The sequence below is a fragment of the Schistocerca cancellata genome, chromosome 4 (assembly GCF_023864275.1).
Source record: "Schistocerca cancellata isolate TAMUIC-IGC-003103 chromosome 4, iqSchCanc2.1, whole genome shotgun sequence".
NCBI lineage: Eukaryota > Metazoa > Arthropoda > Insecta > Orthoptera > Acrididae > Schistocerca > Schistocerca cancellata.
This window is the reverse complement of record NC_064629.1, coordinates 908,044,643-908,188,821: the sequence shown is the minus strand read 5'-3', so window position 1 is coordinate 908,188,821 and position 144,179 is coordinate 908,044,643. Positions and strand designations below refer to the sequence as shown.

The 144,179-nt window shown below is 40.6% G+C and overlaps 1 protein-coding gene and 2 non-coding genes across 6 annotated transcripts; all 3 read left to right on the top strand.

Moving 5' to 3' along the window:
* Window positions 1-27,160: 27,160 nt before the first annotated feature.
* Window positions 27,161-112,193, top strand: LOC126185074 (MAP3K12-binding inhibitory protein 1-like). 4 transcript variants are annotated; one of them, XM_049927860.1, is made up of 11 exons: window positions 27,161-27,260; window positions 42,145-42,229; window positions 42,601-42,732; window positions 60,175-60,303; window positions 60,385-60,516; window positions 71,492-71,617; window positions 71,702-71,833; window positions 93,341-93,503; window positions 104,995-105,224; window positions 105,310-105,360; window positions 111,851-112,193. In XM_049927860.1, exons 2-11 carry the CDS (start codon window positions 42,167-42,169, stop codon window positions 111,947-111,949), a joined length of 1,257 nt encoding a protein of 418 aa, XP_049783817.1. In that variant the 5' UTR covers window positions 27,161-27,260; window positions 42,145-42,166; the 3' UTR covers window positions 111,950-112,193. The 4 variants fall into 4 exon arrangements, with proteins under 4 accessions (XP_049783817.1, XP_049783816.1, XP_049783819.1 ...); XM_049927859.1 differs by having other exon boundaries at window positions 42,145-42,276; XM_049927861.1 differs by lacking the exons at window positions 27,161-27,260; window positions 42,145-42,229 and adding an exon at window positions 47,583-47,681 and having other exon boundaries at window positions 42,600-42,732.
* Window positions 112,194-118,014: 5,821 nt separating this feature from the next.
* On the top strand, window positions 118,015-118,089 carry Trnas-cga (transfer RNA serine (anticodon CGA)). The gene has a single exon. It is a non-coding gene; the product is annotated as a tRNA-Ser (tRNA).
* Window positions 118,090-118,315: 226 nt separating this feature from the next.
* Window positions 118,316-118,390, top strand: Trnas-cga (transfer RNA serine (anticodon CGA)). Its single transcript has one exon. It is a non-coding gene; the product is annotated as a tRNA-Ser (tRNA).
* The last annotated feature ends 25,789 nt before the right edge of the window (window positions 118,391-144,179 follow it).

Below are 144,179 nucleotides of genomic sequence, written 5' to 3'. Positions count from 1 at the left end.
AGATGCATATTACTGAGCTTCCAAAAGAATCAGTCTTAACTAATTTGGCTGTTAATATAATACTGGCCATTAAAATTGCTATACCAAGAAAAAATGCAGATGATAAACGGGTATTCATTAGACAAATACATTATACTAGAACTGACATGTGATTACATTTTCACGCAATTTGGGAGTTTAGAGACCGAGAAATCAGTACCCAGAACAACCACCTCTGGCCGTAATAACGGCCTTGATTCGCCTGGGCATTGAGTCAAACAGAGCTTGGATGTTGTTTACAGGTACAGCTGCCCATGCAGCTTCAACACGATACCACAGTTCATCAAGAGTAGTGACCGGCGTATTGTGACGACCCAGTTGCTCGGCCACCATTGACCAGACGTTTTCAGTTGGTGAGAGATCTGGAGAATGTGCTGGCTAGGGCAGCAGTCGAACATTTTCTGTACCCAGAAAGGCCCGTACAGGACCTGCAACATGCGGTCGTGCATTATCCTGCTGAAATGTAGGGTTTTGCAGGGATCGAATGAAAGGCAGAGCGACGGGTCGTAACACATCTGAAATGTAACGTCCACTGTTCAAAGTGCCGTCAATGCGAACAAGTGGTGACCGAGACTGTAACCAATGGCACCCCATCCATCACGCTGGCTGATACGCCAGTATGGCGATGACAAATACACGCTTCCAATGTGTGTTCACCGCGATGTCGCCAAACACGGATGCGACCATCACGATGCTGTAAACAGAACCTGGATTCATCTGAATAAATGACGTTTTGCCATTCGTGCACCCAGGTTCGTCGTCGAGTACACCATCGCAGGCGCTACTGTCTGTGATGCAGCGTTAAGAGTAACCACAGCCATGGTCTCCAATCTGATAGTCCATGCTGCTGCAAACGTCGTCGAACTGTTCGTGCAGATGGTTGTTGTCTTGCAAACGTCCCCATCTGTTGACTCAGGGATCAAGACGTGGCTGCACGATCTGTTACAGCCATGAGGATAAGATGCCTGTCATCTCGACTGCTAGTGATACGAGGCCGTTGGGATCCAGCACGTCTTTCCTTATTACCCTCCTGAACCCACAGATTCCATATTCTGCTAACAGTCATTGGATCTCGACCAACGCGAGCAGCAATGTCGCGATACTATAAACCGCAATCGCGATAGGCTACAATCCGACTATATCAAAGTCGGAAACGTGATGGTACGCATTAGTCCTCCTTACACGAGGCATCACAACAACATTTTACCAGGCAACGCCCGTCAACTGCTGTTTGTGTATGAGAAATCGGTTGGAAACTTTCCTCATGTCAGCACGTTGTAGGTGTCGCCACCGGCGCCAACCTTGTGTGAATGCTCTGAAAAGCTAATCATTTGAATATCACAGCATCTTCTTCCTGTCAGTTAAATTTTGCGTCTGTAGCACGTCATCTTCGTGGTGTAGCAATTTTAATGGCCAGTAGTGTATTACTGCTAGTCTTGGAAGTAAATGGATCAACCCTTTGACATATTCGCATATTTGCACTCAGTAATGTATTCTTGAATAATTTTGTAGATGTAACTCATTACATAAAAAGAAGGTATTTACTGTATAAAAGTGAACAGTATGAATAATGGGTAGTATTCAACTGTGATTGTTATGTAGGCATCTCTTCAAGGAGTTCGGGCATTTTAACAGTATTACCACAATACATACGTTCACTAATTAAGTTAGATAGAAATAATCCACCACAATTTCAGAAGAGAAATGATATCCATACCTAAAACAGTAGAGGAAAAAGTGGTGTTTATTAGCCATTATTAAAACTGTCAGTGTGCGGCGGCACGGTTCTTTCCGTCCCTTTACGACGGACCTGCACCTACCTGTGAACATTGTCTCAGCAGATCATCAGTAGGAAAGCCGAGTGAAACCTACTGTACTTCGACTTGAACCAGACTGCAATTTAAGTCACTAATCTACGTTTCGAAAGAAAGTTTTCACACAAATGAAAGATGGGAAATTTTGTCCTCAATTAATATATTCTGAAACTTAGGTGAACAAGTATCACTGCCAAGCCCGTGCTAGTCTTAACATAGTCACTCATAATCCTTTTCACTCACGTTAGCAAGTTTATGGTGTTGCATTCCCCGAAAACGTAACAGCTACAAAAATACTGACTGTTTTTGATTGATAATGCTCCCCAAATATTAAGTCTGTCGGTACCAAATGCAGTCACAGTTTTTAGCCACCGACCTGCTCAATACGCCACGCGGAATATATGTCTTTTCTCGTCACAAAATTCCCTTAAAAATTCCGAACTTTCTACACACCCATCGGAATAATTATGCCGTCACTTTACAACACTCTTGATGTATGAAACACTGCTAGATCCGGCAACTTATCGTTTCCATCGAAACTACTACAACACACGTCCGATCTGTTTCATGGCTAGGTTTCGACTCCTCTCTAGAACACACTAAGTCTTCTCTACCAGCAGATAAAGGCTCGCGTGGAATACTGCTTTAACATTGGTCAGTTTACGCAACAGCCAATAGCAAACCAGGATTCTCCCGCGTCAGTCCGCGCTTTTCATCAATAACCAATCGCAAATTAGTAAACCTAACGACTGCACTTTTTACCGACGTAATTATCTAATATGCTGAAGTTTTGTTTATGCATAAAGTTATTTACTATTGTTATTTATACCTGAATTAACTTCCCCTTTACCATAAACTTACTTTAGATATCTATTCTACAAAAATCCCCTTTGTCCATATCCATACTTCTTCGAAATGTTCCCACACTAAATCCTACTACATTACTCGTTAAGCAATTATCTTCATATTAACCTTAAACCACACTCACGCATCATTCATACTGCTAAAACACATTTATAACATTTTACATACACAAAAAGAAATAATAACACTTTATGAAAAAACTAGAACAGTTTATGAAAAACATTCTATTACTTTAGTGCACTCTAGTGGGCACAATCGAAACTAAAATCACAGTCCCCCTATCCAATATTGTCCTCTATCAGTTGATTCATAAACTATGTGCGTGTCCAGTCTCACTTCACCATCTGTCACTCTCCCGCTCTGAGACACATCTCCCATTTAACCACCTCCAAGGCAGGATCGTTATACGTGCTTACGCCTCAAGTGGCGTCAGGAGTTCAATATGCAGCAATAAAATTTTTTGATCACTTGTCTGATACCATAAAATATCTGACAGGTAGCAAAGTAAATTTTAAATCTGACATAATATCATCTCCATGGACGAATTTACATTTAAAAAATGGTAGCCTGTAAAAAAACTAAAACTAGTTTTTAAGTTTAGTGGCATCACTATGTATAAAAAATAATTTCTTCAATGATGTTAACACTAATCATGTATCAAGTGTACCTGTAAACTGACTCATTCCACATCATAGTCACATAAGGATCATTCACATTTTCTATGTAACATGTTACTAACTAACTAACTGAACACTATATACACATTCCATTTAATACCTTTCAGGAGTTTCGTAAAACAACGAATTTATATCATACTTATTCCCTTCCTGAACCTAGATTCACTTAATATTGTATCCACATGAGCATTAACATGTAACATATCATGATTTGAGAGGCCATTGACCATTGATTTTATAAATGAAAAGCAGCGTGGGTCAACTGGTATAGTGGTCACATGGTTAATAACAGACATACATGTAACCCCTTGCTCCACTCACACATACACACACACACACACACACACACACACACACACACACACACACACACACAGAGAGAGAGAGAGAGAGAGAGAGAGAGAGAGAGAGAGAGAGAGAAACATTGTCAGAAAACGTGTAACACTATACCGGACTGGACATTCAGATTTTGTCCCCTAAAAACCTATGATTAGAATGAAACCAGTGATGGGGTAGTAAATACATAATGTAATAATAAAGCTGTGGTAGTTTTATTAACATTCACAATAGTTTTTTTACCAAAAATCACAATAAACCCTGAGATAGGAATAGACTAATTCCAAACTCAAAAATTCGTACAGTAACATTGTTCATATTTCCTGCAATACCTGAGCAATTATGTATGTTTATGAAATGATTTCTCAATAAATACTGAGCAGGTGCTGATGAAATACCAGATATTAGCAGCAAAGTAAGTGTAATATTTATTGATGATCCACTAACAGATGTTTATAATTCATACATCATGAGTAGTATATCCCTAAAAAGCTGAGACTACAAAGATTGCACCGCCAAACAAGAAACGAGATAAATGTGAGACTGCAAATTTTGTCAGGCTTCGGAAAAATTCAGAAAATTAACAGCCAAACTGAGTTAAGAAACGTTAATAAGTGATTCGAAACATGGATTTAAAGCTGGTAGGTCAACCCAATTGACTACACTGACGGGGAAAAATTGCAGCAACAAGAAGGAATTGTGCGACATAAACGAAAGTGGGCGGCATGTTTCTACATCTGAAACATGATGGCTATTCAGGTTTTGCGCCAGTCGCAAAAGACTGGTGCTAGTAGCACCATTATGAGGGTGCAAATCAAGTTTGCTTAAAATACACGACATGACGGTCGTGAGCATTAGTTACCTTCGAGATAGGATGTGATGAGTAGGTTTTAGTCACGAATGTCTTTAAGGTGACAAAGACGCCATCATCAACACCCAACACCTCATTGGGTTTGAACGTGGTAGTGTAATAGGGCTATGAGAGGCTGGACGTTCCTTCCGCGATACCGCAGAAAGACTTCGCAGGAATGTAGCCACTGTGTATGATTGTTGGCAGCAGTGGTCACGATAAGGTGCGGTCGCAAGAAGAGCAGATTCCTGACAGCCACAGGGCACTTCCAGGAGGGAAGACCGTAATTTCCAGCGTGTTTCTCTGGCAGCAGTTGGCACCACAGTGACACAACGAACTGTTAAAAATCAGTTACTTCAAGTAGAGCTCCTAGCCAGTCCTCATGTAATGTGTGTTCCACTGAACCGAAACCACTGCCATTTGCGATTTCAGCGTTGTCATGTAAGAGCTCACTAGAGGGCAGGGTGGAGGTCTATTGCGTTTTCTGATGAAAGCTGGTTCTGTCTCGGTGCCAGTGATGGCCATGTGTTGGTTAGAAGGAGGCAAGCTGGGGACCTGCAACTAACCTGTCTTGTGTGCTAGACACACTGGACTTACAACTATGGTTACGATCTGTTGTGCAATTTTGTATGACAGCAGGGGCACTCTCGTGGTCATACCAAGCACGGTGACTGCAAAACTGTCCATTAATCTGGTGATTCGACCTGTTGTACTGCCATTCATGAACAGCATTGCAGGGGATGTTTTCAACCAATATAACTCTCAGCCACATGCTGCTGCTAAAACCCATCATAGTCCACAGCGTGTTGACATGTTGCCTTGGCCTGTTCGATCACCAGATCTGTCTCCAATCGAGCACATACGTGATATCATCAGATGACAACTCCCGCATCATCCACAACTAGCATTAGCCGCCTCCGTATTCTCCAATCAAGCGCAACAGGCATGAAACTCCATCCCATAAACGCGTCCGGAACATGCAGAACACAATGCATGCACATTTGCATGTTTGCATTCAACGTTCTGACATTTACAAGGTTATCAGCATTCCACATTTGCAATGGCTTATCTCGCACTTATATTAACCTGTGATCTTGCAGTGTTAATCAGTCAAGTATGTTACATAGCCAAATATTTTACCGAAATTTCATTACTCTACATTAATTATTTTTCGGTGTTGCGAATTTTATCTATCAGTGCATTTTTATCATATAAATAAAATATTAACTGCAACAGATCATAAGTAACATGTTTCAGAAACTTCCAGGCAGATTACATCTGTATACCAGATCAAGACTCGAACTCAGGACCTTTGACTTTTGTAGGAAAGTGCTCTACCAACGGATCTACCCAGGCACAAATTACAACCTGTTCTCAGAGATTTACTTCCACCAGTAAATCACCTCCTATTTGCAGACAACAAAAATATCGTAATCAGACAAATGCATAATAGATACAGAAATCCTGCAAAAGGTCCTGAGTTCGAGTCTTAGTCCAGGACACAGTTTTAATCTTCCAAAAATTTTCATATTAGCGTACACTGCGTTGCACAGTGAAAATTTCATACTGGGAACAAGTGGATTCATTATTATTTTCATGACTGTCAACAAAACACTGAAATAAAATACAAAGATACCGAAATACACAAAATTTCTAAATTTGATAGTGATGTACAAAATTCAGATATAGAATCCTTCAAGAGTCATTTTTTACTGCTGCTAGTTATGCTTTACGTTAATGAAATGTCAGAAAGAAATAACTAATTGGACTGCAGTTCTGTTTGCACACAAATACATAGTAGATACACAAGTCCTACAAATCGAGGGAAAGGATCCAAAGGTCACTGAGTTAAAAATATTTGGAATTGAGGGGTTTGCCGCAAGAAGGAGGCAGCTCCACTTTTTGGCTCTATTGAGTTGAACATTCTATCACATGCAAAACAAAAAAAGGCCCTTCGTTTGGTGCAAGAAAGAGGCAGCTCCACCCACTAGTTTCAGAGAAATCCAACAGTTGGAGCTGCCTGTACTCCGAGTTTGCATGAAAACAGGGGCAGTTCTGGGAGCTGCCTCATTCTTTCCCCAAACAATAGCAGGAAGGGGGTTGTGTTACGTATTGTTCAGGAGACTGGTGTAAGCATGGCGCGTTTCATGTCACTGAAGTGGACCAGAGATTTATTTTCCACTTTGTTGACACATTGATGAAATTTTTTGTAAAAAACCCTTACGTATCATTATCGAACAAGAAAAGAGGAAAATATTTAATCACTAAGTACAAAATATTCCTCTACGAACAGCCATACTTCGGTAAAGGGATCATTCAATGCAGTGATACCGTAGGGATGACTGTCTTCGATAATGCGCAAATTTGCAACCAAGGACCTGCGACTCTCATAACAATGGACCACTTTCATCTAGCTTATGATTGTCTCCTCCCCCTTAAAGACCAAAAGCTTAAAGATGTCAAAGAACTGGTCAGACGGTATGTTGGGCAAAACGAAATGTGGTTTTACGACCAGTTGACGTCAGATGCTTCAAACGATCCTGAGGTGACTGAAGGGGAGCTAGAAGACTGAAGAAGAACTGTAGAATTAATGTATTATGCCAATAATGTTATACTTTCTTTATTAATAAATGTTTTTTAAAGGGAAATATAGTTAATTATGAAGAAAATTGTCCTACAAAGGTTTTTCATTCACTGTGGAGCAAAACGGAGGCAGCTCCAAAATTCAAAACTCTGTAGCACGTACCTGAGTGCATGCATTTGTGTGTATTCTCGTTAGTAGTATTAGATACCCTATAGTCTAAAACAAGGCTGACATCTTTTTCATTTTGGTGAAAACTGAACTTTTAAAACTTTTTTTTTTAATTTGCCACAAACTGGAAAAAGTAGAGCTGCCTCCTTCTTGCACTAAACCCTTCAATTATTAAACAGTTTTGTGTATGCCCTCATTTATTACTGAATGAACTAATTCACTTCAATTACTCACCACTTAGAAAATATCGCAACCCCTACATAGAAGAACAAAACTTGGTGCCTCAATTCACATAACAAAAAATTGCATTTCAGCATATAGCTCTACTCTGAACTATATTGAGTGTCAGTTATTGTAAATTCTGTCCTAATGAATTTTGTAAATCCATATGTATTTTTGTGACAATTGTGAACTGTTTAGGGGCTGTGAAAATTCTGGATTTCATTGTAGACAGCAAACTCACGTGGCATGAACGCACTGCACATATGTGTGATGAACTTCCACAAGTCCTTAGAAAACTGGAACATATGATAACTGAAGAGCTGACGTGGAAAAGGGTCAAAGTGCCAAATTGGTCAATATTCCAAATTTCCATTGAAAATGTGCTATGTGCCATTGCCAATGGTCTGGACAGAGATCTAAGTGAAGATTGACTGCATTTAGGTCCCACTGACGCTGCGAGATGGCATGTGGCATGGAAAAGGATGTGTGTGCCATTCAGTATTCAGTGAGAGTCAATGCTACGCTTAGTGAAGTCTGCGAGTTGATTTATATTCACCACACATTTAAGTGTGTTTTGACGTTTTCTGAAGAACTGTGTAGAGCTAAGATGTCAAGGAACATTCCAAAAGTGAAGGAAGTGTATAAACCTCCAGACAAGGTATGTTTCAATCAGTTCTTTGTTAAATATAACAACATAACCAACTTATTGTTTGCACTACACCCCTTCATTATTACTGCTGATTCCGCTTTGTTTATTCTATCCATGCTTCCTGCAAATGCCGATATGCATGCCCATCATTAAGCAAGAGTGACATCCAGAAGCTGTATGAGGATTTCTCACATTTATCAAAAGATGCCCAAGGCATATATTTAATGGATCATATTCATTTGACAAACATTGCAAGAAGATGCCAAGGGATCAACGAAGAACCAGCAGACAGCAGAAGACAGGTGTCAGCTATGTAAACTATTCCAGCATGGTGAGGTACCGTATGGGTCTGCAATAATATCTTCATAGCAGTATTCGGAATACCGAGAATGAAAAACCAACTTCTCTTACAATGTTTAGAGAAAGAAGCTATAGTGTTCAGGGATGCCGGAGTCACTTCTGCCACATCACACAAGCGAAAATACAGGGTGTTACAAAAAGGTACGGCCAAACTTTCAGGAAACATTACTCACACACAAATAAAGAAAAAATGTTATGTGGACGTGTGTCCGGAAACACTTAATTTCCATGTTAGAGCTCATTTTAGTTTCGTCAGTATGTACTGTACTTCCTCGATTCACCGCCAGTTGTCCCAATTGAAGGAAGATAATGTTGACTTTGGCGCTTGTGTTGACATACGACTCATTGCTCTACAGTACTAGCATCAAGCACGTCAGTACGTAGCATCAACAGGTTAGCGTTCATCACGAACGTGGTTTTGCAGTTAGTGCAATGTTTACAAATGCGGAGTTGGCAGATGCCCATTTGATGTATGGATTAGCACGGGACAATAGCCGTGGAGCGGTACGTTTGTATCGAGATTTCCAGAACGAAGGTGTCCCGACAGGAAGACGTTCGAAGCAATTGATCGGCGTCTTAGGGAGCACGGAACATTCCAGTCTATGACTCGCGACTGGGGAAGACCTAGAACGACGAGGACACCTGCAATGGACGAGGCAATTCTTCGTGCAGTTAATGATAACCTTAATGTCAGCGGCAGAGAAGTTGCTGCTGTACAAGGTAACGTTGACCAAGTCACTGTATGGAGAGTGCTACGGGGGAAACAGTTGTTTCCGTACCATGTACAGCGTGTGCAGGCACTATCGGCAGCTGACTGGCCTCCACGGGTGCACTTCTGCGAATGGTTCATCCAACAATGTGTCAATCCTCAGTTCAGTGCAAATGTTCTCTTTACGGATGAGGTTTCATTCCAACGTGATCAAATTGTAAATTTTCACAATCAACATGTGTGGGTTGACGAGAATCCGCGCGCAATTGTGCAATCACGACATCAACACAGATTTTCTGTGAACATTTGGGCAGGCATTGTTGGTGATGTCTTGATTGGGCCCCATGTTCTTCCACCTACGCTCCATGGAGCACGTTATCATGATTTCATACGGGATACTCTACCTGTGCTGCTAGAACATGTGCCTTTACAAGTACGACACAACATGTGGTTCATGCACGATGGAGCTCCTGCACATTTCAGTCGAAGTGTTTGTACGCTTCTCAACAACAGATTCGGTGACCGATGGATTGGTAGAGGCAGACCAATTCCATGGCCTCCACGCTCTCCTGACCTCAACCCTCTTGACTTTCATTTATGGGGGCATTTGAAAGCTCTTGTCTACGCAACCCCGGTACCAAATGTAGTGACTCTTCGTGCTCGTATTGTGGACGGCTGTGATACAATACGCCATTCTCCAGGGCTGCATCAGCGCATCAGGGATTCCATGCGACGGAGGGTGGATGCATGTATCCTCGCTAACGGAGGACATTTTGAACATTTCCTGTAAGAAAGTGTTCGAAGTCACGCTGGTACGTTCTGTTGCTGTGTGTTTACATTCCATGATTAATGTGATTTGAAGAGAAGTAATAAAATGAGCCCTCAAATGCAAAGTAAGCGTTTCCGCACACATGTCCACATAACATATTTTCTTTCTTTGTGTGTGAGGAATGTTTCCTGAAAGTTTGGCCGTACCTTTTTGTAACACCCTGTATAATGCCACTAACATATGTACCATAAAAAATCATCACCAAAAGAAGAAAGCCATTATTCGAGGTAGAAGTCAGCTAAGCATACTGCAGTCCTGACTTAAACATTAATCGGCTTTATCATGCATTCAAGGAAAACTTTCCTGAGACACATATCGGTGGTCGATTTTATCGGAGAGTCTTCAAGAGAGAATTTCCCAATCTGCATTTAAGACGGCCAAGAACAGATAACTGCCTTACCTGCAATAAGGTCACCTGCGAAATAAACACCAGTAGTGGTGCGTCCAGATTCGCTGAAATTGCTGCAAAAGAGCCTTACCTAAGGAAAGCTGAGAAAGCTCTAAGAATTCTTTCTCATTCTATTATATCTAGTCAATGTACTACGAGGACTATAGCGGCTGTAGCTATCGATATGCAACAGGCTATGTTCGCGCCCACTTTGACACATGCTAACATGTTTTATATACGTCAACTGTCGAATAACAAGTTGTTTATTCATATGGGAAATTCTGCAGTCAAATGTATTGCATCATGTGTTTTAAAGGTTCTGTCCAATCGATTGACATCTAATTGCCAGCTGGAAATATGATGTGACAACTGTGCTGGCCAAGACGGTGCCGCAGGTTCTAATGTAACTAGTAGTGAGAGGCTACTATGATTCTGCTGAACTGAAGTTTTTGGTCTCTGGGCATTCTTATACACCTTGTGATCGAGATTTTGGCGTTATTGAGAAACGAAAACACGTTTACAAAGCCTTGGTCCCAGAAGAACTTCAGAGAGTAGTGAAATCTTCGCGGTTACACAACCCATTTCAGGTGGTGACAATGGCAAAATCTGATTTCTTTTATATCTCCTGTGCCTGCGATGAGTTTATGAACACAACATCATTACAGATTGCTAACAAATCGTGGATCAAAGTGTCTGTGACAGTTTTACCACAAATGAAAACAAAGAAAACCTTCAATGAAGTGGAAGTATGGGAGCATCGTACTATTTTCAAGAAGGGAAAATATGAAGAATTCGAGTACATACACACCCTCAACAATGAGACACATGTAATATATATATAAGCGATGCCAAGAAAAAAGATTTATTGGCTATGTTGGATTACCTAGATTCAAAATATCGTTAGTTCTACAACGACATCTGCTCTTCCTAACTTTTTATTGTTGTGTATAACAATGCTTTCAATAACTTCTGTTAATATCTTTAGTGATTATTATTCAAAACTCATAACTAAACTGATTGTACCTAAACATTACAGGAAATAAAGTATTTCTAAAGTCCCAGTTACATTTTCTTTAACTCCTGAAAAATTTACTTTTTGGCACTTACCTTAATTTCCATGTTATTATCTGTTTCACAGTATTATCAGCTATGGTCTATGGGGCCACTGTGCAGACTGCGGGAAACTGCTGTGACTCAAAAGCGTTATTATATCTAGCATGGAACTGGGCCACTACAAACCAAACTTCAGACTTCTTGACTTTTCAGTCAATATGTTGTCTCCACCTGTCTCATATATGTGATGGAAAATCAATATTCTCTTCCTCCCTTGTTCACGTATCTATGAAACTTTAATCTCACAAAATGTTGCACAAAAGAGAAGAAACTCTTTTCATTTGCCAGCCATGACTGGTTAGACTGTATTAGTGTTACAAGGTTAAGATTATACTAGCGTTATAAAACAAGAGCAAATTAGTGTAAGTATGCATTATCATACAAGTTCAAATTAGCATAGAATACAATGTAACACTTCACAATATATAGAGTGAGAATTTTTTAACAAGTAAATGGTCACCAAACTGTACCAGTAATTGATTTCATATAGTAGTCCATTGTTTAGGCAGTCCAGTTTCCTGTTTCAATGTCAAACAATTCACTGAGACTGTACAGTGGTTTCTGATGTAGATTGTGCTACATTTCTCCTCGAAATTTCACAAATTCCAAGGACTGCATTCCTCTATTAAGATGACTGAACATTTTAAATACTCACAGCTTGAAACTGTCCAGTGTCATGAAGAGTCGACAGCTTGGCATGTCTATGTTTCCACAGTTGCCATGATCTCACTACTCTCCTCCCCACTACACGTGACACTGCCATGGGAACAGACCACACATAACATTCTTCAGTAAGATTTTGTCGTTTATAACTTTCATAATAATGAGTGAAAAAGAAGTCACAAATTTTATGTGCATAGCTGATAAATAAATAAGCTTCCAAATGTAAAATGTAACGAATTGAATAATTCATTTCTATCACATTTCCTACACATCTTATAATTTAATTGTTGCGGACCCCCAAATTATTTCGTTAATGTAAGGGTCTATGGGTTGCATGCAGCCATATGGTACGTAAAACTCGCTCGCCAGGCGACATGTCTGGAATGCTGACAATCTGCTTGGTCAGTACATGTGTGTCTGGCCACAGTGCGATGCAGTGGTAAGCGACTGGCCACCGTCCACATCACGGCGTATTAACTAGCTCGGCCCAGGTGCGAATATGTCTCTTCCTAGTTCACCATGGAGTCTTTCGATACGGCCGCAATTAGGATGTCAGACACAGTGATGACGGGTGTGTGTAGCATGTGTGTTTTATACTCAGCCTTTGTTAATAAAACTGTTAAACTTACTATTCGTGTTCGCGTATTGCCGTACCTCAAGGACCCACCGCTTACAAATCCTGACAAATATTTCGTATAATTATCATCTGGGGCAACAACACAAACAACCCCCGTATAGAACTGGGATAATTATGGAAAATCTACAGTCCTGAAGAGGTGCAGCACTACGTGAACTTCGAGCAGCAGCAGCATGAAGATCTTCTGACTACGCGGGGACATCCAAAACTGGAATTCAGTTTGGTCTACTCCAGTTTGGCTAGAATACGAAAGGCAGTAATGGATTTTTATTTCACATTTGAGTGACTCATTGGTCTTAAATTAGACGAAATATCGCAATCCAGAGTAACGTTGTCGATCTACAAACTGTTATTAATGAACTGCAAGAAGAGATTCTACTATTAAAAGCAGATAGAAGAGAGTGTAACAATCCAAATGACTTGTCAAATGATAGTTCATGCAGAACAGGTACAACCATAACAAAGAATTTTTCATTACTGCCATCAGTACCAGTGTTTAGAGGGAAACCCGAAGATAATGTGAAAGTGTTTTTTCGTAAACTTGAAGGTGCCGCCCTGTTAGGATCCTGGACAGATTACGAAAAGCTAGTGGTTGCCTAATTAAGAATTCAGGGAGCAGCACAAGATTTCATTAGCGCGGAGCCTACGTGCATGAAAACAAAAGATTACAATGAGTTTAGAACGTTTGTTGTTCAGAGATTTAAACGTAAAAAGCGATCAGATTTTACAGAGAGCAGCTTCACAGTTTGCGAACGCGACGAAGCGAATATATCGAGCAGTTTGCCTACAGAACTCGAAACATCAACGCTCAAACGTACGAGTTAGTAGAAGATGAAAATGAAAATCGGATTCAGTTGTTCGAAGCCGACCAGAGAGCCTTGGACACATTCATTCATGGGTTGCACGGAGAGGAAGTAAGCAAAGCTGTTCGATTGGCGCGATGTCAAACGTTTCAGGAAGCAGTAGTATCAGCTGTTGGTTTCGTAGATGCACTAAGACGACTGAATGAGATGCAGAAACAAGAACGCAGAGTTTTCAACACAATAGAACAATGCTACAGATGCAGGAAACTGGGTCACAAGCGTAAGTATTGTAAAGAGATTCGAATCTGCCATGGTTGCGGGATGCAGGGTCATGTTTCGAGAGATTGTTGCAAAAAGAAAAAGGGTAATGCGAACAACAGATAATCTGCCAGATCTTCAAACGAGTACAGGGAGGTATGGGCCACCACTACATCCAGCCCTTGCCAGAGACAGTGATTTCTGTTAGTTCCAGCGAAAATCAGAGCGAAAATGACTTCGTGATAGGTGCTATATATCGTGGGATAAACATCAAACTACTTATTGACACAGCAGCACAGACCTCATTTATATGGTGTGGCATGGATAAACGGGATAATTTGAAACCGCCGCTATTAAAAGTGCGAGGGTTAAACAGAGGCAAAATACGTAACTATGGAGAAGTTGATGAAGAATTAATTCTTGACCAAGGTCAAGATGAAGGTGAAAATAAAGATAAATGCACAGCAAGGGTGCAAGTGGATTCAAATAACGAAACGCGTTATGACGATGTACTTGGATTTGATTTCTTGTCCGCTAACGAGGCAGAGATATTTGTCGCAGAAAGAAAGATCAGACTAGGCCGTAGCAACTACAAACTAGGAAATCGTTCTTCAGATCGTACTCAAAGGAGCAGCAATACTGACTTCGCGGGAATGGACCGCCCAAACGATGCATCAGTTCAAACCGTCCGAGTCGATGTCCAAATTGATCAGCCTCAGCAAATTCCCAAGGGAGCAAGAAAGACAATCTACGTTAAAGTTAAGTCACCCCGATGCAAGGAAAGAACTTCGTTACTAATTGAGCGAACCGAGAAAAGTGAGTGACTGCATACAATCCCTTGTTATGTTACTAGAAGTGTAGGTGTCGCTACAATGGTGAGACAGAATGTCGCAAAAGTTCCAGGTACAATAACGAAGATGAGCAATGAGGATGTTGTGTTGCCACGAGGAGCGAAAGTTGCTGAAGTGTCGAGCGTAAGTAAAAGTGACGTAATACAGAGTGCAGATGAGGTAACAAATGCTGCAGTTATAAACACAGATTTTTGTAACAGTATCGCAAAATTACAACGAGAAGACGAAGTTAATAATGAACTGAAGCGCAAGATTTGGAAGAAGATACAACATTTCACAGCTGATGAACAGAAGATTTTAGCACCTGTTTTGTTGGAGTATGCAAGTTTACCTGTTACTCATTTCGTTCACCATCATATTTATACAGGGAATGCAGCCCCAATCACAAAGAAACCTTACCGAATACTATTTAGTCAAAGAGAGTTGGTAGAAGACATGATTAAAGAACAATTAGAAGCTGGAATTATAAAACCAAGAGATCATTCAGACCCACCGTGGTGTTCGCTTTTTGTAATTGTAAAGAAGAAATCAATTGCAGGAGAACCACAGTTCCGTTTTTGTGTTGATTACCAATCTATGAATACTGTGACCACATCCGACATTTACCCTTTACTAAATTTAGTGGGAACCTTGGATTACTTGGGCAGATGTCCAATTTTTTCAGTATGTGATTTAACAAGTGGTTATCGCCAGTTAACAGAGCATCCAGCTGATCAAGCAAAAACTTCATTTGTAACAGCATCAGGAGTATACAAGTATCTTTGTATACCATTTGGACTTTGTAATGCTCCAGCTACATTTCAACGCCTGATGGATTCAGTTTTATGAGGGCTCACCCCAACACAAGCACTTGTTTACCTTGGTGATGTAATTTTTTGTGTAAACGTGAAGCACCATACTGAGAGACTACAAGCTGTTTTTGAGCGTACAAGGAGCACAAACATGTCTTTATCAATAGATAAACGTCATTTTGCACAAAGTAAAGTTAACTACCTCGGTCATGTTATAACCAGTGATGGTGTTCGACCTGACCCAAAATTAATTGAAGATGTAAAGAATTTTCCTGAACCACAGAATTTGAAAGAACTACAATCATTCTTGGAATTTTCAAATTTCTACAGACGATTTATAGCTGGTTATGCTAATATAGCACATCCAATGACACAGCTACTGAAGAATGGAGCCACATTTAATTGGTCAACAGAATCCAAAATGGCAATGGAAGAACTTAAAGCTGCTCTAACCACAACCCCAGTGTTAGCCTATCCGGATTTCTGTAAACTTTTTATTCTTTCAACAGATGCATCCAATTTCGCCATAGGTGCAATCTTGTCTCAAGAAGTTGATGGTCATGAACATCCAATCTCATTTGCTTCCAGATAATTAAACAAAGCAGAATGTAATTATACTACTACTGAGGAGGAGCTTTGTGGTTTGGTTTTTGGTATAACACATAACTGATGTTTCTTAACAGCAAGAGAATTTACAGTTATTACAGATCATGCCACACTTAAACGGTTATTGAGCTTAAAGGATCCAAGTTCCAGATTAACCAAATTGGCATTAAGACTGAGTGAGTTCCAATTTAAGATAATTCACCGAAGTGGTAAACAACATGTGAATGCTGATGCAATGAGTCGAAAAGTCAATGTTTGTGTTACAATAAGTCGAGAAGAAGAGTTAAAGGCAGCGAAAGAAGGAGATCTACAATGCAATTTATGGAAAATGATCAATGTTTTGTCGAAATAAATGGATTATTGTACAAAATCATTAGTAAAGGAAACCACCTAGTTATTCGAGGAAGCATGAAAGAGCAAATCATGGGAGAACAACACGATTCTTTATTATCAGGACATTACAGTGAAAAAGCAAACAAACATTAAAATAGCTCAAATGTCTTGGTGGCTGATCCGCAAAGCTGACGTTTTCGAGTTTGTTTCACAATATGATTCCTGTAACAGACAGAATAATGTAGGAAAAAGTAGAGCACCATTGCAAGAACTGCCAGAAACAAGTGAACCATTTGAACAAGTAGGACTAGATGTTGTAGGACTGTTGCCTAAGACTAAAAATGGAAACAAATACATATTGACAATGTTAGATCATTTTTCTAGATACCTTGTCATGATACCAATACCTGATCAGAGCGCTGAAACTATAGCTAAAGTTTTTGTAAAAGAATGGATTCTTAAGTAAGGATCACCATTAAGTATAACTGGTGATCAAGGAACTAATTTTATGAGTGAATTACGTAAACAGACTTGTAAGCTCATGCAAATAACTCAGTTAAGGACTACATCAGCACACCCTCAAGGAAATGGAAGAGTCGAGCGAGACCACAAAACAATTATTAAAATGGTTAGCTATTATGTGAGCAGCAAACACGACAATTGGGATGTCTGTTTACCGTACTTGGTAAGTTGTTACAATGCCAAAATAAACCGCTCAACTGGCCTAAGTCCATATGAGATCGTCTGAGGAAGAAGAATGCATTTACCCTTGGACTTTGCACTATCGACTGCTGGAATCAGCAATGAACACGTAAGGGATCTAGCACGCAAACTAAAGGAAGCATAGAGGGGAGTGAAACAGCAAAATCATCAATCCTTTCTTCGACAAGCAAGACAACACGACCGCCAAGCGACAATGCCACAGTATCGAGTTGGAGATCTTGTGTATCTGAGCAATGTGGTGTTAAAGAAGAGTCAAGTCAAAAAGCTTAAGAAGTTTTGGAAAGGACCATATCTAATATTGAAGGTGGTGTCGCGAGTCACTCTTAAGCTCCTACTGCCATTTCGTTCGATTGTCATTCATGTCAATCGTGTAAAGCCATCTCTGCGTAGATTTCCTGCAGTATCGTATGATGATGAAGACCGACCGAGAGGCAGACCTGCTGTTCTCAAACCCAGGAAGCGGGAATCGCGAAGTCGCAGTCCAGACTTTGAGGCTGAGGCAGTGCCACGTTCCAAGCAATCCTGTTCCAGACACCTCTACTATCTATGTAAACATGTGTAGTGTGTGAGAGTGCTATGCATGGGTTTATTTCAGCCATGTGCTTGTGTGAATGTGTTGTAAAAATTTAGTATTGAAGCTATTGCATGAGTGCACAAGTGAAACTAAACATTTGTTCCACAGGTTACCTTAAGTAACTCATTTATTTTATGTTCATTGTCAACTCAGTATTTAGAACTAATTAACCATGTCCATTTTTATTCTAATGTTTGTTATGATAGCGTATTCTACTAATGCTGTAGTAATAGTACCACAGAGTACAGGCGTTTTGTTTGAATCATGCTCCGACATGGTTGTTTCAACAAATAATCCAAAACTTGTCCTCAAGTACAATCGGAGTGAAATTCAACAACAATTAAATACTGTAAAGAAGCAAATTGGTCTAATTTGTTCTGTTAAGGGTAACGAATCAATTTTGGAAATAGGTACATCTTGGTATAATAACTGGATCACAGCCAAAATGCAGGTAGAGTCTACATTTGCTAATTATGAACACGACAACCATTGTTTTTTAAAGCTTTTGCCACACAAAACTTTAATTAGGCATAAACGTGCCTGGTATGATTTTGGTACTTTAACTAGTCGGGATCTACTGGAAGTTAAAGGCAAAATTTTAGCTCTTGAACAACAGTCTAGTACAGATTCAACTAACCTCTCTAATGAAATTATCGTCTTAAAGAATATCCAGAGAACCATTTTTAACTACACAGTTTTCATTGAACGGATTGTAAAGCATTTTATCTCACATTTCCACGTAATTCATAATGAAAGGAAACCAGATATGCAAGAACTATACCAAGGATTAAATGCTGTGAGAGCACAAGAGATTTAAACACTCTTTTGTTGAGGCTTACTGATAGTTTATCAAATACTAGAATTGATGGCCTTAACTTAAGAACAGCCTGAGAAAGTAGTTCAAATGATTGTTTGAGCAGTGTACATCTAGAACAATTTTTTCAGATTATACTATTAATTGAACGAAAGTTCGATGGAACATATACTATGATTTACCCTGTTAACTCTTACAATTTTTACGATTACTATAAGTTCACCAGCACAAACTCTTTAATGATTGAAGCTGAATTAACTGTTATTGTTTCTATACCCATTGTTAGATCAAAGCATAATTTCGCATTGTATAAGATTTATACTTACTCTGTGAAATGGAGATAGGCAGGTATTCATGTAAAGTATGTACTGAATGATTATCTACTGATCAACAAGGATCGAAGATATTTTGTGTCCCTAAATGAAAATGATTTTCATATGTGCAAACGTAGTCATAAGTTAATTTGCCCTGAATGAGCAGTATTCTTAGATAGTAGTCTGTACAAGTGTGAGAAATAATTGTTTACGAATCATCCCCCAAGATATGATTGCTTTAGAATTTTAATGCATCTTTATCATCCATTTCTTAAACGATGTTGTGAAGGTATAATTTTCTCATTTAACTCCACTGTTGATGTCAGCTTTACATGTAAAAACTATGATACACCTGAGCTACCCTTTACACTCACATTGAATAATAGTGGATTAATCTTGAATGCCACACATTGTGGTGTATCATGGGAATTATTTGATATGCCTAGTTCTATTGTCAACTACATTTCATGCAAACAGACATTTGCCATTAACAAGAATGTTATCTGTTTATTACAATGATTCATACATATTAACATATGGAAAGCATTCCTTATCAAGTTTTTCTGAAGACAATAATTTAATTAAGGACATCTATGAAAATGTAATCTCTTCCCATAATGACATAAACTTCACTGAAGCAGCAAATAGAATTAACACTTTCGATTCATAGTAATGTTAATGCATACTTGATTGTCAGTATTGTGTTTTTATTGGTTTTATTAATCTGTCTTTTGTCAACAGCATTTGTCATGTAAGAAATTGTCATCCCGAAGGCACACTTCTCTGTACCGCACATTACTGTGTCTACAAATGAAATACATGTTGCAATGCCTTCTGATACCACAAATGGCGAAATAGATTCATAACGCCCAGGAGGTCGTTTTGAGCCACCTATGGTTGCTCTTTCTGTCTGGGGAGACAGACTTAAGGTCCATAAAGAAGCGTGCCCTGTGAGACCAATTGTGAACAATATAGGGGGTCCCTCCAGTAAAATTGAGCGAAAATGTTTAAGCATATTAAAAAACACTTTAGATTCCATAAACAGTTTTCCGTGTAGAAGAGTAAACAATTAATTGAGCAGGTTAGAAACATCCCCACTACAGCTAGTATGAAGCTGTTATCTCTCGATATTGTGAATTTATACACTAATATCCCGATAGATGAGACTATTCATATTGTGATAAATAATTTAATGCTGAATAATTTGACAGACAATGAAACTGAGGAGTTTATTGACCTTTTGTCTCTTATACTCAAATACAACTTTTTCCGGTTCAGTGACGAAATTTATGTGCAAAAAGACGGTCTTAGGATGGGAAACGCGATCTCTGGTTTTTTAGCTGACATGTTCATCAATCACCTTGAAACCAGATGGTTTCATGAGAATGTTGAGTTGGCAAAGAAAATTGTCTTTTACATTAGGTACGTTGATGATACATTATTGCTTGTGAAGGGCGATGAAAATGACATTAACGAAATTGTATTGTGGGGCGGCGGGTGGAAATATTGTTATATAATGTTTTGTTTTTCCTGGGCCGATTAGCAACGTATGTGGGGCGGCGGCTGATGTAATTGTTATTATATGTTCCTACTATTTATTCAATGCTGTTGTTTGCTATTCTCAACACTGGCTCTCTAACTACAATATTGGCAACCAGAAATCGATTAGCAAAACGTGAAGCCTGTAATTAGAATTCCTAGTGCCCACTTCATCTGAGAAATACATATATAGCTACAGCTTATAGCTCTGAGGAATTAGGAGATTGTCTGGGATTCATAATCAAAAACGATTCTCTCTAAAATGTTCACTATATTCTGAAATTCACAGACCAAAAAACAATCCACACAATCCAACTACCAGAGCAGTTCATTCTGAAACTCACAGCCCAAAAAAGAATCCACACAATCCAACTACCAGAGCAGTTCAGAGTCTAATGCGCTGATGCAACTATAACTGTTCAAATTAAACGTTTAAGTGAAAGCTCGCCATAATTTGATGATAATGTTCATCAGACGCCACGCTAAATAATGGTAGAATGTCTGTCCCATGGTGGCACATGAAAATACGACATACGCAAACTGAAGATAGATCATTAAAGGCATTCCAGAATTAACACTTCACTCGAAAACGATTTCATGGTTACGCGTATCCCTAGTAACTTATTACGGCATCCGAGGCTGTTTATAGCAATGATACCGACGCGACGCGACTCCCGGCACAGGTGGTGCGCTAATCAGCGTCTGGAGAGAACTGGGGCCTTCCTCTCTCGCGCAGCGTTCTTATACATAAAGCCGCGGTGCGGACGGCTAAGGAAACGCCTGATCAAATCCGCTCTCCCGACTAGCCGCTGGGCTAGTAATGCACCACTTTAAGTTATTGAATAAATCATTGCTTCCTTTGCTGATGGCCAATGAAGCTCTCAATTTAAATGTGCAATCAGCACACAGGTAAGTAATCATAATAAAAGTCTGACGTGGCTAAGTCAAATATTTTGGGCGAGAGAATTAATTTAATTACACTACACGCAGTAGACGAGCTCTGAACTTGCTCTTGGGAGATACGCTATCGCTATAGTTTTATAGTTATTCAGTTGAAACTTCTCACATCTTTATGATTATAGCGGATCTCTCTTATACTTAAATTTAAACATCCTAGCTTTATTTATTCACCTACTTAATCTATCTTGCTTCCTTAATTTCTAAGACAAAAACCAGAAAATCATGAATTTCAACTAAAATCTTAATTTGTGAGATCCAGAATACTGTTTCTACTAAATTATTATGAAAAAGGAATCTAAATATAAATTTTTAAATTTCTACCTCTTTTCTGTTGTGCCAATGATTTTTACAGAAAAACATTCAAATTTCGAAAATGGTTAAAGTTATTGAACTGATATCCAACACATATTGATTTAGTATTACTCCTGACATGCTAGAAACGTTTCAGGTTATTTACTTGATTTTTAAAGTATTGCGCAACATTTATGACGTCAGAGCTAGTTACAGCGGGCTAGACTGGCACACAATGGAAAGACTGATGTGAATTTTATACGGTGTGAATAGGCTGCTTCCCTAGAGTATCCTCATTTAACGCTTTACATGCTAAAATAAAGTTCACATATGAACCTGAAACTAATGGGGTTATTAGTTTTTTGGATCTACACATAAGGAATAGTGACGGATGGCTTCATTTTGGCATATTTCGAAAAAAGACATATACTGACTGTATCATAAATTATCATTCAGCCCACCCTAATCAGCATAAAATGGCGTTCTTCAGATTTGCATTTAATTTCTGTACCTCACTTTCTGAAGAGGATCGTAGAACTGAGTTAGATATTATTTTTGCCATAGCTAAATCTAATGATTATCCGCTACACTTTGTTCCAAAAATTTATGAAAAATTTGCCAATAAATATAAAGACATGGGAGCAAATGAAGGAATTGTAGGGAAAAATGAAGCAACGAAATATGTTTCTTTACTATACTATTGGCAGTTAGTCTTAAAGTTGCAGCTATTTTTAAGAAACTCAAGGTTAAGAGTGCTTTTTCAACTAAGAATAATTTGGGACAAATTTTAGATCATGGCATAGATAAAGTAAAAGTTTTACACCAGTCGGGGGTTTACAAAATACTTTGTCCAAACTGTGAAGCATGTTACTTAGGTCAGACTGGACGAAAATTTAAACTAAATTTGCTGATCATGTCGCCGTAGACATAAAGGTTGCGGCTGAGAGGTCGAATTTTGCAGCCAACATTATATATAGTGGACATGAACTTCCTCAAATTGAGACACATGTGAGGTTATTACATAGAGCAGAAAAGGGATATTATCTTGATCTGCTAGAGGATATGGAGATCTTTTGTCATCATAGATCAGCTAGCATGTGCCTTCTCAATGAGCAGGTGAATGTGAGGGGAGTTCATTTTTGGGAGCACTTCACTGAGCATTTGCTTGATGGGAATGGAAATGATAGGACAAGGAAAAACGAGAGTCGGGTGGAGTAGGGAAGAGTGAAAGGGGGGGGAGAGATAAATGGATTGGTGATTTGAATTATGTTATTGTGACTAATTTTGCGTTGGCTCCCTTTAGTTGGGCTTTTGCCGTCTTTGTCAGCTACACCAACAGACATATGGTGTATTTTTCTTTTTCTTTATTGTTAATTTCACACCTGGTACAGGTAGGCCATCAGCGGCACATTACAGCGCTCTTCAGCCACAGATAAAACTAATGATACAAAAGAAAAGCAATTGCAGAACAGACAGAGTGGATATACAAACGTAGACATACAAAATTAAAACACATGGAGCCGTTATCGGGCGCAGAGTCCAAAATAAAAATGTTCAGAGATGCGGACACACACAGAGATGATAGATGGCACACGCGAATTTGGAGCACAAACGAGTAACACTGGAACACTTGAACACGAACGCAACGACCCACAAAAACCCCACAAGGGGAAAAAAGGGGGGAGGAGGGAGATTGGAGTATGGAGATGCCAGTGGCAGAGGAGATGGGAAAAGGAGGAAAGAAGGTAGGGGGGTTGGGGGAGCCCGGCGGAGGAGGGAGGGAGGAAGGGGGAGGGAGAGAAGGGAGAGATGGTGCCCTCGGGAGAAAACACAGGGTGCGGAAGAGGAGGATCAAAGTTGGTAGGAGGGATAGATGGAGGGGATGAGGGCATCATCTGGGAGTTGGTGGAAGCCACCTTGGGCGAGATTATGGAGAATGGAGAGATGCAGAGCAGCGGATGGGGGTGGGAGAGGATGGGAGAGACAAGCGGGTGAGGGGGATCAAATTTGCAGGAGGTGTAGAGGATCCGTATCCGTTTGAGAAAAAGAAGGAGGTGTGGGAATGGAATAAGGTCATAGAGGATCCATGTGGGGGAGGGGAGATGGATGCGATAGGCGAGGCAGAGCGCATGGCGTTGTAGGATTTGATGGGATTTGTAAAAGGTAGGAGGGGCAGAGATGCAGGTGGGATGAGTGTAGCAGATTATAGGGCGGATAAGGGATTTATAGGTGTGGAGGATGGTGGAGGGGTCCAGACTCCATGTGCGGCCAGAAATGAGCTTGAGGAGACGGAGTCAGGAGTGTGCCTTGGCTTGGATTGTCCAGACATGGGGGCTCCAGGAGAGGCGACGGTCAAGGTTGACGCCGAAGTACTTGAGGGTGGGGGTGAGGGCGATATGACGGCCATAAATGGTGAGATAGAAGCCGAGGAGACGGAAGGAAGGGGTGGTTTTGCCTACAATGATCGCCTGGGTCTTGGAAGGATTACACCAAGTGGTGAACCGGTCAAGATGGGATTGGAGAAGATGTTGGGAGCGTTGCAGGGTGGGGTCGAGGGCAAGGAAGGCGGTGTCATCGGCGTACTGGATGAGGTGGATGGGGGGTGAAGGCGGCGGCATGTACGCCGTATACAGAAGGTATAGAAGAAGGGAGAGGACGGAACCTTAGGGCACACCGGCGGAGGGGTAGAAGGTGTAGGAATCCGTGTTATGGATGGTGACATAGGAAGGACGTTGGGCAAGAAAGGACCTGATCAGACGGACGTAGTTGATAGGAAGGACGAAGGTTTGGAGCTTGAAGAGGAGACTGGAATACCACACACGGTCATAGGCACGTTCAAGGTCGAGGGAGAGGAAGATGGCAGAGCGATGGGAGTTGAGCTGTTAGCAGAGGAGACGAGTGAGGTGAAGGAGAAGGTCATTGGTAGAGAATGGCGGTCGAAAGCCACACTGGGTAACGGGAAGGAGGCGGAGCTGGCGGAGATGCTGGTGGATGCATCGAGTTAGGATGGATTCCAGGACCTTGCTGAAGACTGAGGTAAGGCTGATGGGATGGTAGGAGGAGACAGCAGATGGCGGTTTGTCGGGTTTGAGGAACATCAGGATATGGGAGATTTTCCACAGGCCGGGGTAGCAGCCGGTGGACAAGACCACATTATATAGTCTGGCCAGGGTGGAGGGGAAGGAGGCGGAAGCTACACGAAGTTGGCAATAGGTAACACGATCATGACCGGGAGTGGTGTTTCGTTTCGTGCTGAATTTAGTGATGATATCCTGAGTAGTGTTGGGGGCATTGAGGTCGTTGGGTGTAATGTTGTCCAAGTACTGGAAGCCAGGGGCGAGGGGAGGGACAGAGGTGTCAGTTCGATCGCGGACATCTGGGAAGAGTGAGTAATCGAACTGTGGAACGTCAGGGAGGGTAAAGATATCGGACAGGTAGGAGGCAAAGTGACTGGCCTTACTAAGGTTGTCAGAGAAGGGTTGGTCATCATGAAGGAGAGGGTAGTAGGTGGGGTTTAGATCCGGTAAGGCGGCGGAAGGCAGACCAGTACTTGGACGAGTTGTCAGGAAGTGTAACATTAAGACGGGTGCATGTCTGTCGCCAGTGGCGGCGTTTCTTAGCTGCGAGCAGGCAGGCAGGCAGGCTGGCTGTCTGTCTGGCTGGCTGTCTGGCAGGCCGGCTGGCCAGCTGGAACGCTGGAACTCTGGCTGGCTGGAACGCTGGCTGGCTGGTCCTGGAACACCTAATACTTCGATAAGTGGCTATGGTGTTATTGAAGGGCGGTACTCTTTCGAGGTACCGCCGGAGATCTACGGTGTGGATTCACGTCTCATGATATCTGAGCACACCGTAAGAGCCCCTACGTGTTCTCAATTCGTCCTATCGAGCCTGCGTTACTTTTACCATATATGAAATGTGCTAGCACTTTATTTCTGCGTTTGGTCCTGTTTCTTCAATACGTTTGTTTCGTTCGTGTCCGTAATTTTCTTATCTCAACTTAGTTTGCAATGCCCCATACTAACCAGCGCAGCCTCGGGCTCGAATGTGTCTCTTTTCTTAGCTCACCATGGAGTCTTTCGATACGACCGTAATTAGGATGTCAGACACAGTGATGATGGGTGCGTGTAGCATGCATGTTTTATAATCAGCCTTCGTTAATAAAACTGCTTAAACTTACTTTTCGTGTTCGTGTATTGCCCTACCTCAATGACCCACCGCTTACAAATCCTGACAAATATTTCGTATAATTATCATCTGGGGTAGCAACACAAACAACCCCTTATATTAACAAGATATACAGGAAAACTACTGCACAAGAGAGAAAATGAATAAGCTCACATTAATTTGAAAGCGGCAGAGAAGAAATTTGCTGGAAATAGTGGGCAAATGAATAAATGGCTGATTGGAAATATGGGTGGATTTGCAGCTCATGAATTAAATAAGCTGTTTCTATTTTACTAACCAAAGAGAAAAGTCTTTGCCATTTACTTAACATGAGAATCTATTCGTAAACGTTGAACGAAAATTGCACTATTATTGGATGTTAGCCTCATGGCAGGTTCGACCTTCATTGTTTGCAGCCCAAGGAAAGACGTTACATAGACAGGAATGAGAGCTGAGCGCAGGAACTGGGGTGAGTACTATGTGTTGCCTACGTTCACTGGTGCCAGCGCGGTGTCAAATTATAGTTATGTTTCGATTTAAATCTCTGGTTTTCACTAGTTCCAGTGAGTTAAAAAAAAGTGTAGAAACGCTCTTTCGGTGAAATTAAGCCATGATGTATACATGTTTTCAAGATACTATTTCCCAGCTGTAACATTATTGTTATATTAACAGATTATATCTTTGGTGGCTGCTAGAACTTATAACGTCACAATAAGCTCAGAAATACTTTCTAATTTGCATTTAGAGTGTGTTTCGCCACTGCGTATATGGAATACGCAATCTTCTCTCAGTGTGTTTATACACGCCAGCCACTAAGCAGCACTGCAGTATTGAAGTTGCATAAAACAAGGGAGCTTCGTATTTCGTAGTCGTGTACTCTGGTTACACCATCTTCTACAATCCTGAACTCTGGTTGCACGTCAGGTCCTGAACACAGAGCCTGATGTCCATGATTTTCAATACATGTTACTGTTAAAAATTTCGAGTATTCTGTCTCTTATCGTTTGAGAATACTGCGGCTGTTTCCGTAAGCATAATTGAAAAAATTTGCAATCGCCAACCCTTTCAGAAAGAATGATTTATTTCGCTGTAACCAGTTTCGGGCCTGTACTGCTGTCTGATGATGTTATGGCGAAATAAATCATCCATTCAAACAGTGAGGCTGGTTGCCGTTGTGTCTCCTGTGAAATTCAGAATAGTGTATCTTTGATTACTGTCTTTCGTGCTTGTCAGTTAACGTCTTTGGTGTTGAATTGGTTGTTTATTTGTTTTTTCTTTTTACATGAATTGGTACTGTTTGCGCTATGTTTACATTTTCTTATATGATGTGACTTGAGGTACAGAACACTGATTTTGGTGATTTTCAGCAAGCTAATTTGATGTTACAGTGTGTTTGTGTATTTTGTATACTATTCCGAAATTACGTAGAATGTGGTGTCATTAGCACCAGTTTACTTATATTTACTATCCGGAGATTATGTTGCCTATTGTGTCATGTAAACGTAGGTCATTAGTTCATTTGTTTCATGTGCCGCATATCATTTTTACAATAAAACCTAATGATTTGGAACTAGTCATTTTGTATTCAAATAGCAAAACAGTTTTTAAATACTGCCACATGCTGGGCATTTACAAGGTTTTTTTTAGTTAATTAAATAAATATTGGCCATAGACATGAGTTAGTAATTCTTACCTATCCACTTTTTATATTTTACGTCACTAGAGATTCTGCAGTGGAATTTGAGGAAGTTGTCAAGGAGAACCTTTGTTTACTGTCAGCTAGAAATTTTATATTACTGAGTAATTGATCAAAACTTCCGATGCAACATTGTGCATCCTCTTTTTGTGCCGAAGACATCGTTAATACACAGTAATGAATGGCATTTTGTCCTTCTGGTGTTATAATGATGTACACAATTCTCCTTTATGAACTGCAGTGGACTATTTAAAACAAACGTCATGAGGAAATAAATATATTGTGAAGCAGAAGGCAAAAAATGCCAGTCATTAAATACGTGCCTACAACATGTCCGTGAATGAGCACCACATATTATGTAATTAGTTATTGCATTTTCTGGCATTAGGAATGAGAAAATTAGTTTTCATTTCTATCGGGTGATGCATTTCACGTCGCTGCCACACGTAGCGATAGACGTTTATGTATTGCCGCTTGGGTAAAGTTGTTACGCAAATATTAAAGAAATACAGATCTAGTAGTTGTAAATTGTGCAAGCAAAGTTGCATTGGGTTAGAAAATGTGTTAGTGTGGCCCCGCCCACCCCCTTTCTCAAATCTTTGTGGTGGTTACAGACTGATCGGTAGCTAAGTTGGAGGTAGGGTATTTTAGTTAATTTGTAAAGTGACAGTATGGTTGCTTCTTGAGAAAGCCAACTAATGTGAATTTTTAATAAACGTTGTGGTAATAATCAAACCTGTAGTGTGGTCCATGGTGTATTTGGGCCCATAGTGTGTACTATGCTGTCAACAGTGGAAATAATCTTAAAGGCAAAAGTAGTCTCCACAGACTATTGGAGTGACTTTTTTCAAAAAATGTAATTTTCAACAATTGCTTGTATTTATTAATGACTGTTTCCATGCCTCCCATGGTAGCACTTATGTTTTTAGAATATTTTTTTTCTGTTTCCCATGGAATCTAATTGAACAGAGGCAGATTTGAAATATATTTCCTTATGCAAGGCTTCTGCTTTACATTTTCTTTTGAATTTAATGTCCTCTTCAGTAATGATACAAGTTACTTTTTTGCATTCTTCACAGAATACTTACTAGTAAATTATTAACGTAACATCAGGTTTTGACTTGTAACTAAAGTTACACCATCAGTAGCAGGATGATGAACTAAGTCCAAATTCTAGTTGGAGAGTTTTCATTGTTGTACCACCTGTAATTCTTGTTGTTCAATTAATGGCATGAGAGCTGGGCCAAGAACAGAATTAAAGGGAAGGAATTATGAAACTAAGCCATAAGTGCACTCCATGTAGAAATAACACAAGAGGCAGTGAACACATTAAAAAAAGAAATACCTGTGTTGCTTTGACAAATAATTTCATGAGATTTTTACAAGTAACTAACACAAACTTTGAGTACATATTGAATTTGGTATTGAGAATAACATAATCCTCCATAAATATAACAGCAGGAACATAAAATCCAACCTAAGTCTTACACAAGGAAAAACCTAGGTGTGCAGCCATAAAAATTTGAACACCTCCTTTGTGCATTAAAGATGCAGACAAATAGTCAAAGTTTTAAAAACCGATTGATATTGTTCCTGCTTGACAACTCTTTATACTCCGTATGTGGATTTCTGAGCAGATAGTATGTATGTGATTGTGTCACATGTATCAAATTTTGTTTTAGACTAAAAGAAAAGTCCAGTTATGTAAAAGGCTAGCATGTACCCCTGCTTTTACTGAAAAAAAAATATTTGTAAACCTACTGACACATTCCACATCATGACAAGTTGTCGTGAATATGATCCATGGAACATGCAAAATCCTGCAGTAACTGTTGTGTGCCTTTGAAAAATTATATCCTCATGTAAGGAGTGTGGTATTAGCTTTAGTAAACTTCTAGTCACATATTTGGCATTTAAATATATTCCTTGTGATAACTGTTCTCAGAAATTGATTGTTTTATTTCTTTTGTATTTTGAAGTTTGTTACCTTTTTCATATTAACTGTCCTTTCTTAAATAAAGTGTAGTTCCCATTAATCTGTCCTAATAACTTCATTGTTAGTTCCTTAACTGGACATGTAGCCAGGTTATGTAGTATTTCCTCGTGTGCATCATGTTCTGTCAATAGCGATAACAATGGCGTGGTGTTTGATAGTGTAATATAACAGATCATTTGCAGATGGGTCTGGTGAAAAATGTGAGCCATTGGGATATCCTTTGAAACGGGACACCGTGTGTTGCATAGGTGGAATCTGCAACATTTTTGTTTATGTATTTTTTGACTTTTTTATACTATGTTGTTTGGCTCTTTTGGGTAATGGTTTGGATTGCATTGTTTACCAGACTTACATAGCCGCAATTGGTGATGGTGAGCCATTGAAAATGTCAATGGCTTGGATCATTTTCAGTGGTAGTAGTATGCAGGTCTAGTGAAGGTAGCCGGTATATCGAATATTGTGACAGTGCTGTCTTGCTTCGACCGTTAACCATTGACACTATTATTCCCATAGTTCTCTCTTTTGCCTCGTATGTAGGTTGTGGTGACAGATTGATATGCAATGTACCCTCAGGTCTAGTTTAAACTGGATGGTGACAGATATTTTGATTTGGCAAAGCCAGCCAGTGTTTCATTACAGTTTTTTCTTTTTTTTTACACTGGGCAGTGGATAGTTATTATTATGTTATGATGGAAATACACTTTTCCCACTTTGGTCTAATGTTGTCGAGTTTTTAATTTTTTTGGAGGGTTTAGTAACAAGAACATCTCCACGTATATTTCCCTATCCCAGGGAGCTCCATTTAACGTATCAGTGTTTTTTTTTTTTGTCATCAACTTGCCCTCTCTTGTGGCTCATACTTCTGCCATGTTGATGGTGGTGTATTTCTAGTGGAATCGTGTTGTTTGCTAATTCCAAATCTTTGCATCAGCAAGGATTGTAAAACAAAAAAGTCAAATGATGATTTGTGTAAAAGTAAGAAATAAAACATTTTTTTGCTGTAAACTGGCTTGTCGATAATTATTGCTTGATTAAAAAACAAGGATTCTTCTTTGAGGAGAAAACCTTACTGAACACCTCATGTAATTAGAGTTGACTGATGCAAGCTGATCCTGTATCAAGCCTAAGTAATTGATATTACTGAAAGGTTTTACTAACTAGCTGAAGTTCTTGAATGTTCAGTATATTTCTCTGATTGTCTTTTATTCACATTGTAAATATTACAGATACAAGTGCCATATTAATATTATTGTAGTATTCCAATATAAATATAATATGGAAAATAATGTGGTGAATGATCATCATGACTATTTTGTGTTAATGCTTACCATAAATGACGATTTTGTTTTTATGAGGATCAGGTGAGTTTTAATTTTGCAGTAGAATAATTCACATTTTTGGGAAGATGTGTATAAATATATTGGGGATGTAGAAGCTATTTTAAGGCATTAGAAACTCAGAAAAGAAACAATCAAGGTGTTAATTGTAAAATTATTTCAGCAAAGAACTCATTAAGAGAAAAAGAACTATGTGGAGCATGATATGAGTTTACTATATGAGTTTGTTAGCAAACAAGTAAATTATATATTTAAAAAATAAAGAGAACATTTATAATGTAGATAAAAAAAACATAGAACTGAAACAGCAAAGTGCTTTGACAAGGTGAAAACACGAATTGAGAGCCAAAGCAACTGCTGCATCAGGAAATTGTGCAGAATGTCCCCAAAATTGAAATAGATTGGTTGGGGAAAACAATTGTGTAAATTAAAAAGAGGAGTCACCTTGAAGCAAGAGAAGATTGCATAAGTTCAGTGGGAACAATCCGATCTTGCTACCAATGTGACTTGGAGAAAATTGATACTAACTACAAACAGGAAAACTGTAAGTAAAATAACAGCACTTTTATGAGAAGTGAGATGCCAGTTCAGTGCGCAATTTAAATCTCTTGTGAAGTTGTAAAATGAATGTAGGTGTGTCTATATGGGCTTTAAGACAGTGCAGGATGGCAAGGTAAACTTTTACGCCAGTTTCTATTTTTTCAAGTTAGGACGACTAGAAATATCATCATGATGAGAAACTAAATGCATTGTCATAGCTAAATAATTTTTATGGGTTTAATCTAACGAACCATTAAACTAGTTACAAAGAATGACGCAAAATAATAAAATGTAAATGTGGAACTTCCGTTTTCAAAACAAATACTTCATCAGGAAATTTATTTTCTTTATTAATAAATACTGTATCATTAATGGGCCTGCAGTTGGAGTTGTTCTTCGAAAATAACAGTGAATATCATGAAAAATTGGGTGAATTAACTTGTGCCAGTTGAATAACTGAGCAAGGTGGAGCATTGGTTAGCATGTTAGGGAGGACAATGGTTTAAACCTGTGTCCAGCCATCCTGATTTAGGTTTTCTGTGATTTCCCTAAATTGCTTCAGGCAGATGCCAGGATGGTTGCTTTGAAAGGGCACAGACAACTTCCTTCCCCATCTTTCCCTAAGCTAATGGGACTGATGACCTTGGTGTTTGGTCCTCTCCCTGTAAATCAACAAACCAATCAGTTGAATATGTGTGTTAATTTAAGAGTGTCATTGAGATGATAAGCAAGACATTGTTAAGAATAGTATCATTGGGGCATAACATAGCAGTTTGTACCAAGTTGATGCTAGTAATTTATTTGTCCAAGGAATATTTTATAGTGATAGGATTTGTCAATTTAATACAAGGAAAAACATAAGTGGTCTATACAGAGACATGAATGTACAAAGATGTTTCATGAGGAGAGGACGCATTTATTGGAAAGAGCCTATACAAAATTAATAGGAGAAATATTTGGAATTGGGATAACATATTCAGAAAGAAAAGGACTAACCCTAACAGAGAAGCTGACATCTATTTTAAACACGAATTTAAAAAGTGTCTTGACAGCTCTTTCATCATTAGATGCCCTGGAAGTGAGGAAATTAGTCTGAAGTAGTGACCTTTTTTTCCAACTACACTCCTGGAAATTGAAATAAGAACACCGTGAATTCATTGTCCCAGGAAGGGGAAACTTTATTGACACACTCCTGGGGTCAGATATATCACATGATCACACTGACAGAACCACAGGCACATAGACACAGGCAACAGAGCATGCACAATGTCGGCACTAGTACAGTGTATATCCACCTTTCGCAGCAATGCAGGCTGCTGTTCTCCCATGGAGACGATCGTAGAGATGCTGGATGTAGTCCTGTGGAACGGCTTGCCATGCCATTTCCACCTGGCGCCTCAGTTGGACCAGCGTTCGTGCTGGACGTGCAGACCGCGTGAGACGACGCTTCATCCAGTCCCAAACATGCTCAATGGGGGACAGATCCGGAGATCTTGCTGGCCAGGGTAGTTGACTTACACCTTCTAGAGCACGTTGGGTGGCACGGGATACATGCGGACGTGCATTGTCCTGTTGGAACAGCAAATTCCCTTGCCGGTCTAGGAATGGTAGAACGATGGGTTTGATGACGGTTTGGATGTACCGTGCACTATTCAGTGTCCCCTCGACGATCACCAGTGGTGTACGGCCAGTGTAGGAGATCGCTCCCCACACCATGATGCCGGGTGTTGGCCCTGTGTGCCTCGGTCGTATGCAGTCCTGATTGTGGCGCTCACCTGCACGGCGCCAAACACGCATACGACCATCATTGGCACCAAGGCAGAAGCGACTCTCATCGCTGAAGACGACACGTCTCCATTCGTCCCTCCATTCACGCCTGTCGCGACACCACTGGAGGCGGGCTGCACGATGTTGGGGCGTGAGCGGAAGACGGCCTAACGGTGTGCAGAACCGTAGCCCAGCTTCATGGAGACAGTTGCGAATGGTCCTCGCCGATACCCCAGGAGCAACAGTGTCCCTAATTTGCTGGGAAGTGGCGGTGCGGTCCCCTACGGCACTGCGTAGGATCCTACGGTCTTGGCGTGCATCCGTGCGTCGCTGCGGTCCGGTCCCAGGTCGACGGGCACGTGCACCTTCCGCCGACCACTGGCGACAACATCGATGTACTGTGGAGACCTCACGCCCCGCGTGTTGAGCAATTCGGCGGTACGTCCACCCAGCCTCCCGCATGCCCACTATACGCCCTCGCTCAAAGTCCGTCAACTGCACATACGGTTCACGTCCACGCTGTCGCGGCATGCTACCAGTGTTAAAGACTGCGATGGAGCTCCGTATGCCACGGCAAACTGGCTGACACTGACGGCGGCGGTGCACAAATGCTGCGCAGCTAGCGCCATTTGACGGCCAACACCGCGGTTCCTGGTGTGTCCGCTGTGCCGTGCGTGTGATCATTGCTTGTACAGCCCTCTCGCAGTGTCTGGAGCAAGTATGGTGGGTCTGACACACCGGTGTCAATGTGTTCTTTTTTCCATTTCCAGGAGTGTATTTTTTGGAATAATCAAGAAAGGTGAATGGTAAAGTATTGCAAAGGGCTACATCCAAGTTTTGGCTTGCCTATCCTTGCTCAAGTCTTCTGTAGTGTTCATAAATTATTTCCGATGAGTGCTGGGAAGGCTCTTTCAGCAAGAGCATGAGAAATCTCTAACCTCATCCTTGTGCAAATGTTATTGTGATAGTGTTACATGGCTAACAGTTTCACAATCAGTGAGATATTACACCATATCAGAGGAATCAATTTTTAAAGAAGAGGTGCTAATTGTACAATTGCTGATGTTTAGTTGAAACTATGATGATATGGTCAAAGCAAGTTAGGCATGGTAAAATGCACTATATCAGTTGCTCAAGGTGGCAAATACAAGTAAGTCTACCAAATAGGATAGTATTGTTCACATCAGCATCAAGTGTCGGTATAAGTAAACGCCAAAAGGCATGCTAATAACCATATGTCAGTGTGCCACTTTGGCCAACAGCAGTGCTGAAATTAACTCCCCGCCCCCCCTTCGCATTACTCATGTTTACATTTGATCACAAAAGGTTACCACTGCCACAGCTACCATATTTTCCCACACATTAGGAACGAAGGGTGTGATGACAGACTGGTCTTTACCCTAGCCTGCTGCCTAGATTAAGTGTGAAGGTCATGGGTTGATTGTGAGCTTGCAAACCCGACAAATATGATCTGAGGAAAAACTCAGGTATCACTAGTGATGTGAGAAGGAAACTTGGCGACAGTTACTTAACACTTCAAGCAGTGATTTTGGCTGGACGTAATGAGCACAGAATTATTTTTATTGTTATAGAGGATTTCTTCTGAACTTTTGGGATTACAGTGGTTCATTCATTCCAAACACATTGCCCATTCTGTCATTATATTCACCTCATGATTTATCACAACTACTTCATCTTGATGCTACAAAACACACCATGTGTATGGTGCTCTGTCACTGGATACTTACAAGCAGCTGTGACACACTCCCTTGCATTCCTGCCACATCTCACTGTGAGTCCTGCTTAGATTATGCTGTTTTTAGCTTGTTAGTAATCTCAAAAAGTTTTCAGGAATTACTGAATTTTCTTATTATGAGAGTATTTAAGGGCGATTTGTTTTAATTTTTAAAAACCATTCAAAAGCCAAGATTGCACAAAGTATTTTTTATTCTAGACAATCGATTTCAACAGTCTTGGCTGTCATCTTTGAGTCTGTAAGAAAATAAAATACAGTTTGGTATTATAAAAAACCCGAAGTGGACCTTTACATTTACATACCTTAAACACTTTTTGTAGTATAACTTGTCCATTTTATGCTGAACCTCAGGCACAAGATGTCAGGTGGATAAATCTCAGCACATTACAAACATATGTTGTTTTTAAAATACATAAAAACACACACCACATTGTCCAAAAGGCCATGTCTGTATACATATTGCTCACATATGCTTGCTTCATGATACAGCTATGGTACACTATAGCACATCTGTTTACATATGTTGGACATGTACTAAACAGTACATATCCCCTTTAAATGGCATATGAGATACAACTCCATTACATAAAAAGCATCTGTGACCAATGTGAATATGGTAATGGCCTTTTGGACAAGGAGCTGTGTGTTTTTAACTATTTTAGTGATGACAAGTGTTTATGATGTGCTGAGTTTTATCTATTGGCCATCTTGTGCATGAGTTTCAGTGTAAAGTGAACATGTTTTACTGCAGAAAAATGTTTAAGGTATGTAAAAGTACAGGTCCACTTCCGATGTTTTTATAATACCAAACTAAAACTTTTATATCAAATGAGACATAGTCCAAGTATTGCAGTTTCTTACAGACCTGAAGATGATGAGACTGTTGCACCAGTTGTCTTGAATAAAAAGTTTTTGTGTGATCTTGACTTTTGTATGATTTTTAACAATTTCAGAAACTAGTCATTTTTACCACAGGTTTTTCCGTTGCCTTAACAGATATCTTGTTTTATGTAGCAGTTGTTTCAATTCTTAGAGGGAATTAGTAATATTTTTAGCTCAACAGATTAAAAAAATAACTACCAGGCTTAAAATTATTTGTTAACTCTCCTGTAAAACATTGCACCAGCCTCAATGCAGTCCCAGTATGAATGCTGTTCTCAAACATGGAACGAATTAGTTGACATTCGTAAGCAACTGGAGACCTCCCTGACTTGTCAAACAACTGGCAGCTGCTGTGAATCATTGTGTTGCCAGAGCTCCTAAGAATCATGTATCAGATTTACCGAAGGTATCACAAGTACTGTCTCCTCCTGTGAATGCTGTCTCCACTGCAGAAAGTACGGGATCAATCACTAGTCATCCACTTCACTGTGAGTGGCATGTCAATGGTAGGTCTAGGTGTCCTGTATGTGATAAAGAGGGACGAGGGAGGACTCAGGGTGTTACCCTAACCAACAGGTTCGAGGTGCTAGCTAGCTACCACTGAAACTGAGCCAGTGGGACTCACTTCCCCTGTTGGGAAACCTGCTTTGCCTGTGTCAAATTGAGGCAAATGCAAAATAGCAGGGGTCTGTTAATCATCTGCAGTTCAGTTGTATGACGAATAATTATATCCCTTATGGAACTGGCAGCAAGGTCTGGAGACGTGCACTCAATGTGTTTGCCTGAGGGCCTCATTCAACATCTTGAAGAGGCTACTCCGACAGCCCTGGAGGGAACTGGATGCAACCAACTGCAGATTATGACACATGTTGGAAAAAATTATACCTATCATTTGGGCTCTGAGGTCATACTTGGATCATTCCAGCAACTGCAGAGAAGGTTGAGAAGACTAGTCTTTCACCCAGAGGATCAAAAGCAGAAAAGCTTAACTCTGTTTTCAAATGTTCATTTACAAAGGAAACTCCAGGAGCGCTGCCCTAAATTAATCCTTGTACCATTGAAAAGTTGAGTGACAGTGGCATTGAGAAACAGCTGAAATAATTAAAACTGAACAAAGCTCCCGGGCCTGAGGAATCCCTATCAGACTCTGTACCAAAAGTGCAGCTGAGTTAGCCCATCTTTTAACTGTAATCTATTGTAGATCCCTAGAAGAAAAAGCTGTACCCAGTAAATGATCCACAAAACTACTGTCCAGCATATTTGACAAGAGTTTGTTGTACCATCTTAGAGCTATTCTGAGCTCAAACATAATGAGGTATTGTGAACAGAGTGACCTGCTCCATGACAAGCAACATGGATTCCAAAAACATCAGTCATGTGATATGCAACTCGCACTTTTCTCACAAGATATACTGAAGGCTTTGGATCAAAGCTGTCAGTAGATGTAGTATTTCTTGATTGCCAAAACGCATTTGATGCAGTACCACATCTATACTTATTATCAAAAGTTTGATGGTATGGAGCGTCAAGCGAAATTTGTGACTGGATTGAGTATTTTTTTGGTAGGGAGGATGCAGTAGGTTACTTTGGAAGGAGTCATTGACAGATGTAGAAGTAACATCAGGTGTGCCCCAGGAAAGTGTGTTGGAACTGTTGCTGTTCATGTTTAATATTAATGATATTGAGGACAATATTAGTAGTAACCTAAGAGTTTATGCAGGTGATGCAGTAGCCTATACTGAAGTACTGTCTAAAAGAAGCTGCATAACTACTGATTAAGAACACTATAGGATTTCAAATTGGTGCAGAGATTGGCAACTTGCTTTAAATGTTTAGAAATATAGAATCGTTCTAACAAACTGTAGGGATATGAAATTGAATAAGCACATAGACCCATTCGTGGGTAAAGCCTGTGGGAGGCTTTGGTTTATTCGTAGAATGCTGAGGAAATGCAATCAATCTACAAAGGAGATTGCTTACAAATCACTCATCATTCATTTTTGAATATTGCTCAAGGGTGTGGGACTCATAGCTAATAGGACCAACAGGGGACATTGAATGTATTCACAGAAGGGCAGCATGAAATGTCACAGGTTTGTGTGAACCATGAGATTGTGTTACAGAGATGCCAAAGAACTGGAATGACAGATTCTATCCTGAGAAAGCCTACTTACATAGCTCCAAGAACTGGCTTTAAATTGTGACTCTAGGAATATACTACAACCCCCTATGTATCACTACTGCAGGGAGTGCGAGGATGGGATTAGGTTGTTTTGCAGCATGCACATATGCATTTAAACTAACATTCATCCTACTCGCTGTACGTGAAAGGACAAGGGGAAAAAAGTAAAAATAACTGGTACAGTAGGATGTACCTCTATCATGCACTTCACAGTGGTTTGCAGAGTGTGGATGTAGGTGTAGTCATAGGTAGCTCTGCAAAACATGTGATAGAAATGCCCCATATCTTGAATGTTACTATCAGGAGTATACAGTTATGGCATCTAGCAGCATGGAATAGGAGTGAATTCAGATGTGGTGAAGATTAAGTATGCTTATTGCCACTTTAAGTTCATAGAGAAATATATGTATTGGGTATATCCAAAGACATGAAAACCTAATAATGACAATTTTGGAAGGAACAATAACATGAAATAACAGCAGAGGCTATCATAGCGTAAAGTACAGTATCCAAATGATAAAAGATAAATGCTACACTCTTTGTTATTTTTTCTTCGGTGGAAGGTATTTTTCTTTCTGTCTAGCTTGAATCACCATTGTATAATTTGTTTGTTCTGCCTGTGAACTCTGTCTTATTTGTTGTTGGACATCTAGACACTGATGGAATGTTATCTGCAGCTGTTCTGGCCACAAGCTGATCCGTGTGGGCAAGCCGTCAGGCAAGAAACTGTGAAGTGTATTGCATTAAACACAGCTTATAAATTTTAAGTGTTTGTTGCTGTTTTAGACCCCCTTAAGTTTTATACTATTTTATTCTCTGAGAATCAATTGGGAAATTTGGAACTGTTATATGCAAAAATATAAATGCTTTTAGTTAAATGTTCTTTGGTGGTCATGACCCTGCTCCACCTGGAGGGTGTAAGGGGGGGGGGTGTAGGCAGGGATTTTGTGATGTTAAGGTCAAGAAAATGCTTCTATTTCATTTCAAACTGAAATAATTTAGGGTTTCCCACATAGTTCCATATGAGCAGTAGGTACCATTTTAGAAATGCCTCCATCCTTGCACCGAAAACTAATGATCGTGCCTTTTGGCTGTCAGATAAATTGCTCCGTTTCTGCATATGATAGTGACTGCACTATTTTCCGTGCCATTCCAATGTGCTTTATTTCCCCTCACTGCTAGTGCTGCCACCTGCCATCTGTGGGTGATTATTACAAACTGATGTCAAACATAGATGGTAGTCACATTAATGTGACTGGACCATGTACATACGTAGTTTGTTATGAAAAATCCAAGGTAACTTCACAGTGGTTGCAGGTAGTTGTGAGTGACCAAAAGTCCCAATTGAATAAACTCGTCCTTGTTGTAGAAGAATGAGAACTACACACAATATCAAATCATATTTCTTTCTTAATTATATTGGCAGTTATTTATATTGTGTGCGGGATTAATATACTTAGCTTTTCATTTAAGTTACAATTATCACCCTGTTTTTCAGTTCACAGCAAAGATTATTGTCACAAAAACTACACCACCTTAAGTGATAACAGCCAGTCAGTGATGTCAGAAACTCCATACTGGAAATGGACACTAAATTTCTTTGCTCAATTTTGTATTAGAGATATGTATCATACATAGATCTAGCCATTTATAAATTAATTTTTAAATAGTAACACCATTTTTATGGAGATGAACTGTCACTGAAACACTGTGACATCACTCTTTGAGGTGTATAGGAAGTATATGTAACATTTTTGGAAAGACATTCTTGAAGTTATTTGTAATTTCATTGTGGAAGTAGATACTCTTTGGTTTTGAATGGGACTCTGGTATGCACTTTGCATGTCATTATCAATTTACCCCATGAAGTGCAATGATATGTTTCATAATGCAGCATCTGACTCAGATCGAGCAACTGCAGAAGGCATCTGTATCCTGTGTTAGGGGTAGCCCCCAGAAATGTGGAAGGAATGGAATACCACCACAGGTTATTTTACGTGCATAATGCAATCTCCATTTTATATTTAAAAAAATATGGCTTGCTCTCCTGTTAAATCAATATCCAGAGGTACCCCACTAAGATGTACGGTGGAGGGGTAATGGAACAGCTTGAATAAACATAGTATACACAACAGACAATTCTATACAAAAATACACTCCAAAACTGACAAAAAAGAGACACACACCAGAAAGCAGGTAATATCAACTACAGTGTAACACTTGTGAAGGCAGATACAGAGGACAAACAGGTAGAACATTTGGTGTCATATACAAAGAACACATGAGAGCCTGGAAATATGGGACAAACCACTCCATATTTGCAGAACACTTAAGAGAACATATCCAAACACCCTCCACTAGAGAAGGAAACATGAAAATAATTAAAATCAACTAGAAAAAAAACCTCCTAACACTGCAAGAAAATTACCACTTACAGAAAACCAAAACAGAAAGGAAAACCCTGTTGAATGATCAAGTAGACATGCCAAACAATGCATAGTTTACACTAATAGATAAAATAATGGAATAATGCTCCCAAACAGGATAAATATAATTAATAATACCACCCAATATAATAATAGTAATAATAATAATAATAATAATACCACCCAAAACCTTTTCACTCACTTATCCATGAACCCCCCACAGAAACTTAGTCAAATCAGCTATCACGAAAGTTTTCAACCACTCTCTAACAGCTATTGCGTTCATATTCAACACTCTACAATGCAATCCCCCCCCCTACACACGCACAAAAAAATACCGAGACTCGAACTTGGGACATTTGCCTTTCGCGGGCAAGTGCTCTACCGTCTGAGCTACCCAAGGTTGGCTCATGCCCTGTCCTCAAAGCTTTACTTCTGCCAGTACCTCGTCTCCTACCTTCACATTCAAGTATTGGTCCGGCACACAGTTTTAATCTACCAGGAAGTTTCATATCAGTGCACAATCTGCTGCAGAGTGGAACTCTCATTCTGGAAACAAACCCCTGGCCTGTGGCTAAACCATGTCCCCGCAATTTCCTTTCTTCCAGGAGTGCTAGTTCCACAATGTTTGCAGGAGAGCTTCTGTGAAGTTTGGAAGGTAGGAGACAAGGTACTCGCAGAAGTAAAGCTGTGAGGATGGGGCGCGAGTCGTACTTGGGCAGTTCAGACAGTAGACGAAAGGCAAAGGTCCCGAGTTCAAGTCTCAGTCCGGCACACAGTTTCAATCTGCCAGGGAGTTTCATCACAAATAGAAGTTGGTTTTCAACATATGTTCCGTTAGAGTGGCAACATGTAGGTAAACAGACCCTTTGGTTTTAGTTACAATGTTTATGTTGTTAAAAGTACTGTGTTTGAACAAATAGCTATAGTTAGTGGCAAAAGACTAAGAGAACACCACCAAAAGAACATGATGAACAGTGTGAAAAAGTTCGGAATTCAAAATTGTGCTTATGTTTCGGAAATAAATTGGTGGTGCGATCCCCATACCAGATGAGAGGAAACGCAGATCACAGCAAACTGCAAGTAATTACTCATTTACATAAAAAAAACATGACATGAACTGTTTGATAATCTAAAAATAACAAAACTCTATCTTTATAGATCCCACTGAAGATGCCGTAGAGCAAAAAAAAGGTGAAATGCGCCTGGAAAAAATAAATTAAGTTGCAGAAAGAAAATATGGTTTTATTTACAAAACAAGTATTTCTGTGCTTGCTGTGTGGGGTGGCCACGCAAACAAACTTGTTATTTTATTGACATTTGGGTGAATTCCTAGATTTTTGTGTTTATTTGTGGTTTGTACAGCAGGAAAGAGATGTTTGACTTGTTTATCAACATGAATTACATTATGTGCCGACATTAATCTGCTAATGGAATTTAATGGCTGCATTAGGACTTGAACCCTTAACAGAGCAGGCAATTGGGACCAATGAAGCATTAAATAATCTAAAGAATACATAGTACCTATAAAGTCCTAAGGATTCATTTGGCAGTGAGAAAGGCAGAAAATTTAATTAGCGTATCATATTTTCCTAATCATAACATGCTATTGACATTATAACTGTGATGTATGTTACAGGACTGTCTTCATACAGTTATGGATGATAACGGCGAAAAGCAAATTAAAGAAGCACTCATCACTCAATCTACTAATAAGCAGCCTGGTAAAGGACCTTTACATGTAGTAATTATGCCTACATCCTTGACAGTGGTAAGATTTAGTATTATAGCCAAAGATTTTTGTGTATTCATTTGAGTGTTGTTTGTACAGAACAGTTACCTGTACTTTGCATTCCCAATATTCATTTGCTGTGTTATTATTAATGTGTGTGAGGGAGGGGGGCGGGGGGTGCTGCGAGCGTGCGCCCCCCCCCCCCCCCCCCCCCCACACACACACACTCATATTCACTCACTCATTCCTTTCCTATGCATTTACTATTCCATTTTATGGTTTTATGCCAAGTTTCAGATATATTTTATTAAACTGATCAGCAAGAATGTTTGGTACTATTGCAATATATAAAATTTGTTATAGGGCAAACAACAAAAATGTTTGTTGGATAACAGAATAAATGAACCTGTGATGACATATCCATCAAATTCCACTGCTACACAAACCAGGGAAAAACCTGTCCATCTAATTCTGATGTCTGCACCTTCAACAGCAGTAAGATTTTTTACATATTCATAAGAAGTTGTAATATTAGGGGCGAACATAATCAGTGTGTTGTTATTGAAGATATTTGCATTTCATTTTTGTTCGGAACTAGCAATGTTTTCCCCACTCATGAACTGGAAGGGGCAAAAAACACCTGTGAAAATTCGTGCTGTTTATGTAACCTATTAGCTTACAGTAACTCTAAACTGTGAATAAACTGCCATGTGTATACTACCTCCATATCTATAAGTTTAGTCTAATCAAACTGCTCGTTTACTGTCCCTGCAACATGTTGTGTGGCCAGCTATAGGAAAATTGGAAGACTGTTTCAACCTTGATATCAAAATTCTTTTGCTGACAGGTAGAGCCACAGTCTAATGAAACAATATTTTATATCTACATGCAGATTCTATCACTTAGTTCTAGAGATGACATTTCTCTACTTTTTATCATGGCATATACTGCAACGAACATATATGACAAGTTAAAAAGTTATGTGGGACTGGGACTCAAAGCCAGATCCCTACTTTTTGTGGGCTCTGTGCTGCCAGTTACGTTATTCATATGTTCCTCATTAACCAAGTCAAAGTTTCAACTTGTCACTTATTTCCCACTATACCATAAAATTCCTAAAGAGGATATACTTGTAGGTTGCAGGACTGGAACATCTGGGAGACTGGATACAGTAGAGAGCTCGATTTAACCTCTTGGTAGTGTTCTATGTTGATATTTTCCACTCAAGTGGATTGTACAGTGTGGTGAACATTTACAAAAAGGCAGAACCTGAAACCCAGTGGCCGAGCGTCTCTCGGCGCTACAGTCTGGAACCGCGCGACCGCTATGGTCACAGGTTTGAATCCTGCATCGGGCATGGATGTGTGTGATGTCCTTAGGTTAGTTAGGTTTAAGTAGTTCTGAGTTCTAGGGGACTGATGACCTTAGAAGTTAAGTCCCATAGTGCTCAGAGCCATTTGAACCTAAAACCCAGGTCCCTGCCTTTTGTGCACAGTGCACTATTGGTGTATACCTCATATCATCAGGCTGTATTAAGGAGAGTCTCTGTGAGGCTTGTTAGATGTAGACAAGTGAAAAGATGAAGTCTATGAGAAGTGCACGGATATAAAATTTGTAGAGCAATGCTGTGTAAATGGAAGAACGTGGGTTTGAGTCCCAGTCTGGCACAAAATTTTGTCATGAATGTTCACATAATTATAGTGAGTCATCCGTGTTCTGTGTGAAATTTTTGCTGATAACAGCTCTATTTGACAAAAGTATATCCAGCTCTGGTATCAAACTGTTTATAAAGCTGAAGCATAGATTGCTACATTTTTTTTTGTGCATATGTAAAACCTTTTTGGCATCAATCTGTTGTATTTAATACTGTTATTTATTTTTGAATGTCCAATTCCATGCCAATTTTCTGATGATTGAACTCTGTTCTGTTGTGACACACACTGATGAGCCAAAACGTTTTGAACACCTGCATAATAGCTTGTTTGACTGTCTTTTAAATGAAACATATCCCTGATTGCATATCAGGGATCTGATAGTTTGGTGGTAGGCTTGTGGAGGTATGTGGCTTTAAATGTCTATGCACAGGTGATGTAATTCATGTAAATAACGGCACAGGTGATGTAATTCATGTAAATAACGGGTCGCTGATTTGCGTATGTGGTGGTGGCGCCTAGTAGTGACCCAGATGGGTTCCATGGGACTAATGTCAGGCGAATTTGGTTGCTGAGATATCAACATGAGTTCACTATAATGCTCCTCAAACCACTGTAGCACAGTTTTGGCTCTGAGATACAGACAGTTGTAGTGCTGAAAGGTTACAGCACTGTCGGGGAAGACATCAAGCATGAAGGGGTGCAGGTGGTTCTCAGCTGTCAATGTACTACCATAAGTCCCATGCAGTTGCAGGAGATTGTGTTCTGTAGCATAATACTGCTCCCACCAGCCTGCGTCAATGGCACGCTGTGCGATTTGAGCTGCCATTCACCTTGATGTTGGCATTTGTGTAGACGACCATCAACCTAGTGTAGCAGAAATGTAATTCACCTGAAGAGCTGACATGTTTCCATTGATCAGTGGTCAAATCCCGATGGTCCTATGCCCAGTGCAGTCGTAATTGATGAATTTGGGTCAGCATGTGAGCATGCAGGGGTGGCCTGTAGTGGAGCTCCATATTCAGTAATGTACTATGAATGGTGTGCTCCAAAACACTTGTGCATGGACCAGCATTGTGCTCTTTAGACAGAGATGCCACAGGTCACCATCTATCTTACTATACAGAGCAGACAAGCCTCCGAACCCCGCGTTCTGTGAAGAGTCATAGACATCCAACCATTTAATGCATAGTGGTAGTTTCACTGTCCTTCTACCTCTTTCCATAGATGCACATGACAGTAGCATGTGAACATTCAACGAGCTTCACTGTTTTTGAGATACCCATGCACAGGCTTTGTGTAGTAATAACTGCCCTCTGTGGAATTTGCTTATCTCAGTGGATTTCCCCATTTGCAGCCTATATCTTCAGTAGGGTGATCCCTTGTCTTTCTCTGTCTGTATCCTTAAAACTAGCAAGATCAGCCATTGCCATTTAATATTTTGACACAGGCATGAAACTAGTATTATGTGTGGAAGTATCATATTTCTAACAGATGATAACAGCACAATCACACACGATGTCAGTTCTAAATTACTGATTTTAGCCATTACCAGCCATCTTCAGATCATGACAATTCACACAAACCATTGACAGAACTACATTGTGAATAAAATCGAACTATCTTTGTCACCTCCAATATGACTGAAATGTTTTTCTTTCTGTTAAAGAGTTTGTTTCTCCAAGTGAAGTGTGAGTTGAATCTACAACTGTAGCTATACTCTGCAAACCACTATGTAGTGCACGGCAGAGGATACATCTGAGTGTGACTGTACCAGTTATTAGGCTTTTTTACTATTCCATTCACATATGGAGTGTAGGAAGAATGGCTGTTTAAATGCCTCTGTGCTTTATGTAATTAATCTAATCTTGCCCTCACAATCTCTGTGAGAATTATACACAAGGGGCTGTAGCATATGCCTGAAGCAGGTTCTTGAAGTTTTGTAAGTAGGCTTTTGGGGGAAAGTTTACATCATCTTCAAGAGTCTGCCAGTTCAGTTTCTTCAGCATGTCTGTGACACACTACCACAGATCAAACAAACCTGTGACCATTTGTGCTGCCCTTCTCCGTATGCATTCAATATCCCCTATTATTCCTATTTGATATGAATCTCATTGCATTTCATATCCCTGTAAAGTGTATTTGTATGAGTTGACCGAGTCAGCAAGGCTTTAGAAAGCATCACTCACGCAAAACCCAGCTTGCTCTTTTCTCACATGATATACTGTGAACTGTGGATGAAGGGCGACAAGCTGTTTCTATATTTTTAGATTTCCGAAAAGCATTTGACACGGTACCCAACTACAGACTGTTAATGAATGTTCGTGCATGCAGAACAGGCTCCCAGATATGTAATTGGCTCAAAGATTTCTTATGTAATAGAACCCAGTATGTTGTTCTTAATGGCAAGTGTTCATTGGAGACAGGGGTATCAGGAGTGCCCCAGGGAAGTGTGATAGTACTGTTCTATTTTCTGTATACGTAAATGGTCTGGCAGACAGGGTGGGCAGCAGTCTGCAGTTGTTCACGGTGGGCAGCAGTCTGCGCTTGTTCACTGATGATGCTCACAGGAAGGTGTCGAAGAGAAGTGACTGTAAGTTGATACAAGATGATCCAGACAAAATTTCTAGTTGTTGAGATGAATGGCAGAAGGCTCTTAATGTTGTATGTTAATGTGGATGAGTAGGAAAAATAAACCCCTAATGTTCAGATACAGCATTAGTAATGTCCTGCTTGATCGGTCACATAGTTTAAATATCTGGGTGTAACATTGTGAAGCATTATGAAATGGAGTGAGCATATGAGGGTTTTGGTAGGAAAGGCAAATGGTAGACTTCGGTTTATTTGGAGAATTGGGATCCACAACAGGTCAGATTGAAAGAAGACATCAAAGCAATTCAGAGGTGAACTGCTACATATGTTACCGACAGATATGCTTCGAGAGCTGAAGTGGGAACCCCTGGAAGGAAGAAGACATTCATTTCGAGGAACACTACTGAGAAAGTTTAGAGAACAGGCATTTGAAGTTGACTGCAGAGCAATCCTATTGTCACCAACATATATTTCATTTAGGGACCACAAAAAAAAGATATTAGAAATTAGGACTCATACAGAGGCATATAGACAGTTGTTTTTTTCCTTGCTTTATCTGAGAGTGGAACAGGAAGTGAAACAAGTAGTTGTGGTACAGGGTACCCTCTCCAGGCACCGTATGGTGGCTTGCGGAATTTGTATGTAGATGTGCATTCCAATTGTGACTCAGTGATATTATAGTCATTGGATACTATGTTTTTTTTTTTATTTTGTGATGTGCACAATTTTACATTTCTGAACATTTGAAGCAAGTTGCCAATCTTTGCACCACTCTGAAATTCTCTCGAAATCTGACTGAACATTTATGCAGCTTCTTGCAGACAGTACCTCTTTACAGGCAACTAATATTGTCCGCAAGGTCATTAATATACAACACGAACTGCAACAATCCCAACACACTTTCCTGGTGCACACACAACATTATTTCTACATCTGTCAATGACTCCATCCAAGGTAAGCTGCTGCAACCTCCCTGCCAAAAAATACTCAGTCCAGTTGAAAATTTGGCTTGATACTCCATAGCATTGTGCTTTAGGTAATAAGTATAGATGTTTTACTGAATCAAATGTTTTCAGTAACCAAGAAATATTACATCTACAGGCTGCCTTGATCCAAAGCTTTCAGTGTGGAATGTGACAAAAGTGCAAGTTGGGTTTCACATGATGAATGTTTTTGGAATTCATTTTGCTTATGGAGCAGGTCAGTCTATTAAAGATATCTCATTAAATTTATGCTCTGAATATGCTGTAAGATGTTACAACAAACTGATGTCAAAGATGTTGGACAGTAATCTTGTGGCTCACTACTACACTACTTCTAAAGGGGCATGACTTGCACTTTCTTCCAACTACTGGGCACAGTTTTTTGTTCGAGGGATATGCAATAGATTATAATTAAGAGGGGCTAACTCAGGTGTAAATTCAGCACAGAATCTGATAGGGATTCCACTGGGCCCAGGAGCTTTGTTCATTTTTAATGATTTCAGCTATTTCTCAATGCCACTGACACTAAGTATTATTTCACACTTTTTTTTCTTTTTTTTTTCAGCGGTATGAGGATTAATTTTGGGACAGTTCTCTGGGATTTTCCTTTGTAAAGAAACATTTGAAAACAGAGTTAAGCATTTCTGCTTTTACTTTGCTATCCTCAGTTTCAGACACTGTCTCATCCGTGTTTAACTGGACACTAACTTTGATGCTACTTACACCTATGCATATTACTAGAATATCTTTGGGCTTTGTGAAAGGTCACATGACAGTATTCTGGTGCTATGGTAGTCATTGAAGGCTTCCGACATTGCTTTCTTCATGGTCAGATGAGTTTCATTCAACATTCTCTAATACAGCCCTATGCTTTGGTTTACACCTGTTTTGCAGTAGTCTCTGTTTCTTTAGAAGTTTCTTTACAGTGACTGTACAATACAGAGGGTTCCTCTTATCGTGAACTGTTCTACTGTGTACGTATCTGTCCAGTGCATGGTGAGCTTTTCTTGTAAACTTGAGCCACAGTTCCTCTATATTCTCCTGACTTGAGCTAAGAGTTCTTCATGCAGATATTACACTACTGTTTCTTTACTTAATTTAGTGATTATATAAACCTTCCTACTTGCTTTAGTTGTACTTTGGTAATCATTGTTGCTTTAACTGCCTCATAGTCACTGATACCAATTTTGATGTGGATATACTCGGAGATCATGTCTATGAAAATATATTTCCATCATGAGAAGGTTTCTGTTCTGTTCTAGTTTTCAGACAAAACTTTTAGTATTGTTTCACAGGATGTATTTATACTCCCACCACTAACAAATCAATAGTAATTACAAGTGATTGTTGGATGATTGAAGTCTCCTTTGATAATCACACCATGACTGGGGGCTTAACTTACAAGCAAACTGAGGTTTTCTCTGAAGTTTTCAGTTACATCAGGAGGTGAGTCTGGTGGTCAAAGAAGGCTTGAATTACAATTTTATGCCTCCCTCCTCCCCAACCGAGTCCAACTGATTAACTTATACTTTTGATATATGCATAAATTTCTCTCAAAAGTCTCCCTGTTTTCAATTTCAGCTGTTAACATCTTTTTGTACCTAGCTTCACTGCTTTTTAGTTCATCAAACTGTGGCACTTTGTTGTGAAGTTTTGCCAGTTAACAACTAGGATTTTAATGTTCTTCCTGTTGACAGCATTTCTTTGGACTTTACACTGATACTTTTGGATCTTGTATAGCTAGCATTACATTTACAGGATGTAGAGTTGCCTAATCTGAAACAATACATGTGTGCTTCCCATACACAGTCAGCTACCTTGGTAGCAGCCTCTGATATGATGTTTAGTACACACCTAACCCATATAAAGGGATGCTACATTTCTCAAGCTTATGCTGAAAATCCAGGAGGTCACGCCTTAGCTTGTCACAGAATCTCCATGGTCTGTGGTTCAAACCTTCCTTTCAACTGAGAACTGTAGAGAGCCACAATCTGTTCTGGCTACAATGCTACGGATTGTGAGCATCATTGAAACTCTGTGAGCAAGGCTGGTATTCACACCTTTCTCCGCCAGTTGCTGGAATGATCCAAGTGCGACTTCAGAGCCCAGACAGCACGCATCGTTTGTCTCAATGTGCATCAAAATCTGTAGTTGGTTACAGCCCACTCACTGAATGGCTAGTGACATAGCCTTTTAAACTTGGTGAATGAGGCTCCAAGATGTACATACCGAGTGCACATAGTGTTCATTCTCATTTCTTGCTGCCATTTCTCTAAGTGGTATCGTTATCCACTGTACGTTTGAACTGCCAATGGTTAATAGGCTTTTACCTTTTTGTATTTGAGTGAGACTTGCTGAAGTGAAACATACACTTTGCAATAACAACTGTTTATTACAAGAACTAAGCTAAAAACAACCTATGAGAACAATGTCTATGAAACTTGAGAACAGCAGTGTATTGAGGAGCAGGGAAGGGTAATGATGACACAGTCCCACAAGGACAGTAACTCGTAGGCAGTCTCCTGGTGACCTGTAAGTGCTCTCATGACATGGGCCTTTGAGGCTGAAAGCTCTACACAGTCTACTGCTAACAACATGGTCACACAAGTCTACAAACACGTGGGCATGTGACATTTGCCTGCTTTATTTCCTCGTTGATTGTCCTCAACGTTGACGTACTGCGTTGCTACATTGGCTGAAGAATGGGGTGTGGAAGTTCAACACTGACTACTTCAAATGATGTAGCTGACGGGTGCACATTTGTTTCTCACAGTTCTTTACTTTCACTGTTCACCCCCCCCCCCCCCCCCCCATAATTATACAGTTATATGGCCAGTGCACTATTTTGATAAGCCTCATTAATAGTTTGCAGGCAAACATCGACATATTGCTACAATAGTTTACTGTTGAACATCTACGAGCAGTAAAAGCGTAACCACACAGTTCAGTCTTTCAAATAAATTGAAACAGACACTGTCATTGTTTTGACACACGGCCTGTTGGGGTAACACTTTTTTCACAGTTAAGTTGATGCATTCAGGCAGGTTCCTTGTCTGAAAATTAGCCCTGGACTGACTGTCTCATGACCAAAAATCAGGCCCTTATATACGCAATAATAGGCACTGAAACTACACATTGTTTAATGTCTAATTTACAGAAATCACAATTAAAACTTACCTTATGAAATTAACCGAATACATCGAAAAATTGAGTCTTTTTAACAGTTTCTTCTACAACAACCCTTTAGCTGTATTACTTGTTTAAATCATGAAATTAACAAATATAGTTATGCAAACAATACTTTTGATGAAACTAGAAATTACTTTGGAATTAATTAAGGGCTAGCTTTGCTAACATGTTTTCAAATAGAGCTAAATAGATCCTTTAATATTTAAAAAAATTGTTCCTCCAATTGTTTACAATTAGTACAGAATTTATATTTGTTTATAAGTCAACAATAGAATTTAAGTTACGAAACAGTTACTGAATTCACCCTGTAACCAAATATATTAACTAGGAATAGTCAAATTAAATTAGGAAATTGATGACTAGCACAAAACTAAACAGAAAACTATATGTGGTGCTATATTCTTTAAAAGTGAGGGGCAACCTTTATTTTTATGAATATGCAGATTATACTCTCTTATGTTAACGGTAATCAGTCAGAAACGAAAAAAAAAAAAAAAAAAAATGAATTTTAAGGAGGCAGATGACAAAACAAGAGGAGCAGTAATAACATCCCAGCTTGCTTTGTCACATGGCCCCCTCATTGGATTGACCAGATAGTTATTGCAAATAGCTAACTGGGCTATTCAATGACTACACGTGATGCGAGAAAGTTGGTTTAACTTTCTACACAAAAAAGAATATTACTCAAGAAATCTTATCAAAACTACAGAATCAGCTCTGCATTGGATAGCAGAGCAGGTTCCTGCTTATATGAATCTGTCTTGCTTAAAAGAATAAATCCCCATGGGTTGCAAAAAGTTAAATTACACTGTGCATTGCAGTTCACTTTCTGGACACTTGCTCAGTGTTTATTATTTTTCACAAGTACTTTCACTCTTTTTCAATGAGCTTTTACACATTTTCTCACCAAGTTGTCCATGCCTTCAACAGGTCCAAGGGGCAGTTAGTAAGGAAATGCACTGCTATCAGTTCCCTTGGAAGTGGTTCTCCTCTGCCACAAGTACATGAAATAATCAGACTTTAGTACACTTACTTTTGCTCCTAAGTAAGTCTAAAAAATGTTTAACACTAATGGCAAATGATAGTCATTACATCATAAATAAATACATTACATAGTTCTCATAACGTTACAATAATTAGCCCTGAAATTGACTATAGTATGGAAGGTGTAGACTAGTAAAAATTTAAAATCAAATGCACATTACACTACAAAACATTACTCTTAGTCATAACTGTCTGAAACTGGTTAAACCTGAAAGATTTTGGTTTCTTTCCCATTTGCAGAGTAGCAAAAACTCGTGATGTGCAGCAGCATAGATTTACTAATCATTACATTATGAAAAAAGAATAGTCACCATCAAATAACTTAATTAGTATTCAGATCAAGATTAAGGGGATGGAAGTTGTACCAAATTGCTGCCCCACTTCTCTACTCAAGCCTGAGCACTACTCTCATTCAAACAGAAAATTAAATCCTCACAAAATCTCAAAATGTTACCAAATAGTTGACTTGTCAGAATATTCACACCAGACTAGCTCCACAGTTATCAGTTGATCAGCAAAATTACTGTTCTTTGTTTCAGTATTACCACTTTAAGCTCATAATTCCTCAGAACACCAATAGAAGTTTTCAGATAACCTATAGATCCAATGATGCAGCATTATATGACTTGTACCTCACTAAAATATTGCCCTTTCTGTTAAGCTCTCATTCCCAGCTGCAGTGTCATGAACTGCCCAATATACACAGTACCCTGTGTTGCCTAGTTCAAAATATAGATCCTCAATACAATTACACCACCTTTGTTGTCTACAGTTCTTTTTTTCATTACTCAGTGTTGTCTGTCAGCTCCATTATTTTACTTACCTTTCCAACCTCGTTAGCTAGTGGAGTGCATTCTCAAAAAATATCTGTACTGCAGATACAGGCTCCCTTACCATTAAGACCCCAACATTACTCATTATTTTATTATTTCATTATCCTTCATTAACTAATAAATAAACACCTGCTCTGCTATCCAATGCAGAACTGATTCTATTGAAAAACACTCCACAGTAACAGATCCTTATGCTAAGGCAAACTTAACTCTACTGATCAGACAAAATTATCATTTACAAAAATTATTATTTCACTGTATGCCATCAGACTGCTTGAGATTCTAGTCTGCATTAAAGTAAGTACCTCCTCTCCTGTTATGGGATAGACATTGCTACCCACACCATCATTCAACTTCTACTAGAATTGAAATTACACTTGCCTTACTACTATCATTTACATTACCCTTACCTGCGATTACAGCACATTTATATACAAGTGGCTCTTTATAGCCACCTGGTAGAGTGCAAGCCAAAACTGGAGCATTATCTAGTTTAAATGGTTTGATCCAGAATTAAAATCATCTCCTCCATTTCTTTTACTTGAATTTCTCCTTCCATTTCCTTGTTCATTCTGGCTATCCTCCACCCAACCATTCCTTGAATTTCTACAGGTCTAATTACAGTCCTGTTCATCCTATTTACCTGAAATTCTTCTCTCCCTGATTGACTATTGCCATAAAAATTCCTCCTACGATCTTCACTGATGGCTTCAGTCTGTCCACTTTATCAACATAATTCGAGAAATCACTAATATTACCCCTAGGGGCAGGTACAAGCAATTTCCTAACTTTCTGAGGCAACTTAGTTTCAAAACCCTAGTTATTGATTCACTACCTAGGTCTTTGTCCAAATATTTCAGTTTGTTTATCCAAAGCTGACAGAAACCTTTCACAGTACCTTTCTTTGAATCACATCTCTCTCCTCCCCAAAATTCACTCAAAATTCTCCGCTGCTTCTCTTTGGACCAATATTCATCTAAAAACGCTTTCTCAAAGCTATGCCATGAAATATAATGTATCAGCTACCTGAACTGCCCATCCATAAGCATCCCCTTTCAAAAACCCTCTCACAAATGACATTTTCTTTTTGTCATTCTGCATTTCAGGCAAATCATTAAATTCCCCAATGAAATCCGGTGGATGCACTTCCCCATATGGTTCAAAATTATTAAATTTCATATAATTAACAAATGAAGGACTGTTTGGGACAGTATGTACTCTATGCTTTAGATTTTGTACCTCTTCCATCTTTTTCTCTATTTCAACCAATTTTGAATCTACATTTTTATTTACTTTTACCTGTTTTTCCTCTACCACTACTGCACACTTGGTTTCTACCTCCATTTCAAAATCATTTTTAATCTGATGGATTTGGTTCTAAGTTTAATCCTGTTTTCAACACAAAATTTCCTGGTAGCTTTGACTTCATCTTTACAGCGTTTTTTGGAAGCCTCCGTCCTCCTGCTATAGTCATCACAAGGGTTCTTTCTCTCTTCTACACATTTACTACTCATCAATGTTAATTTCTCTTTAGTGTTATGTACTACAGTCTTTATCTTTTCATCAAAATCATTAGCTACTGCCTCGACCTTGTTATTTAATTCAGAAAGTTTAGAGCTGACTACCTAAGTCTCCTTTTTAATTTCTTTCTTCAGTTCATCCTTTAAGCTAACCATGTCAGTTCTAATGCTATCAGTTTTCTTTTCCAGCCTACTAATGTCTTATTTCATACTATTTTCCACCCTATTAATATATTCTTTCATACACATACTACTCAAACTACTCATAATTTTCCTTAACATCCCTTCCAATTTTTCATCTGCCATAAACTTTTGCCCTTGCTGACTTTCGCTACTAGGTTCCTCCCTCTTAACCTTAATGATTTCATCCACTTCGGTACTGTTTTTGTCCATTTCGCTCACCTCACCATACACTGTAGATGACGTTTTTATCATTTCATCTACGATAGGACTTTTGTCCCCATCATTCAAAGTTACTTTCATGTCTGATTTATGACCATTATCACTGTATTGTTCGTTAAGGCCACTCATTATGTATAACTCAATAAAATATGGCTTTTGCTATGGAATTACCTTATTCTTATTCACTCGTCTGCTGCTGAGGTTGTGGTTCTCATCTTGATCCGTCGTCTGCATGGCTGCTACAAGTTATAATTCTCTCAGTGAGGGATCGAGTTTGGATGTGTCTATGTTTTAACACACAGCCTATTGGTGTAACACTTTTTTCACGTTTAAGTTGATGCATTGTTGTTGTTCTAACCAGCACAGGTTCCTTGTCTGAAAATTGACCATGGACTGACTGTCTCGGGACCAAAATCGGGCCATTATATATTATCACAATAATGGACACTGAAACTACACATTGTTTGATGTCTAATTTACAGAAATCACAGTTAAAACTTACCTCATTAAATTAACTGAATACATTGACAAGTTGCATCTAACAGTTTCTTCTATTACAAGGGTTAAGCCATATTATTTGTTTAAATCATGAAATCAACAAATATTGTTATGAAAACAATACTTTTGATGAAACTGGAAATTACTTTGGAATTAATTAAAGGCTGGCTTTGCTAACGTGTTTTTGAATAGAGCCGAGTAGAGCCAAATAGATCCTTTAAGAATACTATTAGTTGTGCCTCCAAATGTTTACAATTAGTACAGAATTTATAATTGTTTATAAGTCAACAATAGAATTTAAATTATGAACCTGTCATGTTAGCCGAGAGCGCTAATGCACTTCTTCCTGGACACTCTTCCATGGATTACCGTAGATGGAGACAGCTGGGGTACATACACTAATTCTGTCCCAGGGGGTACGAGGTGGCGGCAGAAAGGGAATCCGACCATCCCTTAAGATTAAATTTGCCAAATCCGTTCCTAACCATGCCGACCCTGCAAAACTGCGGGACAAAGGCATCAGGAAAAGAAATAATTTAAGTTACGAAACACTTACCGATTTAACCCTATAACAGAAGATATTAACTAGGAATAGTCAAATTAAATTAGGAAATTGATGACATATGCAAAACTAAGCACAAAACTAGATCAGGTGTTATATCCTTTAAAACTGAGGGGCAACATTTCTCTTTTATGAAAATGCAAATTATACTCATGTATGTTAATGGTAATCAGTCAGAAATGAAAAAATGAATCTTAAGGAGGCAGATGGCAAAACAAGAGGGGAAGTAAAAATATCCCAGCTTGCTTCGTCACAGGCAGTCATGACAAACACTGCAAAGAGGTGCCCTTGGAGCAGCTGGTGGAAGCGCAGTCTTGGATGGGGCTTAGGACGGGGGTGACATGGCACCTTGGCAGGCAGCAAGGTGGCAGCAGCAGGTGGTATCTGCAGCGGTGACTGGAGACTACTGTTGGTAGCTCAGATCGTGAGTGGCTTTCCACCAGTGGAGCACTGGCGTAAATACGTGCCTGTGCTGAAGGATACATGCGTGGTATCCTGTGAGCATGTGACCATGCTGTTGTAAATCAGTGCCCATGATTGCAGTGCTGTGTGCTGGCTGTTAATTGCATGCCCCCAGATGCTTTGGCGACTGCTGGCAGCTTGTACCTTGCCTCTACTTGACATCCCTGCCTCCTTAAAAGAAGAAGGTGCAGCCATCGCAAAGAAGTGCCACACATGAGGGAGGAGGCACACCATAGCTGCCAGCACTGACTGTCGAAACAACTGGAACAAAACAACAGTACAGTCAGCCAACGTGTAAACATGTGATTGAAAAATGGCCAACATGTGGATAGCGAATTTAACGTAACCTTGCATTCCACAAGCACAGAATAGAACTGAAACATTACATAGAAAAAGAACTTTGTACATCGCATGAATTTTTGCATTTGAATGCAAGATACAATGAACAAGACTGCTGAGTACGGGTTGTAGGACCTTTGACCACTGATGGAAAAAAAAAAAAAAAAAAAAAAAAACCTTACAAACATTGCAGAACAACTTCCAAAAGCTCAGTGGAAGGCACATGAATATACTAAATGAAACTGCTAAGCAAGAAATTGATACCCAAGGGGGAATGGCAAGTGGTCTCCACATGTGACGGCAGAGCTGGCCAGGTGACGGTGGTGCTTGTAACTAAATGTCCACAAAGGTGCAAAGTAGGGTCCAGAATAACACATGACAGGGTCTGCAGTGTCATTGGGAACAGTGAGACTGGTGCGAGAGCTGCCAGCAGCAACAGAAGCGGGCACAGGCAGCCGCAGTGATGCCATCGGGAACAATTGGGCTGACAGTAACAGCAGCAGCGGCGGTGGTGGTGGCGGTCGCGGCAGTGGCGAGAGGAAAGGTCATGGCAGTGCCAAAGAAGAACTCACTGACAAAGCAGCTAATGTTGGCGCCAACAAGACAGACGGTGAGAGGAGGGCCTGCCCGTAACAAGGCCAGCACTGACAGAACTGATGCTGACGACAGATGAATCAGTGTCTGATTGTGTCACAGGCAAGGGTTGGACGAAGAGTAACAGGACTCCAACTGTAGGACCCTGTGAACAGAAATCAGAGGGCCACACCATATGACAACACTGCAAACAACCTGATAGAAAATGGGCCAGCTTTCTGCACACACAACTTCTGGATGCTGATTCCAGACACTGTTCTTGAACAAGTTCACTTGAACCCTGTGGTGATGACTGATCGATATTAACCAAGGCCATGGTATGCTCATTACTTAGCAGAAGGCAACCGTCACAACAAAATGTACACCTAACCAGTCCACCAAAAAGTCTCCATCCATGTCCCTGGACGAGAGCCTGGAAAAATTGGACAACACAAACAAAAAGGTTTTCCACATCCTCACTGGCAACAAAATGAGCATTGCATTGCTTACCTCAAGTGTCGTAGACTATAAACTGCAGCTATTGGTGGTACAGGTCCCAGTCCTCTTTCTGACAATCAAACATATGGAAGGTTCGCACAGGTGGTGGGGGGGGGGGGGGGGGGGGGGGTAGCGTGCCGAGTAGAAGCTAAAACCTGAGCAAGCTGAGTTACACCCTGCAGCAATTTCTGAATTTTCTGCTCATGTAACTGAAAAACTTGAGACAAACACAGCTCAGACAATGTGCAGACATGATAGTGGAAAGAGAGAGAAACTTGATGCAAAAATATGCTGCCAGTGAACTGATACTTGGGCCTTCAAGTACTGAAAAGAACTCGGACCAAAAGTTTCATTTGAGAAAGGTCACACTTGTACAATGCATGAATGGGCCATCTGAACTATGCTGAAGAGACAACAACTATAACATTTGGTTCACATATGTGCATGGACTGAAAAATGTGCCATGTCATAGGAAGTGCAAAATGTGATAGGCACCACTGCCTACAGACTACAGCAACACGAGAAGCATGAGACGTTGCCCTAACAAATGAACCATCAAACAAGCAAAAATCCACTCGATTGAGAAACCGCGTGAACAAACTTGAAAGTGAACCCTTTTCCAGAAAAAAAACTAAGATGCGGCAAAACAGTAAAAGAGACATGAAGAATCAAAACACTAAACCTTTATGCTTGTTACCAAATGTTATATCCTATTATAGAGGAGCCAGGTTTGCTGAAGTGAGACAGTCACTTTGCAGTAACAACTGTTTATTTACAAGAACTAAGCTAAATACAATCTCTGAGAACAATGTCTATGAAATTGGAGAACAGCAATGTATTAAGGGACAGGGAAGATTAATGACGATACAGCCCCATCAGGCTGGTAACTCATAGGCAGTCTCCTGATGAGCAGCAGGTGCTGTGATAATATGGTCCTATGAGGCTGAGAGCTTGTAGGCAGTCTACTGGTAACGACACAGCCCCACAAGGCAACAAGCATGTGGACAATCACAACAAACACTGCGAAGAGATGCCCTCGGAGTGGCTGGTGGAAGCACATCGTCAGATTGGGCTCAGGATGGGGGTGGCACCCCACCTTGGTGGATAGCAAAGTGGCAGCAGCAGGTGGTGTCTGTAACGGAGACTTGAACTGGCTATTGGTTGCTCAGAGCTTGAGACATAACTGGCTGTCTGTGAGCAGAGTGCGACTGAAGTACATGCCTGCTGAAGGATACATGCAGGACATCACGTAAGCACGTGACCATGTGGATGCAAATTAGTGCCCACAATTGCAGCACTATGTGCTGTGACTTGCACACCGCACACCACATAGTGGCAAGACTGACACTCCCAGACACTGTGGTGACTGCTGGCAGCTTGGCTGTACACAGTTCATCGTGTCTTCTGTTTACAAATAACCTCCTAGGTGAGGTAGGGGCTGTACCTGGCCTGTGAAACATACATGTCAATGTGGTGATCAAAATATGCAGGGGAAGCCCTACACAGTCAACACAATCAACACATTTAAATTTTATGTCCAGTTTTTAGACATAAGTTTTCAAGGTTATTTTATCTGAGACACTTGATTTTAATCAGATACAAAGAAAAAAATCTGAAGTCTGCTTATATAAGTAAGTATAAGTAAATAAACATGTGAATTTCACAGATTTTACACTTAGCTGGTTTGGTGTCACCTTTTACACTAGTGTGCCAAAGATGAACGCTGCAGCATCAGTACATCTCATAAAAACAAAGTAAAAGCGGAGCACAACAACCCATTTCTTCCACTTGGAGTGGCTAACAGTGCCAAGAATGATCGCACACAATGACAAAAGCCAGTCAAATGAAGCTCGAATGTGACACTGATGATCTGTTCAGGACCAAGTGAAACTATCATTTGAGACTACAGCAGGCCTTACTATCTTGTACATTCTCAGATACCAGTGTTTTTTTCCTACAGTTTGCAAAAGAAACATTTGATAGTGTCATCATGATGCCACAACAAATGATCTTCAGTCTCAGATCAACAATAATTTTTGAACCTCTTCCCTGCCAAAAATTATTGTGCTGTTGGTTGCTCTGAGCTTGGGACATAAGTGGCTCTCTGTAGAGGGAGCACCAACTTGAAGTACATGCCTGCAGAAGGATACATGCGTGGTATTGCGTGAGCGTATTTAAAAAACTGATAGTTGGCTTTCATGAAACAAGATGTGTACTTTTTTAAGCTATTACTTCAACCACATAGGACTCTGAATTTTCATGTGTGTGACATTCAGCTCATAATTTTTGTTTGTTCCACTGAGCAGGGTTCATCTTTCATATTAAATCATGTTTTGAGAACTGGTAACACCAGTAAATAGTCATTATTGTCTGTTTCAAATATTGGGTCTGTTTTGAATGTTGTTCTACAGAGAGGTAGCAATTACTTTGTAATATCAATTTTTGGCCGTGTCACTGTTGTGTAAAAGTCAAACATCAGTTTACTGTGAGAGCAGAGAAAACATGGTTCCAGGCAATGCAGCAACACTTCTAACAGTGCCTTCATCAGAATTTTAATTCTGGTGAAGGCACTCTTAGAAGTGTTGAAACCTGTTAATAAGACTAAAAATTGTGACTGACGGCTCATTTGTTTCAATTTTAATTTATAAACGGTCACTGAAAAAAGCAACCATGTTTAAAACTTTAAAAGTAGAGATGTTTAGTGTGTGCATTTGGTTGGTTTTTGTGATTCACAAAATGTGAAGAGAGAAGGTTTGCGAATGTGTTGTCATAGCAGTTACTACATTACAGGATCAGCAGCTTCCTTGCACAAGCATTACCAAGCAAAGTGAAAGGAAGGTATTGCTTCTACCTCATTCTATCAAGCAACCTGAAAAAGCTTCCTCACAGTCAGGCCTAACAGATCAGTCTACAAAGAAAGTAAGTTGTTAGTTTTACTATTTTAGGTTTCTTATTGTTGAATTGTATTACAATGCTTATTTTTACGGAAATACGTTGCAGGTTCACATACTTACGCGCACAAAAGATCGCAGGCTAACTGATTGTAACATAGCAGGTGCTCAGTATTTCAATGGCACATGTGATGATACTAGTGATTCTCGTTCAGTTTTACAAGCTACATCTTCAAAAGATGTAAGTATAACTCTGTAATGTGTGGAAGTTCATTGTAATAGTGTTTTAATCAATGTAACAGGCACAGTTATTTGTGGGATTCAAACCCCATCTCTCCTTCCAAATTTAAATTTTCCGAGGTTCCCCAGAATGTCCATCTATCACATCTATACTCTGCTAACCATGGTGAAGTGCATGACAGAGGGTACATCCCAATCTACCGCACATCAAGACTTGCTTCTATTTGATTCACCTATGGAATATGGGAAGAATGGTTGCTGAAATCCCTGTATGCATGCAGTAATGAGTCTAATCTTGTCATTACAGTCTCTACGTGAGTAATATTTAGGAGATTGTATGATATTCCTAGAGTCCTAACTTATGAATTTTTGTTGAAGTTTTATAAGTAGGCTTTCACAGTATAGTTTGTCAATCTTCAAGCATCACACCCGTTTAGTTTTTTCTGCATCTCAGTGACATTCTCCTGTGGGTCAAAGAAATCTGTGATTATTTGTTCTGCCCTTCATTGTGTGTGTTCACTATCCTTTGGTAGCCCTATAAAGTACTTGCACAGCAAGCTTAAGCAATATTGTATGTGAATGGAATGAAAATGAATATTGCTGCTGTCAGCTACAGCAGATCAGGTGGAATCAGCAGCGACAAGCGAAAATGTGTTCCAGACTGGGATTCAAACCTGGGATCTCCTGCTTGCTAGGCAGATGTGGTAACCACTGCGCCATCTGGGACGCAGCATTATTGCAACTTTTTGGACTACCTTGGTACGCCTCAGGGCTGATCCACATTCCCATTGAGCACCACCTATCCGCAGTCCCTGTCCATTATATTGCTGTTCGCTACTGAGAGATTCCCACAGGAGGCCAGACGTCTTTCGTGCATTCACACTGAAGAAAGTGGATCCATTGCCCAGCCAGGCTTATCAATTATATGAATGCGTGGTGTCTGTTCCTTCAAAAGAACAGACACCACACAGATCCCGCAGTTGTGAAACATTATGTGTGAATGGAATGCGTATCACTGCTGTCATCTGCAGCGGGACATTAAATGGAATCAGCCGCGACGAGCAAAAATGTGCACTGGTCCAGGATTCGAACCCAGAATTTCCTGCCTACTAGGCAGGTAGGGTAACCACTGTGCCATCAGGGACACAGCGCTATTGCAGCTGCATGGACTTTCTCAGTACACCTCATGGCCGATCCACATTCCCACTGAGTGCCACCTATCCACAGTCCCTGTCCATTATACTCCCGTTAGCTACTCAGAGATTCCCACAGGAGGTCGGATGTCTTTCATGCAGGAGATCCTGGTTTTGAATCCCAGTCCAGTACACATTTTTGCTCGTCGCCACTGATTCCACTTAATTTCCTGCTGCAGCTGACAGCAGTGATACCCATTCCATTCACATATAATGTTTCACAGCTACGGGATCTGCATGGTGTTCGTCCTCTTGAAGGAGGAGACAACACACATTCATATAGTTGAGCAATATTCTAGAATGGCCCATACGATTGTTGTTTAAGCAATCTCCTTTGTAGACACTCAGTATTTTTTCTAGCATCATAGCTATGAACTGAAGTCTACCAGCTACTTTACATGTGATTGAACCTATGTGATCATTCTATTTCATATTCCTACAAATCATTTCACCCAGCTATTTGAGATGACTAGTTCCTATTTTAATTCATTCATAATCATAAGATACATGTTTTGTGAAGTGCAAAATTTTACATTTCTCTGCATTTAAATGAGCTCTTGTTCAGTCTGTGAAGGCCCAAGGAATGTCTACCAGCTTCATGTCCACCTCTGCCTTCTGGTATTATGTGGATGTGGTGTGGAGCAGCATGTGGTCAACACCTCGCTCTCCTGGCAATTTTACAGACTTTGCAGACCATGGAGCTGCAACTTCTTCTTCTTCTTCTTCTTCTTCTTCTTCTTCTTTTGTCAAGTACCTCCTCAGGTGGTGTCTTGAGGTGGAGTGCACCCTGAACCAGTCCTTCCACAAAGGAAAAATCCTCGGCAGTATCGAGAATCAAACTCGGGTCCTCCACATGGCAACCATCTGTGCTGACTACTCAGCTACAGAGACATACACTGCACATTTAAAGCAAGTTAAACATTTTTGCACCACTTTGAAATCTCACCAGGATTTTTCTGAATATTTGTGCAAATTTTTTTAGACAGTATCTCATAATAGGTAACTGCATCATCCACAGAAAGTGTGAGCTAACTATAAATATTTTAACAGCTGTGGGTGTTCTTTGGTTGAGATTAGTGTATCAGGGTGAGTCAGAAAGAGCTCAGCAGCAGCAGAAACCTTTATTTACTTGCCAGCAGTGTGTACACATACTCAGGCAGCCGGAGGTCCTGCTCAGCTGCGATGTGAGGTGGAGCAGCCAGGTTGAATTGTAGGTGAGGGTGGCAGGTGGCATGTGGCACTGGCAAATGCCCATTGGCTCAATGGCTGGGAGGGCTTCAGTTTGAACCTCAGTTGATTGATGCTGTTGGTGAAGCCACTGGGAGGCTGTCCAGTCGGGATGACAGTTGAGCAGTGGCGACCTCAAGGAAGGCACTGATTTTTCATTTAAAGACTCACTGATTTGATTACCAACCTGCTTTGGATGACCAGCATGACACCAAAGCATGTTTGTTGTGGTGTGGCTGCTGCAATGTCATGTATGCCATGAGCTGGTCACCAACCAATGGGCAGGTTGTGGCATCTAGTCTGGGCGTCATGACACAGTGCCTGCAAATGGCAAATGGGTTCCTTATGGCAATGAGATGTCTTGTGTTAGACACATATTGTTACTCTCTCCCCCTTCGTGGAAGAATTCAGCCCTCCGAATTCTGTCCACTACTGTACCTGGAAGTAATAACTTTTACAGTTCATCTCAGACACATTCTATTAGTTCTCGGCTCACGTTACTTGTAGTAGTCCTGTTTGCAACTTTCCAATAGCTAAGTTTCTTCCTCACTGGCACCATCACTAATGTGTCCCACAAAGGGGTTTACATTGTTTAAACTTTTGATAACTTGAACAAAAATAACAAAAACTATGAACTTTTTAGGTTGTGTACATGACCATGCATTACTGATGTTTTGCTGTTGAAGATGTTCAGAATGTCATGTGTAAGTAAGACAGCATTTGTGATGCTGCAGAACAGAATCACACACACTTGTTACGGTTGCCATTGAAATGGATTCAAAGGCAGTCACAATAGCCTCGCTCGTGTCACCCAACATATGTGGCTTTGTAGCATAGATGATATCCTTCAAGTTTCTCATGGAAAGAAATCTAAAGGCATTAAATTGGGGGATCTAATTTGAAACTCAATACTCCCGCATCGACCTATCCACTTCCCAACAAATGTGGTAGTGCATCATCTTGGTGAAAACAATAATCTTCACCTCGGTACAGTTGGTGAACAGCTGGTACAATTTGTTCCTGCAACATGGAAAGCTACTTTACATCTGTCACTGTTCCTTCAAAAAAGAATGGCCGTACAAGTCCTCTTGACAGGCATACCACACCACACAAATAACCCAGAAATATTAACAGCTTGTTCTTCCATAACATGGGATTATCTCTTTCCCAGTACACACAGTTATGGCAATTGATGTTTCCATTCAGTTTAAATGTCACCTCATCAGATCTAACAACGACATCAGTCAGCTGTTCATTATCACAAATCCATTCACAAAATTCAAGGCACTTATCCGAATAATCTTCAGTCATTGCACGAAGGAACCTGGGAATGTAGGGTTTCTACTTTGCTTGCTTTAAAATGTGGTGAACGCATGATTTGCTTACACCTGATTTATGCACAACTTGCCATATGGATGTCTTTTGGGGAAATTGTGAAAGCTTGTCTGTACCACTGCATTCACTCCTCTTTCGTCCATTACTGATTTCTTCCTGCCACATTGTCCCTTCTTCAGATCACACTCACTTCCTTCCCGGTGAAATTTGTCCCATAATTTAGTTATTGTTACACATGATGGAGGCGCAGTGTCAAATTCTGCATGCTATTGTCTCTGCACTTTTGTTTTGTTTTCAGATTTCCAATAACACTTTAAAATCCACTTTCTTTGGTCCAATGACAAGTTCCCAGCCATCTTTTTATTTATGTGTAGTTACTGGCAACTGAAAATAAACAAAGGAATGGCTACACACCCTAGTTAAGAGAGCACCATATAATCACAATTGCATCAGGTTGTCATTAATACCTCATTTTTTATTAAAGCTCAAATAGTGTAAAGCCCTTTGTGGGACACCCCGTATAAGCCTGCAGGTGGAAGGTGGATAGGAGCAGGACCTTTTCAACACTACATTTTAAGATACACTATACTTGGGATAGTAATGGATGACACCTGTTGTTAGCAAATTTATGAGTGTGGCTGATGTGGAAGTTCTTGACATGATTAGTATTGGCTGATGCTCATTATGATGCTTCCTTATATACCCAAATAATTGCTGTAGTGAAATCCAACCATTCTGGGTGGTAAGCATCTGGTCCAGTAAGGTGAGAAGGCTAGGACACACAGAATAGGCTTCCTGTAGAGAGATTTTGAAAGGGAAAATGAGGAAGGGAGAGTAGTTAATAGGTGGAATTTGATTATGTGGTTCCAGTAATGGTGGCAGGTTATTGAAAAGAGGGACCAGAGATGTCATAGCGGGTGTGATTGATTATTAGGCTTTCTTCTTTGTAGCTCTAGTCACTGTGTGTTACTCAACTGTCCTTGGTCATAGCATGTGCTGATGACAGTTACCAGGTCTGCCACCTAAAAGAGTCACTGGGGTCTAAACTTCGAAAGTATTCATTTCCTCCCCGTTGACATTTCCCATGGATCCTTTTACATGGGTTCCTCAACTTGGTACAGGCTGAGCTTGCATGACCCTGTACTGTTTGTACCAGCTTTGTAGGGCAGACTGTGACTCCCTTGGCCCGACACAGCAGCAGTTCCAAAGTGGAGTGTTAATACGTGGAACTTTTCGGGTGCAACAAGTAATAAAACATACACCTTTGGCTGTATGAACTTCTTCAGAGATCTCCATCATCTTAAATAAATAAACTGACTCTGTTACCCAGAACAGAACATAATTTTTCAGGTGTTCTGCGTTATCACTACCAAATACTGTCTTCAAACAGAATGATTTCCCATCGAGTTCTACTGTGTGCCATTCCAGATCAACTTTGGTAGGATGTTTGCACAGGCAATTCAGTCTAAGTATGACATCATAGTTTTTTCTAATATGAGGAAGTACTTCCATGCAAGACCTGAAGTCTTTCTCTCCCACTTGGAAGTTTAGCCATGCCAAAACTAAGTGAATGAATACTGCTCTCACCTACGCCACTTGGTATACCCTGAGGCAGGTTCAGATTCTTAACACCGTGTATACCTTGACTTGCTATGGATACCTGTGATCCTGTATCCAATAAAAATTTGCACATCCTTCCTCCTCCATAGCTGGTCAATAGTATGCCACTGATTCAGCACATGGTTATTCTGTGCTTACAGTTACTGGGAATGCTGCACAGTGGGTACACTGTTCACTTTCTCTTTTAACACAAAGATCTGAGCTCTAACCTGTGATCACATTCCCTGTGCTTGTGGAAACCTGCATGGACTTTCCTGTTCTGAGTGTCCCACTTTAATACACCTTGTACCCTGAGGTTTCCTACAATTTCGCTGATGTTATCAGTCTGACCAGATCAATAGCACATCATTTTTATGTTAAAAATCACTTTCTTTTCCCTCATACTGGTCAATGCATATATCTGCTAATACTATCACAGTTACTACAGCTTCATTTAAGGATATTGGGTACTCCACTCGTGCTTTGTACGTAATTTCAATTGGCAAACCCCTAGTATTGGACACTCATAACTGATTATACAGCAGCATTTTTGTCACAGAACGGATAGATTCAGCTTGAATTGCGGTGTTCTCTGGGACAATGACTTAACTGAAATCTATATCAGTAATTATTACATGTTACACTATCATGTCATATGTTGTGAAACCACAGTATTTTGTTTATATTTGACTGAAAATTAAATGAAATGAAAAAAAACCACCTGTTTAAGATGTTTACTGCTCTGTATTGCAATCTCAGTATATTTCAGTTAAGTCATTGTTCCAGCTCAGTTGTTTCCACTGAAATAATGTACCAAATTTTTTTAATGGTTGTGTAGAAAATAAGGAGAGACACAAAAATAATAAAAACTTAAGAAATTGTAAGTCAAATGGTATGAATTGTGAATATTAAGTGCAGAATACTTGACACACTTTTAAAGAAAGCACAGACTCACAGTTCTATACAAACAGTATGTAACTTCATGACTGATTAAAACTTAGCTGTAGACTGGGAATCAAATCTGGACCCTTGCCTTTCACAATACATTTTGTGTGTTGAACTATCCAGTCAAGACTTATGATCCAAAAAATCATTCTGGAAACAGTTAGGTTATACTTAAGGCATTTCTCCATAATATCCATTTTGCAAGCAGTGATAGTCCAACAAGGAATGCAGTATAGTTTCTGAGCCATATAACTCCTGTGAGGTTCGGGTGGTGAGAGAAAGGGACTGAGAGAATTGAAGCAGTGAAAGTTGGTCATGCCTGGATAGCTCAGTGGGTATTAGCATTGCATGAAAAAGGCGAGAGGCCAAGTTTGAGTCTTGGAATAACACACAGTTTTAATCTTGTCAAGTAGTTTCACAATCTTGTACACTCCACTGCAGACTGAAAGCTTCATTTTGGAAACAACCCCTAGGTTCTGGCTAAGTCACTTCTCCACAATTTAAATTCTGTCAGGTGAGCTAATACAGCAAAACATGCAGGGGAATTTGTGTGAAGTTTGAAAACAAAAAAGGGAGGAACGATCAGCCATCTGCTATATCAAGATAGACTCTGATTTTATCATCCTCCCTGCAGACAAGTCACTGTCATGATCACCTTACAGAACTGTCTGGCTTCACCTGCAAGCTCTGTTGCAGCAATATATAGCTCCCCCCCCCCCTCTGCCCCCCCCCCACACACACACCCACCTTACATGTGCATCCCCAAATCAATAAACCCAACAATGCCCCATTGTAGCTGGTTTGTGTGTTTCCACCAAAGGAATCTCTGCTCTTGTTGACCAACACCGCCAACTAATTACCCACAGCCTAGGGTCCCATATTAAAGATGGGAACCATTTTCTTCACAAACTGTCAGCTGACCCCACTCCATTATCTGGATCCCTCTTTGTCACTGCTGACGTGTCACCTCCCTGTACACTAATGTACTCCATGCCCGTAGCCTTGCTGCTTTTGAACACTACCTTTTCCCATGCCCTTCCAACTCCAAATCTTTCATCCTATTCTATCTGTTGTTGTGCCCGACATCTTGGACACTGAGGTGGCTAGTAATAATGCATTTAATTAGAACAAATGAGTAATACTGTATTAACTACCACAAAACTTATCTTTGCTTGCCAGGCTCAGCTGTAGCTAAGGAACAGCGCACGTGAACTCGTGGTTCAGAACACACTAAATGACCCATGATTACCGAGTGGTGAATTGAAACAGGTTCAGAATGACCATACTGTGGCTTCACTACAGTCACTAGACAACCTAAATTCGGAGACTTTTTTTTTTTGTTGACACAGTTCTGATAGCGTTGGCACAGTTCACAGGAGAAAGAAGTCTCTTCACTCCCCAATGGTTGACACAGACTGAGTCATGGCTAGTAGATAGCATGACAGCATTACTCTGACAGGATCTTCCTGGAAGTGGGAAAGATCTCACCTCAAACAGAACTGTGCTCCTGGTCAGTGGCATCACTATTTCAGATCAGAGGCACAGCAGTGGCGCCTCGGAACTACAAGAGGCACAGCTTCTTTCTACCACCTCATTGGATGCATCATGATACCACTTTGCATTGCAGTATATCTGCGGTGGTTGATACTTCTTGCACCACTCTCGATACTTGACGTCAGGATACTATATGCTTCTACATATTCATGAATAGCTACTTGTCCTGTGAGGGGAAGATATAAATTCTCACCTAACGATACATGGTTACCCTTCTGGATAAGGTACTGGGAGAATGAGAAATGGAAAGTGGTTCATGAATTGCGCCTGTATAGATCAATCGTAAAGGGCGGTTATCAAGGAACTATTTGGAAATACACAAAATTGATGTGTATCTTGGGATAAGCAAGAGTAATATTGACAGAGGGAGTGATTACACAGAGGAGTAATACGATGATGTTTAATAACGATAATGATACTGCCTATCAGCTAGTTTCTTAGATAGTGAATTAAATTCTTCTTGCAAAGCTTATCATAGCAAGGTTTTGGGCTAGAGCTTGAACAACAATGTGTCTACCAAGAGCTTGTGCTCATCTGTTTGCCATTGGAGATCTCTATTTCTCAGGTATTTAATTTATCGTAACGTATTCTAACTTTGCCAAATCGTAACATGTTCTTGATTGTAATTTCGTCACAGTTGCATGTAATTATGCTGGCGACTAGTTTCGAAGTACAAAGTTCATTTTCAATTTCAAGCCATATGTACAGGGTTATTACAAATGACTGAAGCGATTTCACAGCTCTACAATAACTTTATTATTTGAGATATTTTCACAATCCTTTGCACACACATACAAAACCTCAAAAAGTTTTTTTAGGCATTCACAAATGTTCGATATGTGCCCCTTTAGTGATTCGGCAGACATCAAGCTGATAATCAAGTTCCTCCCACACTCGGCGCAGCATGTCCCCATCAATGAGTTCGAAAGCATCGTTGATGCGAGCTCGCAGTTCTGGTACGTTCCTTGGTAGAGGAGGTTTAAACACTGAATCTTTCGCATAACCCCACAGAAAGAAATCGCATGGGGTTAAGTCGGGAGAGCGTGGAGGCCATGACATGAATTGCTGATAATGATCTCCACCACGACCGATCCATCGGTTTTCCAATCTCATGTTTAAGAAATGCCGAACATCATGATGGAAGTGCGGTGGAGCACCATCCTGTTGAAAGATGAAGTCGGCGCTGTCTGTTTCAGTTGTGGCATGAGCCAGTTTTCCAGCATGTCCAGATACACGTGTCCTGTAACGTTTTTTTCGCAGAAGAAAAAGGGGCCATAAACTTTAAACCGTGAGATTGCACAAAACACGTTAACTTTTGGTGAATTGCGAATTTGCTGCACGAATGCGTGAGGATTCTCTACCGCCCAGATTCGCACATTGTGTCTGTTCACTTCACCATTAAGAAAAAATGTTGCTTTATCACTGAAAACAAGTTTCGCACTGAACGCATCCTCTTCCATGAGCTGTTGCAACCGCGCCGAAAATTCAAAGCGTTTGTTATTGGGTGTCAGGGCTTGTAGCAATTGTAAACGGTAAGGCTTCTGCTTTAGCCTTTTCCGTAAGATTTTCCAAACCGTCGGCTGTGGTACGTTTAGCTCCCTGCTTGCTTTATTTGTCGACTTCCGCGGGCTACGAAACTTGCCCGCACACGTTCAACCGTTTCTTCACTCACTGCAGGCCGACCCGTTGATTTCCCCTTACAGAGGCATCCAGAAGCTTTAAACTGCGCATACCATCGCCGAATGGAGTTAGCAGTTGGTGGATATTTGTTGAACTTCGTCCTGAAGTGTCGTTGCACTGTTATGACTGACTGATGTGAGTGCATTTCAAGCACGACATACGCTTCCTCGGCTCCTGTCGCCATTTTGTCTCACTGCGCTCTCGAGCGCTCTGGCGGCAGAAACCTGAAGTGCGGCTTCAGCCGAACAAAACTTTTTTCTACATATCTGTAGTGTGTCGTGACCATATGTCAATGAATGGAGCTACAGTGAATTTATGAAATCGCTTCAATCATTTGTAATAGCCCTGTATTAAAGGTACATTAACAGTGCTTGGGTACTAGTCTAGTTTAACTGCACTTTGTGAACACGTCTACGTTGTGAAATTGGTCTGCATTCATTGTGATTATGCATCATCTGTGTGTAAATTGACCGATGCCTAATCAACTGCTGTTAGTGCAGTTTTAATAGGCCTGGCTTGAAAATGAACTTCGTAGTTTGAAATAGTCACCAGCGTAATCAAACACAAATGTGGCAGAATTACAATAAAGAATTTAAGTTACCCAAGTCACTATTCCTGTCCTGACTTCATGTTGGAAATACGTCAAAACATGTTGTTTTGACATTGCTAGCAAAAATGGAATTCACATATGAAGAAAGCAGTCCTCCATTTCTCTATCATCCATTGTGTGTCATAGTGCCCCCTGTAAATGATCTCTTATTATGAGCCTTTAACAGTACAGAAATGGTTGGTGCAACGGATATGTAACACCTTCATTGTTGTGTACTACTTCATACACAACAGTAAAGAGAAATGAGTTACAGAGTGTTGCAGCAGCTGTCGTCATAGGGTAGCAGGATAGGAGCAGAAATGACTAGTGATCATGTAAATACAGTAAACAGAAGTTTTACTTAATTTATAGATTTCTCCAAGCATTTGAAGAAACTTTACAAAAGAACAAATAGCAATAGAGGCCAGCCATTACGAGAAGCAAACTAAAGCATCATGCAATGTAAGGCTCCCACTACTAATGCACAAGTCAACTGTGTGTCATGGTACAAGATTGTCATCTTGGCGTGCAACTACCAAATGCAGTAGCCAATCATGGAGAAGGACCACAATTTATGCGGTCTTTCTCACGATACCTGTACTGAATAAACCATCTGTCATCTGTACCTCACACTGCATTATGTCATCTTGCCACAGCTGCCTTCCCAACTGCTCCAAATGAGCTTCTTGTAGCTGAATGTGATGGCTGCAAAACCAGAAATATTACAGTGGCACCTCCTGAATGTAAGGGCCGACTTTTCTCTTTCTGAATTGTAAATGTTACTGGTTAGATAGTATCTGCATTGTGAGAAAGTTCCATATTTGTGGTGATACCAGAGTATAATTTTTTTCTAGGAAGGACAAAATACTCCTACGACTAGTGCAGAAAAAGACTGGGAAATAAGTCAGTCACCGCATTCTTATGTCAGCCAGTCTGATGAAGCGTCCACATATTTGAGTGGGACAAGACTCTCATCAGAGGTATGTGGTATCTGTCTGTTCCTTTATGTGTTTACAGAATATACAATCATATTTTTCATGTATGGCAAATGAAATATTTTCCAGGCCCAACAATGTGAAAATATGAATGCTTCTAAAGACTCAAGACCAAAGGAAGAATATCTATCTTATCGTCCTGGTAGTTGCACAGGCATGATTCCTCCACATCTAATAGTAATGACAGCATCTCCAAAAGAAGTAAGTGAAATGGATTGCTGTAGTTGGATACATCTTTATGTGTGGCAACTGGGAAAGAATCTTGATGGCTGTTACTAGTATTGCTCAAGTTTCAGTTTAATTTATTAATAACATTGAAGATGTATTCTTGGATCATGGCACTTCTGCTTCATTTCATAGTTATGAAGACAATGTATTCCATTTGTCCCGAATGCAGTTGTCCCTCCCCCCCACCCCCCTCGAAATGCTGTTCTAGTGCACATCTTGTTAGAAGGTGGCTTGATTTTGAACTGTCGTGATAATCCATCCCCACCAACCAACTGTAGCTAATGATATTTTATCTCCCACTGTTATGCTAAACTGTGATAAGTGCTCGCCTCCAGACTGCAGTGTTGCCACACTTTATTGGCTGTGTACAGTAGCTGAATGAACTTGATTGTTGTCTGCAACAACATATAGTACATTCCACCTGCACCTCCACCCCCCTTTCTACATCTGCCACCATGACTAAGAAAATTCTTTTCTCACTCTGCTATCCTCTCTCTCTGGATGTTTTTTAATATTTATTTTTAGCAGGTGTACATATACATACTGTGATAAGTGATCTCCTTCAGATAGCTCCATTGCTCTTCATATGATTACACAGAGCAAGGTGGTGGCAGTGGTGATACACTGAATTTGTATTCAGGAGGACAGTGGTTCACATCCCCTTCTGGTCATTCTGTGATTTCCCTAAATCACTTAAGCCAAATACTGGGTTGGTTGATTTTTTTTTTTTTTTTTTTTTTTTTTTTTGGAAGGACATGACAGATTTTCATCTCAATTCTTCCCCAGCCAGAGCTTGTACTCCATCTGCAGTGACATCATCGTCAGCTGGATATTGAGCCCTCATCTTGATTTTGTTCTTATGAACTAAGGAAAATCAAGTACAAGAATGTTTTTTATACATGAAATGACACTGTGTGAGGATGATTGCCTGAGCCTGCTACCTTCCCAAATTGCCAATTGGTCCCTCTGTCAGGTGTTGGGGAGGTGTGACCTGAGGTGTGAACAATCACCTAAGGTGGGTGTGCACCCTTCTGAGGGGAGCCCCCAGTTGGAAGGAACATGCCATCAGAGACACTGGGAATCATGGGGTTTTTCTCACAATGAGCCAATTATCATCTTCACAGTCAATGTCTACCAAACTTAAATGGAATGAGGCTAACGATTCAAAGACCCTCACAGCTGCACCACAGTTCCTTGTGGTTTCACGTACTTAAGATGGTCAGGCCTTTGCTACGGCAAATCTGTTTATTATTCAGAAAGTTGTTGATGCAAGTGCTGGTCCTGTGAAATCCTGCTCTCATTTACGCAATGACACTTTGCTTTTGGAGACTACTTTTGATTCTCAAGCACAGCGACTGTTTGCTGCTTTGCTCCTCCATGACTATGCTGTTAGTGTTGAGGTCCATCAAACGCTGAATTTTTCCTGTGGTGTTATTTACACTAGGCTGCTCGATGGTCTGACTGAGGCAGATTTCCAAATGTACCTCTCTGATCAGGGTGCCCTGCAGTCCATCGGGCGATGAAAAAGGTAGAGGCATCCTTAGTGCCCACACACACTCTTCTCGCTTTTGATAGAAAGGTGCTTCCGTCAGAGATTAAAGCAGGTTATGAAGTTATCACAGTCTGACCATACATTCCAAACCCAATGCGCTGTTACCAGTGTCGCACACTCGATTTTTCTGTCAGTACCCGACCAAATGTGTAACCTGTGGTAGGGATGCTCACGGGGGCGATTGTCCACCTCGTTCTCTCCACTGTATCAGCTGCAATGGCAACCATGCCGTCCCATTCCAAGATTTTCCCATGTGTCTTGAGGAGTGAGCTGTCCAGGAGATCCAGGTGAAGGAAAAAGTTCCTTTCCTGTTCATTCGCAAGTTGTTGAATAGTCAGAAACCCTATGTTCTACCATCCACCACTTTCAGCACTGTTCTTGGTGCTTCTCACTCCATGAAGGACATCACCATGCAGACATGCAGCCTCAAATTCAGCACCAGAGTTGTAAAATCGCCCAGTGTCATGGTAGCATCCCCTTCTCCTCCTCCATCTGTGCAACAAGCCACCAAACTTTCACCTCGTGGGGGCGAAATCACCTACTACACAATCAGCAGGGCAGAAAAGACAGAAGGAATACTCACATGAAGACTTTCTATGTCCCTCCATCAACAAACATCTGAGTCTTCCTCTGCCAACCAAAAAGGCTTCAAGAAGTCAAACAAAGGGAAACGGTCATCTCCTTCACTGACTCGAAGATCCTCCTTGACGGTATTGGCACGTGATATACTCGCCCTGCCGACCTCTGCATCACCTGCGCGCACTGCCAACCGTTTTTCTGCCTTGGACTCTGCAGACTGATAGAAGGAGAATGCTGACGCCTCTGTAGATTTCGTGGAGCAGGAGCCTCCAGTCTCGCTGCCCTGTAGCAGTGTCTTCGAAGGCATGGCACACGGCAGCAACTGAGGTGACACACCTTCATTTTATCCACCCTCCCCTTTCCTTGTCATGATTCTCCTCCAATGGAATGTTCATGGCCATCGATCCAACAAAGAGGGATCACGACTGCTCTTAGAACCGCAGTGTACGCATGTTCTCTGCCTCCAGGAAGCAAAATTGTGCGCTCACGACTGCTTTGAGCTGCTGCATTTCTTCCTGGTCCACTTTGACCTCCCCCCCCCCCCCCCTCCCCTTCCTCCCCCCGAGGGCCGCATTCCATCTCATGTGGGAGTCATGCTGCTCAGCCGAGATGATGTTCATAGTCAACCCAGTTCCCTGACTACCGGCTTCAAGTTGTTACAGTCCACATTTTCCTTCCTGACTTGATCTTTTCCCTTTGTACCATTTAAATCCCTCCGTCATTTCGGTGTCACCTGGGCAGACATCCTCCAGCTTATTGGGCAACTCCCTAGCTCCTATGTGCTGCTTGGTGACATTAATGTGCACCATCCCCTTTGGGGTTCTCCCAGAACCTGTCAGAGAGGTGACCTCTTGGCTGACCTCTTCAATCAACTTAACCTCATCTGCCTTAACATGGGAGCACACATGTTCCTTTCAGACTCCACACACACCAATTCCCACTTGAACCTCTCCTTCTGCACTGCCCCACTTGCCCATTGTCTCTAGTGGTCTGTTCTTTCTGATATGTACTCGAGCGACCATTTCCTGTGTGCTATCCATTTGCTGATTCCTACGCCACCTAAGTGCACACCCAAATGACAGCTTTCTAAGGCCAACTGGCAGCTTTACCCTGGCTTGTTGCATAGCTGGAGGAGGAGATGGGGATGCTAACCTGACACTGGGCAATTTTACAACCCTGGTGGCCTTTGATAAACACAAATTTCCCCAGTTGTGATGACCATGTAGAATATCTTACAAATATTATCCTTACCACTGAAGAACGTTTTGTTCCTCCCACATTCTCTTTACTCGCCATGACCCGGCCCCTTGGTGGACTGAGATGGCCGCAACGCAATTTGTGCATGGAAACGTGCTCTCCTTTTTTTAACCATCATCCTACAATGGCAAACTGCAACATTATAAACAGTTGCATGCACAGTATTGTCATGTTCTTCGGGATAGCAAAAACACTACCTGGATTTCATTCACTAGTTCTTTTAACAGTAGTAGACAATGTCATATTGCTATCTCCTCGGGCCACTATTTTGTGGGGATTTCTAGCTCCTCCCACTATCACCCTGCTTTCCTCCATTGGGAATGACTGGAGGAGTCTCGGATGATACCCTTCTCTTCTCAGAATAGTGAGTGCTGCAATGCCACCTTTACTATGACGGAGCTAGATCATGCTCTCACTTCATCCTGATCCTGCACCCCAGGGCTGGACGATGTTAACATTCAGATGTTCTACATCTACATCTACATCCATACTCCACAAGCCATCTGACGGTGTGTGGCGGAGGGTACCTTGAGTACCTCTATTGGTTCTCCCTTCTATTCCAGTCTCAGATTGTTCGTGGAAAGAAGGATTGTCGGTATGCCTCTGTGTGGGCTCTAATCTCTCTGATTTTACCCTCATGGTCTCTTCATGAGATATACGTAGTAGGGAACAATATACTGCTTGACTCCTCGGTGAAGGTATGTTCTCGAAACTTCAACAGAAGCCCGTACCGAGCTACCGAGCGTCTCTCCTGCAGAGTCTTCCACTGAAGTTTATCTATCATCTCCATAATGCTTTCGTGATTACTAAATGATCCTGTAACGAAGCGCGCTGCTCTCCGTTGGATCTTCTCTATCTCTTCTGTCACCCGTATCTGGTACGGATCCCACACTGCTGAGCAGTATTCAAGCAGTGGGTGAACAAGTGTACTGTAACCTACTTCCTTTGTTTTTGGATTGCATTTCCTTAGGATTCTTCCAATGAATCTCAGTCTGGCATCTGCTATACCGACGATCAACTTTATATGATCACTCCATTTTAAATCACTCCTAAGGCCCACTCCCAGATAATTTATGGAATTAACTACTTCCCTTTGCTGACCTGCTATATTGTAGCTAAATGAAAAGGTATCTTTCTTTCTACGTATTCGCAGCACATTACACTTGTCTACATTGAGATTGAATTGCCATTCCCTGCACCATGCGTCAATTCGCTGCAGATCCTCCTGCATTTCAGTACAATTTTCCATTGTTACAACCTCTCGATATACCACAGCATCATCCGCAAAAAGCCTCAGTGAACTTCCAATGTCATCCACAAGGTTATTTATGTATATTGTGAATAGCATCGGTCCTACGACACTCCCCTGCGGTACACCTGAAATCACTTACTTTGGAAGACTTCTCTTCATTGAGAATGACATGCTGCATTCTGTTACCTAGGAACTCTTCAATCCAATCACACAATTGGTATGATAGTCCATATGCTCTTACTTTGTTCATTAAACGACTGTGGCGAACTGTATCGAACGCCTTGTGGAAGTCAGGAAACACGGCATCTACCTGTGAACCCATGTCTATGGCCCTCTGAGTCTCGTGGATGAATAGCGCGAGCTGGGTTTCACACGATTGTCTTTTTCAAAACCCATGCTGATTCCTACAGAGTAGATTTCTAGTCTCCAGAAAAGTCATTATACTCGAACATAATACGTGTTCCAAAATTCTAAAACTGATAGACGTAAGAGATATAGGTCTATAGTTCTGCACATCTGTTTGACGTCCATTCTTGAAAACGAGGATGACCTGTGCCCTTTTCCAATCCTTTGGAACGCTGCGCTCTTCTAGAGACCTACTGTACACCGCTGCAAGAAGGGGGGCAAGTTCCTACGCATACTCTGTGTAAAATCAAACTGGTATCCCATCAAGTCCAGCGGCCTTTCCTCTTTTGAGTGATTTTAATTGTTTTTCTATCCCTCTGTCGTCTATTTCGATATCTACCATTTTGTTGTCTGTGTGACAATCTAGAGAAGGAACTACAGTGCAGTCTTCCTCTGTGAAACAGCTTTGGAAAAAGACATTTAGTATTTCGGCCTTTAGTCTCTCATCCTCTGTTTCAGTACCATTTTGGTCACAGAGTGTATGGACATTTTGTTTTGATCCACCTACCGCTTTGACATAAGACCAAAATTTCTTAGGATTTTCTGCCAAGTCAGTAGATAGAACTTTACTTTCGAATTCATTGAACACCTCTCGCATAGCCCTCCTCACACTACATTTCGCTTTGCATAGTTTTTGTTTGTCTGCAAGGCTTTGGCTATGTTTATGTTTGCTGTGAAGTTCCCTTTGCTTCCGCAGCAGTTTTCTAACTCGGTTGTTGTACCACGGTGGTTCTTTTCCATCTCTTACGATCTTGCTTGGCACATACTCATCTAACACATATTGTACGATGGTTTTGAACTTTGTGCACTGATCCTCAACACTATCTGTACTTGAGACAAAACTTTTGTGTTGAGCCATCAGGTACTCTGAAATCTGCTTTGGCTGAAATCATTGATGCAGTAACCGCTTTATGATTGCTGATTCCCTGTTCTGCGTTAACTGTTTCTGTTTGTCACCAGAAGGTCTAATATGTTGTCGCCACAAGTCGGTTCTCTGTTTAACTGCTCAAGGTAGTTTTCAGATAAAGCACTTAAAAAAAATTCGCTGGATTCTTTGTCCCTGCCACCTGTTATGAACGTTTGAGTTTCCCAGTCTATATCCGGCAAATTAAAATCTCCACCCATAACTATAACATGGTGGGGAAATCTACTCGAAATATTTTCCAAATTATCCTTCAGGTGCTCAGCCACAACAGCAGCTGAGCCAGGGGGCCTATAGAGACATCCAATTACCATGCCTGGGCCTGCTTTAACCATGACCTTCACCCAAATTATTTCACATTTCGGATCTCCGTCAATTTTCTTCGATACTATCGCACTTCTTATCGCTATAAACACGCCTCCCCCTTCACTGCCCAGCCTGTCTCTGCGGTATACATTCCAATCTGAGTTTAGAATTTCATTACTGTTCACATCTGGTTTCAGCCAACTTTCTGTCCCTAGTACTATGTGGGCATTGTGACTGTTTATTAATGAGAGCAGTTCTGGGACCTTTCTATAGATGCTCCTGCAGTTTACGATCAGCAGATTAATATTGTTATTCCTTGTTGCATTTTGCCTACTCCTACCTTGCCGCGTCTCAGGAGGTGTCTTGTCGGGCCTAGGGAGGGAGTTCTCTAACCTAAAAAACCCACATGTGCACTCCACACATACTCCGCTACCCTTGTAGCCACTTCCTGTGTGTAGTGCACACCTGACCTATTCAGGGGGACCCTACATTTCTCCACCCGATAGCGGAGGTCAAGAAATTTGCACCCCAGATCTCCGCAGAATCGTCTGAACCTCTGGTTTAACCTTCCATTCGGCTCCAAACCAGAGGACCGCGATCGGTTCTGGGAACGATACTACAAATAATTAGCTCAAATTCCACCCTACGAGCGAGGCTTTCCGCCTTCACCAACTCCGCCAACCGCCTGTATGAACTGAGGATGACCTCTGAACCCAGACGGCAGGAGTCATTGGTGCTGACATGAGCAACAATTTGCAGTTGGGTGCAGCCAGTGCTCTCTATCGCTGCTGGCGGGGCCTCCTCCACATCTTGGATGAGACTCCCCAGCAAGCAGACAGAGTGAACACTGGCCTTCTTCCCCGACCTTTCCGCTATTTCCCTAAGGTGCTCCATCAACCGCCTAACGTTGGAGCTCCCAGTCACTAATAAACCCCTCCCCCCATGTTGCAGAACCTTTCTCTTGCAGGCAAGCGCTTTCGCCTTCATACATACAATTGCATCTGGGCAGAGAGTACGGTTCCCAGATGCTGGCATGAAGCCACTGTCAGCCCCATATGTAAGCCTGGTAAGGACAAACACCTTCCTTCCAGTTATCAACCCATTTCTCTCAACAGCTGTGTTTGCAAGGTGATGGAACATATGATTTATGCCCAGCTGGTATGGTGGCTGGAGTCTCACAGTTTACTTACCACCACACAGTGTGGATTTAGAGTGAGCTGTTCTGCAGTTGATCATCTCATCACTTTGTCAACTCATGTCATGAATGATTTTCTGTTGAAATACGGACTTTGGCCGTATTTTTCAATTTGGAGAAAGCTTATGTCACATGCTGGAGGAGTGGTATCCTCCGTACTATCTACATGTGGGGCTTCCGTGGCCGCATGCCCCATTTCCTTTAGAAATTTTTAAAAGACCGAATTTTCGAGGTATGTTTGTATTCTGCCTAGTCAGACCCTTTCATCCAGGAAAACGGTGTGCCTCAGGGTTCTGTCCTGAGTGACATCCTCTTTGCTATTGCCTTTAACCTATAATGGCCTGTCTCCTGCTGGGCGTCTCCAGCTCCCTTTTCGTTGACAATTTTGCCATCTATGGCAGTTCTCCACAATCTTGTCTCCTTGAGCAGTGTATTTAACTATGTCTCGATTGTCTGAACTCAAGGAGAATTGACAATGGCTTTCGTTTTTCCACTGACAAAACAGTTTGTATAAATTTCTAGTGGCACAATTGGTTTCTTCCACCGTCTTTACATTTTGGTGCTATTGCTCTTCTATTCATTGAAACTACAAAATTCCTGGGGCTCATGCTCAATAGGAAACTTTCTTAGTCCTCTCATGTGTCTTACCTGGCTGCCCGCTGTACGTGGTCCCTCAGTGTCCTATGTGTCCTCAGCGGTATTTCCTGGGGAGCGGAATGAACCACCCTCCTCCATTTATGCATTTATATGTCTGTCGATATTACACCGTGTCAATACAATAAAAAATAGTGGCATCTGTTTGGCCACTGGCGCCTTTTACACCACTATCCCAGTTGAGGGTCTGTATGCAAAAGCTGCTGAACTACTACTACCATACCGCCATGACTTTCTCCTCAGCAGATATGCATGCTGTTTGTCTGCCATGCTTGGCCACCCATGCTATGCCTACTTCTTTGATGATTCCTTTGGTCACCAGTATGGGGCGCGTTCCTCTTCTGTGTTACCTCCTGGCATTCAGTTTTGGCTCTTGCTCCAGCAGCTTAACTTCACGCTACCTGCCACTTTCCCGAAGGGTGTTAACCCTTTACAACCTTCGTGCAGTGGCCCGTGTTCACCTTGGCCTTCATTCGCTTCCTAAGGACACTACTCCAGCCTAGCTCTGTCGCCATAAGTTTCAGACTCTCAGACTGATTGTAGTGTTTGGTGTGCCTTCGGCATTGGCACCAACATGTTTTGGTACTGACTTCCGGAACACTGCTCAGTATTTACAGCAGGGCTCTTCGCCCTGTATCAGGTCACGCAATACATCTGGAAACACAGGCTTTTCAATTGTGTCATCTGCTACGACTCTCTCAATGCCTCTGTGTGCTGTATACTGTCCACCCCTTAGTGCAACAGGTCCAGTAAAGCTGTCACTTGCTGACTCTTGATGGACCCACAGTGATGTTTATGTGGGTTCCCGGCCACGTCAGTCTGATGGGAAACAAGACGGCTGCTGCTGCTGCTGCCAAGGCTGCAGTGCTGGTACCTCGGCTCGCTAGTTCTTCCATTCCCTCCGATGATCTCTGTGTTGCCGTCTGTCAGCAGGTGATGTCACTTTGTCATCACCACTGGTCCTCCCTTCATGGTAACAAGCTCTGGGAAATTAAACCTCTCCCATCGGCTTGGACGACCTCCTCTCGGCCCTCTCACCACGAGGAGATCATTTTAGCTAGAGTGTGTACTGAGCACTGTCTCTGTAGCCATTGCCATTTATTAAGTGGTGCTCCCCTGCCACTTTGTGCTCATTGCCCTCAACCTTTGACGATTTGCCATTTCCTGATGGAATGCCGTTTTTTTTAACCATTCACATTCCAATTTATTTTGCCGTCTGAGTTATCAGTCGTTTTAATGAATGACGTGTGGGCTGTTGACCGCGTTTTACTTTTTATCCATTGTAGCAATTTGGCAAAGGACATTTAATCTTTACTTCAGGATCTCTGTTTCTCTATGGTACATTTTATACACCTTTCTCCAAGTACCTGATTTTAGCTGTCCTTCCATCCATCGATTGGGTTTAACATGTAGTCACTTCTAGCTCCTCCTTTTGTCTTTGTATTCTACAAGTCTGATGTGGGCGCATATGACCGTAGTTGTTTTAGTGCCCTAAGACAAAACAAAACAAATGTAGAGAAGGAAGCATGTACACTGTTGACAATTAAAACTGCTACACCAAGATGGCAGCATGCAACATTCGTCAAACTGGCTTGGAATGTATTGCAAGTTCGAGTATGCCAATGGTAAGCCTTTCAGTGCAGTTGTGTAGAGTAGAGAGGAGCAACATCATCTACATTCTGCATATAGGGAAAGATTACACAGGGGGTTTCTCATTTAGCAACCTCTATTTATTGCTAGTTGTTTGTGCCTCATGTAATGAGGAGAAATGTCTATCAGCAAATGTGAATTTTGACCATGGCAGGACTGTGGTCTTTGAAGATTGTGGTTTGTCGTTATGCGATATGGCTGTTTGCTTTGCTCATGATCCCAAGACTGTCCTGTGAATATGAAAGTGATGGGTTCATGAAAGTCATACTCCACACTATGCAGCATCTCAACGAACCTATCGAAGTAGTTCCTGAGAGGATGGACATAATGTTCACTCAGCCATGCAAGATCGTTCTGCTATGTTGTGTACCTTGAATTCGGATAGTGTTTGTTTGCAGCAAGACAAGTATCCACACAGGTAATGTGATGATGTCTGGAGCACCACAGATTGTTGACACAGTGACCATAGCAGAGTAGGGTGCACCAACAGTGGAGCACCCAATGACAACACTGGACATCGTTTCATATGAGTCCCAGTTCTGCATACAGCATCATGATGTAAGAATTGGAGTGCGGACACTCTGAGGAAAATAAGTGTTATCGCATTACATTCATTGTCAGTATATGGTCTGAGCACCTGGTGTAATTTTATAGGATGCCATTGAGTACATATTACCTCTGGTTCACATGGAAGGTAATTTCTTGAGATCTTGAGATTGGTGAGTGCACCCTATCTTTGAGATACCTGTGTCCTCATTTTCAACAAGATAATGCAAGGCTATCCATTGCCTCTGCAGTGCTGACCTGCCTCGACATGGAAGGTGATCGACTGTGGGCCTAGCCAGCACACTCTGTACATCACACAACAATTGAAAACGTCTGGTCATAGATTACTGAGACACTAGCAATCCACCACTTGCCAGCCACTATAATGGATAAATTCTGGTGTGGAGTTGAAGCAGCAGCCTGGAGTGATGTAGCCATATATGTCATCCAGGCTGAGTTTGACTCAATGCCCAACTGGATTAGAGGCATTGTCACAGCTTAGTGTACTAAATTCCATAACCTGTATAACACCAAATCACATAAAAATTTAATCATGCATTCTTTGTATTCTACTGGATTCACAAATGGCAATCAGAAAAAACTATAGAAAATTTGAAAGAAACTAATAAATAAGGAGAATCCTATTTGGACTCAGAAAAGATGTTTGTAAACACAAGAAGGGTGTAACTTAGCAAAATGTAAAGATTCAGCATCAAGATCAAGACCAACAGTTAAATGTATACAGAGCACCTATAAACAGTGAGAGGTCTCAATAAGCAAACAAAAAGAGGTCAGTGAATAAAGAAGAAAGGAGAAATGATACTCAAACAAAAGAAATCACTAAACAAAGATACCCCTAAACAAATAAAGTTGATCACTAAACAAGGAAAGAGGGATTGCTGACAAAAGAAAATTATCCCAAAACAAAGGTTGAAGTGATTCTTCAGTTTCTCTCAGTGTACTTCATGAAAAAGAGTTCACAGGTGAACAGCCGGACATTAGTGTCCAACAGACACAATATTTTGGCAAGCGACCACAGTGACATCATCAGGTGTGCTCACAAACTGACTGCTGAGGTTCCAGCGCCAGGCTTTGATCTCCCCACCCACCCCACCCCACCCCACCCCACCCCACCCCTCCCCACCCCACCCCTCCCCACCCCACCCCACCCCACCCCACCCCACCCCACCCCACCCCACCCCACCCCTCCCCCCTCCATATTTTCCAAACATGGTCTGCACCAAAGTACAGTGTGTCGAGCATCTGTTCCATTCACGGACTGCACCCAGGGGCATGTGCTGGTGGTGTCTTTTTAGTATCTCTGCCTGTTCTTGAAGTCAGTTCATGGTGAGATGTCTTCTTTCTCCTTTTAATCAGATTCAGAGCGGGTTCTCAGGCCTTACTATGGATGTAACTGCTATCTTGATTGATCAGCAGTTCCCGTACTCGAATCTTGGTGGATTCTTTAATGACGCACTCCTGGTATTTGGATGTCTGTGTAAGTGCCTTGTTTTGATCGTAATTCATTCTGTGTAGTTCCGAGAGGCAATGTTCAGCAACCATCAACATGTTAGGCTGATGCAGTCTGGTATGTCGTTGATGTTCTTGGCAACAATCTTCGATAGTATGCACCGTTTGACCAATGTAAGTCATGCCACATTCACAGGCAATCTGGTAGACTCCGGATTTCCATAGTCCTAGATTGTCCTTGACATTACCAAGCAGTGCCTGTGTCTTAATTGGTGTGCGGAAGACAGTCTCCACTTGATGTTTTTGAAGAATTTGACCTATCTTTCCCAATAAAGCGTCACTGAACAGAATAAATGCTGTGCCCTCATGCTGCTGAGGTTCCTCTTCTATTTACTCCGGTTGTACAGTCAGTGTGGGACAGAGCTCTCCAAATTTGTGTCTTTGTGTAGCCATTTTCTGGAAAATTGATCTCAGATGTAAAAGTTCTTGGTTAAGGCTTTCATTGTCAGACAGGGTACGAGCCCTGTGAACCGATGTTTTGAGGATGCCGTTCCTCTGCGCTGGATGATGGCAGCTGTTTGTATGTAAATAAACGTCGGTGTGCATCTTCTTACAGTACACACTCTGGCCCAATGTGCCATCTGCTCTTCTTTTAACCAGAGCATACAGAAAATGGAGCACTCCATCCACTTTGACTTCCATGGTAAACTTGATGTTCTCATGTATGGAACTGAAATGTATGAGGAAACCGTTCAACTTGTCTCTACCATGTGGCCATATGACATACGTCATCACCATAGTCGAAGAAACAGGTAGGTTTCCACTGTGGTGAATCCAGGGCTTCCTCCTCGAAATGTTCCATGAACAAGTTGGCAATGACTGGTGAAAGTGGACTCTCCATGGATACTCCTCCTGCCTGCTTGTAATATCCACCATTGAAGAGAAAATATGTTGACATCAGGTCATGCCTAAAAAGGTTGCTCGTCTCTGCGTCAAACTTCTGACCTATAAGTTCCAAGGATTCCTGCATAGACACCCTTGTGAAGAGAGAGACAACATCGGAACTCACAAGGATGTTTGAATCATGAAGTCTGAAATTGTTAAGATGCCCGACAAAATCCACTGAGTCGTGAATACGAAGTGGACATGGGTATTTTGCAAGTGAGTACATCGGAGCACCAGTTTTGCTAACAATTAGGCGTAAAGGCACTCCCTCTTTGTGTACCTTTGGGAGTCCGTAAAGTCTTGGTCGAACACATGCTCTCTGTCATAGCTTCGTCAAAACATTGCCTGGTAAGCTGGATTCTTTGAGAAGAGCTGTGGTCTTCCTCTCCACTCTCTTGGTAGGATCAGTGTTGACCTTCTGAGATGCACTGACTAATAGCAAACCACACATTTCCTCAATGTAATCCTGATGAGATAAGATCACAGTTGTGTTGCCTTTGTCGACTGGTAAGACTACAATATCTTTGTCTTCTCGTAGCTCCTTTATAGCCGCCCTCTCCCTGCTAGAGATGTTCGGTTTCACAGGTTTAGTTTGCATGAGAGCTTGACAGGTTTCGCGACATACTTCTTCAGCTGATTCAGGTGGAAGTCGTGCAGTTGCCTGGTCCACTGCACTGATGATATCCATGATAGGTGCTGCTTCAGGAGATGGTGTGAAGTTCAGTCCTCTCTCAAGAACTGAGAGCACGTCATCATCCAGTTGCCTGGCTGTGAGATTACTGACAGTCTTGGAGAGAGCCTCAAGAGGTTGTAGTTCCTATAAATGCTCAAATTTTGAGGTCTGTTGCCCAGTGGCCTTTCTTTGTGCAGAGTCCCCTGTGGCTCATGTGACACCATCAATCCATTCCCACGTCCAGGAGATGAGCTGGTTGGCCAGCTGTAGATGTAGTTTGAGAAGTTCTCTGTTAGTCAAGTCTAGGCACCAGTGAGTGAAACTTATTCTTTCACGAGCCACGGGAAGGCTGGCATATTTCCTGATTCTACTGGCTGTGTCAATGTGATGCTCCACCTTTGCGAATTTTGGCACCACACACTCTTCATGGCATCTTATGAGGAATGCAAATGCACTCAGTAAACGGCTTCTCTGGTGCCGCAGCTTGTCAAGTCTTTTCATGCTGCGATACATCTCCCCCCTGTAAAGGTATGTGATGTGATTCTTCAATTTCTCTCGGCGTACTTCATGATGAAAGAATTCTTGGGTGAACAGCAAGGTGTTAAGTGTCCAATGGGCACAATATTTCGGCAAGTGACCATGTTGCCATCATCAGGTGCACTGTCGAACTGACTGCCGAGGTGCCGGCATTGGCCTTTTATCTCCTCCCTCCCTCCAGGTTTTCCGAATGCGGTCTGCGCCCATGTGCGGAGCACCCAACGTTCAATCCGTTCTTGGTCCCCACTCAGGGGCACGTGCTGGCAGTGTGTTCTTAGTATTTCTGCCTGTACTCTAAGTCAGCTCGTCGTGGGCTGTCTTCTTTTTCCTTTTAATCAGATTCAAAGCAGGTTCCCAGGTCTAAGAATGTAACTGCTATCTCGGTTGATCAGTGGTTTGTGTACTTAAATCTCGATGGATTCTTTAATGACTCAGTCCCAGTATTTGTACATCTGTGTAAGAACTATCATTCTGTGTAATTCCGAGAGGCAATGTTCAGCAACGGCTGACTTGTTAGGCTGCTGCAGTCTGGTATGCCATTGATGTTCTTGACAATGATCTTCGATAGTACGCGCACTGTTTGACCTTTGTAAGTCGTGCCACATTCGCAGGCGATCTGGTAGATTTCGGATTTCCATATTCCTCGATTGTCCGTGGGCGGAACACAGTCTCCACTTGATGTTTTTGAAGAATTCGACCTATCTTTCCCACTAAAGCGCCACAGAACGGAATAAATGCCATTCCCCATTCTGCTGAGGTTCCTCTTCTGCTTCCTCTGGTTATACAGTCAGTGTGGGACATAGAGCTCTCCAACTTTGCTTCTCTGTGTAGCCATTTTCTGGGAAACCGACATCAGATGTTCAAGTTCTTGGTTAAGGTTATCATTGTCAGATGGGTTACGAGCCCTGTGGCTAGACTGTGGGTGCATAGTGTATAAATCATTGTGACTTGCGTACCTGAAGACCATTCACACTATCCACCATGATGGGATCAGTCTGCCCATGGATACTCACAGGACCAGCCCATACTTAGTCTGCACTGAGGTCGGGGCACCACTGATCACCATCCGGTGGGAACTCCTCATGGTGTGTCAAGCCTATAAGATGCTCACTGCTCCCAGTTGACGAGCATACTGTATTGTTGCGTGTCCAGCTGTCAAACACATTTTCTCAACTCATGCTTGGGGAGTCACCTGAAGCATGTCACCTCTCTAGCAGTATGTTTAAATTGTTGTTTTATAGTTTGCAATTATAATACTGCAGTATTGGAACAGTGTGTTAGATAATAAACATTTTGTCCTATGTGCACACCACTACTAGTGTTCTCCGGGGCTGTCACTTGGTAGCTACTGGTGAGCCCCAGCGTTAGTTCTCTTTGCACTGCTCATTGTAACTTGTCTGATGTGTGCTAAAGTTAGCTGAATAACCAGTTGGATTGTTTGGTTTGGTTGTTCCATACATGCATAAATAACTATATTCAGTCACTTGTGAAGACAGTACGTAACTTTGTATCCTTCTACAACATGCATTATTCTCGTACTCTTGCTGTGCTGGTATTACTGTTGTACATCTGCTATGATTTTATTTCCATAGGATGGTTTGAGAATGGACACAAGTCCAAAACCATCAATAAATAAAGGAGACTTCCTGCTGCAACTTACAACTGTATTCCAACCATTTCTTTCACTAACACATCAGGTGAACATTCTACAGATTTCTTCCCTTAGATAATCCACAGCTAAATGAGTAGCTTCCATGAGTAATATCCATACAGAAATATGGTTCTCACTGTGTGTGTTTTATGAGAGAGAAAAGCTCCATCCACTGTAAAATAATAAATAAATTTGTAATCTTCTTCTAGAAAAAGGTGCAAGTTTCAGAAGCAGTAGTGTGCCTCCAAACAATGATTTATCAACAATTCACTTTACCACTAGTAGTCATTTCCTTTCCTATTCCACTCACAAATAGAGTGAGGGAAAAATGACTATCTACATGCCTCTGTACGAGCCCTAATTTCTCTTATCTTCATGGTCTGTACACAAAATGTACATTGGCAGCAGTAGAATCATCCTGCAGTCAACTTCAAATGCAGGTTCTCTGAATTTTCTCAAGAGCGTTCCACGAAAAGAATGTTGCCTTCCATCCAGGGATTTCTATTTCAGTTCCCAAAACATCTCCATCATACTTGTGTCTTGTTTGAACCTACCAGTAGTAAATCTAGCAGCCTGCCTCTGAATTTCTTCAGCATCTTCCTTTAATCCAACCTGGTGCGGATCGCAAACACTCCAGCGGTACTCAAGAATGGGTCATACTAGTGTCCTATATGTGGTCTCCTTTACTGAGAAACCACACTTTCCCAAAGTTCTCCCAATACACTGAGGTCAACACTTCACCTTTCCTATTACAGTCCTTTCGTGCTCGTTTCATTTCATATCACTTTGCAACATTAAGCCTAGATATTTAATAAGTGTGACTGTGTCAAGCAGCGTACTACTAATTCTGTATTGGAACATTATGTATTTGCTTTTCCTACTCATCTGCATTAACTTACAATTTTCTACATTCTACATTTAGAGCTAGCTGTCATTCATCACACCACCTAGAAATTTTTTCTAAATCATTTTGTTTCCTCTTACAATCACTCAACAATGTCACCTTCCTGTACCTCACACTATCTCTGGTAATGTACACTAAAGTGACAAAAGTCATGAGGTGCGTCCCAATATCATGCCCAACCTCCTTTTGCCAGCCGTAGTGCAGAAACTCAACATGGCATGGACTCCAGAAGCCATTGGATGTTCCCTGCAGAAATATTGAGCCATGCTGCCTCTGTAGTGGATCATAATTGCTAAAATGTTGCTGGTGCTGGATTCTGCACATGTACTGACCACTCAATTATGTCCCATAAATGTCAGGGCCATCTGGTGGGTCAAATCATTCGCTTCAGCTGTCTAGAATGTTCTTCAAACCAGTCACGAACTATTGTGGACCTGTGACATGGTGCATTGTCATCCATAAAAATTCCATCATTGTTAGGTTGGAAATGGTCTCCAAGTAGCTGAACATAACTATACCCAACCAATAATCAGTGCAGTTGGACCAGAGGACCCAGTCCATTCCATGTAAACACAGCCCACACAATTATGGAGCCACTACCAGCTTGCACAGTGCCTTGCTGACAACTTGGGTACCTCACTTTGTGGGGTCTGCACCACATTCAAACCCTGCCATTATCTCTCACCAACTGAAATTGGGACTTACCAGAGCAGCCCATGGTCTTCCAGTCTTCTGGGGTCCAACCGATATGGTCATGAGCCCAGGAGAGGCGCTGCAGGCAATGTCATTCTGTTAGCAAAGGCACTTGTGTCGATCATCTACTGCCATAGCTCATTAATGCCAAAAATTTTCCACAAGTTTGTCGTACATCCCACATTGATTTCTGCTGTTATATTGTGCAGTGTTGCTTGTCTGTTAACACTGACAAATCTATGTAGATGCTGCAGCTGCTCTTGGTCATTAAGTGAAGGCTGTTGGCCACTGTGTTGTCCGTGGTGAGAGGTAATGCCTGAAGTTTGGTATTCTCGGCACACTGTTGACACTGTGAATCTCAGAATATTGAATTCCCGAATTACTTCTGTAATGGAATGTCCCATGCATCTAGCTCCAACTACCATTCCGTGTTCAAAGTCTGTTAATTAATGTTGTGCAGCCATAATCACATCAGAAACCTTCCACAAGTATCACTTGAGTACAAATGACAGCTCTGCCAATGCACTGCCCTTTTATACGTTATTTTCGGGATACAGCAACCATCTGTATTATGTGCATATCGCTATCCCATGACTTTGGTCACCTCAGTGTACCATATGCCTGTATCTTCATTAAAAGTCTACAGTGTGGTACTGTGTCAAATGATTTTAGGAAATCTAAGAATATGGAATCTGCCTGTTGCCCGTAATCCATTGTTCACAGGGTATGACATGAGAAGTGGGTAAATTGAGTTTCGTGTAAGTGTTGCAATCTGAAACTATGCTGATTTGTGGACAGAAGCTTCTCTGTCTCAAGGAAATTTATTATATTGCAACTGAGAATATGTTCAGGAATTCTTCAGCAGACGGGTGTTGACAATACTGATCTGTAATTTTGTGTGTCCATTGTTTTACCATTCTTATATACAGGAGTTATCAGTGCTTGTTCCAGTCACTTGGAACTTTGCGCTGGGAAAGAGATTTGTGATAAATGCAAGTTAAGGAAGGGGCCAGTGCCACAGAGTACTTTTTGTAAAACTGAATTGAAATTCTGTCCGTACCTGGCAACTTAGTTGTTTTCAACTCTTCAGTTATTTCTCTATGCCAAGGATATTTCTGTCCCCTCCACATGGGAGTCCGTGTGACAGTCAAACAACAGTATGATTGTACAATTATCCTGGGTGAACAGTTTCTTATATGTGAAATTTAAAACTTTGGCTTTCATTTTGCTGTCTTCTACTGCCACACCAGACTGGCCAGTGAGTCACTGGATAGAAGCCTTAGACCCACTTAGTGACTTAATGAAGGACCAGAATTTTCCCAGGTTTTGATATACATTCCATGAATTGCTAAATGTCCCAGAACTTAATATTTTGCATTTCAGCCAGCTTTCGGTTCCAAGAACAATTTGAGCATGAGAAATTTCCTGGAGGACTGTACATTTGGGAACTTTGCTACAAATACTTTGACAATTTACTAATAAAATTTTGTAGTCGAAGTGTCTTTACTCTGAAAGTGGTCTGATTTTGATATCTGTATGTCGTGTACAAGTGTTCATCAGAGTACCTCAAACTATCACCCAGCCTAAAAATCCCCATGTGCATTCCACACGTACTCTTCTATCTGAGTAGCTGCTTCCTGTGTGTAGTGCCCCCTGATCTATCAAGGGGAGTCGTACGATAACCAACCCAATTATGCAGGTCCAGAAATCTGCAGTCAAGACTGTCACAGAGTCGATAGAGCCTTTGGTTTGGAGCCTCCACTCAGCTCCAAACCAAAGGATCCTGATCAACTATGGGAACAATGCTGCAAATTGCAAGCTCTGCTTGCATGCTTCATGCAGGGTCAGCAGTCTTTTCTCCAGCTGCCTGTTTAAACTGAGGATGATCTCAGAACCCAAGAAACTTGTTCTTTGGTGCCAATGTGAGCCACAACTTGCAGAGGATTACACCATACATGCTCGATAGCCATAGGCAAGGCCGCCTCCGCATCTCGGATGAGGCCCCCCCCCCTTCCTCCCCCCAGCAGACATTCTAAGTGTACATTGATTTTCTTACCGGCCCTGAACACTATTTCCCTAACAAGCTTGATAATTGGCCTCACATTGGAGCTCCCGCTAACTAGGAAAACCCTGTCCCCATGCGTCTTCTCAGACTCTGCTAAAGGAACAGCCACCTGTGCACACACAGGGTGAACAGGAGAGGTGAGACAGCCCGTTCCCCATTGGCCCTCCATCTCGGGCAACATAAACGCATACCACCTGCCACACAACGTGCTGTGAGAGCAGATCCACTGCATTGGGTGCAGTAGGAGGGGCCTCAGAAGCAGGACCCGTAGACGAAACAAGGGACACCTGAGGTGTGCTACGTTATGTGATTCGCCGGATTCCTCGCCACTGCTACATCCCAAAGCAGCAGCCAGAATACAACTGACTGTAGCCAAAAGCGCATTCAGCTCTTTGCAAACTGCGGTCAGCTCTCCTGCGTTCACACAAAGCTTGCACACATCCTACCCATCCTAGCATGGCTAACTGAAGAAGTAAACTATATAAACACAGACAGAAACGAAGATATGCAGCTTGTTACACTCCTGATGTGTCACCAATGGTACACTGATGTTTTAGTGATCCATATAGCTAGCTGTTCAGAAGAAATGACTACAATACTACAGACTCCCAGACTCAACACTTATGGTTACAAAACCTGAGATTAAACCTCTTAAACAGAAAACATGCACAAAATGTAATAAATATGCTACTAAGAAAATACAGAAAAAGCTAAATACGTAACTGGTAAAGATAACTTGCAGTGATCATGATATAACAGAAGCAAACCACGTGAAGTTCTTAGGCCTAAATCTTGACAAAAAATTTAAATTGGAAGGTACACATAGATTACTTAGCAAATAAACTGAACAACTTAGCATTTGAAATGTGTATTTTGTCATGTGCCACAAACATGGATACCAGAAAGATAGTTTATCACTGCTACTTTGAGTCAGTTATTCGTTATGGCATAATCTTCTGGGGAAATTCAGCAAATGTCACTAGGCTCCTAGTATTACAAAAGAAAGTAATTAGAAACATGTGTGTTGCAAAACAACGGGAATCCTGTCGACCACTGTTAACAAATTTAAAAGTACTATCTATCCCCTCACTTTACATATATGAGATGGTGGTGTTCCTATATAGAAATCAACATACACTAGACAATTTCCGTTTTGACCACAACTACAGCACTCGCCACAGAGATAACTTCAAACTTCCAACACATCGTTTAAAACTTTATGCCCAAATGCCAGAGTATATGGGGTTAAAAATTTTCAATAAAATAAAAGGCAGTAATATATTTAAAATGGAGACTGGTTCACTGAAAAGATTGCTCTTTACTCTACTGGTGGAAAAGTGTTGTTATTCTGTCGATGAATTCATTGAGGACAGCTTCACAATCTGAACACAGGGATTGTAATACATTTATTATTTTATGTACATGTGTAGCTGAAACTTATAAATGTAAAATATAATGTAAACTTTTGTATTTCTCTTAAAAAAGTGAAAAAAGTTTCTTTTGTAAACCTTGACATATCTCCTGTACATCAAATCAAATTATTTGAAAATTGTATGTAATGAGATGAATAAACCACATAACACATAACATATGCAGGTGTGTAACAGGTGACAGCTGGAGTCTGACTTTTCATCAGTGTTGTGGCTATACTCCCCAATGTTAATAGATAAAAATTATCCATCAATGGCAATCAAGGCTACTGATTGTAATTGTAAAACTTTGATCTAGGTTTAGCTGGAGCTTTAACTCAAGCTGTTTATTCCAGATTTATTGAGGTGATGACGGTAAATATTCAGGAACCCGAAGACAACCAGATGGTATCAGACGTCATGAGCGAAGAGTTAGTTCCTGAAAAGATTTGGTGCCTAGAACACTGTGACAACTTACTTAGAGAAAACACACCACAGCTAATTGTAGTAGTGAAGTTTGTTTTATGGAAGCAGACAACGCAACAAACATATCCCAGTTTTTTTTTTATGGAAGCAAACAACACAACAAACATACTCCACACCTTTGAAAGCAATAATTTTAAATTGTTATGATACTGGTGTGTGTAAATATGTCATTGTGTGTACACCACTACATGAGTCAGTCATATTGTTTTACTTTACTGCTACACCTGAATTGATTCTGTGCATATCTGAATAAATTTATATATATTTTCAAGTTTTAAAATCATTATTGAAACATTGTACTTATTTGATGGAATAATTTGCATTTTCAGATTGACTACAGAATAAAGGCATTCTTAGCACGCAAACGGGCTGAACTTGATGTACAGAATGTAGAAGAATATTGTCTTCATATTGGAATGAATCCAAATGTGTGTGCACGTGTTGATGCAACAGTTCATCAACACAGAAAGCGAAGGAAGAGAAAATTTGAGTGTAAGTATATACAGTGTGTCTTTATTAAAATCCTACTCCTGTATTCCACTTCTGAGTAAATTTACAGTCAGATTGTTCAGAAACAGGCTCAAATAGAAGAGTTGATGGTGTTACGATGTAGACGTTGGAACAGACTAATAATATTTCTTAGTTTTTGAGACTCATAGTTTAAAAAAAATGTGTTCGTCAACATATCAGTTGCATACATAATAATGAGAACTTCCTAGCTATTTGGTCAGGACTTTGTATCCTTTGAAGTATGTAGACTATATTGTTCCACATATTTCCCAAGGAGAAGTTAAGCTTGTCTCACCATGTTGTACGCAGCTGTATAAATTCATCAGAAGTTCAATATTTCCGCATGTAAACCCATGTCATTTTCAAGGCATGAACCGTTAAAGTCCTAAAATTACAGTAACTGTTACTTTTAAAGATATTGATGGTTTTCTATGTTATCGGTCAGCATTCCCTGGACTTATTCACAGATGATGGTGAATTGTTTGCTTGTTCAATGGATTATAAGTGCGGTTTCTCACGAATGAGTTAGTTTACATTCATAATGCCCGTTAACAGTGAAAAATATGACAACTTGCCGACCATTTTTATGATAGTCTTTTGCCTCAGTCTTTTCTACCTTTAATTGCTTTTTATACGCAGTGATCACACTTACCTATAGTCCCACACACACACACACACACACACACACACACACACACACACTTATAATACAGTTCAAATCACAGTAAATAATAATTATTGCAAGCAGTTTCAATTATCTTGTCATTAGACAATTGTTATTTTAAGAAAAACTGCACTTCATGTCTCCAGAAAGCTGTGTCAGCTGTTCTTGCCTCCTGACATCACTCAGAGTAAATCTCTATAGCAGTGGATGCAACATTGTCAAGACATGAATTAATATTTCTCTCATGACAATTGTTCAAAATTAGTTTTGATATATACTATTCCCCTCATAAAATTGACCGTATAATACAGTGTACCGTAGACAAATGAGCCTGACTGTTGTCCGCAACAATGCAGTTTGGCAATGTGGACATTGTTCGCCTGCTCTCTACCAAAGGACCTGAGGACGGCCCGAGAACCCAAGTGGCAGGCACTCAGTGCCCTTGCCTCGATAGCCGCTGGCAAGTTCTCCTCCATGTCATGAACGAGAACGCCCCCACCCCACCCCACCCCCAGCATATTGAGTGTACACTGGCATTCTTTCCTACCCTGCCTGCTATTTCTCTGATGGGATCAATTCCATACGTAATGTTGGAGCTCCCAATGACTAGCGTATGTGCCCTCTGCTCTTTTCTGACTGGGCACGAAAATTGGCCACTGGCTCAACAGGAGAGGTAAGCACTGCAAAGGCTTCTTCCTCCTCCGCTGGCCGTCCAGCTCGACCCAGGAGGCTAATGCTGGCTCAGAAGTATTATTAATAGTGGGTAGCACCTCGTGCCTGTAGCTAAGGTGAAAGGGGCCAGCCAAGCAGCCTGTTCCCTCTATCACTTTCCGTCCAGTGACACGTGAACCCATCACTGTCCACTACTTACTCTTGAGTGAAGATGCACTGGTCACTCAACACGTGTGCGCTGATGCTGTTGCAACTTTCCGCAAGTACCAGAAGCCAATGCAGATTCTAGCTGTTTGTGGACAGCAGTCAGTTCTCACAACCACCACTGTTCCTATCCGTATTGTATGTGTAAAAAAAACTGAATAAGATCTCAAAAAATAGAAACAAAACTTGCACGAGTAATTAAAAAAGTACAAACAGCCCTTTGAAAAATAGAAAATTACCTGACTGTGGTGCTACTGAGGTAGGTATGATTGCAAAATATAAATGATGAGAATAAACAAACACTAAAATCTGCTCTGCAGAGTTCTCAGCATAGGCCAAGATCGCAAGAGCCACAAACTCAGGTCAAAAACTGCCTACCTGCATGATAAGTAATACATTTTCTCTATCAAAGAGATTTTAAGCTGACAGATTTTGAAAATCGGTGAAGTTCAAAATGGTTCAAATGGCTCTGAGCACTATGGGACTTAACATCTATGGTCATCAGTCCCCTAGAACTTAGAACTACTTAAACCTAACTAACCTAAGGACATTACACAACACCCAGTCATCACGAGGCAGAGAAAATCCCTGACCCCGCCGGGAATCGAACCCGGGAACCCGGGCGTGGGAAGCGAGAACACTACTGCACGACCACGAGCTGCGGACAATCGGTGAAGTGACACGTGTCCTAAGAATGTAACTAGATTCACACTTTCGTGTGAACCTGAGATTTTCATAGTTAGATTTTTAATTTTAAAATGATTTTATCAGGATAGCAATTGTGGAAAAAAGTAAAACAAATCAGTATCAGAACATATTTATTCTCCTGACAATGAAAAACACGAAATGTTGTACACAAGTTTTCAACATAACATTTGAAGAGGGCATTGACGTACCACATGCCAATGTTTTCTACATCCTGTGAAATTTTCTGGGGCATGTATTTCCTGCTATGTATAAATTATGGAAATACCAACAGAATTACGGAGATGTGTAGTAATGTTTCAAAACAATGTCTAACATTATAAGAAAACACAGTTAGTTGCCTCAGTTATTGTGGTGTCACCGCCAGACACCACACTTGCTAGGTGGTAGCTTTTAAATCGGCCGCGGTCCGCTAGTATACGACGGACCCGCGTGTCGCCACTGTCAGTAATTGCAGACCGAGCGCCACCACACGGCAGGTCTAGAGAGACGTACTAGCACTCGCCCAGTTGTACAGCCGACGTTGCTAGCCATGGTTCACTGAGAATTACGCTCTCATTTGCCGAGACGATAGTTAGCATAGCCTTCAGCTACAGTTGCTACGACCTAGCAAGGCGCCGTATTCAGTTGCTATAATATTTCTGTATCATCAAGAGCAATGTTCTGCCAATGTGGATTAAAGTTCAGTATTCCAGAAGCTACGTACTTTTTCTTTATAGCATTCATTACGTATCCTGTTTCAGACCTCATGCCAGCCTGAGTGAGCTTATAGCGTGCATTTTGGCCTCCTCTAAAAACAGTGTTGGCAATTCTGCCGACACTTCAGTTATTCTTGGAATGGAGGAGATAGAGAACAAATTTGCTTTTTGTGTAGCAAATGCATTGTACCACCTGTAAACCTCTTGCCACCCCATTTGATCGCTCACAGCTTTCTATATATCCACCACATGGTTCGCAATATTTTTCTCTCAGTTCTGAAAGGAGCTCACAACATGCTGGCACTAGATAGATATGAAATACGAACGTTCCAACACTCAAAACTGATTGTTACATTAGTGGGACAGATATATCAACCATGAAAGGGTTAAAATACAAATAAATGTCAGTACTGAAAATTGATTATCAACAGTTACTTTTGACTGGAAACACAAAAGCTATGACAGGAAACAAATACACAAACTCTAAAGCACTGATCTGAACTACAGAGTGACAATTATTGAAGTACATAAAAAGACATAAATTGTTTACATACTACGGTGTGCACACAATTTATTTAAAATCTAAATATCACTACAGATATTTGGATTTAGATTATGACATTTTCAATATGTCTCTAATCATTGGCAATGATGTGAATAGTAAAATTCTGCATAGCCCACTGAAGTGTCAGAACATCGATGCTGTCGATGACCTGAACTGCTGTTTTCAGCTCAGCAATGTTTTTGGGGTTATTACTGTACGCCTTGTCTTTAATATAGCTCCACCAAAAGGAGTTGCATGCGTTCAGATTCGGAGAAAACGACGGCCAATCGAGGCCCGTGCCAGTGGCCTCTGGGTATGCCGGAGCCATAATGCGATCCCCAAAGTGCTCCTACAGGACAGCAAAAACTCCCCTGCTTCAATGAGGTTGAGTTCCATCTCGCATGAACCACATCTTGTCAAAATCAGAGTCAGTTTGGATAATAGGTATAAAATCATCTTCCAAAACTTGCATGTACCGATTGGTAGTCACTGTGCCATCAAGGAATATTGCGCTGATTATTCCATGACTAGACATTGCCCACCAGTCACCCACCCATTGAGAGTGAAGAAACTTCTCGATCGCGAAATGTGGATTTTCAGTCCCCCAAATGCACCAATTTTCCTTACTGATGAGCCCATCCAAATGAATGTGGGCTTTGTCGCTAAACAAAACCATACCATGCGCATACTAATTCTCATCAAGCCCCACAGCCAACTGTACAATTTGAATGTCCTAACACAAACCATTCAGTTAAACGTAGTCACGTGAAGTGGTGCTTCAGGCAGCAGGTTGCTACCCAAGAAAGTTGCCTTTACACAGAGATATGCACTCAGATTTATCTGAAAAACTTAATCAGTTAGTAAACTCTAGTCTACTCTGAAGTATGTTAGAATACCACTAAACGAAATGATCTGTACATACAATCGATAAGCTGCTGCTGATCTCTGCTCTGGTAGGAGGCTGGAGCCCTAGGAAGCTGTAAGGAAGTGGTTGAAATTTAATTAGTGTATGTCCTTAGGAATAGAGATAAAGGATTTTGCTTAATTTCAGTGAGCTCTTTCCCTTCTCAAAAAACAAAAGCAGAAGGACAAAAGTAATTCTTGCTACCTCGCCCATTGGTTATTGATTAGTAACTTTCCTTTTCATAATATTGTTACATTACATCCTCAATTTTCCCCCGTTAGATTTTTACGTTTACTTTCATGCTACGTCATTTGCAAAATGCTTGCCTGCCAAGAAATCTCAGTCTTCTCTCTTGTAGTAAGAATTACACACTGTAGGCACATAGAATTGTCAAATGACCTGTGTATTAGAACTTTTGTATGGATTGCAGGCTTTTTATTGAGGACTCATGATGTTACCTAATAGTTTTTTTACGCCGCTTCTTTAACACAAGTGCTAATCATGTTAAAAACAGTGAATCACTCTTAATTATGCAAATGTGTTCTCCTTTTTATTGTTCCCTTTTCCTTTTACTGCACAAGGTTTATTCATCATTTTGGAAAGATAAATAATGCACTTATTGGTTACCTAACAAACTAATAACTAAATAATTCACTAATTATGTAAATAAAACAGAACTGGTCCCGAACTAACCCACTAACTAAACAATTCACTAAATATATAAATAAAACTGAACTGGTGCTAAAAACTAAATTAAACTAAGAAAAGAAACATTAAAAAAAGGCTTGATGTAAAACATCTCACATGGAAAACACCACTGCACTGCTCTGCTCTGCTCTTCAGGAAACTATTTCTTAGTGTGACTGCCCACCAGTTGTAATGAATGTTCTCCCATGGAAGGGCACTTTCCTCACCGTGAACACTTCTGACTTTGGTTTACTGTCAGAAATAGGCACAGGGTGCTTACACTTTTCTAGGTGAGATGAAAATTTTTACAGTTTGTCCAGTGTCTTTATTTGACAGTGTCTGTATAGTTTGATGCAAATGCCCTTTAGACATGCATGCGTGCCTGAAAGAACAGACACTGCTGAGGATTTACAGCCATATTAAATTATGAAATGTATTTCAAATGGCAAATATGGTATTTCAGCAGCTGTATGGTATACTGGCACATGAAAGTTTGTGCCAGACCAGGACTTCAACCCGGATTTCCCACTTATTGTGAGCAGTCACCTTAATCACTTTGGCTATCTGTGTATGCCTCCGGGCTGATAGAAATTTACATGTCTCATAGTGTCTATATGTGATTTTTACATAGGGAGAGTGTATGTTTCTCTTGTCAGTTTGCCTTACTTTGTCAGGTTTGAATCCTGGTCCAGCACAAATTTTTGTGTGTCTTTAGTAAACCATACAACTGAAGTAATGTCATATTCACAGTTTACGAATATATTTAATAATTTACTACAGCTGTAGACTGACAGTAGTATCAGTAATGTTATTGCTCATCCATATTTTGTTCATGTATCTGGGGGGGGGGGGGGGATAAAATAAAAAACCATTTATACCTTCATGCATGTCCTTTGGACATGAATGCATGTCTCAAGGACATTTGCAGCCAACTATACAGACACTGTCAAATACAGACACTGTGCTAACTGTTTTTCATGCCAAAGCAAGGCAAACTGACAAGAAAAACACTGTTTGTAACATTTATTAGTATCGAGTCTTCCCTCCTCAGCATCAAATATAACATACATTTTGTTCTTCCTTTTGCACCACAGAGAGGGAGGAAATAATTTTCATAGTCAAGTAATTGCTGTTTTGTGCATTATTGTAATTTCAGTGTAGTTAAGAACAGCAGTTTTATGCTTCATTCGGAAAACAAATCAGTCTAAAGCTATGATTTACAGTTGTATGTCAGCTCCATACAAGTGATTGTAAAATGTTCGTTTATTCATATTATAGTAATACTCTGTAATTTGTGTGCAAAATTGAATCCTTAATGTAAAACTAACTTAAAGAAAAAGTGTCACATGTTTATAGCAAAAGTATATCAAAAGAGAGGAAATTGTAGTCTGTTGTTTTCAAAATAATATTTTCAAGTAGAAGTTTCAATGTATTGCTCAACTTCTCTTAGCCGGGTCAGATGTGGAAGCATAAATTCAAAAAAGACTACAGTTTTTACTTCATAAATTTTCAGAGTATGATGTTTCATCAATATGTGGAACTCAAGTTTCCTCCATGGTAAAGTCTGATGTTTTTAAGGGTTAACATTTTTTCAGTGCTCTAAAATGGTTTGGTTCCATAAGTGGTGACATTTTCAGTTTGATGGTATATGACATTCCCCACTGCTCAAACAGTGTCTGGAAGAAATACAGCCCACAAGAAAATAAATTGTTGATGTGTTGTAAATAATGGAAGGAGTAAAGTGAATGCATAGGTGAAGTGTTGAATGGTTGATAGGCACGTAAACAAGTTTGAAATCATCACTAAGCTTTTGATTGATGTCCTTACTTGAAGTAAACAGTCTAACAAAACACACACAAACTCATGTGCACGCATTGTTTAGCTTTTGGATGACATGCTTCTACAGAGATAACCAGTACAAAATATACAAGTCATACTCATATACTTGCATGGCTACATTGATCTGGCTAACCACATTATGGATTGGGGGGGGGGGGGGGTTGGAGGGAAGGGTGGCTCACATCTGACGTTTTGGAGGGAGAGTTAACAAGTGCACAGGGTAGTGATGTGCCACTAGTGACCTAATTCTGGTGCAAGTAGGGAGAGATGAAAGAGATGCACACATGGAGGAGTGAACTAGGAGCAGGAAATAGAACAGAGGAAGAGGGGGAAAGTGGGGAGGAGGGTTTGAGAGTAGAATGCCTGAAGTGGGGATCTTGAGAACTGGGATGTGTGACAAAGGAAGCTGGGATAATTTTAATGCCCCTCTTTGTTTTGTCATCTGCCTCCTTAAAATTCATTTTTCCATTTTGACTTAATTAACATTAACATTTGTGAGTATAACCTATATTTTCATAAAAGAGAAAAATTGGCCCTCAGTTTTAAAGATTATAACAACAGATCTAATTTTGTGCTTATTTTTATGTATGTAATTGATTTTCTAATTTATTTTGACTATTCCTAGTTAGTATCCTTTTTTTATAGGGAAAAATCAGTAATTGTTTCGTAACTTAAATTCTATTGTTGACATATAAACAAATATAAGTTCTGTAATAATTGTAAACGTTTGGAAGATGAAGTACTAGTCATCTTAAAGTATCTATTTAGCTCTATTCAAAAACATATTAACAAAACCAGCCCTTCATTAATTCCAAAGTAATTAACAGTTTTGTCAAAAGTATTTTTTGCATAACGAAATATGTTAATTTCACAATTTAAACAAATAATTCAGCTTAACCGTAGTAGTAGAAGAAACTGCTAAAAAAAACCAATTTTTTGATGTATTCACTTAATTTAATGAGTTAAGTTTTAATTGTAATTTCTGTAAATTTAACTTCAAACGATGTGTAGTTTCAGCACCTATTATTTTGATGATATATAAGGGCCCAATTTTTGGTCACAAGACAGTCAGTCCACTGCCAAGTTTCAGACGAGTAACCTGTGCTGGTTAGAACAACAACAATGCTTCATATTAACTGTGGAATAAGTGTTAAACAATTAGGCTGAGTGTAAAACCAGTGACAGTGTCTGTTCTATACGTACCTGTGTACTCTTCAAGAACTGTGAACGTTGTGGTTAGGCTTATACTGCTCGTAGATGTTCAACAGGAAACTGTTGAAGCAGTATGTGGAGTTTCGCCTGCAAACAATTAATGATGCTTATGGAAAGTTTAAACAGTAGTGCACTGGCCATACATCTATAACTGTGTATTATTAGGGGGTTGTGAACAGTGAATTTAAAGTACTGAAAAATGTAACTGTGCATCTGTTGGCTACATCATTTATAGTAGTCAGTGTCGGAATCCACAACCCATTTTTCAGCCAGTGTAGCAACGCAATAAGTTGACATTGAGGACAATCACCAAACAAATGAAATAATATAAAGCAGGTGGAACTGCCACAGATGGTGATAGATGTAGAACAAGGGCTTGTGTAGATTGAGACCAAAATACATTAAGTGTATTCACAATTGAGATAATGGACAAACATAGCTGTAGAATGGACTGATGACAACGAAAATTTGTGCCAGGCAAGGACTCAAACCTGGATTTCCCACTTATCGCGAGTGGTCGCCTTACCATTTGTCTATTTGTGCACGACTTATAGCCATACCCAAACTTCCATGTGTCATCAATCATGCTTCTACAGCCTACTCGTGCATTCATTATGTATATTCCTGTACAGGTGAGTCATTTTATTTGAAATTTAGTTGCCCGGTGTCGGCAGATAAATATGATATTGCTGTGTCTGTGTTGTTCTGAATTACAATGCAAAGTTCTTTTGGACATGCATGCATGGCCAAAGGAACTGGCACTGTGGTGACTAAAACTGTTATGAAGTACAGTATATGTATTCACAGTCATGAATATGGATAATTTTGTGTCATAATTCAGAATAACATGGGTGCTGCAATACTGTATCAGGACAAAATTGTGGGATTGGAGGTTGTGTTGTAAGGACAATTTTCATATGTTTACAGTTGAGTCGGCGTAAGTTGATCCCTGGCAGTTACAGTTACCTCAGCCAATAATGTAATGCTATTTTGTAAACATCTCTATGTCAGTGCGTCAGTGTTGTCACAGCTTTGTAGATGGCAACTGTTTTCACCTGCAGCCATTAGCGTTTCACAGTTGAAAGCTGGCAACAGTGCTGCAAGATGTCAGGGGTCTTCTTAAGTTGCCTCAAGTATAGTTCAGAGAAGTTGCTATTGTTTGGTGGGGAGGGGAGATCCAGGTGGAAAGGGCTGTGAAGCAGCCATTGAAGTTGAGCATGTTGTGATCAGCAGCATATTCACCATTGGTTTGTCTACTCTACTCTTGTCTGCAGTTTGGTGGGGGTCATTTGTTGTGGTAGTCATTTGTTGTGGTAGTCATTTGTTGTGGTAGTCATTTGTTGTGGTAGTCATTTGTTGTGGTAGTCATTTGTTGTGGTAGTCATTTGTTGTGGTAGTCATTTGTTGTGGGTCATGCCATTGTAATAGTCTTTGCTGAAGTTACAGTAGAACAGATATTTGATATTCCTAATCTCACAGATGGCCTTAGCTCTGTTAGGATTGGATATGCCTGTGGTAGGACAGGATTCTCAAAAGGCTTTACCTCCAATAGGGCGGGATATACCTGTGACATGACTGGAATAGAATGTGCTTGGTGGATGCATAAGACAGGTTTTGCACCTGAATCTTCCACAGGGGTATGACTCATGTGGTAATTACCCACATGAGATAGAAATGCAGGAAATATTTAGGGGTCTAATTAAATTAACCAAATGAAATTTCTGAAAAATTACACAGAAAGGAGAAGGGCAGAAGAAAGAGAAGCATGGAATTACGAAGATATGAATTACTACACAATTCTGCTGATTTTTGCAGTGACTGGTAATTCAGAGATAGTTGAAACAGTGCAGATATTTTGTAATACACAATCTTTTCTTAAGCTGGGTTTTTCCAGTGTTTAGTTCCAAACTTTACACAATAATATACATTAAAGTCATTAAATGTGACTCTATTACTGAATATGATTTACAAAGATGTCCATGATCCTTTGGAAAATTAAGATGGTGTTGGTCTTACAGCACCACACTTTAAAAATGCAACTGTCATAAGTGAAAATGAAGAATACAGAAAGGATGTTTTGGAACTACAATTTGTTTCAAATTCGTCCTTTTTATAATCCATCACATCTGCACCTGTAGCTGAGTCTCTAACAAATGCCTGTTTGTTGATGGTGATCTGTCTGTCAGATGGGGATTTTAAGGTCAGCAGTCACTTGGTGCTATTCGAGAGGAGTAGGCCATGTGCTGGCACTGTATTTCACCCTCTCAGGCCAGGGAAAGCCAAAGGCAAACCCTTCCAGTAGGACATTGCAAAGCACGGTGATGCAGGACTGTTGCTCTTGCTTCCCTGAACTCATTTCTTGAGTATGGGACCACTTTAGCTTTGATAATCCGTCATCATCTTACCAGGTTGTTTTTTTTCCTAAAATAGCTTTGATACACCTTCAGTCACAAATTATCGTTATTTTTTTGTGGCTGTGCTGTTTTCTTTGGATCATAAAGGGTACACAGTTTTATGATATTATCTCATTAGCTATGTTTATCATTTCTCTGAACTCTGCTGAATTCCTCCTCTACCACCTCATTGTCAAAGTCATTACCATCATCAGAGATCTTGGAATATGCCATTATTCATATTTGTTCATCTCTTGCCAATGTTTTTGAGAACCTCGATGTTCCAAATATTTTGATGTTTTCTGTATTGTAATCAGTAATAATTCACTAGTGTCAGGTCATTAAATTGTCGATGTGTTGTTTCAGATCTTGAAAATCAAGAAAGTTTATGGATGAGTCATATCTTTTTTTGTGACATACACAAATCAGTCATTTTCATCAATTGTACGACAGTGTGCATCACAATTGCTCATTCAACTCCAGGAGGGTAGGACACCTCTCTGATACTGTGATTATTCATTCAACAACCATATTACGTGCATATCTTACTCCCAGTTACACATCTTTTGTCAAGGTCCAGACTTGATGTTAGTTGTCTGCATTTGTCATTCTGTCTTTAGTTACCACCAAATGGATTTGTTTCTTGTAGACTGCTTGGATAGGCATTAATTGCTTGTCTCCTTGTGCTCAACTCTATAAGTGGAAATTATTTTCATACTGTTAAGAGATGATGAGTTGTTGTGAATGTTGTGAAGTAGCTCAGTTTGTTAATGCTTAAGCCATTCATTTTCACAAATTATTGACTTAAGGATTTATTAAAATATGGACATTCTGTACATCTGTCAGTTGATCTTTGGTTCAGTTTCAAACATATTCATAAAGCCTTAATGCTTGTGGGAGGATTTGGGTCTTGGCACTACACTAATTTATTGTTTACACTTGTTTTCTCAGTTGCACCACAGCCTGAAGAAAAAGAGGAAGCTACACAATTGATGCCTAAGGATGCATCCCAAGAGAAACTTCATCTATCTGTTGCTCATCCCATCCTAGAAGAGCGAATTGCTAATGCTGAGGTACACTTAAAATTGGGGAAACCAGTTCCTAAAGATATTTATAGCCGTCTTAAAAGAATTGAAGATAGAATTCTGCAACTTGAGGGAATTTCTCCAGAATACAGCTATGTAAGTTCACTTATTGTACAACTCTTGTGTATGTTGTGTGCTACTGTTCTGTTGAATCATTCTTAGTAATGATGTTTGTTGGCAGGATGCAACATTTAATTTACATCTTCCAAGGCCTCTGCCCAAGATAAAAAGGGTATGTATCCTGCAGCATTATTCCATGATGTACCTTTTTCAGAGTGAAGTCTGTGTTTATTTTGTTGCACTACATCAGTCATATTCTATAAAAACTGCAGTGAGTGATGTGGAGAGAAGTCAAGGATGTATTTTTATTTAAGTGCAATACAAATGACTTCACATTATGAAATTTTATTGTATAGCAGTGTTATAAATAATTACAAAAAATTAAACATTAACTTTAAGAATTTGTGAAGATACTCTACACACACACACACACACACACACACACACACACACACACACACTGCTCTTACCTTCAATGCAGAATGAGAATAAGAAAATAGTGAAATAGTGAAATGATGTCTATTGGAATCAAAAATATAATTTAAGGTAAGAAGCAAGAAGAATGGTGATACAGGAATTGGTGGCAGGAGTGGTGGGAAAGGGGTTGGAAGTTGTTATTCTCACCTGTTCAAGTTGGGGAATCTAATGGTTGGGAGCTAAGGGAGGGGGAAAGTCAAGGTGGCATAGGCTGTGGAGGTCACCTCACAGAATCTCGACAATGAAACTTCCTTTGTGGAACTTGTTTACAAAGAAGTTGGTCAGTCAGCAAGTCTTTACTTTTGCCTAACCTCCACATTTGTGTAAACAAGCTGGTCAGTGAGTATTCACTTTTGCATAATCTCCACATTCACTTACAAAGCCTGAGAAGGAATAGCTCTGTCTGTGCTTGATGTATGCAGAATGGCAGGAAGTAACAGGTTCACATTCTTGCAGTAAGGAAAGACAACACATTCTAGTATGTATGCATACATAAGCTGTATAACTTTGTGTGTTGCTGTGGACAAGAACAATGTGCACTGAGGCCCTGCATTTACCAGATATTGTATGACAGTATACTTATTGACTTTTGACTTGTGTTTAGTAGTGAGGTAACTGATTGTATATTTGCTACTGGACTTAATAAATTTTGTTGATACTGACAACAGTTACATCTAGCTGTGAACTTTGATACGGGACCTACCTGTTACCAGTGTAATGTTTCAGAACTCCGCCTTCACTGCAAACAACAAATGCAGTGCACAACACCCGCTGAAGTCTACATTACCTGCAATCTCTACCTGAGATGTAAGGCTTAGCAACGTATTACAAGTCGGTTGCCAATATTCGTGAGATTTCCATAGAAGTGAATTCATTTTGTTGACCTCCACCTACATAAGGAAAAATGGCTGTCATGGTAAAATAAGTTAGAGCTCACAAAAAAGACCAGTGCTAGAGAAATAGTCTGAAAGTGTTTGTATGAACCATTTGCCAAACACTTTCCTGTGAATTGCAGAGAAATCATGTACTTGTAGACGTAGAACTGACTTCCTATTCCGAATATCATTAGTGGACACACTTTCCCCAGAGGCAAGAATTTCAGCACATCGTTTTCTTGATTACTTGAAAGAGAAATGGCTCCTTCACTGGTAAGTGCGACTAACACACTCTCCGCTACACACTGCTTTGGGTTTTATGCAGTTAAAAGAGAGCTTACAATACTCATTAGAAGCCAGTACCTGAGTATGAATTCTGTTATCTGTTATAACTTTCTTGCACGCTATGTGCTTCTTTAGTGAATACGGTAGTGAGGAACAGATATTGTTAATGAACAGAGAATTCCGATATTAATTTATTCTAGATCTAGTATCCAATAGTACAAAAACACATAACTTTGTTGCTGTAGTTGCAGCACCAGTTGCCAACAGTAGCTTTAAATATTGAAACATATGCAGATGCAAAAGATTTATAAATCTGTCACTCTTTAATACAGTGTCTATTTAGAAGTGTTGAGCCCTGGTCACTGTGAAAGTCTCTAAATGTTACTCAACTGGCAAACACAAAATGGGGTTAGTGTATAAATGTTCAAACTTAAGTACACCTGCCACTAGAGCACCAGAGAGGGGGAATACTTGCATCTTGTTGGCAGTGGCGTAATCATTCGTGGCAGCTCCCTCGTGCTTCAGTGGCGACTGTAGGAAACAGTGTCATAACTAATGGCACGCATATTTGAAAGTGTGGCCGACTGGATAGTGGCCAATACTGCACCCCTGCCCACCCAATTTGGAAGGCACAGGGGGCGGGGGGGGGGGGGGGGGGAGGCCTATACTGTGGATAGTGATGAAGCTGGTTGTTTGGATGGGGACAGAGCAGACCAACCTGCGTCCCGACATTGTGTCTTGTTGCGAGCGCCAGGGAAACTGCCCCAGAAGATCAGCTGCAGGACACTTCTGAAGGCACAGGTACATCTACATCCATACTCCGCAAGCCACCTGACGGTGTGTGGCGGAGGGTACCCTGAGTACATCTATCAGTTCTCCCTTCTATTCCAGTCTCGTATTGTTCGTGGAAAGAAGGATTGTTGGTATGCTTCTGTGTGGGCTCTAATCTCTCTGATTTTATCCTCATGGTCTCTTCGCAAGATATACCTAGGAGGGAGCAATATACTGCTTGATTCTTCGGTGAAGGTATGTTCTCGAAACTTTAACGAAAGCCCATACCGAGCTACTTCAGCTTTACGCTTGTCATCCTCTGTTTCAATGCCATCATCATCCCGGAGTGTCTGGATATGCTGTTTCGAGCCACTTACTGATTTAACGTAAGACCAGAACTTCCTAGGATTTTCTGTCAAGTCGGTACATAGAATTTTACTTGTCTCAATCCCTTCTCAATCACTGCTTCTCTTCCATGCTCCTTGTCTTTTATAACTGCCATCTTGTTTCTGTACAAGTAAAAATAGCCTTTTGCTCCCTGTATTTTACTACTGTGACCTTCAAAATTTCAAATGGAGTATTCCAGTCAACATTGTCAAAAGCTTTCTTGAAGTCTACAGATGGTATAAATGTAGGTTTGCCTTTTCTCAATGTAACTTCTAAGAGAAGTCATATGGTCTTGCCTTGTGTGATCCCTACATTTCTCCAGAATCCAAACTGATCGTCCCCAAGGTCATCTTCTACCAGTTTTTCCATTCTTCTGTAAATTATTTGTGTTAGTACTTTTCAGCAGTGCCTTATTAAACAGATAGTTCAGTAATGTTCACTCCAGTCAGCACCTGCTTTCTTTGGAATTATTACATTCTTCTTGTGGGTATTTCGTCTGCCTCATAAATGTTGAACACCAGATGGAATAGTTTTGTAATGGGTGCCTCTCCTGACAATATCATTAGTTGTCATAGAATGTTGCCTACTCCAAGGGCCTTGTTTCAGCTTAGGTCTTTCAGTACTCTGACGAATTCTTGTTACAGTATCATATCTCCCATCTCATCTATGTCTTCTTCCCTTTCTGTAATATTGCCATCAAGGTCATATTTGTTGTATAGACCCTCTATGTACTCTATCCACCTTTCAGCTTTCCCTTCTTTGTTTAGTACTGGTTTTCCATCCAAGCTCTTGATATTCGTACAGGTAGTTCTCTTTTCTCCAGAGGTCTCTTTAAATTTTCCTATAGGTGGTATCTAGTGTATCTTCTCCATAGTAAAATATACTTCTAAATCGTTACATTTGCCCTCTAGCCATTCCTGCTTACCCATTCTCCAGTTCCTGTCTATCTCATTTTTTTTTGACATTTATATTCCCTTTCACCTGCTTTATTTGCTGCATTTTTATATTTTCTCCTTTTGATCTTTTTACCTACTTGATTGTCTGCTGCTTTCCCTACTTCATCTCTCATAGCTACCCATTTGTCTTAGAGTGTATTCCTTTCCCCTGTTCTAGTCAATTGCTGCCTAATGCTCCCTCTGAAACTCTCAATCACCTCTCACTCTTTCAACTTATCCAGATCCCGTCTCCTTAATTTTTGTAGTTTCTTCAGTTTTAATCTACAGTTCATAACCAATAAATTGTGGTCACAGTCCACATCCACCCCTGGAAATGTCTTACAATTTAAAATCTGGTTCCAAAATATCTGTCTTACTATTATATAATCAATCTGAAACCTTCTGGTATCTCTAGGTCTCATCCACGTATAAAGCTTCCTTCATGTTTTGTAAACCAAGTGTTAGCAATTATATTATGCTCTGTGCAAGTTTTTGCCAAGTGGCTTCCTCTTTCAATCCTTTTCTCCAGTCTATACTTGTCTACGATTTTTCCTTCACATCCTTTTCCTACTGTCAAATTCCAGTCCCTCATCAAATTTAAGTTTTCCTCTGCCTTAACTATTGGAATAATTCCTTTTATCTCATCATACATTTCTTCAATCTCTTCATTATGTGTGGAGCTAGTTGGCAGATAAACTTCTATTACTATAGTGAGTATGGGCTTGTAGTGTCTGTTTTGGCACAATAATGCGTTCACTATATTCTTCATAGAAGCTTACCTACATTCCTGTTTTCTTATTCATTATTAGACCTACTTCTTCATTGCCCCTATTTGATTTTGTATTTACAGTCATGTATTCACCTGACCAGTAGTCCAGTTCCTCCTGCCACCCAACTTCACTAATTCCCACTATATCTAACTTCAACCTATCCATTTCCCTTTTAAATTTTCTAACCAACCTGCCTGATTAAGGGATCTAACATTCCACACTCTGACCGATAGAACACGAGTTTTGTTTCTCATGATGATGACATCCTCCTGATTAGTCCCAACCTGGAGATCCAAATGGGGGACTATTTTACCTCTGGAAAATTTTACACAAGAGAATGCCATCACCTCGGGGAGAAATTACGGCAGTAGTTTCCCCTTTATTTCAGCCTTTCCTAGTACCAGCACAGCAAGGCCATTTTGGTTGATGTTACAAGGCGATATCAGTCAATCATCTAGACTGTTGACCCTGCAACTACTGAAAAAGCTGTTGCCCCTTTTCAGGAACCACAAGTTTGTCTGGCCTCTCAACCCCTCCGGTGTGGTTGCAGTTGTAAGGTCCATTGTTCACAGGAGGGAAACATAGAAAGTAGATATAGGGGCATTGTATCAAGTAATATTTTGTGCGTGTTAGAGCCATTAATTAGACACTGGTGAATTACGTATTTCACATTGTTTTATACATAGGAGCCCGGTGTGCATGTGGGGAGGGAATGCAGCATATGTGGTTCCAGTTAGCGTGTATAATTTTCTCACCAGTGAGGGGGTTTTGGCAAAAGGGTTGCCAATTTGGATGTTAAAGATGAGAATGATTTGCTCATGTCAAATATGGACCTCTGCCATAAGCAAACCATCAATATATGTATCTGCTTTATGTGAGAAAGTACAGCATCTGAATGGAGAAGATAGGGTAGCTATGGAGGAGTTGTTGGTAAAGTTTGCAGACTTGTTCAATCCTAATGGACCATTGCTGGTGACACCAATTACTCAACACAGAATCCCGCAATTGGGGGACAAATCTCTGGTTTATAGGAAATCATATAGAATACCTCATCATTTACAACCAATAATGGAGGAGTTTGTCAGTCAACAGTTGTATTATAGCATTAAGAAGAAATTAATAGTCCCTGGGACCTGTTGTCACCATGCCTAAGAAGTCAGTGGATGGGACAAAGAGGCGAAAGTTCTGTTGCAACTACCATTCAAAAAAATGTGTGTGAAACCTTATGGGACTTAACTGCTGAGGTCATCAGTCCCTAAATTTACACACTACTTAACCTAAATTATCCTAAGGACAAACACACACACCCATGCCCGAGGGAGGACTCGAACCTCCGTCAGGGTCAGCCGCACAGTCCATGACTGCAGCGCCTTAGACTGCTCGGCTAATCCCGCGCGGCTAACTATCATTATTTAAGCGGTGGAACAATTACAGATGAAATCCTATACTGAATATAGTAGAAACATCAGATAACTTGGGACAGTACACGTATTTTTCAGTGTTCTTGTAGAAACAGTAAACAGCCGATCAGTTGCAAAATGGGTTTCTTAAAAACTCATTTACCATAGTTTCAACACTTACAAAAATGCCTTCTTCAGAAGGAAATGTTGACAACTGGATCACATGTTGTGGCAGAAGTACGTTAAAATATAGCTGAAAAGCACCAGTCAAATATAAAATTTCAGCTTCGTCATAAATTAAAACATGCACAACATGGTTGTAGTCATTTGGTGTTCCCTCCCCAATGTACAGCTATTGTAATAGTGCAGTTGTAAACTTCATTGGGGTTTCATTTGCTTTCTCTTAAAGTAGTTCTGCTGCTGTGCTGCAAAATGGAAGTTTCATTTTTAGAGTAATACAAACAGTAACTTTAATAGTAATCATTATCATGTGTAAAACATGCATATTGCATATTTTTAAAATTGTTGTTGGATGCTACTACTGGATATCATTGTTGTGAGTTAAATATCAGGGGAATATGGCTTTGAAAGAGCATAATGGTCACCTCTTCTGAGAAAACACACATACTCTCTCGTGTACCTACTCTTATCGCTGTATTACATTGTAACAAACCAATGTTTAAATTTTGTGACACACATTATTATTTTTTCACCATTATTTTACCAAATTTTGCTTATTATCAATTGTTATTTCTTTTTCAGAGATGTACTATTGATGAGCTAGATGCTAAAATAGCAGAGCTCCAAAAGAAGTTTGAAAAGAAACCTGAAACTTCAAGCCAGAAAGAGATAGTGAAATGATATTAAATGGAAATAACAAATTGTGCTGGTTTTTATCTCAAACTTTTTGTAGAACAACTTTGTTTTTGTGTTGAAAGGAAAAAGGAATGTGAATTTACGAGCAGTCAAGTACAAACAATATTGATAATGTTGGAGTGTTTCTGATATTGTCTGCAACAGTCTTGAAGTCCATGTCTGTTTGAATTGAAAATATGAAAATGTATTGGAAAAAAATAGAAAATTGGCTCTGGTTGTTTGCAAAAGATGGAGCACTTTCAAATCGTAAACAAAGATATTATGATGAATGTAAATGGTTTGAAATTTACTATGAAAAACTCAAAATGATCTCTGTGGGAATAACAGGCTGTCCACAGAGTATGTTCAGATGACAGGTTGTAATAAATCATGTGACATGGAGATATGAAATAAATAGAGAATGGGTGTAAAGATATGGAAGAAGACCAAGTGAGGAACATCAAGGGTAAGGGAAGAGGAAGAAAAGGCAGGATACAGAGATAAATAAATTGTAGCTGTGGAATAATATTGCAGGCACGGTGATCTGAAATTGTATACACCAGGAGAAGTGTTGGATCTTGACATTCGGGTGTATTGTAAATAATTAGTTAGTTTCATTTTGCTTCTTCATTCCATTGTATTGAAACATTTGTCTAGCTGTTTTGATAATAATCCATAGCAGTCTTTGATAAGGGGCTGTTTCGAAATTATTTTAATAGGAAGTTAATTCCAACTTTTTTCCTTTCTTGACATAGAAATTTGGGCACATGAACTATCAGACATTTTTCTATGTTCTTTCAGTCTCTCTCTTCATAGCTTATATTATTTCTATCTTCTACATTCCTGAATACTGAACATCTACTTAATCATTAGCAAGCCCTCCTCTACCATTTGTATGTAAGAAATCCAACATAATGCTTTTGTAATAAGATGTTTGTAGTAGTTTTCTGGCATGTCCAACCATGCTGTGTGGTGTGGTGGGAGTCATGGAGGCAGGAGTCATAATATGTTACTAAATGTGCACATTCACTGGAAGCACATTGAAAATCATCACATGCTCATTTAACTTTAGGTTTTACTTGGTATCTTTAAACTCTCAAAGGTGAAAAGGCCATGGTAAATTCGCTTCATCCATGCCCACTCTGACCTGGTCCTCTATCTCGAATAACATTAAACCATAAAATGCCTTAGTATAATATTGTAATTTATTCACCCTAGGACCAGCTTAATATAAGGAAAAACATGTTACATAAACTAACATATAAATATACACACAAAACTGAATGGTTCACAGGCATTGTGTTGGATGGTGTTGGGTAAGCTACACAGTATTTAAATGAGGCAGCTGCACATCATCTTCAGGTGCTACTGATGCATTGCTGTTCCCAGTTTATGTGCTGTCTCACTGGAAAAGTGCAGGTAACAAGGGTGGGGCTGCAACGTTGTCACAGAGGACATTGACATCCTGAACCCTCTGCCAGAGAAATGGGCCACAGTCTCTGCAGATGCAGTGTGGGAAAGTGTGGCTTGCCGCAGACCCAAGCATATGCATGGGGGCAAGGTATTGATGTCCAGCTTAAATGCTTCAGATTTGATTCCCCAACAGTGTTAACTCGTTACATTTGTTGGGTTGTGGCCAATGATATCTTAGTGCTGCCAGTACTGATTCCCATACTTTGCAGGACTGAAATCCCATGTCTGTTAATTAAGTCATTAATTATATGTAATTTGACTGCTTCTGTAGTGCATTCTATGTCCTGTGTCAAGACAGTGTTCAGCTACTGCACTTTTTTCAGGCTGACCCAATTTTGCATGATGTCTGTGTTAATCAGATCTGTCTCTAATTGTGTGACATGCCTGACCAATATAAGACTTCTCACACTGGGTCAGGATTATATAGCATTTGGGAGGATGACGGTTCAATCCCGTCTCCGGCCATCCTGATTTAGGTTTTCCGTGATTTCCCTAAATCGCTTCAGGCAAATGCCGAGATGGTTCCTTTGAAAGGGCACGGCCGATTTCCTTCCCCATCCTTCCCTCACCCCGAGCTTGCGTTCCGTCTCTAATGACCTCGTTGTCGACGGGACGTTAAACACTAATCTCCTCCTCCTCCTCAGGATTTTATATGTTCTTAATGTTATACATAGGTGATCTTTAATGGAACCCAGCATTTTTTGCTCTCGTGTCAGAGTGGGAAGACACAATTTATTTGATGTTTCTTGAATAGTCTGCCAGTGTTAAAGGACACACTGCGATCATAAGGTAGGAAATCAATCCTCATGGGTTTCTCCATTTCTTCTGGCTGCTTTCGAGGTTTTAGTGCATGGTATTCTCATATCACAGTGCAGATATGTTTATCATAGTACCCATTTAGGATAAACACAGAGTAGAAATAGTAAAGTTCTGCTGATAAGCTCACTCAATCTGAGATAACTCTAGCCCTGTGAATGAGAGTCTGTAATACATTGTTGCATTGGGATGAGTGATGACAAATCATAGATACAGGTCAGTTTTTTTTAGATTTACAAAACACACACTGATCCAAGCAGAAGTGAAAGCAGGCTTCTGGAGACTGTAATTCTCACTTTGTAGAGTAGATTCTTTCTCTCATCAATGCCCTGCTGGCATCTTGTCTGATATTCTTAGCAGCTCCAGAGTCTATATAAAACTAAAAACTAAAACTAAACTCCTCCTGAACAGGCCATGAAGACCCAACGGTTCTGACCAGCCGCCGTGTGGTCCTCAGCTTATAGGCGTCATTGGATACAGAGGGACATGTGGTCAGCACACCGCTCTCCAGGCCGCATGTCAGTTTCCGAGACCAGAGCCGCTACTTCTCAATCAAGTAGCTTCTCAGTTTGCCTCACAAGGGCTGAGTGCACCCCGCTTGCCAACAATGCTCGGCAGTCTGAAAGGTCACACATCCAAGTGCTGGCCAGGCCGACAGAGCTTAACTTCGGTGATCTGATGGGAACTGGTGTTACCACTGCGGCAAGGCTGTTGGCCCAGAGTCTATATAATGTTTAAAAATGGCAGACATCAGTTCAATAGAAATGTGAGAGAGCACGATAATCTGTTTCTCTTGTTGTTTTCATTGAACTCGTGTACTCTACTAACTGACTCCTCCCTGTAGAGTTATAAGATTTGCTGTTCGAGACTTTCTTGACATACTGACTGAATGAATGGTTCATTATCGTTGCATGAGACAGTGCTGTGTAAACTGCAAATATTCCTATGGGGCAACTACTCATAATTTTCAGGTGTTGATATATTCCTGACACCATGTGCTTAACACACTGCTGTTGTGGCTCACCAATTTAAGCACTGGCTCACTAGGAAAGAGCAAGCACCAAGAGGTGAGGCTGTAAAATTGCTATAGAGGTCACAGTCATCCAGAGCCCTCTGATGGGGAAATGTGCTGTAGTTACCGCTTACATAGTATGTTAAAGTGTGGCTGCTAGCTGTAGACATCACTGTACACGTGCAGGCAAGGTGTTGGTGTCTAGCTTAACCGTCTTGGTTCGATTCCCCAACTGTATTAAAGCATCACATTCATTTATCTGTGGCCGATGGTGCCTAAGTGTCACCATTGTTGATTCCCGTGCTTTGCTGAGTCAGTTAATTAACTCATTAGTTATACATATTTCAACTGCTGCTTTAAAGATGAGATTCCAGTACTTGGAGGTGGATGATAGGATCTTGGTCTCTTTGTAGTTCCTGTTATGTTGCATGGAAAGATGGTGTTAAGCAATAGCAGTTTTTTCTGGCTGACTCGATCTTGTACGACATCTACACTGATGGAAAAAAAATCACAACCCAAAAAGTAATTACTGTAGATTAGTGACATTTCGGGAATACATTTTTCTAGGTAACATATTTCAGTGATTAACTTTGGAACATCACAGGTTAATGTAAGAGTGAAATATGCCATTGCAAATGTGAAATGCCAATACATTAAAAATGGGTGTAAATGCCAGAATGTTGACTGTAAGCAGGCAAATGTGCATGCATTATGTTGTACAGGTACTGGATGTCAGTTTGTGGGCTGGAGTTCCATGTCTGTTGCACTTTGTCAGTACAGTAGCAGTCAATGCGGTTTGTGGGTGACACTGAGTTGTCGTCTGATGGTGATGATCCTTATGTACTTGATTGGAAACAGATCTTGTGACTGAACATGTCAAGGCACTACGTCGACACCATGTGGGCAGGTGTTATCCTGTTGGAAAACACCCCCAGGAATGCTGTTCATGAATGGCAGCACAACAGGTTGAATCACCAGATTTACTTACAATTTTGCAGTCAGGGTATGTGGGATAACCACAAGAATCCTCCTGTTGTCATATGAAGTAGCACTGCAGACCATAGCTCCAAGTGTAGGTCCAGTATGTCTAGCAGACAGACAGGTTGATTGCAGGCCCTCGACTGGGGTCGTCCTAACCAACACACAGCCATCACTGGCACCAAAGCAGAACAAGCTCTCAGCAGAAAACCCAATGAGCTCTTGCTTCACACCACTGATGCTGCAAATGGCAGTGGTTTGGGGTCAGTGGAATGCAGGCTACAGGGTGTCTGACTTGATGCTGTCCTTGAAGTAACTGATTTGTTGCAGTTCATTGTGTTACTATGGTGCCAACTGCTGCTCAAATTTTGCTGCTGGAGATGCAGTAGATGCGGCAGAAATGTATGCTGAACTCGATGGTCTTCCCTCTCGGTAGAGCCAAGTGGCCGTTTGGAGCCTGGTCTTCTTGCGACTACACGTTCTCATGATCACCGCTGTCAGGAATCATTTACAGTGGCTACATTCCTGCCAAGTCTTTCAGCAGTACTGCAGAAGGAACATCCGGCTTCTCATAGCCCTATTGCACGATCTTGTTCAGGGTGTATACAACCCGGGACAATCGGGAGATCCGGGAAAAACCCGGGAATTTTTTCATCCGGGAGAAAACCGGGAAAAACCCGGGAATTTTTTAGAATTCCGGGAATTTTTCATTATTTTAGGTTTGCAATTTTTCATTATTTTAGGTTTGCAATTTTTGCAATATTGACTGGTAAGAATCGATGCTCTAACAAAGGATATTACTCTATCCCGCTACAGCAGAATAATACTACAACAATAAAACGTGAACGAGAAAAAAATATGAAAATAAAACATAAATTGCAAAGGAAATGTGCCATGTACAACAACAAAACACAGTGCTCATACAAACGTTTGCCGACAACAAAATGTGTCAAAGGTGTTAGGAAGACTATGCAATGCTTTATAACAACAAAATGTCTCCGATGAGAGTGACGTCACAACGGTTTAACTAGATTCGTTATAGGAGTTACGAGCGGGCTCATGCGCATGCGCAGTTGAGTGGCGGGGCAAACCGATGTATCTGACCCGAATGACAATTACGGGGGTGGAGGGGGCACCAAATCCATATTCTTGAGAAGAAAAAAATCATGTTTCACAAAGAGCCTAGCATCCACCGCACGTTGGTCTACCGATTACTCATGATTTTGAAACTCATCCCTCTTGGTTTTTGAACGCACTCTGTAAGTTGATTTCTGAGTGAATCATAAGTTAATTTTTGAATGCGTGCCTAGTGTACGTGATGTCTGTCAGGGGAATCCTCGCCGCATCTAGAAATAAACTTTCCTGCAAGCAAAAGGGGACCGGGTTATATGAGCTGAGCAGAGTAAAGCCGAACGAGTGAACGCCAACCGCTGTCTGATTATGTGGTTGATTGGGCTTGGAATGATCAGCTGTGCTACAATTACTAGCGAAATCCATAGAGTCAGACTACCAGAGTGGAAATAAACGACTAATAGGAATAACAGGTAAGAAAGATTACGTATTAACACAGTTTTAATCTGCCAGGAAGTTTCATATCAGCGCACACTCCGCTGCAGAGTGAAAATCTCATTCTGGAAACATCCCCCAGGCTGTGGCTAAGCCATGTCTCCGCAATATCCTTTCTTTCAGGAGTGCTAGTTCTGCAAGGTTCGCAGGAGAGCTTCTGTAAAGTTTGGAAGGTAGGAGACGAGATACTGGCAGAAGTAAAGCTGTGAGGACCGGGCGTGAGTCGTGCTTCGGTAGCTCAGTTGGTAGAGCGCTTGCCCGCGAAAGGCAAAGGTCCCGAGTTCGAGTCTCGGTCGGGCACACAGTTTTAATCTGCCAGGAAGTTTCATATCAGCGCACACTCTGCTGCAGAGTGAAAATCTCATTCTGGAAACATCCCCCAGGCTGTGGCTAAGCCATGTCTCCGCAATATCCTTTCTTTCAGGAGTGCCAGTTCTGCAAGGTTCGCAGGAGAGCTTCTGTAAAGTTTGGAAGGTAGGAGACGAGATACTGGCAGAAGTAAAGCTGTGAGGACCGGGCGTGAGTCGTGCTTCGGTAGCTCAGTTGGTAGAGCGCTTGCCCGCGAAAGGCAAAGGTCCCGAGTTCGAGTCTCGGTCGGGCACACAGTTTTAATCTGCCAGGAAGTTTCATATCAGCGCACACTCTGCTGCAGAGTGAAAATCTCATTCTGGAAACATCCCCCAGGCTGTGGCTAAGCCATGTCTCCGCAATATCCTTTCTTTCAGGAGTGCTAGTTCTGCAAGGTTCGCAGGAGAGCTTCTGTAAAGTTTGGAAGGTAGGAGACGAGATACTGGCAGAAGTAAAGCTGTGAGGACCGGGCGTGAGTCGTGCTTCGGTAGCTCAGATGGTAGAGCGCTTGCCCGCGAAAGGCAAAGGTCCCGAGTTCGAGTCTCGGTTGGGCACAGAGTTTTAATCTGCCAGGAAGTTTCATATCAGTGCACACTCCGCTGCAGAGTGAAAATCTCATTCAAGATTACGTATTATCTTCTCGGTGTATCCAAGAAAATGAAATTTTGTCAGAAAATTTTTGGCCAGATCGCTCCACTTGTAAGGGCCAGTTGTACAGCCCCCTTCTAGCAGCCGATTAACTTCTATTCTGGAAGTAGGGCGGAAAGTGGTTTGTACGAACATAACAACGCCTAACCGGAGAATAATCAGGGATAATTAAACCGGTGATTCTGGCAGGGTTAGTGAAGTTAACCAGCGACTAAATTTTGACAAAGGCAGGAATAGTTCCAGAGTTAGTCATGACAAGATTGTTTGTTAGAACGAGGAACGGGGACATCACACCAATTAGGGAAGAATATGACGATTCCAAATTTAAGTAAAAATCTCGTACTACTACTTTTCGATCTCATGCTCGAGAAACTGGGGCGTATGAATGAAATGTGAAACTATTTTCTAACATTAAATTATTTGCTTGTAGTAGGCCTAATAGGCATTTTATGTTGGTCTTCGTGAATTATATTCTGTCGTGTTATAAAAATGACCATTTGTGCAAAAACAGTCTCGTTTATTTGGTATGTGTTACAATTTCTGCAGTGTTAGAAAGACCTATTTTGTTTTATCTAGCAGACAGCGACAAAATAAACGTAATCAGATTTGAGACACCACACCAGTCATGGGTAGTATTTGTATTGACAACTTACGCAGCATTAGACAACGATATTTCGGCCTCTTTTCTTTTATGACATAACGTAAGATCTTTTAATGTTTTACACATACGAACATACGGGCTTCCTGCGTCATCATAGCTGCCAAAGCGCGGTGGCGCCTCTTACCTGGCACTCTCTGACGACTGCTGAAACGAACCTATTTCTAACAGGTCGCGGGAAATTATTGCGAATGGCTGTTTGAAAAACGTTACTTTCAAAGCAAATTTCCTCTTTCGCAAGTGGAACTATGTGTGAGAATGTGCGATGAATTCCTTAAATCACAGAGCGTTTGATAACGAGCGATTAGAAGTATTTAGAGCCCAGATCAGACAATCGTGTCGTTACTATGAGCAAATTGATGTAGTGCTACGGGAAGCTCTCGCTCCTCTGCGGTAGCTAATTTATTTGTGGAAAACTTTGAGAACAAGTCACTGGACTCGGCTAAAAATTTTACGGGCACATTTGTGTGATGTATCTTAAAGTGTAACATGGGCAAGAAAAATCAACATTATATGTGAAAGCTTAGCTTCTGTTGCAGCTTATTAACCTTAGAGACCAATGTTGTACGTGAAAGCTTTGCTTTTCTTTTAGCAACACTATGTATATTAATTTAAAACATTAACTTTTCCTGTTTGTGTATCCGCGCTACTTAACAGTGATGTTGCTATTAGCGGACTACATCACGTGTCCTACGCTCTGAATATCCGCTGTCATCGGCTGGCGGGATCACGTGACATGAGCAATGACTCGCTCACAAAAGCGTATCGTAATCTCGATTACATGGTTCGGAAAGTAACATGCGGTGTTTGGTGGGATTCGAATTTATACTTTCGTGATACGAAAATATACAGCGTACTTATTGATGCAAAAAAAAAAAAAAAACCTGTCACTTAATAGCGCGGAAAAAGTGTGTTTTCATCCGGGAGAAAGTGTATTTTTAACCGGGAAATCCGGGAAAAATCCGGGAATTTTTTTTCCTTGTCCACGTATACACCCTGTTGTTCAAACTCAGTGAGGTGTTGATAATGGCATCTTTGTCACATTAAAGGCATTCTTGACTAATATCAGCTCACCAGATCCAATCTCAAACAGAACTAACACTCATGATCATTACAGCATGTATTTAAAGCAAACCAGATTTTCATTCTCGTTAGCATGGCATTTGAATAGACATCTTTCAGATGTATAAACATGCCTATCAACTTTCATTTATGTGGCACAGCTGCTCCTTGGTGTTGGGATTTTTTTTTTCCCTCCTGTCATTGTATTCCTCTCATCTGTCTTTAACAGTGTGACATGTCTGGCCAATATAAAATTTCCCAAACTGGCTTGGAATTTTATATGAGGGCTCTTCGGAAAGTAAGTTCTGACAGGTCACAAAATGTAAACCACTGTGAAAATCTGACGAAGTTTTGCACACACATGTTGGGTAGTGCCTCTAGTATGCCCGTTGATCATGGCACATTGCTCTTTTCAATTCTGAGTGCACAGTGAGCACGTAAAAATGCCTAGAAAATAGTCTTCTGCCAAGTATGAGGGCTCAGTGAGAGATTTTGCCTAATGTTGTGCAGTCCACATAATATAACTGTCATCGTTTTGTTCTTCATGAAAATTCTTGGCCGCACTACGCAGGGGCAATGAATTGCCCCTGCAGCATGTTCAATGGGAAGTGCTTGATCACCCACAGCCTGTAATTGGCCCATCCTGAGTTTCATGTGTCCTCACAACATTCTGGCACAGACAATGAGCTGTAGACGAGCATAGAGAATTGGTGAGGGTATTGGAAAGTTGGTACAGTGCTGTGACAATTGTCTTAGTCAGAGCGGCGACTGTGTAGAGAAGTTGGTGTAAGGTGTAGCTAACTATTGCAAATAAAACATATTTGATTTTCACAGTGGTTTCCATTTCGTGACCAATCGGAACTTACTTTCCAAATAGCCCTCATATATTCCTGGTCTCCATAGACCTAGGTTGTCTTTTTAATGGAAACCAGCATTGTTTGCACCTATACTGTATGCTAGAAGACACTTCATTTGATTTTTCTTGAATAGCATGCCAGTATTAAAGTGCACACCATCAACATAAGGTAGAAGAACCTTCCTCATGGTGTTCTCCATTTCTTCTGGCTATTCCTAACGATGTTTAGTGCGTGCTGGTTGGAATGCATGGTGAATCTGCTTTTTGGAGTACCTGTTGTGAGCAAACACAAAACAGATATGGCTAAGATCTGGTGATAAGCTCTTTGGATCTAAGATAGCTCTAGCTCTATGAACAAGAGTCCATCATACACCACTGCATTGGGATGGGTAATGACAGCTCCTAGGTTGAGGGTACAGCTCAGTGTGTGTAGGTTTATGAAACACAGTGACCTAAGGAGCCGCCTGCTTTTCCATGAACCATGACATCCAGAAACAGAAGGTCTCTATTTTCCTCAACTTCCATGGTGCAGCAGATCTCAGATGGAGGGTGTTAAGCTGTTTCAAAAATGAAGGAAGCATTGCTGTCCCATGTGGTCATAGTATAAGAGAATTGTCTAAACATCTTTGAAACATTTACGCTTGAAAATTGCTTACTGAAGTGGTTTGTCCTCAAAGAGTCATCCATCTCCATTTACTGCAACTCCATCACTAAAGAAGCAGTCAAGTTGCATACAATTGAGGGCTTAATTAACAGGAACATAAGGTACCAACTCAGGGAAATGTGGGAACCAGCACTGGCGACACTGAGGCATTATCAACTGTAGATAAACGTATGTGATAAGTGAACACAATTGAGTAACTAAAGCCAGGGCACTTAAGCCAAGCATCAACATGTGCTGCTCTTATGCTGGCATCCATGGAGACCATGATGTGTTTCTCTGACAGGGGATCTGGATATCAATGTCCTCTATGATGACGTTACAGCCCCTTCGGCATTTTTCTAGCGAATCAACACTAAAATTGGTAAGCTGTAACAGCAGTGCATGAGTAGTGCCTGAAGATGATAAGCAGCTGCCTCGTGAAAATATTGCGCAGTTTTCACATCATCATTTGACACGATGCCTATGAACCATTGAAGCAGTTATTAATTTGGGAAAGTCTCTAAATAACACACATACATGTGTGTTTTATAGAGAGAGCATCAGCAACGAAGCATACGAGTGTGGGGTTTGTGTCTGTGTTGAGACGCCATGATCGGCCTCATTTGAACTCTTCCGTCAGGAGGGTGAACTTAGAGTTGGAGGGGCTGTTTAGGATGGATATAGGGTCCCATATTGGTTTGATTCCTGTGGATGCTATCGATAGGTGGGACTACACTAGGCATGGCCTTCACCTCAGTAGGAAATGGAAGGGAAAACTGCCTGGGTTGATGGCAGGAAACTTAAGGGGGGACACTGCCACAAGTGGTAAAATACCAGTGGTCACAGGTGTCAGAGGGATGCCTTTTTTAGGATAGGGAAAGGGGAAAGAAAACGAGTTTTAAGAGAGATTGGCAGACTCACGCAGTTTGAGAAAACAGATGAACAGGAGTCAGATTTTAGCATACAGCCTCCATTTAAACAATGTTTAACAGAAAGTAATCAGAAACTGCCAGTTCATCTTTGCCAAAGCAGTTAAAATCCCATTAGTATTCAGTATCAGTTATCTTTATTACACCAGAACATTCTGGGACTCAGACATAAAGTTGATGGACTACTCATTTGTATTGATGAAATGAATTCATCTAACCAAATTGACATAATCTGCCTCTGTGAACATCAAGTGACCACTGGTATAGATACGTTAGACATTTCAGGATTTAAGCTAGCTTCCTACTTCTGCAGAGTAAATATGGATCGAGGAGGAGTTGCCACATTTATTAAAAACTGCCATAAATTCAAGAACATTGACATCAATAAACTCTGTTTAGAGCAGCATCTAGAAGCATGTGCAACAGAAGTAGAGTTCTATAACAATTCCTATATAATAGTAACTATTTACCGAGCACCTGCAGGAAATTATAATCTATTCATAAATGATCTAGAAGCTCTTTTGGGTTATTTAACAGGAAGAAACAAAGAAATTTTGATTGCTGGTGACTTAAATACAGATTTCTAATGCAATCTTCCAGTAAACATTTACTGCAGTTTGTAATGTTGTCTTTCAATCTAACTCACACTGTAAACTTTCCAACTAGGATCACTAAATCGTCAAGGACAGCCATTGATAACATTTTTATAGACAAATCAAAGGGACAAAATCATATCATATAACCTGTAATAAATGGACTATCAGATCATGACATGCAGCTCCTTGTTTTAGATGTAAATTCTAAGCATATCATCAAGACTCCTAAATCTGAGTACAGGAGAGTAGTCAATCAACCAAAAATTGAGTGTTTTCTAAAACTGCTCAAAGATATGAACTGGAAAGATGTTTATAGTGCTCATGACATGAATGAAAAATACAACACATTCATGAACAATGTCAGTACCATGTTTGAAAACTGTTTTCCTCTAAAAGTTACTCAAATTAAACAGAAGTCTATAATAAAACCATTGATTACACAAGGAATAAAGATTTCCTGTAAGACAAAAAGGAAAATGTATCTGTCGACCAAGAATAGCTCCAATGCTGATGATTTAGCTAAATACAAGGAATACTGTAAAATGTTAAAAAAAAGTAATTCAGACATCTAAACAAATGCACTATGAGAAGAAGATAGCAATGTCAGTGAACAAAATAAAAACAATATGGGATATAGTGAAAGAGGAGACTGGTAGAGCCAGAAAGGAACAGGAGCAAATAGCATTAAGGGTAGATGACATTAGTAACCGATGGGCATAGTGTGGAAAATCTATTTAACAAGTACTTTATATCCATTACTGATAGAATGGGATTGTCAGGATCAGTAAATAATGCCCTTGAATATCTGAAACTAGCCTTAACAAATAGCTTCAGGTACATGAATAAGTCACTCACTTCACCAAAAGAAATAACTTGCGTAATAAAATCTTTAAAAACAAAGCATTCTTGTGGTTATGATGAAATGTCAACAAAGTTAATTAAGGCATGTTCTTGTGAGTTTAGTACAATTCTAAGTTACTTGTGTAACAAATCAATTATAACTGGGACATTTCCTGACAGGCTAAAATATGTAGATGTTAGTCTCTATTCAAGAAAGGGGATAAAGAGATACCATCAAACTACAGACCAATTTGACTTTTGCCAGCATTCTCAAAAATGTTAGAAAAAGTAATGTACAGGAACAGCTTCTCAACCATCTGACCACAAATAACATGTTATCAAGAACACAATTTGGTGATTGCAATTGTGAGTATTACTCTTCATCTTCAGGGAAAAGTCTCAAATACAATTATGCCGACCATCAAGCAAGTATGAAAGAGAGCAAGTCATAAACTGCACAAATAATGGCTGTGGTAATGTATTTCTTACAATTGTAAGGTTCTCATCCAAAGTTTCAATCTCAATAAATAGAAAAGAAAATATTTTACAATTGTAAGTGGAAACAACCATATCCACAACATGTAGGCTGTGGACCCATCCCCCATCAAATTATTACAAAGTGAAGTCCTATGTTTGCTCGGTAGGTGTTACTTTTGATAGGTTAGAGAAACAATCAGGGGAATAAAATCTCCACTATGCTCTACAAATCATTTCTGCAATGCAAATGTGGAATGGAAAATGCCTTGTTGTTGTCAAATATGATTTTTTTGTTTTGTTTTGGAACAAGTGCAGTACTGTTGAAGGCAGGTAGTCTACAAGGATATTGGAAACTAGTTGTGTAGTTGTCAAGAGACATGAGAGGTTCCAGTTTTTCCATATTCATCAATCACCATAAATGATTTCGTAATGTCCTTGTTTGTGGACAAACTAACATATTTTAATTAATGCACAGTTGAATATCCATTGAGATTACAAAAGTCATGAGATACCTCCTAATATCGTGTTGGATGACCTTTTTTCTGATGTTGTGGAGCAGCTTGATGTGGCATGGACTCAACAAGTCATTGTAAGTCTCCTGCAAAAATATTGAGCAATGCTGCCTCTATCACCATCCATAACTGTGAAAGTGTTGCTGGAGAATGATTGAATTGTCCAGAATGTTCTGACATGGTACATTGTCATCCATAAAAATTCCACCGTTACTTGGAAACATGAAGTCCATGAATGGCTGCAAATGGTCTCCATGTAGCTGAACATAACCATTTCCAGTAGATCATTGATTCAATTGGACCAGAGGACGAAATCCATTCCATGTAAACATGGCCCACACCATTATGGAACCACCACCAGCTTTCACAGTGCCATGTTAGCAACTTGTGTCCGTGGCTACATGAGGTCTGTGCCACACTCTAACCCTACCATCAGCCCTTAACAAACTGAAATCAGGACTCATCTGACAATGCCACCGTTTTCTAGGGTCCAACTGATGTGGACATGAGTCCAGGAGAGATGCTGCAGGTGGTGATGTGCTGCTAGCAAAGGCACTCATGTTGGTCGTCTGCAGCCAGATTTTGCCTTATTGCTCTAACAGCTACGTTCGTCATACATCCCATATTGATAACTGTGGTTATGTCATGCAGTGTTGCTTGCCTGTTAGTACTGACATCTCTTCGCAAATGCCCGTTCTTGGTTATTAACTGAAGGCCACTGGCCACTGCGTTGTCCGTGGTGAGAGATAATGGCTGAAATTTGGTATTCTTGGTACACACTTGACATTGTGGATCTCGGAATATTGAATTCCCAAACAGTTTACAAAATGCAATGTCCCACGCGTCTAGCTCCAACTAGCATTCCACGTTCAGAGTCTGTTAATTCCCATCTAGTGGCCATAATCAAATCAGAAACTTTTTTACATGAAGCACCTGAGTACAAATGACAACTCCGCCAATGCATTGCCCTTTTATGTCTTATGTATGCTAAACTACCGGCATCTGTATGTGTGCATATCACTATCCCCTGACTTCTGTCACCTCAGTGTAAACTGTAATATATTAAACATACAAAACTTTTGCTAGTTGCCATTTGCCCAGTAGTCAAGATTAAAGGAAGGGAAGATGCCCTACATCTACATTTATACTCTGCAAGCCCCTTCACAATGAGTGGGGAAGGCTTCTTTGTGTACCACTATTTCAGCCAACTGAGCTACACAATGTAGTCAGCAGGGACAATGTAGCTGTACAGGTGTATGTGTATGTGCGTGTATGTACTCGTTAGTTATGAAGAAGGTTTTTTTACAAAAGGTAGCAACATTATCAGTATTATTTATGTGCCTATCAACCAGTGAGCACCTTAACTATTTGGTGAGATGTTACCTTTACTCCATAGATTAGAGAAAGAAATACAGGGCGGCTATAATTAAACTTTCACTACTGGAGAGGGCCCCCGTGAAAAACAAGTGGTTCCAGGACAATGAAACTTTGTGGAAATATTTTTGAGGATGTACTGAAGAGAAATAATGAATTGAAAGTAACACATTTTAATTTCCACATGCCAATATTTATTAACTGTGTACCACATTTACGTTCAGAGTTGGAAAAGTTGCTGAATGTGTAACCATTTGCATCCACGACAGCTTTGAATTAATATGGATACGATTTCACAGTTGTTCGCTGCATTTTTCGAATGGTGAACCATGGAATCTCCAGCTATTGTAACACAGCTTGTGCATGCCTCCAGATCGCACATTGTATCCAGCATTCTCTGTCATGGCAACAATGACTTCTTCAACCATTTGTGGCACAATTGGCCCTCAGCCTCTCTCAGAAGCAGTTCCCAAATCGCCAGTTGCTTCAAACTTCCAAATCATATTTGTCAACCCTGGTGCAGAAAGAGGACCTCTCTGTGCTCCTTTAATCCATCGATACTATCAAAGGGCAGCAGCAATTTTGCTGATGTTTGGATAAAACAGCTTTATGAGTAAAGCTCAGCTCACCTCGTCCAGACCCATGTGGCAACATACCTTAGCCATGGAATGTGGTCAGTAATCAGTTTGAATGTGCTGGAGATGACCCTTTGTGCTATGTTGCTGAAGCAAGTATCATTCTGTCTGCAGTGGAAGGGTTGTCTTATGCAAATACATATTATTCATATTCATTATATCAATAAAAGGGAGTAGTATGAGCATACACAGCTATTTGCAGTGTAACCAAATTACAGTCACAATCAAAATACAGAAACACAGAAAATGTTGAGTGTGCATCGTCATTATCTTGTCTGTTCGTCACTGGCCACTAGCAGCTACTATTATAAAATGGGTTCTGCTCATCAGGTCTATATTGCAGAATTTTCTATGTGTATCTAGTTTCTCATTTTTTTTATTGGGACAGGTCCACCATACACTTGTTTATCTGGACATAGCCCCTTCTCTTACTCAGTACCCACGAAACAAGTACTTCTGTTGTTGAGACATGGAGAGGTATAAAATCAGTTATCTCTGGTAAACATAATTTGAAAAAAAAAGTGGACATGAACATTTTTCCAACCATCCAATTCAGCTATAACCATCCTGTATTATTAGAAATGGTATGTGAGGTACTAGTACTGTCAGTCAGATTGTACAAGAGGAAAATGCATGGTAATGCAGACAGGAGACTACTAGCCCTACTATTTGCAGTTATATTCAAAGCACACCAGATACTGTGCTTTGTCAAAATACACAGTATACAATGTCTTGTGGTGTAGAATTGTCTAATTCATCCCCTGTCTACAAAAACATAACATTTGCTAACAGAGCTGTCTGCTGTGGGTGGTGAGTATGGAATATAAGAAGTAAGACCTTACATTTATTCAAAATTGCTGTGCTACAACTGTTTTCTTTGTTGGTACAGCAGCAAGCAACACAGTTGTCAAACAAGATGCAGCTACTGTGCTGATGAACATAGAATCAAGGAGTGTTCTAAAGATACACTACTTGTATGTGCCAAAAGACCACCTAACAAGCCTCTATCAGGTAGAAATAATGCATCAGTAGTACAAGGAGTTGTCCATCTACCAGAGGCATTGATAATTTTTACTTCTGCTGGCGGGAGGGGGGTGGGGTCAAGTTCTCTGCAAGTACAAGATCTTCATTCAGATCAGTATCACAAAATATCAGCAGCTGAACTGCCATAAACTGTTTTGACATTTAGAATTGGAGCACAGGTTGCATATACTGAAAATTCTGGCCCTGTGGTGGTAATTAGGTGTGGTGGTACCAGTTGAGAGGAGTGCAACAACTTTCAGGTAACATTTTTATTAATCACATAAAATCTTAACTGACAAATCAGAATCAAGAGGCCCCCTTCCCACCTGTGTCAGTTATAGGTACCTCAAAATACGGCCATTAAAAGAAAATACAGAACAGAATTACTTACACAGAACTCTATCAACCTGAATTCTCACACTAGCCAGTTGGCAAAGCCACAATTAAAATACCCAAAAAATCTCAGATCTCTGACACCATTTACATTTAAAAAAAAAATTATATAATGTACATTATTGTTTCGTATCTAGTTAGGTCACTACAAAGACAAAGAAAATAAACCTCAAACTATAGTCATCAAAGATTTCAAGAAACAGAAACATCAGGAATAAGGATCGCTACCAATTATCATCACAGATGGTATTAGGAGAAACACAACCTATGCCATTCAGATGGCAACGTAAGTGAACATGGAACTGTCATAATGTTAGTAATGAGGAGAAAACATTTGTACAAATAAAGAGCAGAATCACATTTAAACTTGTCAGTAGCGAAGCTTATAGGGTGTCTGTAACCGAGTGCCCCTGACAGCCAATAACCTCCTAGTGAGCCAAAAATATAATATATTTGAGCACCATTTCATTCAAGCCAAACTTAGCCAGCACTGACCCAGCCTGATATGCTGGCGGAAAATCTTGTTGGTAAGTGCAACTCGTCGGCAGGTCTGGACACATGGGCTATTTCATTTAAAATCGGTCCAAAAATAAAAAAAAAAGTTGACCTCAGTATTTTTTAAAATAATCGGTAACTCACACATCTGTCAATTACTGTAAAAGAAAACAATTTCCAATAAGTTCTCTCTTAATTGTTTACTAGTTTTCGAGTTAAAATTCGGTAAGTTTGCTATTTGCCGAGCGAGACAAATTGTCTGCTATATAACTCACGAACTTTGCATCGTATTTCAGTGAACTACGATTCATATTGAAGATGAATGTTCGTTGTTGGTTGCAGGTATATAGCAGTAATATAAAAATAATTAATACAATTTTTTTAAAAAAAAACTTTACTTCATTTAGTAATTACAAACACTGTTTCCGTAAAGATTAAACTTAAATAGGCTGGAACCTCTTTTTTATTACACATTGAATTAAGTTTTATAGGGCCCTAGTCTGAAACGCGGGAAAAATAATTAAATAATAAATATTTACACACATGCACTGTACTTAAGCTGCAATGGGCTTCCGTCAACAGGGGAGACCTCGGAGCGTAGTGTTGCGTAATACGGCGCTTTGCAGCCAGTGGGTTTTGCCGCTCGTTTCTATTTAGTATTTTATTTTTATTCCGCCGCTCTCCATTGAAGCAACCACACAGACGTTACTAATATTTTTAAATCAAATTCTCGACATTATGGCGGTATTTTTATTCAATTTAAAACTTATTCGGTATAAATACGAAACATGATGAGAATTACATTAAATTTAAAAAATACCGCATCAATACAGTCTCAAACTATCGGTATGCATGCAACATCATGCGCTACCATGTTTCAAAACGTCGCACATAAAACATGGAACCCTTCCGGGGTTAATATCTCGCATTCTATTGGCAATGGAAAGGTAGTATGGGTAATTTGAATATCCCTACCTCGCATTCTATTGGCAATGGAAAGGTAGGGACAAGTAATTTGGATAGCCCTTGGGCTAGGAACCATTTGTAAACCCAACAGAAGGATCGTCGTCGTCTCGCTATCCTTCAGTACAGGATGAAACTGTCACAGACTTCCATGGAGCAAATCAATTCTTTTCGTATTTGATGTGTTCTGCAGTGGACCTTAATCGGATTATGGAGGCACCATTATTGCATGTGCGGTTCTTTAGAAAACCCCAAAAAAGGTTTAAAGTTTTTACAATTATTCGCACCAAAATCGAGAAGCATATTTAAAGAAAAGAAACACTGAATAATTTCTGAGCTGCGAGTCTCAGAATCACGTGGTTTTATTAAATAGTGGGGCGAAGAAGTACGCTTGAAGTTCTGTAGATACTGCAATAAGGAGTAGCTCAGTTGGCAGTTCAGTTGAAGGGGAATGAACATCTCTAAAAAGGGCATCACAGAAATTGAAAAGGAAAAACATAGGAACAAAGAGGATAAATACAAAGAAACCATGGGTAACAGAAGAAATGATTCAGTTGTTCGATGAAAGAAGGAAGTACAATAATGTACAGGGAAATTCAGGAATACAGAAATACAAGTCGCTATGGAGTAAACAAATAGAAAGTGCAGGGAAGCTAAGGCCAAATGCTGCATGAAAAATGTGAAGAAATCGAAAAAGAAATGATTGTCAGAAGGACTGACTCTGCATATTGAAAAGTCAAAACAACTTCCAGTGACATTGAAAGCAAGGGTCGTAACATTAAGAGTACAGTGGGAATTCCACTGTTAAATGCAGAGGAGAGAGAGAGAGCAAGTGGGTAGAAAGAGTACATTGAACGACTCTGTGATAGGAAATGGTTCTGAGCACTATGCGACTTAACTTCTGAGGTCATCAGTCGCCTAGAACTTAGAACTAATTAAACCTAACGAACCTAAGGGCATCACACACATCCATGCCCGAGGCAGGATTCGAACCTGCGACCGTAGCGGTTACGCGGTTCCAGACTGAAGCGCCTAGAACCGCACGGCCACACCGGCCGGCCCGTGATAGGAAATACTTGTGTGATGTGATTGAAGAAGAAACGGGAGTCGACAGAGAAGAGATAGACGGCCCCAGTGTTAGAATCAGAATTTAAAAGAGCATTGGAATACTTAAGATCAAATAAGGCAGAAGGGATAGATAACATTCCATCAGAATTTCTAAAATCACTAGGGAAAGTGGCAACAAAACGACTACGGTATTCACGTTGATGTGTAGTGTACGAGTCGGGCGATACACGATCCGAATATCAAAAAAATATCGTCCACGCAATTCCGAAGACTGCAAGAGCTGACAAGTGCGAGAATTGTCACACAAAATCAGCTTAACAGCTCATGCATCCAAGTTGCTGACAAGAATAATATAAAGATGAATGGAAAAGAAAATTGAGGACCTGTTAGATGACGATTAGTTTGGCTTTAGGAAAGGCAAAGGTATCAGAGAGGCAGTTCTGACATTACGGTTGATAATGGAAATAAAACTAAAGAAAAATCCAGACATGTTCATAGGATTTGTCGACCTGGAAAAAGCGTTCGACAATGTCAAATGGTGCAAGATGTTCGAAATTCTGAGGAAAATAGGGGTAAGCTATAGGGAGAGACAGGTAATATACAACATATTGCAGTCCCTCCTGCTGGAGGACAGAGTCCTCCCCCGGGCATGGGTGTGTGTGTTGTTCTTAGCATAAGTTAAGTTAGTTTCAATAGTGTGTAAGTCTAGGGACTGATGACCTAAGCAGTTTGGTCCCTTAAGAATTCACACACATATGAACATATACAAGAGTCACTAGGGAATAATAAGAGGAGAAGATCAAGAACGAAGTGATTGGATTAAAAAGGGCATAAGACAAGTATGTAGTCTTTCACCTCTACCGTTCAGTCTATACATCAGAGAAGCAATGATCGAATTAAAATAAAGGTTCAAGAGTGGACTTAAAATTCACGGTGAAAGGATATCAATCAAAAGATTCACTGATGACACTGCTATTCTCAGTGAAAGTGAGGAAGAATTAAAAGCTCTGCTGAATGGAATGAACAGTCTAATGGGCATAGAATATGGACTGAGAATAAATTGAAGAGAGACGAAAGTAATGAGGAATAGCAGATATGAGAAGTGAGACTCTTAACAGTAGGACTGATGTTATGAAGTAGATGAAGTTAAGGAATTCTGCGAGACAAGCAGTAAAATAACTCATGACAGTTAGAGCAAGGACAGAAAAAGCAGACTAGCACTGGCAAAAACGGCATTCCTGGCCAACAGAAGTCTACTAGTATCAAACGTAGGCCCTATGTTGTGGAAGAACTTTCTGAGAATGTACGTTTGGAACACAGCATTGTATGGCAGTGAAACATGGACTGTGGGGAAACTAGAACATAAGAGAATTGAAGCATTTGAGATGTGGTTCTACAGACGAATGCTGAAATTTAGGTGGACTGACAAGATAAAGAATGAGGAGGTTGTCCGCAGAATCAGAGAGGAAAGTAATATATGGAAAATACTGACAAGAAGAAGGGATAGAATGGTAGAACAACTGTTAAGACATCAGGAGCTGTAGGGGGTAAAAACTGTAGAGGAAGACAGAGATTTGGATTCAGCCAGCAAATAATTGTGGATGTACGAGGGTGAGTCAAACGAAAACCTTAAATATTTTTTTAAATATTATTTATTGTGCAGAAGTGCTAGAAAGCTGTATCACTTTCCAACATAATATCCCCCACACTCAAATCAATTCCTCCAGCGCTTACAAAGTGCATAAATTCCTTTAGGAAAAAATTCTTTTGGTAGTCCGCGTAACAACTCATGCACCGCGTGGCGTACCTCTTCATCAGAACGGAACTACTTTCCTCCCATTGCGTCCTTCAGTGGTCCAAACATATGGAAATCACTTGGGGCAAGTTCTGGTGGGTATGGTGGATGAGGAAGATACTCAAAATGCAGATCTGTGATTGTTGCAACTGTTGTACAGGCAGTGTGGGGCCTTGAATTGTCATGTTGCAAAAGGACACCTGCTGACAGGAATCCACTGTCGCTTTGATTTGATTGCAGGCCGCAGATGATTTTTTTAGGAGATCTGTGTGTGATGCACTGGTGACAGTGGTCCCTCTAGGCATGTAATGCTCCAAAATGACGCCTTTTTCATCCCAAAAGAGTGTCCGCATAACCTTCCCTGCTGATGGTTCTGTTCGAAACTTCTTTGGTTTTGATGACGAGGAATGGCGCCATTCCTTGCTCGCTCTCTTCATTTCCGGTTGGTCGAAGTGAACACAGGTTTCGTCCCCAGTAACAATTCTTGCAAGGAAGCCATCACCATATCGCCCAAAGCGCCGAAGAAGCTCTTCACAAGCATCAACACGTCGTTCTCTCATTTCAGGAGTCAGCTGCCGTGGCACCCATCTTGCAGACACTTTGTGAAACTGGAGCGCACCATGCACAGTGTGGTGTGCTGACCCATGACTAATCTGTAAACATGCTGCAATGTCATTCAGTGTCACTCGGCGGTTTTCCTTCACTATCGCTTCAACTGCTGCCATGTTCTGTGGAGTCACAACTCATTGTGTCTGACCTGGACGAGGAGCATCTTCCACTGAAGTCACACCATTTGCGAACTTCCTACTGCATTCGTAGACTTGCTGCTGTGACAAACATGTATCACCATACTGAACCTTCATTTGTCGATGAATTGCAATAGGTTTCACACCTTCACTACGCAAAAACCGAATAGCAGAACGGTGTTCTTCCCTGGCGCAAGTCGCAAGTGGGGTGGCTATCTTTATACTGATACTGCGACTGTATGTGTGCATCTGCACTATGCTGCCACCTACAGGCCAGCGAAATTTCGATTTGCCGGCCGCGGTGGTCTAGCGGTTCTGGCGCTGCAGTCCGGAACCGCGGGACTGCTACGGTCGCAGGTTCGAATCCTGCCTCGGGCATGAGTGTGTGTGATGACCTTAGGTTAGTTAGGTTTAAGTAGTTCTAAGTTCTAGGGGACTTATGACCTAAGATGTTGAGTCCCATAGTGCTCAGAGCCATTTGAACCATTAAATTTCGATTTGATATTACAAATTTAAGGTTTTTATTTGACTCACCCTCGTAGGTTGCAAGTGCTACTCTGAGATGAGGAAGCTGGCTCAGGAGAGGATTTCGTGGTGGCTGGCATCAAACCAGACAGAAGACTGATGACACACAAAAAGAAATTACAGTAACTCCAAACCTTTAGAAAATCCGGAAGCACTTGTTTATCACAGTTGCAATTTTGCAGAAGGTATTTACTTAACGTCTACTTTGGATGACGGAAAATTGAACTCCCACAAAAAATGCAAGGTTTCCTGCTGCCTGAACTGAAATGGAACAGTCAACATGGCACACACAACCCATGGGCAGCCGGTGTGATGACAGACGATGTTTCCTTGCTGATCGCTTGACAAGGAAGAGCAAGATCTGAAACCCGCGCCCCCTCACCAGCTGTGGCGAGCATGTATACGTCTTTGGCAGTGCGCGCAGGATGCCCCAGGGTCGTTCGGCGCTATTCAAAACGGCTCGATGACGCAACGGGATTGAACTGTCACAGATAAAAATGATTGAAGATGAAAACATTGTAGTAGAACAATTCTGACACGTGTTGAAATTGTCGTTAATCGCGAGTATTTAGCGTCTATGAACTGCGTATAAGCAATAGTACACCTCAAATGCTTTCTTTCTCAGCATAGTTGATCTTGGAAGAAAGTACTTTACAAAACATGGCACGCATCTGACTAAAGGTACACAGATGAGCTGAAACATTATGACCACCTGCTTAATAGCTTGTTTGTCGATCTCTGGAACGAAATACATCACTGATTCTGCATATCAGGGTCCGAGAGTTTGTTGGTAGGTTTGTGGATGTTTGTGGCATTAGATGTCTACACACAGGTGCATAAATAACGGGCTGCTGATATGCGTATGTGGTGATGTCGCCCGATAGCAATCCAGACGAGTTCCATAGGATTTACATCAGGCAAATTTGCTCACTGAGACATCAATGTGAGATCGCTATAAATCTCGTCAAACCACTGTAGCACAGTTCAGGATCCACGACACGAACAACTATATAGCTGAAAGATGACATCGCCATAAAGACATAAAGAATGAACGGATGAAGATATGAAACTTCCTGGCAGATTAAAACTGTGCCCGACCGAGACTCGAACTCGGGACCTTTGCCTTTCGCGGGCAAGTGCTCTACCAACTGAGCTACCGAAGCACGACTCACGCCCGGTACTCACAGCTTTACTTCTGCCAGTATCTCGTCTCCTACCTTCCAAACTTTACAGAAGCACAGTTTTAATCTGCCAGGAAGTTTCATATCAGCGCACACTCCGCTGCAGAGTGAAAATCTCATTCTGGAAACATCCCCCAGGCTGTGGCTAAGCCATGTCTCCGCTATATCCTTTCTTTCAGGAGTGCTAGTTCTGCAAGGTTCGCAGGAGAGCTTCTGTAAAGTTTGGGAGGTAGGAGACGAGATACTGGCAGAAGTAAAGCTGTGAGTACCGGGCGTGAGTCGTGCTTCGGTAGCTCAGTTGGTAGAGCGCTTGCCCGCGAAAGGCAAAGGTCCCGAGTTCGAGTCTCGGTCGGGCTCAGTTTTAATCTGCCAGGAAGTTTCATATCAGCGCACACTCCGCTGCAGAGTGAAAATCTCATTCCGGATGAAGATAGTTTGCAGCTGTCAATGTGTCTTCGATTACTATCACAGTCCCCTGCAAGTGCAGGAGAATGTCTCCCGCAGCATAATACTGTTCCCACCAGCCTGTGTCTGTGGTGCGCTGCACTTTCGAGCTGCCGTTCACCTCGACGAAGGTGTTTGTGGAGACGACCATCGACCTAGTGCAGCAAAAATGTGGTTTATCCGAAGAGCCGACACGTTTATTTTCATTGACGGTCGAATCCCGATGATTCCATGCCCACTGCAATCGTAACGGACGATGTCGTTGGGTCAACATGTCAACACTCAAGGGTAGTCTGCTGTGGAGCTCCATATTCAACAAAGTGCGATGAACAGTATGGTTCAAATGGCTCTGAGCGCTATGCGACTTAACTTCGGAGGTCATCAGACGCCTAGAACTTAGAACTAATTAAACCTAACTAACCTAAGGACATCACACACATCCATGCCCGAGGCAGGATTCGAACCTGCGACCGTAGCGGTCGCTCGGCTCCAGACTGTAGCGCCTAGAACCGCACGGCCACTCCGGCCGGCAACAGTATGAACAGTGTGCTTCTAAACATTATTGCATGCACCAGAATTGTGATATTTCGGCAAGGATGCCACAGATCACAGATACTTTACAGAGTAGACAAGTCTCTGAACCCCACGTTCTGTGAAGAGTTGTGAACGTCCAACCATTTAGCGCCTAGTGGTAGTGCGGTGTGGTGGGTTTAAAGTTGCTCTTCGTACTGTGCTCTACAAAAGTATCTACATACGTAGATACTGTTCAGACGATGTTAAAAGCAGCGTTGAAGAAAAACATCGTCAATACTTACGTTTGCAAAGTCCTCCTAAACTCAGGTAGCAAGCTATCATGTAATGTCTTATAACGATTTTCAGGTGGAGGGCGGTTGCTTCATTCTTTTAGAAAAAAATGTTAAAATTCTGCAGCAAGTTCTTTAAGTTCAAAATTAAAGAATTAGCCATCAGCCCGTATTTATTTAAACGACTAAATCAATGTCCTCATCTCTCGGTTCATACAACCCAGTACACACACAAGACAGCCGGAAATCTACTTAAGTCAGAGCCGAATTATTACGTGATCTACAGTCGATGCTCTGCTACAATATATGAGTTTCACATTCGGTCTTTTTTTTTCAGTGGATTTCTAATAAAGAAACTGCTTGCCAACTATTCCCTAGCTGAATGTGAAACATGCCACGCGGAATTCTACCAAGGCCGAAAGTTCACACGCGTTTATCTTTCCAACCGAACACTTCACAAAGCTCAAATTTCCACAATATGTCCTCCATAAATGCAACTGCTTTCACGGTAATACCACCCGGACGCGAAATACTAGTAACTTCTTCATTTTACTCATAACGTAGACGGACACGTCCAATATGACCTGCATGTCCGATAGCTAGCCAACGACTGACTGCCTCCCGTTCCTTCCAGGGCCTATAACTACTTGATAGAACGCGGGAAATGCTTAACCCTGATTGGTTGTTCAAACTGACCAGCCAATCAAAACAATCCTTTGAGTTCTATCTCGCGCCAAAAGTTTCCTATGCCAATCAATATTCACAGATGTATTTACATCACTTCATCACGCAAATCTTAATAAAATGTTTAACAAAACCAAACGAAAAGAAAACTAATCTTGAAATGACTTTAGAAAATCGTCACTCTGCAAATGGCTGTTCTGGCTGCCTTCTTACAAAAGCAAGTACCCTTGGACATACGTCATCAGCAAGGTAGGGATATTACAGCTTTCATTTCAACTGCTTGCTTCACACTTTCCCATGACATAGTTACCTAATGTTTAACATCATATAATATTGAATCTTTACGTATGTCCCACATATACACTCTCACTCACTCTCATTTATTCACTCAACAAATCAAATAGTTATTAAATAAATATAATCTTTTCTCAATCCTATGTTATGAAAATGAAAAATATTTAACGTTTTTAATTATAAAAATCTAAGTAAATTGTTCTGCCATTGAGTGAACTTAAGTAATAATTCAAAATGATCCTGAAAGACAAACTTCCTGACTGATGTTAATCTTATAAGTGTCGGTTTTTTGGTGTTTTAGGTAATTGTCTCTAAATGTGAAAGTATCTCAGCTATATATCTGAGATTTTAATACAACCTTCCTTGTAATAACAAACGGCTGTATATTGACTTTTAACAAAGCTGAATAATATTTAATACGGTTTATTTAGATTCTTAGGGGCCTTAATATTGTGTCGCTCGAACTGACACAGATTGCACTTCCCACAGCTAGGCTAGCGACAGGTGCGAGTGAGTCATGCTAAGATACCAGCGGCTGTATATTGCCATTGCCAGCGGCTGCAAAGCTATGAGTCCATACTTAAAAGTAGCTTGGTGCAATAAAATGCTATTGTGGTTCAAAATGGTTCAAATGGCTCTGAGCACTATGGGACTTAACTTCTGAGGTCATGAGTCCCCTAGAACTTAGAACTACTTAAACCTAACTAACCTAAAGACATCACACACATCCATGCCCGAGGCAGGATTCGAACCTGCGACCGTAGCGGTCGCGCGGCTCCAGACTGTAGCGCCTAGAACCGCTCGGCCACCCCGGCCGGCCAAATGCTATTGTGTATCGACTCGAGACGTTATACACCTCCTAAGAACCTAAAATTTCTCTTGAGTATGTTTCACAGTTCTTACTAAACACTCGCTAGTTAGGAAATATTTCGAAAGCTACATCAGCACGATCAAATCTAAATAGTTCTTACTAAACTCTATTTTGAACTGAAGTTTTTCGCAAATAAACAGAATTTCTAAAATTACGTTATAACATTATACACAGTTACATCAAATAGTTAATGGCCAGGGCTTGATGGCTTACAGTAAGTTCTTATACAAAAAATTTTCAATTAGTTTCTCTCAAAATCCCATGCTCCACATTTTCTTTCAATTTAAATTTACAAAACACTCATGAGGAAACTTTTACAAAAGTTCTTGAAACTACAAACTCTTTTCTAATCAAACTCTTACATTTTGCACATAATATTTAGGCAAAACAATAATTCTGTTTTGTCGCTTGAATGGCGTCCAAAATTTTTACTGAAATATAATTTGGGCACTACGAATTGTGTCCTTTCCTAAACTGAATACTGCAATGTGGGGGTCATCTATAATTATAACACTTCTCTAAAACAAATTTGGGGTTTCTACTACTTACACAGACGAAGCAAATGAGTACGGATCACAAACATTTACACCTGGATCACATAATGGCTCGTCACTGGGATACAGCATTTGGCTCTGTTTCAACTTCGGGTTCTCTCTCAGTACCGTATCTAGTACTGTCACATTTTTCGTACCTACAATATACAGTACGTCTAAATGTCCATTCTTAATATTTGCATCCTAACCTACACCCACATTTATCGTAATAGATAATATTTCTTAAAGCTTGGCTCTCAAATTCAAAAGTTAAATCAAAACTTTTTCAAAGAACCTCTTCAAGAATTTTTTTTCAAAATTTTTTTTTCGAGCTTTACTCAAAATTCTTTCTCAGGCAACTTCACATTCGTTATCAATCCAACATTTCTTTACATTTAGTATTAATTAACCCAGTGAAAACTGAATTAACTGTTCCTCAAAACTTTAACAGCACCCAAAATTGGCACTACTGTTGAATTCTTTTTCCAAAATCTGTTTTAATTATTAAGCAAGTTACTGTTACAAATATTGCTGATTCAAAATTTACTCTTTCTTTCTTAACCCTTTTTCAGAAAAAATTTACTGCTTAACTTTACACACACAAGCTATTATACACCAAGAAAAAAATACATCATCATTAAATATACTGAACAATTATTTCTGGCACCTCCTGCTGCCCTGCAAAACTCCATTACACACCATATTAGAAAATACAAAATTATTAAATACACTGAAAATTATTCAGGCCACTTTCTGTAGTTCTGCAACTCCTCCTACATACATCATATACGAAGAATAACAATTTTATTAAATTACTAAATATTGCTCTTGCCAGGGTAAATAGTTCTGAAAGAACATCTCTCCCGCATATTATACACATAGAATACTAAACTAATGAAAAGTCCTTATAAAATTACTGAAACTTATTATACTGAAAAGTTTCTCACACACATTCTATATACAAAAATTACCATATTATTATGCAGACTGAAAATAACTTACGTCAGTTTCTGTGGCTTTCCAGCACATATCATATACACCTTATATAAAGAGAAAACAATCATTGCAGAAAAATACTTAAACATTACCCATGCCAACTCCTGTGGCTCTCGAACACACCTTGTACTCCATATTCAAAGAAAATACACATTACTGAAATTATTAAATTCCACTTAAGTCCACCTTTGTGGCTTTCAAAACACATCAAATACAAAACTTCCTTTTATTCATTTTTCAGGTAATTCTTTCCTGCTTCGAACATATTTCTTACAACAACATCTTTATCGGTTACAAAAACTTCTGAAAACTCTTCATATTACTGTACTGCCTTTCAGTTCACTTTCATTCCTCTCTCTTCCTGGTTAGTGTTTTAGTCATCCTTTTTTACCTCTTTACCACACTTTCTACTATAATAGGGAAGAAGGAAAGACGATAGCAAACGTTCAGAATGTTGAAGAGGAAGCTTGACAACATGAAAAGAAAAGTAAATAGTGCTGCCAACAGCCTGGGTTGCCTGGTGTTCATCAACCACCTGACAGCGCAAAGAATGTGTGCCCCCTGAGGCTTCTTAGTTACTGCTGTTTAATTGTGCCTTCAACAGTTCTGAAGTACTGCAATTCATGTCGACTTGTCACAACGATCGACTTGCAAATGCGATCATTTTGTGGACCTGTTCTTCACCAACTGTTTCGATCTGGAATAATTTCCCCCCCTCCCCCCCAAGACCGTACCCACACACATCTGATCCGAGACAAAAAGGTTTAGAAAAATCAGGATGGTTCAAAATTTTACTATTCACCAGAGCCTCTTTAAGTTCTTCAAATGCGGATTCAGTCCACTTATAAGGCATGTTCTTCTTTAAAAGTTCCCTCAGACAAAGTGCACTAAATAACTGACCTGGAACAAATTTTCGGTAAACTCCGAGAAGGCCGAACATACCTTTTAACTCTTTACATGTGGAAGGTGCTGCATAATCTCTAATAGCTATTATATTTTCCGGATCGGGCATGATTCCTTCACCACTTAAATATTTTCCAGAAATTCAATTTATTTCTTCACAAATTCTGTTTTATCCAATTTCAGTTTAATCCCCCCCGTTTTAATTGCCTCTAGTACCTTGTCTAACAACAGGCAGTGCTCTTCCCATGTAGGAGTCGAGATTAATACATCATCCATGTAAACAGTAATTCGCCTTAATAATTGATCACCTAAGACCTGGGGCATAGCCCTAACAAAAGAACAAACACTGATGTTTAAACCAAAAGGCACTACCTTATACCTTCAAATACGAAAGCTGTGTGCTTTCGAGATTCTTTAGCCAACGGTAGGTTCCAGTAACCACATGTTACATCCATGGATGTGAAAAATTTTGCACCTTTAAATTTTTGTAATAATTCTTCTATGTTCTCAGTCCTATCACTTCCTGGCAAGATAATTTTATTAAACGCTATGGCATCCAAAACAAGCCTAATGGAACCATCCTTCTTAGGTACCGGTACTACAACCAATGGGTTGTTGTATACACTAATTGCCCTCTTTATGATTTTCCATTCGAGCATGTTCTGTATCATATCCTGATCTGCTTCCTTATGTACTTCAGGAATAGCGAATGATTTTCGGAAAAAATGTGCAGCTTCTTTCACAGTTATGTAGCACTCATAATTCCGAACTAATCTGCGCTGGTCTAAAAATACTTCACAATGCCTATTCAAAATTGGTCTCAGATCTTGTTTTTGTATGTCCGTCAAACCAGTTAGTTCCTCTAGTTTTTCTGTTGTTCCCGATTCTGATACTCTCTAGCTCAGAAAGATCCACTTCCTTCCTTTCGCCATATTCATTATAACCCGCAATCATCTCTGTGGTCCTACAGTATCGGATCGGAGTATCACTTTCTTCATTATTTACACTATGTCGTTTACCTATGAACGGAATAGTTACCAGTTTTCCATTTATCCTAATCATTGCATCATTAGTTCCAAAATTAACCCATCCTTGGTATTTAGTTAAGAAATCGGTCCCTACTAACAGCTCCACACTTAGTCCATTAATAATTAAAAAAATTAATTCTATTTGTACTCCCCCTACACTTATTGGTAACAATATTTCTTGCTTAACAACTTACTTGCTTTTTCCCGTGACCACAATAATTTTTAATCCCTTCACTGGCATTATAACTAGGCTATTTGTTTACTTTTTGAGAGAGTATTAACAAAATTCTGTGACACTGCACAAACTTCTGAACCTGTATCTATTAAACAAGGAACCTTTTCTTCAAATGCAGTTACTTCTGAGATAGGTTGTCCAACATATTCTCTTCCAACTACAGACTCAGGTTCTTCTAAGAAATCTTCCACTACTTCGCGCCTGTCAAAACCTACCTCTTCTGTGGAAAGTACATTTAGCTTACCTGGATCCCCTTTAACTTCATTAATAGTGGCAGCTTTTACTATCCTGTCCACTATAGACAAATCAAAACATCTCCCTAACTGTTCATCCTCTGTACTAACTTCTGTTTCTGCAACCCTGTTCAAGGTGTTGTCAGAATTATTTAAATTATCTCCTCCTTCTTCTTCCTCCATCTCTTCTTCCTCACTCTCTAGCCGGCCAGAGTGGCCGTGCGGTTCTAGGCGCTACAGTCTGGAACCGACCAACCGCTACGGTCGCAGGTTCGAATCCTGCCTCGGGCATGGATGTGTGTGATGTCCTTAGGTTAGTTAGGTTTAATCAGTTCTAAGTTCTAGGCGACTGATGACCTCCGAAGTTAAGTCGCATAGTGCTCAGAGCCATTTGAACCATTTGAACCTCACTCTCTAAAATTACTTGATTCAACTGATTCACAACCTCCTCTAGTATTTCCATAGTATTACTTCTGTAGTCTACAGGTAGCCTCTCGTTTGTTTCGCAGTGCTGATTTACCCCCACTCCTGATCTGTCTCTTCACTTTCTGTATTTAGTTCCTTCTTAACACGGTTTTTGTGATTTTTATTAGAACTTTTCCTTCCACAAAATGCTATTTGCTTTTCTAAATAAATAAATTGCTTTTCAGTGTCACTCTCCTCTGCCCTCCTGATTTCATTAACATTACTTTCAAAACGTTGTTTATTTAGTAGGTGCCTTCTTTACAAAGGACGTCACTAGCGGGTTTAATCTGTACGGTTGCAGTCTGCAAACGCTAGCGTCATCACAGACCACTATGCGTTTTCCTGCCGTGTGACGTCATTGCCTCTGACGTTTCAATCACCTGATGGGCGGCGCCCATCCATTACGTCATCATCCTGCCGCTGACGGCAATCAAAATATTGTACTCTGTCATTGAACCTACTTCCAGCAGTACCACCTCTTCCCCTGTATCTACCCCGAATACCATTACCTCTTTGTACGCCTATTCTACTTACATTGACTTCGGCTCTGTTGTCATTTGACCCAACAGGAGGCCAATATTCTCTTCTGTTATTTTCCTCGCCTTTTAAGATGTTTTCTACTCGCTCAAGATAATGAATAAACCGGTTAATGTCATTCACAGGGGCCGAAATGATCTTATTTCGCCAGCTCAATGGCAATTTGTTTTTAATGCCCATGATTATCTGTTCTGTCTCTGCTTTTGAATTTCAATAAGACAAGGTAGTTACCCACTTTTGTACAAATCTTTTACTGTTATCTCTCGTGGAATCATATTTTTCCCCCGACCAAAATTTATTCAACACCTCCATTTGCTTCCTCTTTCCCCAATTGTCTTAAAAAAATGCCTGTTTGAACTCTACTAATTTATCGTATTTATCTGAAGCTAAATTTCCCCAGATTGTAGCTTCTCCCATTAGATTAGAGGTGATGAATCCAATCTTTTGCTTGTCATTCCACGCTTTAGGTAACACATCTACAAAATCGCTCCAAAACTCTTTAGGGTGAACATTGTTATTTGGATCAAATTTCAAGAATTGGCGATGTGTAACATATGCAATTTCTGATGATTCTACAACACCATTAGATACTACACAA

Excerpts from the sequence above, each read along its gene's own strand:
- LOC126185074 (XM_049927859.1), top strand. The coding sequence starts at position 42,163 with ATGGATGATAACGGCGAAAAGCAAATTAAAGAAGCACTCATCACTCAA. Across the intron at positions 60,517-71,491 it reads AAGCTACATCTTCAAAAGAT|GAAGGACAAAATACTCCTAC; the intron begins GTAAGTATAACT and ends ATTTTTTTCTAG. Across the intron at positions 105,361-111,850 it reads CTCTGCCCAAGATAAAAAGG|AGATGTACTATTGATGAGCT; the intron begins GTATGTATCCTG and ends TTTCTTTTTCAG.